Here is a 141,542-nt window from a genome sequence, read left to right on the forward strand (position 1 = left end):
GCCAAATATATACCACAATCACAGCTGATTTTCAAACCAACACATTTCACCAAAATTGGGGGATGAAAAGGAAAAGGAACAAAATCCACCAAGTTGTCATTTTCTCAGTGCTTCAAAAAATGACCTATCTTCACCATCCCTTTTCAAGTCTGTGCAGGTGCCAGAACGAGTTGTCTTGCTAGAGAACAGAGAGGACTCTAATGTCTTGAAGTCCCAGGTGGTCATTGCTCCATCAATACCAGTGGTGCAGAACTGGCGGCAATCTCGTTTGTCCACCTCATAAATAGACACTTGGGTGATGCTGTTCTGATGCAGCGTCTCCAGAGTAGTGTTGAGATCCTCCGTAGTGGCTCTCTTGTCCATGTTGCGGAAACGTTCCATGGCCGAAATATTGCGTTGTATGCTCTGCTTGGGAATGTCCAGCTTGGAGACATAGGTGAGGGTACCACGGTCGTCACAGTTGAAGAGCATCGGGCAGCAATCATGGCCAGCGGCAACCACACTGTTCTCCGAGACGAACGACACACTCAGCAATGGGAGGAATTCTGTTTTCAGTTGCAAGATCATCCTGTTTTTGGAGGCATCTGCAACCGACACACTGCTATCATGGCTGACCCAGGCCAGGCGGTTGCCACTGGCGGAAAAACTGACGCTGGCCAGTCAACGCGACTCTGCTCCAAGTGGCGCTCTCTGAGGGCAGCACGACTGGCCTGTGGGAGAAGAAGATTTGCTTTAGTCTGTCCTCCTTGCCCAAACCTTGAGCACTGCATTCCTTATCAAATGCCTTATCCATTTCTGTACTGCTTCCATGTTATTTTGATACCAACTCTCGTAGGAATGCCATGATTTTAAGTCAGAGAGTTGGTCTGGAAGTCTGGAGCAGGGTGTTCTCCCCGCTCCATGCAAATTCTCCCTTCTCCCTCTTACCTGTATTATTTTTGGGGGGGTTTCAGCAGCAGCCACAGCGGTGCAGAAGACATACCCTGCAAGAAAGAAGGAATCCCTGAATGTGTGAATGGTCTGTCACTGACCAAACGACCAGGGACGGGGCTTCAAGAAGTCGTTGCAGGAAGTCCCAGGTGAGCACAGGGCTCTTGGGCTCAAATCCTGTTTGTGGCCAGGGGCGTACCGATGGGGGGCAGGGGGGCGGGCTGCCCCAAGTGCCATCCTGAAGGGGGTGACATTCCGACGTGCCACCTGCCCACGCCCCCCCAAACCCGCAAATCGCGAGCGGCAAAGCATAGAGCGGCAAAGCAATAACCCCCCCTGTCCCCTTACCTGTGAGGCGAGAGACCGTTGTCTCGGCTCCAGTCCCTCCCAGGATGTGGCAGCTCCCAGGCTGAACCTTCTCCTCGCTGCAAAACAAAGGGGACATCAGCCGGAGCCTGGCTCCCAGCCACGCAAGCCCCAGTCTGGGGCAGGAGGGTGGGGACCTGGGAAGGGGGCATTTCCTCCTACCTGATCTTATTAACTGCCCCACCCTGAACTCCTCTGTACGGGCATCTGGGCTCCGCCCCAACCGGCCTGGCACAGAGGCAGCAGCCAAAGTCTCCCCCGGCTCCGGAATCACCCTTGAGGTGTTTTTGATGGGGGGAAACCTTGACTGCTGCTTCTGCGCCAAGTACGGCCGGGAAGGAGCCATGCCCGTACGGAGAACCGACGGAGGGTGAGGCAGGCGAGGATCAGGATCAGGCACTGGGAACCGCCGCGATGGTCTGTCATTTTTGATCCCGGGAGCAGGTGCTGGAGCCTCATCCCTGGAGGCGTGGTCCTGTGGAGGAAGCAGAAAACATCTGATGAGAAGGGGCTGGGGCAGATGAAAAACTACTGCCCCATTTTTGATGACCCCCCAAAAGAAGTTCCACAAGGACCCTTCCTTCTGTCCCAGTACCTGATGTTTGCCACGTTCGCCACGTGCCTCCAGGGATTTCGCCAGCACGAAGTAGACGTTGGGGAAAGGCTCCCTCCCTGCAAAGGAAACGGAGGAATCAGCAAGCGTCTGGATCCCAGATGACAGCACCAGTCTGGCGCATGAGGGAGGGGGGACACAGGAAGGAATATATTCCTAATATATGGGGCACTCTGTTGGCATTTCCACTTACCTGAAGTGGGAGCCTTTCCCCCCTCGTACTGGCGGGCCTCTCGCCTAAGGAAGAAACAAGTTCTGTTAGTCTGATTGCTTGGAGGAGTTGGAACCAAATAAATATATAGATGATAATATTTATTATTATCATCTATATACTTAGACATATTTCTGGACATCTTTTTGAGGCAATTTTGTGCCCCACCCCTCACCTGTGCCCCTGGCGGGGGCCCATCTCTCCACCCCCTAGCTAGGGCCCTGCCTGGACTACAGAGAAACCCTCTTCATAAAAGTACAGAATCTCTAAATCCGGCCTGGGATCACTGGGAAACATTTCCCCTGCCACACAAGGTCACAACATACCTCTGGATTTTGCTGGGTTTCCCTGCACCGCTGGGCTGCTGCTGGTTCCCCAAACCACGGCCCTGCAAAGGAATAAGGACATTGTACTCTCTAGGGGGGCAGAATAAGCACCCCTGCCAGGCTGCCCATGCCCACGTCACCACAGGCTGCCAGTCTGCGCCTGCCTGGGCGCCTGACCCCTGGCTTGGAAGGAGGGGGCGAGGAGCTGGGGCAAGACCGGCCTGCAACCCCCCAACCCAGCCCTGTTTCACGCAGGTCAGCGCCATGACCTCCCTGCACATGTGGGGAATGGATTCCCATGGAATTAACCTACCACAATCTCCAATGGTTGATTGATGCTTTGCCGCCTCAGGAGCCTTTTTTGTCCTAGGAGACAGAAAGGAAAATAAAAAACAGAGGAAGAGGTTACAGGTGGGAAATGTCCGGGAATCCCAAAATTTAAATTCAGAGACCTAGACTCAGGATCCAGCCTGGACCTCAACCTTTTTCTGTTCCCTCCCTGTGTCCTGTTAAAGATTGTAAGCCCCTCGGGGCAGGAACCTTTTGATCAAGGGTCACACGCCGTGATGGCGCAAAGAAATAACAGGAAAGTAATTTCTCCAGGCTCCTGCCCCGTGCAAGCTGAGGCCTGCTAGGCCCCTTTCCCTGAATACTCCAAATCGTCCATATCCTACCATTTCTTTCTTTCTAGGGTTTAGAGGTGTCCCCTACAAATTCAGAACAGTCTTTTGCCAACGCATAATAATAAAGTGCATAAGTTTGGAATAGAGTAGTTGCTTTGGGCTCCTTCATGGATCACTGCCTTGCCGTGGCGAAGGGGCTTGAATAACTCAGAGAAGCTATGAGCCATGCCGTGCAGGGCCACCCAAGATGGACAGGTCATAGTGGAGAGTTTTGACCAAACATGATCCACCTGGAGCAGGAACCGGCAAGCCACTCCAGTATCCCTGCCAAGAAAACTCCATGGACAAAGACAACAGGCATATAAAAGTTATGACGCTGGAAGATGAGCCCCTCAGGTCGGAAGGCGTCCAACATGCTACTGATGAAGAGTGGAGGACAAGTACAAGTGGATTCAGATCTGATGAAGCGGCTGGGCCAAAGCTGAAATGTCGCTCAGTTACGGCTATGCCTGGAAGCCAATGCTGTAAAGAAAAATATTGGATAGGATCCTGGAATGTAAGAACCATGAACTTTGGTAAGCTGGATGTGGTCAAAAATGAGATGGCAAGAATAAATATTGACATCCTGGGCATCAGTGAACTAAAATGGACGGGAATGGGCGAATTCAGTTCGGATGACCATTATATCCACTACTGTGGGCAAGAATCCCGTAAAAGAAATGGAGTGGCCCTCGTAGTCAACAAAAGAGTGGCGAAAGCTGTACTGGGATGCAGTCTCAAAAATGATGGAATGATCTCGATATGAATCCAAGGCAGACCTTTCAACATCACAGTAATCCAAGTTTATGCACCAACTACTGGTGCTGAAGAAACTGAAATTGACCAATTCTATGAAGACTTACAACACCTTCTAGAAATGACACCAAAGAAGGATGTTCTTCCCATTATAGGGGATTGGAATGCTAAATTAGGGAGTCAAGAGATAAAAAGAACAGCTGGCAAGTTTGGCCTTGGAGTTCAAAACGAAGCAGGGCAAAGGCTAATAGAGTTCTGCCAAGAGAACAAGCTGGTCATCACAAACATGCTTTTCCAACAACACAAGAGACGACTCTACACATGGACATCACCAGGTGGGCAGCATCGAAATTAGATTGATTATATTCTCTGCGGCCAAAGATGGAGAAGCTCTATACAGTCAGCAAAAACAAGACCTGGAGCTGACTGTGGCTCAGATCATCAGCTTCTTATAGCAAAATTAAAGCTTAAACTGAAGAAAGTAGGAAAAACCACTGGGCCGGTAAGATACAATCTAAGTCAAATCCCTTATGAATACAGAGTGGAAGTGAGGAACAGGTTTAAGGATTTAGATGTGGTGGACAGAGTGCCTGAAGAACTATGGATGGAGGCTCGTAACATTGTACAGGAGGCAGCAACGAAAACCATCCCAATGAAAAGGAAATGCAAGAAAGCAAAGTGGCTGTCCAATGAGGCCTTACAAATAGCGGGGGAGAGATGGCAAGCAAAATGCGAGGGAGATGGTGAAAGATACAGGAAATTGAATGCAGATTTCCAAAGAATAGTAAGGAGAGACATGAGGGCCTTCTTAAACAAGCAATGCAAAGAAACAGAGGAAAACAATAGAATGGGAAAAACCAGAGATCTGTTCAAGAAAATGGGAGATATGAAAGGAACATTTCGTTCAAAGATTAAAGGACAAAAGTGGTAAGGACCAAACAGAAGCAGAAAACATTAAGAAGAGGTGGCAAGAATACACAGAGGAACTATCCCAGAAAGAAATGGATGTCTCGTACACCCCAGGTAGTGTGGTTGCTGACCTTGAGCCAGATATCCTGGAGAGTGAAGTCAAATGGGCCTTAGAAAGCACTGCTAATAACAAGGCCAGTGGAAGTGATGATATTCCAGCTGAACTATTAAAATTTTTAAAAGAAGCTTCTGTGAAGGTGCTACACTCAATATGACAGCAAGTTTGGAAAACTCAGCAATGGCCAGAGGATTGGAGAAGATCAGTCTACATCCCAATCCCAAAGAAGGGCAGTGCCAAAGAATGCTCTAACTACCGCACAATTGCACTCATTTCACACGCTAGCAAGGTTATGCTTAAAATTCTACAAGGCAGGCTTAAGCAGTATGTGGACCGAGAACTCCCAGAAGTGCAAGCTGGATTTCGAAGGGGCAGAGGAACCAGAGACCAGAGATATGCAGATGACACAATCTTGATGGCAAAAAGTGAGGAGGAATTAAAGAACCTTTTAATGAAGGTGAAAGAGGAGAGTGCAAAATATGGTCTGAAGCTCAACATCAAAAAAACTAAGATCATGGCCACTGGGCCCATCACCTCCTGGCAAACAGAATGGGGAGAAATGGAGGCAGTGAGAGATTTTACTTTCTTGGGCTCCATGATCACTGAAGATGGTGACAGCAGTCATGAAATTAAAACTCGCCTGCTTCTTGGGAGAAAAGCAAAGACAAACCTAAACAGCATCTTAAAAAGCAAGGACATCACCTTGCCGACAAAGGTTCGTATAGTTAAAGCTATGGTTTTTCCAGTATTGATGTATGGAAGTGAGAGCTGGACCATCAAGAAGGCTGATCGCCGAAGAATGGATGCTTTTGAATTCCGGTGCTGGAGGAGACTCTTGAGAGTCCCATGGACTGCAAGAAGATCCAACCTCTCCATTCTGGAGGAAATCAGCCCTGAGTGCTCACTGGAAGGACAGATCCTGAAGCTTTCCAGACTCCCTGGAAAAGACCCTGATACTGGGAAAGATGGAGGGCACAAGGAGAAGGGGACGACAGAGAATGAGATGGTGGGACAGTGTTCTCGAAGCTACCAGCATGAGTTTGACCAAAATGTGGGAGGCAGTGGAAGACAGGAGTGCCTGGCATGCTCTGGTCCAGGGGGTCATGAAGAGGCGGACACGACTAAACGACTGAACAACAACAACAACAACAACAACAACAACAACTAGTTGTTTGGGGAGATGATAATCAGGCATAGCCCAGTTCTGTGAAGCTTGGAGGTGGGTGTGAGGCATCTGGGCTTTAGCAGTGCGCAATTTCTGTCCTCATCCTGAAGCAAAGTTCTTAACCTGAGGTACCATTTCTGTAGAAGCCAAGCCCTGGCTCCCTAGCTCACCTGAATAAAGCGAATCCTCCTGCCGCCACATTCTCACAGCAATAGCAATGGCGGCTGTTCTGCTGCTTCTCAGTCCAGCTCAGCTCCAGCCCCCCCCCTCGGGCCCCCTTCTAGAACCCACCGCTCTCAACCGACTCTCCCCTGCCCCCCTTCAAACTCCCTTTCCAAGCCTCCTTCCATCTTCCGTCTTCACCAGAATCCCACTCTCTCTCTTCCCCCTCCCTCCCTGCTTGACATTCCCTTTGGAACTGTAATAGCATCACCTCCATTGCCATATCGCAGAAAAGGGGAAGAAGGAGCTGATGGGGAAATGTCCGGGAATCCCAAAGTCTAAACTCAGAGACTCTGACTTATGTGTCGCAGGAGGACTCAGGATCCACCCTGGACCTCAACCGTTCTCTGTTCCCTCCCTGTGTCATACAAAATATTCTACGCCCCTCGGGGCAGGGACCTTTTTGTCAAGGTTCTAGTTACAGGTAGGTAGCAGTGTTGGTCTGCCATAGTCGAAACATAATAAAAAAAAAATTCCTTCCAGTAGCACCTTAGCGACCAACTACGTTTGTTATTGGTATGAGCTTTCATGTGCATGCAGATATCTGAAGGTATCTGAAGAAGTGTGCATGCACACAAATGCTCATACCAATAACAAACTTAGTTGGTCTCTAAGGAGCTACTGGAAGGAATTCTTTACTTTTTATCAAGAGTCACATGCAGCGATGATGCAGATAAATAATTAAAAATAAATCTCACTAGGCTCCTGCCCCGTGAAAGCTGTAGCCCGCTAGAAGCCTTTCCCCTAAAACGAAAGGCTGTGTACACACCATCCATTTGGGGCTCTTGCAGCGTGAAAAGGGGCTGATTCTGCACAGCTGCATTGCTGAGAGGCAGGGACCTGGCAAGCTATCGACAGCTGTCAACAAGTCAAGCCAAGGAGCCAAGCCCCGTGCGCCAGTGACGGGTGACGCTAATAATAATAATAATAATAATAATAATAATAATAATATGCCCCTCTTCTCCTCTGGGCCTCCTACCTTCAGCATTCATTTTCTCTACAAATCTCTCACCATCATCTGACAGGCATCCCCCTTGCAGGGCATTATAAGGCTTGCTTGCAAAGCAGCACTTTGTGACATCAGCTGGCAGACAGGGGCCAGGCTGCTGGGTTGTCCGGCAGCTGAATGAAGAAAAATAAAACCAGGCGGGGTCAAAGTGTGCTGGGATGAGGCCCCCGTGGGTCAGGCCAGAGAGGGCTGTTGGGGGGTGTGGTTGTGCCTCCCCTTCTTCTGCATCTTGCTCCCCCGCCCATTCCTTCAGCTGCTCGAGAGAATCAGAGCATGGCAGAGTTGGAAGGGGTACCAAGGGGCATCTAGTCCAACCCCCGGCAGTGCAAGGATCCTGCCCACAGCCAGCCCCTGGCTGGGCTCCACACTCCCACCACCTTCTTCCCAGCTGAATGTACAGACCCCTTGCCATTATGCATGGGGTGGGGAAAGGGGAGAGAGAGATGTTTTGCTCCCTGTCTCTCCGGACATGGATATGAGAGCCACACCCTGCAGCCCTGTCAATATCTCAGGGGCCGGCGGCATTAGGAGACATAAGAAGGCAGCCCTGTTTAGGGAGGTTTTTAACGTTTGATGTTTTATTGTGCTTTTATTCTCCTGTTGGAAGCCGCCCAGTGTGGCTGGGGAGGGCTGACCAGATGGGCAGGGAATAAGATCGGTATCATTACTGTTATTGTTATTGTTAGCACCACACTCTATCCAACCGATCTATCTAACACCCCAGAGGACTAACACCCCAGAGGACAGGATCACACTTCAAAACGACCTTGACAGATTAGAGAACTGGGCCAAAACAAACAAGATGAATTTTAACAGGGAGAAATGTAAAGTATTGCACTTGGGCAAAAAAAAATGAGAGGCACAAATACAAGATGGGTGACACCTGGCTTGAGAGCAGTACATGTGAAAAGGATCTAGGAGTCTTGGTTGACCACAAACTTGAGATGAGCCAACAGTGTGACGCGGCAGCTTAAAAAGCCAATGCAATTCTGGGCTGCATCCATAGGAGTATAGCATCTAGATCAAGGGAAGTAATAGTGCCACTGTATTCTGCTCTGGTCAGACCTCACCTGGAGTACTGTGTCCAGTTCTGGGCACCACAGTTCAAGAAGGACACTGACAAACTGGAACGTGTCCAGAGGAGGGCAACCAAAATGGTCAAAGGCCTGGAAACGATGCCTTATGAGGAACGGCTAAGGGAGCTGGGCATGTTTAGCCTGGAGAAGAGGAGGTGAAGGGGTGATATGATAGCCATGTTCAAATATATAAAAGGATGTCACATAGAGGAGGGAGAAAGGTTGTTTTCTGCTGCTCCAGAGAAGCGGACACGGAGCAATGGTTCCAAACTACAAGAAAGAAGATTCCACCTAAACATGAGGAAGAACTTCCTGACAGTAAGAGCTGTTCGACAGTGGAATTTGCTGCCAAGGAGTGTGGTGGAGTCTCCTTCTTTGGAGGTCTTGAAGCAGAGGCTTGACAACCATATGTCAGGAGTGCTCTGATGGTGTTTCCTGCTTGGCAGGGGGTTGGACTCAATGGCCCTTGGGGTCTCTTCCAACTCTAGGATTCTATGATCTAAAAGCCCTGGCTTCAAGCAACCAGAAAGGAGATCCCGACTCCAGGAAGAACTTTCTGACAGCAAGAGCTGTTTGACAGTGGGAGGAAAATTCCTCAGAAGGCGGTCGACTCTCCTTCCACAACTAAACAACTAAACAACAAGAACAACATATGTTCTGTATTGAAGTTCTCCACCTGACCACCAGTAGTATCGTGTGTGTGTGTGTGTGTGTGTGTGTGTATAGTTTTCACTCAGGTCCATGTCAGTTAATTTAGGAGGGAAACTCTGGGTTGTTGTTGCTACAATGTGGCTGCCTATAAAAGCAGGCTGGCTGAGCTGTTGGCTGTTCCGTTCCGTTCAGTTCTGTTCCAGCTTTCAAATAAAGAGCTGCTTTGAAGAATCGCTGTGTCGTCTGATATGTTCACCCATAGCTTAACAACACACACACACACACACACACACACACACACACAAAGAGAGAGATGGGGGAGGGAGATAACAATAAATAACAAGAGACATTTATTTATTTATTTATTTATTTTCAGGTTTATACGTTTCAATAATTTTACAGTCATTTCAACATTTCAAAACTCAACTCCCTTCCCCCTCTTTCTGCAGTTCCTTAAATTTATTTTTTTAATATTTATTTTTAATATTTGCACATTCAAATTAACTTTAATTTGTTCATTTATTCATCTACTTTAAATATACACTCCTGTGAAACTGCAGGTTGTTACAATAATCCTGCCCATGTTCTTATCTGTTTACAATTCGTTTGCAAATATTCAATAAATAAGAGACAACTATATGACAAGAGATGGAAGTTAAAAAATGGAATAAAAATAACCCATAAGATTAAAGCGCCTAAAATAAGCAGAGTTACATATGGGTTAAGTTCTGGTCGTGGAATTATTCCAAAGGCCGAATGCTCCCGATTTCGCCCCGCACATGGACGATGTGCCCCGCCGTCCAACGGGAATCCGGAAGTGTCTCTCAGAGTACCACCGCTCTCTCCCCTCTTTGCCCGCCGGCCTCTTCCTCTTCCCCTCCCGCCCGCCCCTTTCTGCGCCTGCGCGGAGGCCCCCCCCCCGGAGGGCCAGCGAGCGAGCGAGCCCGAGTCGCCTAAGCCAGCTCCGGAACGTAGCCCCGGATTCACCAAGGCGGCTTGCGCCGGCGGCGTGACGTCAGCGCCATAGAGCGCCGCGGGGCCTTACGCCGCTGGCGCCCCGGCCGTCCCTTCCCTGCTCAGAAGGCGAAAGAGCTTGGAAGAGACCGGAGCACCAAATGGGGCGCCTGGAGGGGGGCAGGCCCGGGGGCCCCCACCCCTGAGGAGCCAGGGGGAGGGGGAAGAAAGCCAGGTGAGTCTTTTTTTTGGGGGGGGGTTAATTTGGGAAGGGCTTAATTCTTGCTTTGGAGGGGGGGGGCCCATTTGCATTGCTTTATATAGGTGCAATTTGGGGGGGGGGGGGACAGAAAAAGAACCAGCAATGCAATTTTTTTTTTGAGGGGGTAGGAAAGAGGAAGCTGCATTTTGGGCCAAGGGGGTCTTAATCTTTTTGCACATTGATCCAGCCGTATTGCAACACATTGATAGACATTTTATTAGGAATTTATTGGTGGGAGAGGGGAGAAGGAAGGGGGCTTAGCTGGGTGTGAGTTAAAGTTGGAAAAGGGGGGGGGGAGAGAGGCCTGCTGGTCCTGTTGCATTTCTCTTTCCCACACACCCCAATTTCTCTCTCCCACCCAAGGAATAAATAAAGCACCCTCGCAGCCTCACCTTTATATTTTATTTTTTTTTGTGGGGGGGGGATTTGCATTTAGGTTGGAGGGAATTTCATAAAATACCCAGCCCCTCTCCAACTTTAAAGGACCATTTTTTAAAAAAGGGGATTTTGGTTGTGTGGGACAGAGACACGTGTTTGTGTGAATTGGGAGAGAGGCTTGTTCTTCGTTTTTTTCTTTCCCCCCAAAAAGAAAGAAAAAGAAGTAACAGTGACCTAGGCCTACTTATTTGTTTTGCTCTGAACTTCCCTTGTCTTCTTTCTTTCGTTTTGCAAAACAAAGAGCAGTGCTTAAGCTGTATTATATTTTCAGTGCTTTTTTGGGAACCCCCCCAAAAAAACTTTTTAAATTTTCTTCCCCAATTTGAAGAGCAGAGGAAAGTGGCTCCTGAACTGTGGAGGGTTTCTAAGTTGGAGGGTTATCTTTTGAAACAGAAATGAGATGATGATGATGATTGCAACTGCAAGGAAGAATTCCTCCTAAACAGTTGTTATTTTGGGAGTCTACTTTTATCATTTTCCCCCTTTCTTCCCTGTGGGAACTGGGCCTCTTTCTCAAACCCCCCCCCCCAAAGTCCCTTTTTCCAAAACAGTAGGTTAGCAACATCCATAGCTTGGGTGTGTTCGTGGAAAAGGAAGGGAAAAAGAGAGGTGAGGGGGAGGGGAAACAAAAGGAGGAAATGAAATGAACCTTTAACAAAAAAGGGAGTTTTTTGGGGGGGGGAATGAGGGTCAGTGCAGCTGTAGCTGAGTGCATTTTAACCCCCAGGTTGGCAAATCCAACTCTTTTTCCTTTCCACCCATCTCAGACCAGGCCTTGTCTTTTCTCTTCCTCCTCATTGAGAGTTTCTCTTTCATCCCTCCTTAGTAGGAAAGCAACCCCCCCATTGCAAAAAGAAAAAGTGAAAATCTAACTGTTGCAATACTGGTTTGTTTTCCTCCCCCTTTGGAACCTTCTGTTATCTGTAGCAAGTCTTTTGTTTTGTTATTACAGCAAAGAACTCCTTCTTTATTCGCATATTTTCTTCATCCTGCCACTTACCAACTTCCCAAAAAGAGCCTCCCCCCCCCCAAAGTGTTTTGATGTGAAACATATAAAGGGATTTGGAATCCTTGGGGTTTTTTATGCAGGGAACATCTCTTCTCTCTCTCTCTCTCTCTCTCTCTCTCTCTCTCTCTCTCTCTCTCTGCCTCTCTGCTTATCGTCCTAAATTGCCCCCAGACAGTCAAAAATCAAAATGTCTCGTGGGTTTTGGAGATGGGGGAATAGGGAGGAATTCCTTCTGGGGCCTGCGGCGCTCCGAGCGAAGGGGACCACCCATTTGGATTCTTGCTCTCTCTGTAATTTTATTTTCCAAGCACTAACCTGTTATGTTTCTGCTTCTGTGTGTGTGCGCGCAAAGTGTCTTCGTGGCAGGTTTTTAAAGCAATTTGTTAGGCAGGCTGTATATATAAAAACCCTGATTTATTTGCCCGGAACTGTGTTTGCAAAGTCACTATCTTGGGTCTTGTTATATTCTGGCAAGGCCTTTCTGGAACGGATAAACCAAAGCGTGAGAATCCTTCTGGCAGGAGAACATTTGACCAGGAAATACATCAGATTCTCCCCTCCCTCCTCCTCCTCGCGAGTGAAATGCCGAGAAACAGTTTCAAAAATAAAATGTGTTTAGGAACTTCTGAAAGAAGGGGTTGGCTTATGAGGCCAGCCGTGTTCACTTAGGAATATTTCTTTATTTTTTCTGTACAGCTTGACAAGACACTGGAGAAGTTTTGTTTTGTTCCCATGCAGGCTAAGGGAAATTGTTTAAAGAGTTGGAAGGGACCACAAGGGTCATCTAGTCCAACCCTCTGCAATGCGAGAATCTTTTTGCCCAGTGTGGGATTCGAACCCACGACCCAGGGCTTCAACATTTGCAATACACGGAATAATAGAAAGCCGCATGTGGAGGAGCGGGGACGCGGACCTGGCTCACCAGATTACGATTCTACCGCTCTTAACCACTACACCACACTGCCTTTGACAGAGTCGAACCATTCACCTGCTGCACTGACTGGCAGCCGCCCTCTGGGGTTTTAGGCAAGGGACCTCTGCCAGCTGAGCCTGGAAATGCCCTTTTAAATGCAAAGAAAGTCCTCTTACCACTAAGGTACACCACTTCCTTTGAAAGTAAGTTAAGACTCTAGTCCTCAGTGTTTTTGTGGTTTTAAACAGGAAGGTGGGGGCTGAACCCACCCCCCGTCGCAGAGCTACAGCCTTTCCCATCAGCTAAGCCTCTTCCCACTGCTTATGTTTCGCCGTGGTTCTTAAATCTCCTGACAGCGCTGCGAGGTAGGCTCAGTCTGAGAGGCGCATTACAATCTCCTGCTCCACAGTGGTTAGCTTAAAAGCACTTGCGCATGGGAAACCGTGACTTGCTTCTAGTTCTGTGGCATCAGCTGATACAGGGTTGAGAACACCGATATATTAAAGATCCCTGACCATTAGGTCCAGTCGTGACCGACTCTGGGGTTGCAGCGCTCATCTCGCTTTATTGGCCGAGGGAGCCGGTGTATAGCTTCCGGGTCATGTGGCCAGCATGACTAAGCCGCTTCTGGCGAACCAGAGCAGCGCACGGAAATGCCGTTTACCTTCCCACCGGAGCGGTACCTATTTATCTACTTGCACTTTGACGTGCTAGGTTGGCAGGAGCAGGGACCGAGCAACGGGAGCTCACCCCGCCGCGGGGATTCGAACCACCGACCTTCTGATCGGCAAGCCCTAGGCTCAGTGGTTTAACTCACAGCACCACCCGCGTCCCTGCCAATATATTAGCTTATCTCCAAATGGCACCTTAAACCCAGCTTGTTGTCACCACAACAGAATGTCCAGGCACCATCTTTCTTTTTTGCAATGGTACATGTTATTATTACTTTCATTTCTGAGTGGTTGACAACACATGAAAACATTAAACCACATCGAGATCTTTCTGGGTGCCAGGATTGCGACTGACCTCTCCCTCTGGCTTCTCCACCCCCTCAGCTTCCTTCAGCAGGGAAGCAAAAGAGCTTATTTATTGCATTTCTCTCCCATCTTTTTCTCCAAGGAGTCCATGGTCCACCCCCCTCCTCAGTTAATCCCACAACGACCCTGTGAGGTGGGCCAGGAGTCTGTGACTGAGACTCCAAGGTCGCCCAGTGAGCTTCAGGACTGAGTGGGGACTCGAACTCTGATCTCCCAGGTCCTCGTCCGACACTCTAACCACTACACCACCCTGCCTTCCTAGAGTCCTCCTGCTATAGGGCAGCTCTATAAATTAAGTAGGTAAATCAATGGGGGGGAAGCCAAATGTCCCTGAGAGAAGGATCTGAAATATTTTCCTGGAAGCTTGGGTTTTTTTTTTATTCTGAGTTGTTTGATTTGACGGTTTAATGTGTTGTCAACCGCTTTGCAATTTTCCCCCTTTAATATAAAAAGCGTTTTACGGTTTACTGTTACATTCTAATGGGTTGTTGAATATAGCTTTATTTGACATTGCTTTGTTTTCTATAAGTTGTTTATTCTGTAAAGTTATTGTGACTTTGTCTTGGTAAAGGGACCCCTGACCATTAGGTCCGGTCGTGGCCGACTCTGGAGTTGTGGCGCTCATCTCGCTTTACTGGCTTGAGGGAGCCGGTGTACAGCTTCTGGGTCATGTGGCCAGCAGGATTAAGCCGCTTCTGGCGAACCAGAGCAGCGCATGGAAACGCTGTTTACCTTCCCGCCGGAGCGGTACCTATTTATCTACTTGCACTTTGACGTGCTTTCGAACTGCTAGGTTGGCAGGAGCAGGCACCGAGCAACGGGAGCTCACCCTGTCATGGGGATTCGAACCGCCGACCTTCTGATCGGCAAGTCCTAGCCTCCACTTGTATTGGATCAGATGCTTATTAGGTGTGTGATCTTTGCTGCCTGTCCTGTGGTTTCTTCAGCTCATAAACCACTTTCTGTATAGTAATATAGAAAGGAGTTACACAAATTGAAATGAAATGAAATTGAAATGAAAAGGAATTTTATTATTGCAGTGGTACCTTGGAATTCAAACGGAATCCGTTCCGGAAGTTCGTTCGACTTCCAAAACGTTCGGAAACCAAGATGCGGCTTCCGATTGGCTGAAGGAAGTTCCTGAAGCCAATCAGAAGCTGCAGAAGCCACAATGGATGTTCGGGTTCTAAGGAACGTTCACAAACTGGGACACTCACTTCCAGGTTTTGCAGCATTTGGGAGCCAAAACGTTCGACTCACAAGGCGTTTTGGATCCAAGGTACAACTGTATTATTATTAGTAGTAGTAGTACAATGGATGCTCAGGTTGCGAACGTGATCCGTGCAGGATGCACGTTCGCAACCAGCAGCGGTGCATCTGCGCACGTGCAGGTTGCAATTTGGCACTTCTGCACATGTGCAAAGCGTGATTTAGCACTTCTGTGCATGCACGACCCCCGAAACCGGGAAGTGTCTGTAACCCAAGGTATTACTGTAGTAGTATCAGTGCTTTTTTTCTGGGGGGGACACAGGGGTACACATGCCCTTAAACATTTTGTGAATCTTAAGTTTGGCCTCATTGAGGGACAATACTTCAATATGAGTAGGAAAATGAGAATACCCCTAAACATTTTTTTAAGGGGAAAAAAAGCACTGATTAGTGTTACAGTGGTACCTTGGGTTACATCCGCTTCAGGTTACAGACTCCACTAACCCAGAAATAGTACCTCGGGTTAAGAACTTTGCTTCAGGATGAGAACAGAAATTGTGCTCTGGCGGTGCGGCAGCAGCGGGAGGCCCCATTAGCTAAAGTGGTACTTCAGGTTAAGAACGGACCTCCAGAAGGAATTAAGTACCTAACCCGAGGTACCACTGTATTTCATTGGGGGGAGAATCATGCCTAGACAGTTCAGTGTGGCGACTTAACCTAGGTTTAAGGTGCCATTTGGCGATTAGCTTATATATCTGAGTTTCTCACCCTGTCCAGAGGGTCCCATTTATCTCCCCAGGTAGTGCTGGGAAGGTCTCCTGCCCAAAACTCTGGAGAGAGCTGCTGCCGGTCAGTGTTGACAATATTGAATAAGATGGACTAACTTGGTAAGGCAATTCCTTTTCTCCTGGTTTTTAGAACTGCCAGGCCTGGAACCTTACAGTGCAGTTGGTGAGAATAATTACAGTCGTACGTTGGAAGTCGAAAGGAATCTGTTCCGGAAGTCCGTTTGACTTCCAAAACGTTCGGAAACCAAAGTGCGGCTTCTGATTGGCTGTCCTGCAGCCAATCGGAAGCTGCGCCAGACGTTCGGGTTCCAAAGAATGTTCACAAACCAGAACACTCACTTCTGGGTTTGCGGTGTTTGGGAGCCAAAACAACTTGCAAGTTGAACGCTTTGGCTCCCAAACACCGTAAAAGTGAGTGATCCGGTTTGCGAACATTCTTTGGAACCCGAGCTTCCTGATACAGGGCTGCGTTCCGATGCCTTCTGATACTCTGCCAGTCAGTGCAGAGGGTCTGACTCTGTATTATAAGGCAGCTCCCTGGGAGCGGCTGGCTTTGCAGCAGAGACTCCTTGGCCGAAAGTTTGAAAGCCTCTCCACGCCTCCAGCCAGCTGCCCCGCACATGCCGAGTTTTGTAAAGCCACCTCGGCAAAGTTTAATAAATGAAGTGACCCGGGTGAGGTTTTTTTTAAAATTACAATCACCGAAAAGCTGAAAAACCAGGTTAAAGCACATGTCAGCATTACCTAAACAAAACTGTTTTATCAAGTGAAGGCGTCATTGGCAGTGAGTTCCAAAAGTGGGGAAGGTACCAGACTGGAAGATGAATTTATGGTGTCAACCAATAGCAACTTAAAGGCCCTTCCCAAAAAGCCTCCAAAAGCCTTTCTCCACGCCTCTCCATTGATGGTTTGCTTCGTGGTTCTTGGTGAATCTGTTCCTTCAAATACTTTTGCGCTGTACCGAAAATCAAGCCGGAAAGGAGGGGAAACCCAGTCATCATGGCCAAGTCCCTGTTTCCAAAGCCCTTGTCTTAGAATCATAGAATCTTAATTCAATACTACTACTAATAATAATAATAATATATTATTTATAACCCGCCCCTCTGGCTGGGCTTCCCCAGCCACTCTGGGCGGCTTCCAACAAAATATTAAAATACCGTAATGCATCAAACATTAAAAGCTTCCCGAAACAGGGCTGCCTTCAGGTGTCTTCTAAAGGTCTGGTAGTTGTTGTTCTCTTTGACATCTGGTGGGAGGGCGTTCCACAGGGTGGGCGCCACTACCGAGAAGGCCCTCTTGCCCGCTTCCCTGTAACTTGGCTTCTGGCAGGGAGGGAACCACCAGAAGGCCCTCGGAGCTGGATCTCAGCGTCCAGGCAGAACGATGGGGGTGGAGACGCTCCTTCAGGGATACTGGGATGAGGCCGTTTAGGGCTTTCAAGGTCAGCACCAACACTTTGAATTGTGCTCAGAAACATACGGGGAGCCTATGCAGATCTCTCAGGACCGGCGTTATGTGGTCTCTGCGGCCGCTCCCAGTCACCTGTCTACCTGCTGCATTCTGGATTAGTTGTAGTTTCTGGGTCACCTTCAAAGGTGGCCCCGCATAGAGCGCATTGCAGTAGTCCAAGCAGGAGATAACCAGAGCATGCACCACTCTGGCGAGACAGTCCGCGGGCAGGTAGGGTCTCAGCCTGCGTACCAGATGGAGCTGGTAAACAGCTGCCCTGAACACTTGCAATGCAGGAATCTCAACTCAAGCATCCATGACAGATAATGCCATCCAGCCTCTGCTTAAAAACCTCCAAGGAAGGAGAGTCCATCACCTGGCCAAAGGAACCTGTTCCACTGTCAAATAGCTGTTACATGCAGAAAGTTCTTCCTGATACTTAGTCAGAATATCCTTTCCTGTAAATTGGGTCCTGCCTTCCAGAGCAGGAGGAAACAAGCTAGCTCCATCTTCCATGCTCTCCTATCTCCTCTCAGTCTCCTCTTTTCCAGGCTAATCTTTCCCAGCTCCTTCAACCGTTCCTCATCAGGCTTGGTCTCCAGACCCTTGAGCATCTTGGTCTCCCTCCTCTGCACACCTTCCAGCTTGTCCACATCCTTCTTAAACTGAGCCATCTGGAATTTGCAGACACTCTCCAAGGGCTGCCCCACACAGTGCAGTGCTCAAGCTTGACAAAGAACGGTGGCAGTATTTTTTTGGCCATTTTTTTTTTAAAAACACCACACCATTATTTTAGGGACAGGTCAAGAGCAACCTTGCAACCTCCTTAGAAAAGAAATGGGAGTGCCAATCTTCTTCCAAATTCAAGTTTGCCAGGAGGTAGACCTGACATGCTGCAAGGCAGACAGCTATTTATAAACCTGGTCTAGGAAAACTTAGTGCAGAAAGCGAGAAAAGAGAAGTGGAATGTGTGCAGGGTTTTTTTTGGGGGGGTGGGCAGGTAAGGCATTCACAGGAAGCACCTGGAGGCCTCCACCTGTTTGCAACTGGAAACACGCCAGGCGCCTGGGGGATTTCTAGCACAGATGCATTCGGACGGTGCTGGGCGCCAGGCTGAACCAAGATGGCAGACTTTGCTGCTTCGAAAGCGGCGCTGCCAGTTTGAGAATGGCACTGGGTTTCTTTTTCGCTTTCTCCAGTTTCTTAGACTTCCTGATTGGCTCTAGCTAGGAGCCTGTTTGGAGAGACCGGTAGCGTATCTGCGTGTCCTGCAAATCGTTGTTTTTCTTTCAGGAGCGTGAGCACACAGGCATGTCTGTCGGCCGCTCTCCTGCACGGACAGCATGCATGAAACGCCTCATTCACAGCCGCCCTGAGCCAAATTGCAGGCATCGCATTTCTCCGGGGCGGGGGGCTGCAAGCGCTCCTGCAAAAACAGCTGAGGAATGAGGGCTGCGAAGGGGCAACATGGTGGAGCTATCCCTCCGACTCTCCATTAGTCCTCTTTTACGATGGCGGAACGAAAGCTTTGTGGTGCAGAGGGGAAGGCCAGCGTCTCCCAAAAAATGCCCCCCCTTTTTAAACACCTCCACTAACGGGTTTGCAAGAGCTAGACTGGATGCACAAAACTGGCTTGAAGTCCATATCATGATACAGTGGACACTCGGGTTGCGAACATGATCCGTGCGGGATGCATGTTTGCAACCCGCAGCGGTGCGTCTGCGGGTTGCGATTTGGCACATGCACAAAGAGCGATTTAGTGCTTCTGTGTATGCACGACTGCCGAAACCCAGAAGTAACCCGTTCCGGTACTTCCAGGTTTCGACAGTCCGTAACCTGAAAAAACGCAACTTGAAGTGGCTGTAACCCAAGGTATGACTGTATTCGTTTTGTAGTTTTTGACCTGGCAATGTATCGCGAATTGTAATGTGTGTGCTTTTGTGTGCTATGCAGCCAATGCCTCTACATACATTGTGATATATTCAGATATTGGTATATTGCAATGTTTAGCTGGTGATATATTGTGATGCTGGAAACCAGATCTCACCCACTGCATTTTTTACGTCCTACTTAAAACTTTTCTCCTAGGGTTGGGCTAGACTAGACAATGATGCTTGGGGTTCCTTCCAAACCCACTGTTCTGTGATTGCTCCGTTCTCTACCTTCCTGTGTGTAGAGCTCGAATACAGGTGGTTCAGTATTCAACAGGGCCACAAGGGAACAAGGGGGAAATAACGGAGGGAAGAAATAATTGGTTGAAGGTAAAGGGACCCCTGACTATTAGGTCCAGTCGTGGCCGACTCTGGGGTTGTGGCGCTCATCTTGCTTTACTGGCCGAGGGAGCCGGCGCATACCTTCCGGGTCATGTGGCCAGCATGACTAAGCCTCTTCTGGTGAACCAGAGCAGCGCACGGAAATGCTGTTTACCTTCCCGCTGGAGCGGTACCTATTTTTCTATTTGTACTTTGACGTGCTTTCGAACTGCTAGGTTGGCAGGGACCGAGCAACGGGAGCTCACCCTGTTGTGGGGATTCAAACCGCCGACCTTTTGATTGGCAAGTCCTAGGCTCAGTGGTTTAACAGAGTATTGCTCAAATGCTTAATCAAAACAGACACATGATTTGTTCAGGAAAAAGGAGAAACAGTCATACCTCGGGTTACAGACACTTCAGGGGTTTTTTTTTGTGTGTTACCGACCACAAAACCCGGAAGTACCAAAATGGGTTACTTCCGGCTTTCGGCGGTCGTGCATGCGCAGAAGCGCTAAATTGTGCTATGTGCAGAAGCGCCGAATCGCAACCCATGCATGCGCAGACGCGCCGCTGCGGGTTGCAAACATGCATCCCGCACGGATCACATTCACAACCCGAGCGTCCACTGTACTTCAGAATTTGACACAGGGGAAGCAACTCTGGTTTTGCCAGTTTCAAGGCGACTGGGCATCCCTTGTGTGGCGTCATGCACATAAGAGCGTCATAAGAGACTGCCGAATCAGACCAGTGGTCTGTCTAGTCCTCCAGTGGCAAAATACCCATAAGAAGCTAGGAATACAGATAGACTGTCTCTGGCTGTGGAGGTTCCACAAGAGCGCAAGAAGATCCTGGCTGCTGGAGACCAGGCCAATTGACCCATCTAGTCCAGCATTCTCTTCTCACTGCAGCCAACCAGATGTCTGTGGGAAACCAGTGAGAAGGATCTGAGCACCAGAACATTCGTCTCCGTCGGACGCCCAGGGTTCTAGCGTTGGGAGAGATGGAGGAAAACCTTTCTGCATTCCGTGCATCATTTTATGAACTCGTGTATCATGACGCCTTTATGTTCGGAGGCAACCTAAAAGCCGCCGCCGTTCCTTGCAGGGGAGTCGCAGGGAGTGTGTTTCTCGCGCCACCTGCGACCCAAGATCCCGGGGCAGCTTGTTTTGCTCCTTCTCATGATATCACGGAGGAGAGAACCTCTGATTGTTCGTCCCGGGAGATCTGGGGAGCAGAGATTTGCCGAGCCTTGTTTAAAAGACTTGCCGACTTCTCCCCTGGGGTTGGAGAACCTGAAATCCTCCTGGGACGATCGGATCCTGCGCACGGCATCTTGTCCTCACCACACCTTCCCCCAAAACCCTCCTCTTCCTTTATTTTTCCAGCATGGGCGGGGACATGTTTTATTTAGACCCCTGGCCTATGCAGCGCTGCAAAAATCTGTGTGCGCTCGTTATTTTTAGTGCTTTCCTGTTTTCTTTGTGATTCCCAAATGGCGCTGCTTAAAGATTTGTGTGTGCTTTCTTTTTTTCCATTGTGACATCTCGTCACTCCCTTCGGTATTGCACTGCATAATATATGAATATCTGTATATTCCAACCAGGTGTGTACTGGCTTGTCTAGAAAAGGTGGAGCCCAGGAATCCTGGTAGGCGGGGAGTTAGAGCTGGCCTGATTTTTAGCATCTGGAAGAGACAGAGGCGGCATTCATGTCTCTCCCTTCCCTCTTGTGGCCGTCGAGAGTTTCTGGGTCGTCCTGTTTTTGCAAGGTTTGGGGGTGTCAGGGATGTTCCTTTGGGAAAGGTAGCAGAACATTTGGGTACAGCGCAAAATACGGAAGCAGTTGTGTTGCAGTGGGTTCGACTAGATCAGGCATAGGCAACCTCGGCCCTCCAGATGTTTTGGGACTACAGTTCCCATCACCCCTGACCACTGGTCCTGTTAGCCAGGGATGATGGGAGTTGTTAGCCAGGGATGATGGACTAGATCATGGGTAGGCAACCTATGGCCCCGGGGCCAGATCCGGCCCAATCGCTTTCTAATTCTGGCCCACGGACGGTCCGGGAATCAGCGTGTTTTTACATGAGTAGAATGTATCCTTTTATTTAAGATGCATCTCTGGTTTATTTGCGGGGCATAGGAATTTATTCATTTTAAAATATATATATAGTCCGGCCCCCCACAAGGTTTGAGGGACAGTGGTGAAAAAGTTTGCTGACCCTTGGACTAGATGATCTCTGGGTTCTTTCTCAGCTTCGGAATTCTATGATTCTGTCAGTCATATGTCGGAGGTTGAACAGAATCCGTTCTGGAAGTCCGTTCGACTTCTGAAACGTTCGACTTCCAAAGCGCGGCTTCTGATTGGCTGCAGGAAGCTCCCATCGGACGTTCGGCTTCTAAAAAAGACATTTGAAAACCGAAGCAATCACTTCCGGTTTTCGATTGTTCAGGAGCTGGAATGTTAGACTCTCAAGGCGTTTGGGAGCCGAGGTATGACTGTATATTGTTCTGGCAGGAGGACCATGTTCCCAACTGCAAAAATATTCTGGGAGCCACATGCTTGCTGGTGGGTTCAGGGTTAGAAACTCAGATATATAAGCTAGGAGCCAAGGGACTCCTTAAGGCCACGGTTGCAGTAGCCAAAACAGAATGTCTATAGTTGCCATTCTGGGGCAAGGCGGGTCTAATGTCTTATTTTCCAAGTGATGGACTGACTCTGGCTGATTCTCTGTTAAACATCTGGCTAGTTGAGAGGACAACTCTGAGCTCGCTTAATAGCTTTGAGAACTTAAAAGAGGAAAAGTCAACTTGATCCCGTGATTATATTGGCCTATTCCAACAGGATGAACAGAAAAGGCATTTTGGCTCCAGAAATTCGTTCCGATTGCGCGGATAATAGATAACGGATAGAATTTTACAGGAGGCGGTATTAGTGTGCGAAAACAGTCCAGATTCAAGGATCCCCGAATTGTGGAGATGTCAGGCGCCATCATCACTTGGAGGCAGATTCCAGGCCGGTCCACGGGCAGAGAGGTGACCCCCCTGAGGCATAAGGGGTCCTCAGCCATCTAGGTCTTTTAGAGGTTGAAACAAACAGGAAACTTAACTGGGTAACCAGCACAGTTTAGGCAAGAACTGGTGCAATATACTCAGACCTTCTAATCCTGTTTGTTAATCCCGGTAGCCAAATTCTGCGTGATTGGGTTATCTCCAAGGGCAGCCCCAAGGAGAGTGATCTGCAGTAATCTAGCCAAGAAGTTACCAGAGCATAGACAGTGGAGGTTAGGGTCAGTGGTGGTGGAAGGCGCAAGTGTGTCCAGAAGTACTTGTCCTCCTCTGAAGTCAAGTCCCGCAGGGCCCTGGTCTCTAAGCTAAGGGAGCTGGGCATGTTTAGCCTGGAGAAGAGGAGGTGAAGGGGTGATATGATAGCCATGTTCAAATATATAAAAGGATGTCACATAGAGGAGGGAGAAAGGTTGTTTTCTGCTGCTCCAGAGAAGCGGACACGGAGCAATGGTTCCAAACTACAAGAAAGAAGATTCCACCTAAACATTAGGAAGAACTTCCTGACAGTAAGAGCTGTTGGACAGTGGAATTTGCTGCCAAGGAGTGTGGTGGAGTCTCCTTCTTTGGAGGTCTTGAAGCAGAGGCTTGACAACCATATGTCAGGAGTGCTCTGATGGTGTTTCCTGCTTGGCAGGGGGTTGGACTCGATGGCCCTTGGGGTCTCTTCCAACTCGATGATTCTATGAAGTAAGGTCCTCCATTAACAACAACAACAACAACATTATTTTGGAGGTCCCCGGTCTCAAGGTGGTTAGACTGGTCTCAACTAGGGCGAGGGCCTTTTCAGTACTGGCCCCGGCTTGGTGGAATGCTCTGTCCCAAGAGACCAGAGCCCTGCGGGACTTGACATCTTTCCACAGGGCCTGCAAGACAGAGCTGTTCCGCTTGACCTTTGGTTTGGCTCAGTCTGACCCTTATGTTTCCCTCCTCTTATGGTTTTGATCCATGGGCTACTTTTCAAACGAGGCTGCATTTTAAATCGCATTTTAAACCTGTACAGTCATACCTCATGTTACGTTTCCTTCATGATACGTTTTTTCAGCTTGTGTCCCTCGGCGACCCAGAAGTACCGGAAAGAGTTACTTCTGGGTTTCGCCACATGCGCAGATGTGCAAAATGACGTGATGTGAATGTGCAGAAGAGGCGAATTGCAACCCATGCGTGCGCAGATGTGCCGCTGCGTGTTGCGTTCTGCTCATGTTGCGAACAGACCTCTGGAACGGCTCCTGCTCACAACCAGAGGTACCACTGTATTTTAAATTGGTTCCCGCCCTCCCATTATGTTTTTACTGTAATTTTACTGGTGTTAGCCGCCCTGAGCCCAGCTCTAGGCGGGGAGGGCGGGGTATAAATAAAATCTATTATTCTTATATTAATAATAATAATATACCATATTTTTCGCTCTATAAGACGCACCAGACCATAAGACCCACCTCGTTTTTGGAGGAGGAAAACAAGGGAAAAAATATTCTGAATCTCAGAAGCCAGAACAGCAAGAGGGATCGTTGCGCAGCGAAAGCAGCAGTCCCTCTTGCTGTTCTGGCTTCTGGGATAGCTGCGCAGCCTGCATTCGCTCCATAAGACGCACACACATTTCCCTTACTTTTTAGGAGGGAAAAAGTGAGTCTTATAGAGCAAAAAATATGGTAATTGTACCCCACACATCAGACAAGTTTGCCCCAGTCACTCTGGGCAGTGGATGATCAGTTTAACCCAGAAACGCTGGATAAACGTTGCTGTGTTTTTAGGTGGCTGGGGAATTAGGGAAGGAGGGTTATCTGCTGGCCTGCTGCCAAAATTCTGGCTTTTGGAGAAGGGACTTTTAATATTTATTGGCTGAGGGGGGAGGGGGGTCTGGCCATGCTTGCTTTCTAGACACAACAGGCTGTGGGCAGGAAATTATTCCAGTCAACACACAAACATTTGAATTAGTCCTGGAAAAAACATCAACTGTGCTAAAGGCAGCTCCAGAACCTCCCCACCAGCTGAAATGCACAATTTCAAGAGTGCATGAACACACACATAAAAAACATAATCGTGGCACATTTTTTATTCCTCTCTTCATTTTATATATACCACATTTTTAGCCAAAGCTTTCTTTAAAGACTATATATGGTCATTTCCCCTGCCTGTATATTTTTAAATCCTTAACAACAACCTTGCGAGGTGGGACCGGGTGGAAAAGAGGGAGGCTGACCGTCCCCCCGAGGTCGCCCAGCGGTCTTCAGCAGGGATTTGAACCCGGGCTGCGGCCTTGGGTTTTGGTGTGCTGTTTGCCCCCTGCTTTTGTAGCCGCAACACTGAAAACAAAACAGCTGGCTGTAAGGACAGCGTGGGAAATTGTCAGAAATTGGAAGCCTGGTAAAACAGATTAAAAAATGCGTAACCTAGAAATAAGGCAGAAATCCATCAAAGGAGTGTTAGAAACTGGGCTAGAAAAGCTAGGAGCCAAATGGGGTTATGGGCGCCAAAACAGAATGTCTAGTTGCCATTTGGGGGGGGGGGTCGACAACACTTTTTAATTATTATTTTGATAAGCATGAACTAATACACAATTCTTGGGCACTGTGGGTTAAACCACAGAGCCTAGGACTTGCCAATCAGAAGGTCGGCGGTTCGAATCCCCACGACGGGGTGAGCACCCATTGCTCGGTCCCTGCTCCTGCCAACCTAGTAGTTCGAAATCACATCGAAGTAGATAAAGAGGTACTGCTCCGGCGGGAAGGTAAACGGCGTTTCTGTGCGCTGCTCTGGTTCTCCAGAAGCGGCTTAGTCCTGCTGGCCGCAGCTTCCTGCAAAGCATTCTGGGAGCTGTAGTTTGATAAGAAGCAGAGAGTTGTTTGGAGACACCATATTCCCCTCCATGAACTACAACTCCCAGCGTTCCCAGCGAAGAGGGAATGATTATCAAACCACTCTGGGAACTGTAGCTCTGGGAGGAGGATAGATCGTCTCCTGACAACACCCACAGAGCTACAGTTCCCAGACGATTAACTTATACAGTCATACCTTGGGTTACAGATGCGTGAGGTTGCGTGTTTTCAGGTTATGGATGCACCGAAACCCGGAAGTACCGGAACGTGTTACTTCTGGGTTTCAGCGCATGTGCAGTAGCACTAAATTCTGCTTTGCGCATGCGCAGAATTGCAACCCGTGCGTGCTCAGACGCGGCGCTGCGGGTTGCGAACGCTGCAGGTTGCGAACGTGCCTTCTGCACGGATCACGTTCGCAACCCGAGCGTCCACTATATCCATGTTCCTTACACTGGACGGCTGATACGATTACAGTGGTACCTCGGGTTAAGAACTTAATTCGTTCCAGAGGTCCGTTCTTAACCTGAAACTGTTCTTAACCTGAAGCACCACTTTAGCTAATGAGGCCTCCTGCTGCCGCCGCACTGCCGGAGCATGATTTCTGTTCTCATCCTGAAGCAAAGTTCTTAACCCGAGGTACTATTTCTGGGTTAGTGGAGTCTGTAAACTGAAGCGTATGTAACCCGAGGTACCACTGTACTATTAACATTTGTGAACTGCCTTTCATCGGCAGATTTTGGGGCGGTTTGCAACATAAAAATATGGAAACCCGGCTTTATGACCGCTGAACTTTTTATGTTGATAACAGGAAAAAAATGAAAATGGGTTGCTCGTTTTTTTTTCTGGTGGAGGGGAGAAAGTGTGTCTGAAACTGGACAGAGACTTTTGCAAGAGTCACAGCTCCCTACAAGCTCTTGGGGACAGCTGATATATTTTGTTTTTGTAACACAGCACTGAACGTGGCACATATTAGCCGTGTGCGCATGGATTTGTGAAGGGGCCAGTTTTCCCTCCTGGGCAGCCCCACTCTTAGCCAAACCTTCGCCGCCAGCGCTGTCGTGGTTCTGCCGGCACCGTGGTTCCGCTCGTCTGTTTATGATGTGGCTTCCTTTTCCCCCAGAGCCCGGCCTCCTCCTCCTCCTCCTCTTTGACGTAGAGTCGGCCGATGCGCTCCCTAGGTCTCTGGGAACTTGCTTGGTGGCGCTTCCTCCCTCCTCTCCCCGCCTGCTTTCGGCAGTCAAACCAGGAAATAGAAAAAGAGTCTCCGTTTGCTGGGTTGGAGAGACAGAGAGAGACACACACGGAAGCGTTTCTCCAGAGCTATTCCACGGAAAGGTTTTTCTTTTCCCCCTCCCTAAGAAAACCCACGCTTGTGCAAATCGGGAGATAGAGATATATATTTGGGGAAATTGCAGCCGCCTCTCTGGAGACGAGGAGAAGCAGGAGGGTAAGGAAGCTGGAAAATGTGTGTTAAACACACCGTGGGAACAAGTTGGACTTCTGGTTCTGGTTTGGAGTCCCAGGATCCTGCTTCCGTGGGTCACCTTGGTGCCGTGGGGATGCTCAAGGGGGGGAACCCCTGGCCCTTTCTCCTGTTCTCTGCTTCCTCCCCGCGTCTTGGTGCATAGGATTTGCACCCCTTTCCCGTTCTGTCTGTGTTTACCTGAGCTCAGAAACCTGGCAATTTCCTGGTATCTTGAATCTTGGGGAGAACTTTGGACGTGCGAGGCTATTGGGCGGCAACATTGTTTGTTCACAGGATCCGAAAAACTTCCCTTCCGCATCGAGAACTTAGAAAGCTAGCCCATCAACGTTCCGGTCCCTTTGTCATGCTAGCTTTCCCCTGGCGAGAAGTTAGAACGTTCTTGGGCTTCGCCTCATCTTTGTTTCCATGCGTGTAGAAAGCTAGGCCTTCAGCAGACCTGTCTCCTTGACACACCAGCTTTCCACTGGCAAGAAGTCAGATCTTTATTTAATAACAAAATCAACCCTCTTTAGCTCCCTCTTTAATTAGGATGATCCCGCCTTCCTCCGCCTCGCTGGCAGTCGCTTGGGAGTTTGCTTCCATTTCTCCCCTCTTCAAGAGAGGCCTCTCCGAATCCAGGGCACCTTTTTAAAAACTGGGTGTTTTGGTTCTTTGGGGGGGAAGTTCCCCCCTGCCCCTTCCACCAGCCACAACCCCCTTCACTTATTCTTCTTCTTATTCTTATTACAGTGGTGCCTCGCAAGACGAAATTAATTCGTTCCGCAAGTTTTTTCTTCTTGCGAGTTTTTCGTCTTGCAAAGCACAGTTTCCCATAGGAATGCATTAAAAATCAATTAATGCGTTCCTATGGAGACCGCTTGCCAGGCTGGCGGTGCGGAGAAGGGCTTTTCTCCCCACCGCCAGCCTTCATCACAGGTACGGGAACAGAGGGGAAGGCGCACAGCGCTTCTCCTCTGTTCCCGGGGCTTGCGGTGGGAGGAGGGTTTTTCCTCCCCACCGCCAACATTCAGAACAGCATTCTGAATGTTGGCGGTGGGAAGGAAAACCCTCCTCCCACTGCAAGTCTTCAGGACAGCCATCTGAAGGCTGGCGCGGGGAGAAGGGCTCTCCGCCCCACTGCCAGCCTTCGGAGGAGGTCCGAGGACAGTGGGGAAGACGCGCTGCGCTTCCCCGCTGTCCCAGAGATTTCCCTATGGGCTTTCGTCTTGCGAAGGAAGCCCATAGGGAAATTCGTTTTGCGAAGCGCCTCCAAAACGGAAAACCCTTTCGTCTAGCGGGTTTTCCGTCTTGCGAGGCGTTCGTCTTGTGGGGCACCACTGTATTATAATTATTAGTGAAATGCTTCCCTAAGGGAGAAAATCAAAACTGCAATTCTGGACCATAGTTTCCTGGGATTGTGAGCGCAGTTGCATTCTGAGGGGCTTCTTGAGAAAGCGATGGCGCTGTGAGACACTTAGCGCACGGCTTACCTGTGGAACTCTCTGCTGCAGTGGTCAGCAGTGGACACCAACCGTGGATGGCTTTGCAAGAGGGCTGGATAAATCTCTGGAGTAGGAGAGGTCTGTCAACGGCAACTACTACTACTACTACTACTACTAACAACACTAGCCACAGGGCCTCTGCCCTGAATCCAGGGCTGGGGGAACAAATGCTTCTGAACGCGAGTTGTTGTGGGACGGAAGGGAGCTCTTGTACCCAAGTCCATTTATGCCCTTCAACCAAGGTTTCAGGGGCCATTTGGCAATGAGCTTCTATATATGAGTTCCCAGCTTTGCTCATGCTATTTGCTGTTGTTGTTTAGTCGTTTAGTCGTGTCCGACTCTTGGAGACCCCCTGGACCAGAGCACGCCAGGCACTCCTGTCTTCCACTGCCTCCCGCAGTTTGGTCAAACTCATGCTGGCAGCTTCGAGAACACTGTCCCACCATCTTGTCCTCTGTCGTCCCCTTCTCCTTCCGCCCTCCATCTTTCCCAACATCAGGGTCTTTTCCAGGGAGTCTTCTCTTCTCATGAGGTGACCAAAGTCTTGGAGCCTCAGCTTCAGGATCTGTCCTTCCAGTGAGCACTCAGGGCTGATTTCCTTCAGAATGGAGAGGTTTGATCTTCTTGCAGTCCATGGGACTCTCAAGAGTCTCCTCCAGCACCAGAATTCAAAAGCATCCATTCTTCGGCGATCAGCCTCCAGCTCTCACTTCCATACATGACTACTGGGAAAACCATAGCTTTAACTTTATGGACCTTTGCTGGCAAGGTGATATCTCTGCTTTTTAAGATGCTGTCTAGCTCATGCTATACCAGCAGATAATGACTCGGCCGCTAAGCTCACTTGCGGGCTGCCTCTCAGCCCAGCCTACCTCTCAGGACTGTCGTGGGAGACTGAACATGGAGGGGGAGAGTCACATACACGCCACAACAGGAATGCAATAGAATGGGGACGTCCAACTCCCAATAGACTGCGATCTGCTTACAGCATAAAAAAATGGGCAGTGATCTACCCAAAATTGTGGAGCTTTTTTTAGTAAGCCAAAGTTGGTTGGTTGTTTTTTTGCTTTTTCTGCTTTTTTGTAAGGAGAGCGCTGAGGGGCCAGAGATCAAGCAAGATCTACCAGTTGGACATGCCTGCAATACAGTGGGACCTCTGGTTGCGAACGGGATCCGTTCCGGAGGCCCGTTCGCAACATGAAAAGAGCGCAACCCGCAGTGGCGCGCCTGCACACGTGCAGATTGTGGTTTGCCGCTTCTGCGCATGACGTCATTTTGCGCTCATGTGCAAGTGGCGAAACCCGGAATTAACCCTTTCCGGTACTTCCGGGTCGCCACGGGACGCAACCTGAAAGAACGTAACGTGAAGCGGACGTAACATGAGGTATGACTGTAGAATTAACGGCTCTCATGATGGACTACAGTGGAACCTCGGGTTACAGATGCTTCAGGTTACAGACTCCACTAACCCAGAAATATTACCTCAGGTTAAGAACTTTGCTTCAGGATGAGAACAGAAATCGTGCGGCGGCGGCAGGAGGCCCCCATTAGCTAAAGTGGTGCTTCAGGTTAAGATCAGTTTCATGTTAAGAACGGACCTCCGGAACGAATTAAGTTCTTAACCCAAGGTACCACTGTATATGGAACTTGCAGAACTGACTGGGAGACTCCGAGACCAGAGAGAAGAGACGGTGGAAGAAGAATGGAAGAAGTTTAAGGAATATTTGAAGAAATATGTTAATATTTAAATCTTAGAATAGCTTGGAAGTGGATAAAGGCTGTAGGGTTAGAAGTAGAAGATAGTGTATTTTAAAATAGTATTATTTGTTAGTGATAAAATGTGAAGTTTTTTATGGTTAAAGTAAGTGTGATAAAAAAATTAGAAATTATGATATATGTAAAAATTATAATATATGTAAACTGCTAAAGATGAAGTAAAATGAAAATCAGATAGGTGGGACTTGGGGAAGCCCACTTAACAATATTTAGAAAAATAAGGAAAAATAATATTTAGAAAAATAAGGATAAGACAAGAATCTGTTTGTATTGTTTGTTTTTCTGTTTGTGTTCTTTATTTGTGTGATAAAATGAATAAAACATTTCGAAGAAAAAAGAATTAACGGCTCTCATGACGAATTGGCTTGTACAGTGGTAACTCGGGTTAAATACCATAGCTGTCAACCTTCCCTTTTTTTGCGGGAAATTCCCTTATTCCAACGCTGTTTCCCGCTGCTATCCCGGATTGTTAGATATCCCATAGACTGTCCCCGGGACAGGTGAGGCTGCTGATCCCTTATTTTCAAATCTGAAAGTTGACATACGCTTCAGGTTACAGACGCTTCAGGTTACAGACTCCGCTAACCCAGAAATAGTACCTCGGGTTAAGAACTTTGCTTCAGGATGAGAACAGAAGTTGCACGGTGGCAGCACGAGACCCCATTAGCTAAAGTGGTGCTTCAGGTTAAGAGCAGTTTCAGGTTAAGAACGGACCTCCGGAACGAATTAAGTTCTTAACCCGAGGTACCACTGTACCTGAAATATAACTCTGTGGATGCTTGTTTTGTATGCTAACCTGCTGTCTGTTCCCCCTCCAGCTCGGACGTGAAGCGTTGTCGCAGGACAGCCCCTCTGAATCTCCCCCTTGCCGCCATGTCGTCGTCTTCGGAGAGCAGCCCGCTGCAGGCGCCGGAAGGAACCCCCACGGCCCCTTCGAGGAGAGGACCCCCGGCCCACTAGCACGGCACATGCGGGTGGCGGTCCGCCCCCTGGCGCCCTCCCCTCCTCCTCCTCCTCCACCCGGGATGGTTTACTGACCAAGAAAAGAGAAGCTGCGTTTTCGACCTCCTTTTCCTCTTCTCTCGCTTTCGTGCTCCCCTTCCCCTCCTTCCCCCTGACCCCCCCTACCCCGCCCTCTCCCCGCCCTGACCCCCCAGCCGGCCCCCGCAACGTTTCGGCCCTCGGATTTGCATGGCAGCAGCGTAACCGTGGAGAGGCCAGGGTACCACAAACTTATGGATTTTGATAAGAGAGGAGGCAAAGGGGACGCGGAGGAAGGGCGAAGGATGTCTAAGACAGGGAGCAGCCGCAACACGCACGGGAGCCGGACGTCTGGGACCAACTCTGGAGTCTTAATGGTCGGCCCGAACTTCCGTGTCGGGAAGAAGATTGGGTGCGGGAACTTTGGGGAGCTTCGACTAGGTGAGTCTCTTCACCTTCCCGTCCATGGCCCGTTTTCAAATTCCAAGAAAAAAGCACACCAAGAATTCAGGCCGATGTAAGTTTCAATAGTGGGAGTGGTCCCTACTCGCAAGTCAATGTTGTTGTGTCCGCCTCTTCGTGACCCCCTGGACCAGAGCACGCCAGGCCCTCCTGTCTTCCACTGCCTCCCGCAGTTTGGTCAAACTCATGCTGGTAGCTTCGAGAACACTGTCCCACCATCTCGTCCTCCGTTGTCCCCTTCTCCTTGTGCCCTCCATCTTTCCCAACATCAGAGTCTTTTCCAGGGAGTCTTCTCTTCTCCTGAGATGACCAAAGTCTTGGAGCCTCAGCTTCAGGATCCGTCCTTCCAGTGAGCACTCAGGGCTGATTTCCTTCCGAATGGAGAGGTTGGATCTTCTTGCAGTCCATGGGACTCTCAAGTGTCTCCTCCAGCACCATCGCAGGTCAATAGTCAATAGTAACAAAAACTAATCCATTCACAAGTATGTATTCTGACAAGGATTACATACTCAAATAGAGATTACAAACTCTAACTCGTAAAAATAGGTATGACCCTTTAAAAATTAGGTAAGGACCCAAATGTTATATAATACTGTTTTACAAATTATGATAATTTAGAATTTAAATATATCTTCATGTAATATTTGATACTTCCAGCTGATGAAGGTGAATACATCGAAACAGGGCCCTGTCCTGGTTTCTGATCCATAATTGACTTCTGAATTCTGCTCAATGATTGAAACTAAGACCTCCACGACGAATCTGACTATGGACTAACATGGACTTATCTCTACTCATAAACTCTTCTCTCTAATTCTGTAACGAGTTATTGTGTTATACATATTTTTATGAGTTTGAGTTTGTAATCTCTGTTAGAGTTTGTAATCCTTGCTTGTCAGAATACATACTTTTGAATGGATTACTTTTTGTTACTATTGACTATTGACTTGCGAAGAGGGACCACTCCCACTATTGAAACTTACATTGGCTGAGTTCTTGATGTGCTTTTTTCTTGGTATATTTAATAAGAAGAACTCCCAACTGTTTTCAAATTCCACCCTGCTTTCTGAACGCAATGCATTCGCAGGAAATGATTTGCTGAACGAGCTGGCTGACGATTCCCATTATTTATAGGGACATTTGATGCATGCTTTCTGTCCCAAACTGTTGCAGACCCCCCAGCAAAAGTCAAACAAACAGGAGCGGAACCTGGTACGTCTCGTTTCTTCTGCTCCCTAGTTTGTTCCATCTCTCTCCCTCCCTCTGTGGCTTTTGCCCGAAAATGGCTTCCGCCGACCAGCGAAACACAAGCAGGTGTGGAAGTGGGCGCACTCTGGCGGTTCGGATATCTGAATCAGCCACTCGTGTATCAAGGTTTGGGTATCATTACTTAACTGAGATTTTGGATAACGGTCCTTTCCTGCTAGTGGGAGCTGGGCGTGTATAAAATGGGGAGGATGATTAGAACGACAGGTGAAAATGAAAAGGTGAGAGGCAAAACTCTGAAGCAGGTACGCAGAATGAGTGCAGTTGCACACGGGTTGAAATAGAATCTCAGCGTAATGTGATGGTCAAGCTGACGATGAAGGTTGTCTTGGAAATTATGGTTCCACAGTGAATGTCAAATCATATAAAAAGTGCCCGCAGGTTCTAGTCTGTGTTGAAATCTCAAATTGCGCATGATTTTCTCCATGACGACTACATCAATAATAATAATTTTTTTATTTAAATGCTGCCCATCTATTGTGTTGCTCCAACCACTCTGGGGGGCTCCCAACTAAGTATTAAAAACACAATAAAACATCAAGCATCAACAACTTCCCTAAACAGGGATGCCTTCTGGTGTCTTCTAAAAGTCAGTTCTTTTATCTCCTTAACATCCGATAGGAGGGCATTCCACAGGACAGGCGCCACCACCGAGAAGGCCCTCTGCCTGGTTCCCTGTAACCTCGCTTCTTGATTGGGGTGGAGACGCTCCTTCAGGTATACTGGGCTGAGGCCGTTTAGGTCTTTAAAGGTCAACACCAACACCTTGAATTGTGCTCCCAAACGTACTGGGAGCCAATGTAGATCCTTTAGGACTGGAGTTGTATGGTTCCAGTCACCAGTCTTGCTGATGCATTCTGGATTAGTTGTAGTTTCCGAGTCACCTTCAAAGGAAGCCCCACATAGAGCGTGTTGCAGTAGTCCAAGCAGGAGATAACCAGAGCATGCACCACTCTGGCGAGACAGGGAGCGTCTCAGATGGAGCTGGTAGACAGCCGCCCTGGATGCAGAACTGACCTGCGCCTCCATGGACAGCAGTGAGTCCAAAATGACCCCCAGGCTGCTCACCTGCTCCTTCCGGGGAACACTTACCACTTTCAGGACCCCACACCTACCTGCCCCCTAGAAACAACAATCCGTTAGCCGCCATCCATCCTCCAACCGCCTCCAGACATTCACACATCCCAGAGTGGGCATCTGTTGCAAGATTTGGGGCTGTTTCCCCGTTGAGTTGCAATTGCCAGTCAAACTGCCCAGATCATTCTGTTGCGGCCACCGCAGCTGAGGTTTCAGGTGGCATTTGGCAATTAGCTTACGTATCTGAGTTTCTAACGCTGTGATCCTGCCGCCTAGCTGAGCACCAGCAATGTTTGCAGACCCTGGCAGCGCCAGTCCGTTTCCCTGGGAGGATACGTCCCGGGTGCCAGCTGGAGAGTAGCCCCTCTCCATTGCTCTGTTGCTAAGGCTATATTTTCCGCTACATCCTCCCAAATGCCAGGGATTATCTCTCCTCCTTTATCCTCCGCTGCCCGCAGGCCAAGCCTCTCGTTCCGGCCACCCCCTGGCAGACAGACAGACAGATCTCCACTCAGCTGGAGCTCCCACCCTCTGGTTTATTTATTTTTTGCTCCTACATTCACTCCCCCCAAGCCCAGATCCATAGCTGTCAACGTTTCCCTTTTTTAAGGGAAATTCCCTTATTCCAAATAGGATTCCTCGCAAGAAAAGGGAAAAGTTGACAGCTATGCCCACATCAGGTTTCCTTTTCCGGGTCGTGTTCCTCAGAGACGTGGTATTTTGAATCTTGCACTCATCAGTTCCCCAACCCTGCAAAAACCCCAGCTTCTAGACTTGAAAGCAATCATAGAATCAAAGAATTGTAGAGGTGGAAGGGACCTCTGAGGGTCATCCAGTCTAACCCCCTGCAACACAGGAAGCAACAGCTCAAGCATCCGTGACAGAGGGTCACTGAGATATCTGTGGCCATGGGATCGAGCAGGATTTTTCAAAAATCTGGTGTGCCTGGGCAGAGAGTAGCATTATTCTCTGCGCAAATTAAATTTCTGCAAACGCAAAAAGTTTGTAGACCTTAAAATAAGGCAGCCCATTGCAAATTGAGCTGAATTTTACAGAAAATGAGTTCTATCTGTGTGTGTGAACATATGCAAATTAAATTTATACAGAATCAAAAGTTTCTGGAGATTTTAGACTGAAGGCATTCCACACAGTGAAGTAGCAGCCGCAGTGGAATTGTGTAGGGTTTTTCAGAAGGGTGTCTGTGTTTGCAAGGAACACGGATGTCTCTGCGTAAATTACTACAAAAGTTTTTAGACCTTAAGACTAAATGCACGAGACCCAGCAAAATAGCCACAGGACGGAGCAGAGGAGTTGTAGTCGCTAATAATAATAATAATAATAATAATAATAATAATAATAATAATTAATTATAATTATACCCCGCCCATCTGGCTGGGCTTCCCCAGCCACTCTGGGCAGCTTCCAACCGAATATTAAAAACAATATAGCATCAGACTTTTAAATCTTCCCTAAACAGGGCCGCCTTCAGTTGTCCTTTAAAAGTAAAATAGTTCTTTATTGCCTTGACATCTGCTGGGAGGGCGTTGCACAGGGCAGGCGCCACCACCGAGAAGGCCCTCTGCCTTGTTCCCTGTAACCTTACTTCTCGTATAGTTGCTTTCCCTGTGCAAAACAAACTTTATGCAAATGGACAGCGTCATGCATGTTGCAAATACAGGTTATGACCCCTGTACTTTTAATTCCATTTCCCTTTTAATTTGCATACCTCCTTTCTATATTGCCCGGCCTATAGATTTGAGTTTCTAACAGTGCTGGCATCATATTTTTGTCCTATTTATTTATAAATACACACCCACACACCCCCTTTTTTTTGGGGGGGGGAACCTGCTTTCTCCTCCTCCAGTGGTCGTTTCCAGGCTGTCTCCAAGGGCAGCCCCACGGGCAGAGCATTGCAGCAGTCCAGCTTGGAAGCGGCAGGGCGGCAAACAAGGTGGCCCCCTCCCAGCGCTGCTGGACTACAGCTCCCACCGGGCAGTGTGGGGGAAAATAGCAAAGGACATTGGGAGTTGTAGTCCATGACCACCACCAAAACCTCCATGCCGAGCACCTGAAATCCGTTTTCCCCCCAGGAAGGGGCAGAACTGGCGGGTGCCCCAGAATCCTTTGCAACACAGAGAGGTTCTGTGGCTGTTTTATGGGGCGAATTGGGATGGGCGAGCAGGCAAGCGAATGCGGCAAAGGCACCGTATTTTTTGCCCTATAAGACGCACCAGACCACAAGACGCACCTAGTTTTTGGAGGAGGAAAACAAGAAAAAAAATATTCTGAATCCCAGAAGCCAGAACAGCAAGAGGGATCGCTGCGCAGTCAAAGCAGCAGTCCCTCTTGCTGTTCTGGCTTCTGGGATAGCTGCGCAGCCTGCATTCGCTCCATAAGACGCACACACATTTCCCCTTACTTTTTAGGAGGGGAAAAGTGAGTCTTATAGAGCAAAAAATACGGTATTTTGCCGCGTGGGAATTTCTTTCCGGAGAAGGCAGGGGGCACATGTCATATTTCCGCTTGGCGGCGGCGATGAGCCCCGGCGCAAAAGCTTTCCTCTGCCGGACGCCCTTGAAATCGGACCCTCGAGGTCCGTATTCTTTCATTTCCTTTATTTTTATTTTTTAAATTAAATGCTTGGAACGCCTCTGGAACAGGAAAGGTCAGGAGGGATGCAAAGCCCTGATGTCCGAGAGCAGGTGGGAGAGAGGGCGGGGGGAGATTTGCACGTACGAGAGCCACAAGGACAAATTGTTTAGAGGGGGACAGCGAAGGAACGTCTGGCTGTTTCACCGTGACCTCATAGCATTCCTTGCCCTCGGCTCGGGAAGGGACAGGCTGCCAGCTTTCCATGGGGCCATCAGAGAATTGGAAATTTGTCCCCCACCCCTTGACACATTGAGAAGCATCTGTTGACCGTGCAAAGCCTTTCACTCTCTAGCAGAGGAAGCTGAGCGGAGCATCTCTGTGTGAGTTGCTGTTCCTGAGCTGTTGCTCCTCTAATTAATCAATCAGTTTCGCTGCTTTAAAATGTGGATATTTTTTTTAAATTAAAAAATTGTATTTATGCAGTTATTTTTGTAACCCTGAAAAACGAATTGGATACTTATTTTTTGCATGATATATCAATAATATATATCAATATCACTGCGGGAGGCAGTGGAAGACAGGAGTGCCTGGTGTGCTCTGGTCCATGGAGTCAGGAAGAGTCGGACACGACTAAACGACTAAACAACAACAAAAAATATCTATTATTATTATTATTATTATTATTATTATTATTATTATTATTATTATTATTTATATCCCGCCCAGCCACTCTGGGCGGCTTCCAACAGAATATTAAAATACAACAATCTATTAAACATTAAAAGCTTCCCTAAAAGCTTCAATTGCCTATTAAGTACAGTGGTACCTCAGGTTACATACGCTTCAGGTTACAGACTCCGCTAACCCAGAAATAGTACCTCGGGTTAAGAACTTTGCTTCAGGATGAGAACAGAAATCGTGCAGTGGCGGTGCAGCGGCAGCAGGAGGCCCCATTATCAAAAGTGGTGCTTCAAGTTAAGAACAGTTTCAGGTTAAGAATGGACCTCCGGAACGAATTAAGTACCACTGTATTTTCTTAATTTTACTTTATTTTTTATGCGGCGTAAACTGCTTGGAGACTCCTTTTTGTTGCAGTGTGCATACATTATCTCTTTTAATTTTTAAAAATATGCCATGCTCCTATGCTTCGTTTCATATTTTGATTACTGTGCTCAGTAAAATGTGGTTTTTACACCACCCTGAGATCTTTTGATGAAGGGTGGTATAGTAATAACAATAACAATAATGGATGGTGATTATATTTTTTATACCCCACCCATCTGACTCTGTTGCCCCCAGCCACTCTGGGTGGCTTCCAACATATATAAAAACATAATAAAACATTGCAAAACTTCCGTATACAGGGCTGCTTTCAGATGTCCAAAGGTTGTATAGTTACTCATCTCCTTGACATAAATCTCCTTGAATTACAATTTATTTGATTTATATATCACCCTTTATATAAAAAAATCCCAGGACAGTGTACATTAAAAACACATATGATGGAATCATGATGTGTGTGTGTGTGTGTGTGTGCTATGCAAAAATCACAATGCGGAAAAAACTGTGAAGCCAGCCAATGCCTCTACATAACTCCATCCTTATTTCAGACATTGTGATATATCAGTATATCGGTCTATCGCGATGTTTAGCTGGTGATATATCACAATGTTGAAAGCCAGATATTGCCCAGCCCTACCACCATCCTCTCCCCAGCTTTAGCCAGCCAGTAGATTACTTAATGGCCAAAGAGGAATGCTTTTGCTTGGCACCTGAAGACATGTAATGAAGGCACCAGGCAAGCCTCTCTGGGGAGAGCATCCCACAGACGGGAGCCACCACCAAAAAGGCCCCGCTTTCGTGTTGCCACCCTCTGAACTTCTTGGGGAAGGAGGACATGTGTGATGGCCTGGGACTCGGAACCAGAGGAGTCTCAGTCTGCACCGGATCCTTTGCCTCAGGCATCACCTAAACCAAGTCTGGGGCCTGATCCTGAAGAGTCCCAGTCTGCGCAGGTGCCCCTGCAGCAAACCCCAGCTGGGCCGAGTCCGGGGCCTGAGCCTGCCCTGGCTCCAGATGCGAGGATGACCTCGTTGCCTCCAGCTGGGCCATCACTTACAGCTGCTCCACTACCGGTTGGGTCAGGGGAGGCTGAGGCGGCCTCTGGGTCTAGTAACCCACCGACATCTCCAGAGCTGCAGAGACTGAGGTCTGAGAGAAGGAGAGACCTGAGTACTTGCAGGAGGAGTGCTTGCCTTCGGGTGAGACAGGGAGGTGAGTCGCCAGGGGATCAGGACCGGCCGCTACCCCGACAAAGATAAAAGGCTGCCGGACCCTGCCCCAGGTTGTGGGAGCAACATTGCTGTTTGCTAGATCCTGCCTGAGATCCTGTATCTGTCCCTGCCTGGTTTCCTGCCTCGTGTCCTGCCTTGGCCCTGTCAGATTGACTCCCAGCGGGACCTTCAGATTCTGGACCGGACCTGGACTGGGTTTTCACAGGTTACCCCCAGGCCCAGCACAACATGTTATTATTGTTCATGGGATTTAGATTGTGCCCTTCCTCCCCAGGGAGCCCAACCGGGGCAAGCAGACACACTGTATAAAAGCGAAAAATGCTCAAAACCTTGCAAAAGCCATTTGCCATCTGCAAACATTCCAAAAGCAGCTTGCAGTTAAAAGCATTTTCCCCTCACATGATCTCGGGGGGGTTCCAGGAACAGACTTTCTTCCGCCACCAAATGCCTGGGTTAAACCGGAATGTTTTCAAATTCCCACACTTCTTTTTCCTAAGTCTGGGGTTGTTCTGCTGGGCTGGGCTGGGCTCCGTTTAAGGGATTTCACAGACGCCCGCCCCCCGCAAAATAGATGCTGCAAAATAGTTTCTCACTGCTGCTCACGGCTTGTGTAAAATTGCCAAATAACTTAATCCTGTGTTTGCTTCTTTCCTCCTCCTGCCAAGTCCATTTTCCTTTCATGCTGTGTACTTTTAGATTGTAAGCCCCAAAGGCAGGATCTGTTTCTCTCTCTCCTCTTTTAAGTGGTCTGTAATCTACTTTGGGAGCTTTCCTTGGCGGGAGGAAACTATTTATTTATTTGTTTTTTAAATAAATTGGGAGGAAACTATTTAAATAACTGAAGTGGGTGCACATTGGACGAAGGAGAAGAATTCGTCCATGATGGCAAGAGTTTTTTCAGGCAGAACACTCAGTGCGTCTGACAAGTTACTTTTAAGGCAATTACGCCACAGGTCAAATGAAACAGAGGTATCAATCACACTCTTTTACCTCTTGCAAGGATTATGTAATCTGAGGTGCGGAAGAACAAGAAAAGAAAAACCTAGATGTAATCAGGAAATTTTGAAGGCAATTGAATATGATGACGCTAATGTATTCTTGGTGCAGAATGCGGAAAAATATGCCAACTGGATTTAGTAACTGGAAACCTTTTTTTAAAAAAAGAATTAGGAATATCAGGAGAACGTGTTGCACTTTATATGATCTTGAAAAGATTATATGAGAATACTTATACTTTTTTTTTCATAAAAAAGCAGTTTACAACAAAAATACAGTAAAAGCATACAAAAAACAAAACCCACAATGTTTAAAACATCCGTCATTTCCACCTAGACACCATTTAACCATTGTGGAAAAGATGTATTCTTAACTGCCTACATAGGCCTGGCAGAATAGACAGGTTTTCAGCAGGTGTTGAATCTCAAGTGGCAGAGAGTTCCGCAGGGCTGGGCTGATAACACTAAAGGCTCGGGTTCCTTGTCAAATGAACCTCAACAACCCTGGGAATGATCCAACGATGCTCCTGCAGGTAGTCTCAGTGATCAAGCTAGGGCTACGAGGCTTCAGCCAAGTCCTGAAAAGCTTTAATTTTCAACCACCTATCTTATTTTTGGAATGGTTGTTAAGTGTCGATAAACATTGCGATGGAAAATCTTTCCCCATAAACTTCGATGAGGGGTTTTTTTTTTTTGGTGATGCTGCAAATTATGGGTTTTCCTGCTCTAAGGAGACCCATTGGACCAGAGTTGAGTCACACCCACCCAGTTTCAGTGGATCTGAGCAGGATTTAGTTGGGCACAACCCTTGCATGGTATGTTTTACCTATTGATAAGTCGTATATTTAAGTATCGATTCAATTAAATTTGCCCATTTTTTTATAGGATGCCTCTGTGCAGATGATGGGCTGATTTTTCAACTGCCTTTAGGATCTGCCTTTGAAAATCTTCCTTCTTAGCTTATTTTCAAATGCATTTGAGAACAGCCACCACCTTCTGTGATTAGATGTGATTGCTGTATTTCAGGGGGTTGGACTAGATGACTCTGGGGTTCCCTTTCCAGTTCTACCATTCTGTGATTCAGTGACAAACAAATTATTAACTGTAAGATAATCCTGGCATTCCTGGTTATTCAAAGCCAGCAAAAAGAACAAGAAAAAGGCCCGTTTCTTGAATCGTTCACACTTGATAGACTGCGTACCCAACTTGGTTAAAAGTTGTACTAAATTGTTGAAAGTTTATCATTATATCAGCTAATTTGTATGTAATTAGCAAGAGGTGCAACACAGGAATACGCAGCTGTCCCTGACGGGGATCGAACCTGCGACTTTGGCATTTATCAGCACCACGCTCTAACCAACAGAGCTGTTCGCATGGGGAAGAAACATAACACAACAAACAGAACAAATTCCACCCAACCGATACTTTAGAATGCTGCTTTGAATTTTAATCTGTTGTGGTTTTTTTAAGTCTGTTGCCCATTTTAATTTCTTGAACGTTTCGAATTATTTTTGTTCGTTATGTTTTATCGATGGTTTTATTGTTTTGTCTTCTTTTCGTAAGCTGGTTATTTATGAAATACTGTATTTTTCCGTGTATAAGACTATATTTCTCCCCCCCCCCCCCAATTTTTTAAGTTTAAAATTGTGGGTCGTCTTATACACGGAATGTTGCAATTAATTATTGCTTAATTTTGGGCTCCAAAAATAGCGGGTGTCTTATACATGGAAAAAATATGGTAATAATAATAATAAAACTTCCTCGGAACCAGAAGGGGAGAGGCACTCTGTACATGCACGGCAACACCCTTATCGTACAATAGGCTTTTCATTCCTTTAAAAGAGAGAGAGAGAGAGATGCAATGCTTCTACCATTAGTACCTGATAACCATGGTTTGGAAGAGAACACTTTTTATTTATTGGATGTGAAAAAAGTGGGGGAGGAGCACTGTACAGTGGAGGCTCGGGTTGCAAACGTGATCCGTGCGGGATGCACGTTCGCAACCCGCAGAATTCGCAACCTGCATCTGTGCATGCGCGGGTTGCGATTCGGTGCTTCTGCGCATGCGCAAAGTGTGATTCAGTGCTTTGGCGCATGCGCAAAGTGCAATTTAGCGCTTCTGCACATGCGCGACCGCCGAAACCTAGAAGTAACCCATTCCAGTACTTCCTGGTTTCGGCGGTCCGTAACCCAAAAAAACGCCACCTCAAGCGTCTGTAACCCGAGGTATGAATGTATTTGTGGACAGAATATTAAACAGTCATGCCTCATGTTACGTCCGCTTCATGTTACATTCTTTCAGGTTGCGTCCCGCGGCGACCCGGAAGTACCGGAAAGGATTACTTTTGGGCTTCGCCGCTCGCACATGCACAGACGCGGCAAATTGCAACCGGCACGTGCGCAGATGCGCCGCTGCGGGTTTTTCTCTTTTCATGTGGCGAACGGGCCTCCGGAATGGATCCCGTTCGCAACCAGAGGTACCACTGTACAGTAGTACCTCAGCTTACATAGCTTACATACGCTTCAGGTTACAGACTCCACTAACCCAGAAATATTACCTTGGGTTAAGAACTTGGCAGTGGAAAACAGGAGTGCCTGGCGTGCTCTGGTCCATGGAGTCATGAAGAGTCATGAAGAGTCGGACATGACTAAACGACTAAACAACAACAACAAAATATCAATAATAATCATAATAATAATATAATAATAAATTATTTATATCCCACCCATCTGGCTGGGTTTCCCCAGCCACTCTGGGCGGCTTCCAACAGAATATTAAAATACAATAATCCATTAAACATTAAAAGCTTCCCTAAAAGCTTCAATTGCCTATTAAGTACAGTGGTACCTCAGGTTACATACGCTTCAGGTTACATACTGTCAGAGCCGCCCCTAGGTCCCAGCTCACAAAGGACCAACGCCCGGCTGTAGTTATTTACAAAAGTCTTTATTGAAGTTCAGTTTCCATTTCAAAGCCGGAGCGTGCAGCTCTACGTCTTAAAGTCTAGACCGGCGAAGCTCCGTCTGAATCTCCTCCCCTTCCACACCAGTTTAAGACTCTAGCCTTGCTCCACCTCTTCCTTAGCTCTTTCCTCCTCTGGGCCCTCCTGCCCGCTGGGGTTTCATCCTTTCTGGACTCTTCTGACGCTGACCCCCCTGAGTCTTGCCCCTCCTTCCGGCGGGCTTTAGGACCTGGTTCCCTATCCGGGCTACCTGCTGTGCCGCTCACCTGTACATTTGAACTTGGCGCGCGCACCCAGCCGGTAACCTTCCTCTCGACCGTTCCCTCGCTCTCCGATGGAGGCGTGGTCAACCCTGACTCATCTCCTCTCGCTGGTGGTGAATACGCTGGCCCTGATACCTGGGACTCCTCCCCCCCACTGCGCTCTGGTGGGGAAGCTGGTCCTGATTTCCAACTGCTGCTCTGGGAGTCCCTGCTGGCCCCTTGCTTCTGGTGCGTCCCCCCTGGGACCCCCCTTGCCCTGGCCATCAGCGCCCCCTTCTGTGAATCTTCCGATTCGCTGGAGAGGCTCATGGAATCTCTCGGGCCACTGTCATCTTCTCCTACGCTGCCCTCGGATTGCTCCCCCTCGCTCTCCATCTCCTCCCCTCCCTGCGCTCCCGCTGCGTCCCTGACACACACGCTTCAGGTTACAGACTCCGCTAACCCAGAAATATTACCTTGGGTTAAGAACTTTGCTTCAGGATGAGAACAGAAATGGTGCTCTGGCGGCGCGGCAGCAGCATGAGGCCTCATTAGTTAAAGTGGTGCTTCAGGTTAAGATCAGTTTCAGGTTAAGAATGGACCTCCAGAACGAATTAAGTACTTAACCTGAGGTACCACTGTAATCACAACAGACAGTGATACTTAAATTGTAAATCCCCTTTTTAAAAAAGCATTCGTAAGTGGGCTTATACCATCTTTTGCAGACATAGGTCTCTCACAAAGAATAATGGAGTCGGAAGAGGGGCCCCCAGAGTCATCTAGTCCAACCCTCTGCAATGCAGGGATTTTTTTACCCAATGTGGGGCTCAAACTCTGGGATTAACTGTCATGGAATTTTCTAGTGTGGAGATCCTAAATTAGGATTTGCGTGTGTGTGTGTGTAATTGTCTCTTTTTTTGACTAAATACTTTTCTTTCTTTCTTTTTAAAAAAACCTTTCTTATAGGGAAGAACCTCTATACGAACGAATATGTAGCGATCAAGTTGGTAAGTGATCTTCTGATAATATGTTGATTCTCTGGGTTTGTCTGTTTTTAAACTGGTCTGTCTCTTCTTTCTCCCCATCCTCATCTTTAGGTAGGGATGTTGTTTTTCAAAATATTATTATTATTATTATTATTATTATTATTATTATTAATTATCTGGTTGGCCACTGTGAGAACAGTAAGCTGAACTAAATGATCCACTGGCTTGATTGAGCAGGCAGACTCTGATGTTGCCCCATTTGCACCGGAAAATAAAGGGATTTTTGCAGCTCTCCATTCTCTCTTCCTCTCTCCCTCTCTCCAGGAACCCATCAAGTCCAGAGCTCCTCAGCTCCACCTGGAATACAGGTTCTACAAACAGCTGGGAAATGCAGGTGGGTAGTGGGCTGGCCGGTCTTGTGTGCAGTACACACGCCCCAGAGGGGCTTCGGAAGAAACTGTAATAAACGAAAATCTGCCCTGGTTCCCTTATGGGGGACACAAGAGCCCTTATAGAGTCCTTTGCAGGTTCTCCATCGGTCGGAGAAAAGAACAGAGGCCAACCAGAGAATATTGAGAAGCAAAGCAGCTAGTAAGCCTGATCTTTATTGAACTCTTGCAACAGGGTGCCCCCTTCACACGCAGGAGAAGGAGGAGGACCCCGAACCAAGGTGTGGCTGCCCTTATATAGACGTTTTAAATTGCCCGCCCTGGAGCCCAAGACCACCCCCCTAAAACATCATACCTACATCACAGAAAGGGCGGTCTACAACAGAAATCTGAGTGCGTTGTTTACCTCCTGTCTGGCAGGTTACCTGTTAATGCTCACTTGATTGGATACCCTGGGGAGCCTGGCCAGTCTTTTGCAATGATAAATACTTAGTTCCTGAGCCAGGTCACAGGCTCACACCCTATTCACACACAGACATACCCTTAAGGCAGGATTTGTGAAGGAAAAGACAATGGGGAGGCTTTTCCATTTTCCTTGACCTTGCAGAGAAGTCATTTGGTCAGTCTGGGAGTCAAAACGGTTTCAGGGCTGTTCTCCTGTGCTGCTTCAGACATGTGGTTTATATATTTATGTACGTGTTTGCTTGGTACATTTATGAACATTTATTATAAAGGTAAAGGGACCCCTGAAGATTAGGTCCAGTCGTGACTGACTCTGGGGTTGCGGCGCTCATCTCGCTTTATTGGCCAAGGGAGCCGGCGTACAGCTTCCGGGTCATGTGGCCAGCATGATTAAGCCGCTTCTGGCGAACCAGACCAGCGCACGGAAATGCCGTTTACCTTCCCGCTGGAGCGGTACCTAGTTATCTACTTGCACTTTGATGTGCTTTTGAACTGCTACGTTGGCAGGAGCTGGGACTGAACAACGGGAGCTCACCCCGTCGCGGGGATTCAAACCACCAGCCTTCTGATTGGCAAGTCCTAGGCTCTGTGGTTTAACCCAAAGCGCCACCCGTATCCCTTGTTATGACCTTAATTCCCCAAAATGGGTGCTAGTCCTTATGATGGTGCAACGAGTGGCTTGGAAGGGATGTTTTGCAACACAGCCTCCGGAACAGCTGCAAAGATTTGAGGCGGGTGTTTTCAGGGTGCCCCTGGAGAAGACGGAAACTAAAAGACGATGGAGCTACTTCCCTGCCCGCCCCCGCCCCCCAGTGTTGATTTTTCGATATAAGCTGTGCTGCTCTTTTGCTCTTTTTCTCAGCCTTCGCCTTCCCTGTCTGCAGGACGGGCGACAGTCATGCTGGCCTACCTTCCATTAAGCATATTATTAAGCGTTAATAAATATTGACAGTCTCTTCTGCTCTTCTCTTTCTCGTCGACGCCAGGCAGGGACGTTCCCTGAATTCAGTGCCTCCTGAAAATACATTTACTTAGGCAAGTCATCCCAGACCCATGTCAGACGTTGACATGTTTCAATCTCTCGTTAATTCTGCTGCTAATTTTAAGGATCTCTTAAAGCTCAAAGCCTACTTTTAACTCTCTTTCTGTCGATAATTTTAATGCCCCTTACGAAACTGTTCAGGTTTCGTTACAGCCAGCGTTGGAGGAATTCTGTTAGGCAGAAGATGTAAGTAAAAATGAAAGAAGTCAATACAAATAAAAGAAGTCAATAAAAATGAAACTGTGTGTTGATAGCCCTTAACCTTTTCACAACAGCACTTGGGGAACACACTGAGATAACGGGACTCAATTGTTAGTGAGATTACTATTTAACTTTTAAAATTGGACTTAAAAGCCCATTCTTTTTACATTATGGTCTTGGGGGCTGAATCTCGGCAGCGTTATAAACTCAGATATATAACAAGCTAGGTGCCAACGTCTCCTTGAACCAGGGTTACAGTCGCCAAAGCTGAATGTCTCGTTGCCCTTTTTGGGCAAGGCGGCTCTAAAGTCTTATTTTCCAAATGATGAACTGACTGTGATGGATTCTCAGTTCAACATCTGGCTAGTTCAGAGGACAACCTTGAGCCAGGTTAAGAACTTTGAGAACTTAAAAGAAGAAAAGTCACTTGATCCAAAGACAGTCCGCCTATCTATTGTCCTATTCCGACCTCTTTTTCGTAATGGTGACTCAGACCGTTCATAACATAGGAATATCCTTCCCAACTCTGAGCAGGGCAGGGGGGGAAGCGAAGACAAGCGAGAACAATTCACTATAACGTCGTTCACTGATCCTGCTCAGGCTGCACAGAGAAAGCATTTTGGTTCCTGAAATTCATTCCGATCGTGCAAATAAAATATATTGGAGAGAATTCTACAAGATGGAACCTTAGTGTGTAAAAACAGTCCAGATCCAATGATCCCCATCCTGGCGCCCCGGCATCTTCACTTGGTGGCCAATTGTTGTTGTTGTTTAGTCGTTTAGTTGTGTCCGACTCTTCGTGACCCCCTGGACCAGAGCACGTAGTCAAACTCATGTTTGTGGCTTCGAGAACACTGTCCCACCATCTCGTCCTCCATCGTCCCCTTCCCTTGTGCCCTCCATCTTTCCCAACATCAGGGTCTTTTCCAGGGAGTCTTCTCTTCTCATGAGGTGGCCAAAGTACTGGAGTCTCAGCTTCACGATCTGTCCTTCCAGTGAGCACTCAGGGCTGATTTCCTTCAGAATGGAGAGGTTGGATCTTCTTGCAGTCCATGGGACTCTCAAGAGTCTCCTCCAGCAACATAATTCAAAAGCATCCATTCTTCGGCGATCAGCCTTCTTTATGGTCCAGTTCTCACTTCCATACATTACGACTGGGAAAACCATACCTTTAACTTAACGGACCTTTGTCAGCAAGGTGGCCGATAGCCAGGTGCAAAATGTGAATCTCAAAAGCTGCTCACGAGGAAGCGTGCATCATAGTGATTGCTCAAAAAACCAGCCACAAGGAGCATGCTGGAAAGTCAACTGATCTTGCACTGAACCAAAATTGTCCCTGACTCCACTTTGCAGTATTCGTTTGAGAAGCTCTAGAGCTGTCCTCTGAACTGCCCCCCCTCTTCTCCACAGAAGGGATACCTCAGGTCTATTACTTTGGGCCCTGCGGGAAGTACAACGCGATGGTCTTGGAGCTGTTGGGGCCCAGCCTGGAGGACCTCTTTGACCTCTGCGACCGGACCTTCACCCTCAAGACGGTCCTTATGATCGCCATCCAGCTGGTGAGCAGACAACACTCCCCCTTTTTTGGAATGACCTGTGCAACACCCCCCAACGCCCTTGCCAACTGTGTAGAGGAAGTAGCATAACTCATGCAACACGTTGGCGACAAATAGACATACAATAATTACCGAAATAATTATACATTCTTTATCAATCTTCTGAGAAAAGTACAAAACCTTGTGTAAAGCCACAGAGACTTAAGATGAACTTACCGTGTCTGGTTTCAGTGGATTTTTCAAAGGCTTAACTCAGTGTTTTGTTTTCTTTATCTTTTTAGGTAAGTTCCTGAAGATACCAACAAAGGGTAAGTTCGATGTTGTTCACAATACTGAGAGATGCTAGTGAGGTTGTAGATGGATGTTAATGAAGTTGTAGACAGGGCGTTTTGCATCCATCTACAACCTCACAACCTCACAGTACAGTGGTACCTCGGGTTAAGTACTTAATTCGTTCTGGAGGTCTGTTCTTAACCTGAAACTGTTCTTAACCTGAAGCACCACTTTAGCTAAAGGGGCCTCTCGCTGCTGGAGCACAATTTCTGTTCTCATCCCAAAGCAAAGTTCTTAACCCGAGGTAATATTTCTGGGTTAGCGGAGTCTGTAACCTAAAGCTTCTGTACCCTGAAGCGTCCGTAACCCGAGGTATCACTGTATTGTGAACAACACTGAACTTACCCTTTGTTATCTTCATGAACTTACCTAAAAAGATAAAGAAAACAAAAAGCTGAGTTCAGCCTTTGAAAAATCCACTTTAGGTGTCTAATGAAGGTGCCAGGTGAGTCTCCCCAGGGAGAGCATTCCTCAAACGGGAGCCACTGCAGATAAGGCCCCGTTTTCCTATTGCCGCTCTTTGGCTCTCATGCAGAGGATTCTGCAAACGGGGAGCCATTGCAGACATGCAACCCCTGGGGTGCTGCCCAGTCTAAAAAACAACAGATTCCCCTCCTCATGAAAATGCATACAGGTGGATGAATGGAATTCTTTTTCTCACATGAGATATAAGCCACAAAAGAAATTGGAGGTTATTGAATTGTTTTTATGATATGGCAGTTAGAAGATGGGAGAAAAGAAGTACACCAGGGGTAGGCAAACTAAGGCCCAGGAGCCGGATCCGGCCCAATAGCCTTCTCAGTCCGGCCCGCGGACAGTCCAGGAATCAGCATGTTTTTACATGAGTAGAATGTGTCCGTTCATTTAAAATACATCTCTGGGTTATTTGTGGGGCATAGGATTTCGTTCACCCCCCCAAAAAATATATATAGTCCAGCCCACCACATGGTCTGAGGGACGATGGACTGGCCCATGGCTGAAAAAGGTTGTTGACCCCTAAAGTACACCAAGGAAAACTGGAGGGGAGGTCGACAAAAAGAAAAGAAAAACTTTTGTGCATATGTGAAACTTTTGAACATTTAATAAAATATAACTGGGGGAAAACTCATAAACCTACAAGAAGCCCCAGTTTTCCTGGACACAGACCCTCAAGTGCTCCTTTGCGCATGGCACAGAGGCTCTGGCGGTTTTTCCTTCGGCAGATCACCCGCATGGAGTACGTCCACACCAAAAGCCTGATCTACAGAGACGTCAAGCCGGAGAACTTCCTGGTGGGGCGGCCCGGGAGCAAGCGCCAACACGTCATCCACATCATTGACTTCGGCCTGGCCAAAGAGTTCATCGACCCCGAGACCAAAAAGCACATCCCGTACCGAGAGCACAAGAGCCTGACCGGCACTGCGCGGTACATGAGCATCAACACGCACCTGGGGAAAGGTGAGCAGGGGGAGGCAGCCCCTTGGAATGGGGAGGGGGAGGCTGTGGGGAGGGGGGGGCAAGGAAAAGCAGGTTGGGTATGTGTGGCAGAGAAAGAGAGAGAGAGAGAAAATGTTGAAGAGAAGAGAGCATAACTCTATGAATGGTGCAGCCATCTCTGAATCGCTGCATCTGTGCTGGACACAGAAACTGTTATTTTAAAAGGGGTGTGTGTGGAGGGAAGCCCAGGCAACCAGTGTAAAGATACAGTGGTACCTCAGGTTATAGACACTTCAGGTTACAGACTCTACTCACCCAGAAATAGTGCTTCAGGTTAAGTACTTTGCTTCAGGATGAGAACAGAAATTGCGCGGCGGCAGTGGGAGGCCCCATTAGCTAAAGTGGTGCTTCAGGTTAAGAACAGTTTCAGGTTAAGAACGGACCTCCGGAACGAATTAAGTTCTTAACCCAAGGTACCACTTGTATTCCGTGTTGTTCTTTGGGTTTTATTTAATTTTTAAAAATATTTTTTATTAATTTTTACATATTAATTATCATTCATACAGCAAAACTTCACTTCTTATACAATCTTTTTGGACTTCCATCAGCTCCTCTGATGGTCCTCCGTTCTTATCACTTATTCTGCATTTCTTAAATTCCTATTGCCTTTAATTATCTTCACTAACAGTCCCCCTCATTACCTTTTTTCCTTGCAGTTTTTCAAATAGCCCACCTTGCAAAACTTCTCGCAAACCGACAAGCGTAATCTGATCATCACAATTACTTTCCAAATAATCCGTAAATTTATACCAGTCTTCCGCAGATTTTGAATCCTTCCTGTTAATTTATCTAATTCTGCATAGTCCATCAATTTCATCCCCCAATCTTCTTTTGTTCTTTGGGTTTTAAAAAGAAAAAAAAAAAAGTTGCTGAAATGATGACAAAGCCACGACTGAAAATGTCCGCTGTTGTCTCTTGCACAGAACAAAGTCGCAGGGACGACCTGGAGGCGTTAGGTCATATGTTCATGTACTTTCTCCGGGGGAGTCTGCCCTGGCAGGGCCTGAAGGTGAGTTTCGCTGTGGAAATGGAAAAGCTTTTTCTCAACCGCCACTGAGCCTCTTGGGCTGGCCCAAGGTTATCCCAATCATCTTCTTTAATTCGTCGTATATTCCCCCCCCCAAAAAAAAATCTTAATCTTTTCACACGTCCACCACATGTGGATCATGTCACCGTGATTTCCTCCACATCTCCAGCAAGCATTCGCCAAATTCTCATTCTCCACCCCAAATTCTCATTTCAGGCGGACACGCTGAAGGAGCGATACCAGAAGATTGGCGATACCAAAAGAGCCACGCCCGTCGAAGTGCTGTGCGAAAACTTCCCTGGTAAGGACGGGGCGGAGGGAGGAATGACCGCTCCCTTGGGTGCGATTCCAGACTGGATGACCCCCTGGGTGTGTGGGTATCCCCCTTTCAGAGTCTACAGCCCTACGATTCTGCAACCTTTCTTAGAGTAACGTTGTGGAGGGAGTGGGGGGAGGCAGGAGTGCCAAAAAAAAACGGCCTCTGAATAGAACCTCCATGTTCAGGAACACTCTACCACAATCAAGCAGTTGGTCCCTTCCCTTTCCCGCCCCGCCCTGGCCACAGTGATCCACGCGACGGTCATCTCCAGGCTTGACTACTGTAATTCGCTCTACGCGGGGCTGCCCTTGAAGCTGACCCAGAAACTCCAGCGGGTGCAGAATGCTGCAGCGAGGCTCCTCACAGGGTCCCTGCCATGGGAGCATATTCACCCAGTGCTTTTCAAGCTGCACTGGCTCCCGGTGGAGTATAGGGTCAGATTTAAGGTGCTGCTTTTGACCTTTAAAGCCCTTCACGGCCTAGGACCCTCGTACCTACGGGACCGCCTCTCCTGGTATGCCCCATGGAGAGCCTCAAGGTCCATAAATAGCAACACCCTAGAGGTCCCAGGCCCTAAGGAAGTTAGATTAGCCTCAACCAGAGCCAGGGCCTTTTCAGCACTGGCCCCGGCCTAGTGGAACGCTCTGTCTCATGAGACCAGGGCCCTGCAGGATCTGATTTCTTTCCGCAGGGCCTGTAAGACAGAGTTGTTCCGCCTGGCCTTTGGCTTGGAATCAACTTGATCCCTTTCCCCTCTTTCTTTTTCCTTTCTCCTCCTGTGATGAGGCTGCATTTTAATGTTTTAATGTTGTATTTTAATTTTGTTTTTAAGTTGCATTCATTCAACTTGTTTTTATTATTGGTTGTTAGCCACCCTGAGTCCGGCCTTGGCTGGGGAGGGCGGAGTATAAATATTATCATCATCATCATCATCATCATCATCATTATTATTATTAAATCCCTGCTTCTTCAGGGTGGCATGTTAGGTGTTGCCTTTTGGGTTCCTCTGTAAGGCTGCCTCAAGTGCATCCAGGTGGCCACAAAATGCCATGATGCCCTACAGGTGTGTTGCCAGATGCCAAGCTCTCAGGAGCCCCTGCATCACTGACGGCAAGGGATGTTGGCAGGGGCCCTCTGAATATCCCTGGGGGGGGGGGGAGAGGCCACCCAGCAACCCCGTAAAAGTCTGCTTGGAATATCCCGTTGGCAAAAGTCTGATTTAAGTGCCACCCAGCACACAGACCCGGGTGGTGCTGTGGGTTAAACCACAGAGCCTAGGACTTGCTGATCAGAAGGTCAGCGGTTCGAATCCCTGCGATGGAGTGAGCTCCAGTTGCTCGGTCCCTGCTCCTGCCAACCTAGCAGTTCGAAAGCACACCAGTGTAAGTAGATAAATAGGTACCGCTCTGGCGGGAAGGTAAACGGCGTTTCCGTGCGCTGCTCTGGTTCGCCAGAAGCGGCTTAGTCCTGCTGGCCACATGACCCGGAAGCTGTACGCCGGCTCCCTCGGCCAGTAAAGCGAGATGAGCGCCGCAACCCCAGAGTTCGACACGACTGGACCTAATGGTCAGGGGTCCCTTTACCTAGCACACAGACCTCCCTCTTCCCCTCTCTCTGCAACAGGATCCCCCCAAACTTGGGTCTCCAGCTGTTTTTGAACTAGCTTGCAGGTCAGGAATGATGTGAATCGTAGCACCAAAGCGGCTGGAGAACCAGGTTTGGGAACCCTAAGTTTGCCCTGCTGATCCAGTTTAACTCTTTGGATTAGCTTCCCTTGGTGAGATTGCCTGTGCTCTGACCATTGGGCAACCGCTGCCTCTTCCGCCTTCCTCCCCTTCCGCAGAGGAGATGGCCACGTACCTCCGCTACGTCCGCCGCCTGGACTTCTTTGAGAAGCCGGACTACGACTACTTGAGGAAACTCTTCACGGACCTCTTTGACCGGAACGGCTACGTTTTTGACTACGAATACGACTGGGCAGGGAAGCCTTTAGTAAGTTTGGGGGGGGGGAGCGGCTGGCTTTGGGTTGGAGAACTGAGGGGCCGCATTTTCTCATAGGCAGCGCTTTTGAGGGCCGGAGCAAATGCAGGCAGATGCAGATCTTGACCCTTAAAAACCACAGTGGGATTTTTTAAAATCAGCTATATTTTTTCCCTTTCTCCTGTGATGAGGCTGCATTTTAATGTTTTAATGTTGTATTTAATCTTGTTTTTAAGTTGTATTCATTCAACTTGTTTTTATTATTGGTTGTTAGTCAACTTGTTTTTATTATTTTTTGTTTTTATTATTGGTTGTTGTTGTTGTTATTATTATTATTATTATTATTATTATTATTATTATTAATTTTGTAAAGTTGGTTGTTCATTCTGCATTTGAAGACCTCTGGATATATCGCCGCCAAATTTTGCTGGACACAGGTGGACGCCATGTTGAATCAAGGCTCCCTTAGCGGACCTTTCAAAACGGCAATTATGTCCCCCATATTTTGCACGGTGGTTCCTGAGATCAGAGAGCAGGAGTTTTCCTATATGTGTTGGAACCTTTTGAAACGGTGGTGATTTGAAGCTGCTCAGGTTGTTTGATTTCTTAGAAATCTCAAGCGGGCGGGTGAAGAGAGGGAAAAGAAATTTCTCTCTTTTTAGATCATTGTTGAGTTGGAAGGGACCCACAAGGATCATCTAGCCCAACCCCCCGAAATATAGCAATTATCGAATTCCAAATGAACCTTTGCTTCAAGATGTCCAAGGAAAAGAGAGTCCATCAGTTCTTAACACCTCTCTCAAATTTCTATCCTCTCCCCCTTTATTCACCTTTTCCCCAAACTTCTCTACCCATTTGGGAGGGGCTCTGTGACAGATCAGTTGCTTGGATTGCAGAAGGCAGCAACCCCTGATTTCTCCCAAGTACAGCTGGGAATACCCCCCACCCCACTCTGATACAGAAGAAAACATTTTGGATCAATTAGACAGCCAGACTCTTAATCTTGGGGTCCTGGGTTCGAATCTCAGGCAAAGGATTTCTGCATCGCAAGGGGTTGGGCTGGATGACCCTCGGGGTCCCTTCCAAGCCTGCGATTTACAAAGGAGCGCGGTACCGTCGACGTTCCCGATCTCACGCTCCCATCTCCTTTTCTTCCCCTCTTTGCAGCCGACTCCTATTGGCACAATTCAGAGTGACTTACAAGTCCAGGCTCCAAACAGGGAAAAAACTCAACAGTACATGAAACAGCAGGTAAGTGGGGTTCTCCCCCCCCCCATGCCCCAGGGGTCCATATTGGGGTGTGGGGCAGTTAGAGGGCTGGCGATGGGGTGGGAGAGGAGGCCAGCCAGAGCCTGAGTGAGTTATGGGCGAGCCTGCAAAGTTCCTCCACTTCTGCCAAAACAGAACATTTAGTCTCCTCTTAGATCCCCCATTGGGACGCAGGTGGCACTGTGGGTTAAAGCCTCAGCGCCTAGGACTTGCCGATCGAAAGGTCGGCGGTTCGAATCCCTGCGGCGGGGTGCGCTCCCGCTGCTCGGTCCCAGCGCCTGCCAACCTAGCAGTTCGAAAGCACCGCCAGGTGCAAGTAGATAAATAGGGACCGCTTACCAGCGGGAAGGTAAACGGCGTTTCCGTGTGCGGCTCTGGCTCGCCAGATGCAGCTTTGTCACGCTGGCCACGTGACCCGGAAGTGTCTCCGGACAGCGCTGGCCCCTGGCCTCTTAAGTGAGATGGGCGCACAACCCCAGAGTCTGTCAAGACTGGCCCGTACGGGCAGGGGTACCTTTACCTTTACCTTTACCTTTTAGATCCCCCATTAGAGTGAATGGGGATCACAGAGGGGTCAGGCTGCCAAGTTTGGCCTGCATGAGGCTTGGGTGAACAATGAGGGCCGGCTCCTTGTGGAGGCGGCAGCAGAGGCCTGGCGCCACCTGGTGGGAAGAGACGGAGGTGCCTCGGTGTCCGAGGAAAAGTCCTTCCTGAATAGGAGGGAGCGTGATGGTTGCCTGGGTGTGGTGGAAAAGCGTTGGTCCATAGATCTTAGTTCTGCCTACACTGACTGGTAGCAGCTCTGCAGGTAGAGAGGGCTGTTTCCCTTTCAACAACCGGAATTAATGGCTTGCTTTTAACGGGTATGCAAAGGATTGATCCCACGTCCTTCTGCACGCCAAGCTTGTGAGCTGGTGGCTCCTGCCATAAAAACAAAGGCAGATTCTAGACCTCATGGTGTTGAACGATGGGCTGATTTAACGGGGAGGTGCGGAGCTGCCTTCTAGCAAAGTTTTGGGGCTTCAGGACAGGGACAGACTTAACCTGGGATGCCGGGGTTTTGAACCTGCAACCTTCTGCATGCCAAGCAAGTGTTCTGACCCCTGAGTCGATTTGCTAGGGACATAGCCTTATTCTGAGTCAGCCCGTGGGTCTGTCTAGATCAGGCATGGCCAAACTTGGCCCTTTAGCTGTTTTGGGACTACAACTCCCATCATCCCTAGCTAACAGGAGCAGTAGTCAGGGATGATGGGAATTGTAGTAAAAAAAACAAAAAACAGCTGGAGGGCCAAGTTTGGCCATGCCTGGTCTAGAACAAGGTTTCCCAAACTTAGGTTTCCAGCTGTTTTTGGACTACAACTCCCAACATCCCTAGCTAGGCGGCATGCAGAGGGCCGGGAGGCTGGGCCGTCTCCTTCCGGCGGCCCGGGGCAAAGACCATCACTTCTCCTCCGACGTAAATCAGCAACCCGGGCTTCAAAGCCAAGGGACACTATCAGCAGACCGAACTGCGCACACAGGATAGGTGTGAGGCTTGGGGAAGCATACTACAACTACAGATTTACTAATCATAAAGCAGGACGAAGAAAAACGTCGTCTCTCTCTCTCATGTCGTCTCGGAGAGAAAAGCAAACGCTATACACCCAACGGAAGTTCCCAGCAAGCTGTGCTGGAATGTAAACAGACATGTGACATGTAACAATCCCACGTCTGTTCCTTAAGGTGGAACGGAATTCTCAACACGTTCATCATCCCTAGCTAACAGGACCAGTGGTCAGGGATGATGGGAAATGTAGTCCAAAAACAACTGGAGGGCCAAGTTTGGGAAATGGTGCTCTAAATCCAAAGTCCTTTGGGCATCTTTGTGCCATTTCATTGAATCATAGAATCGTAGAGTTCGAAGGGACACCGAGGGGTCATCTAGCCCAACCCCCTGAAAAGCAGGAATTCACAATGTGTGTTTTGAGTGTGAACTGGTGTGTGTGTGTGTGTGTGTGTGTGTGTGTGTGTGTACACCTATCCCTAGCATCTCTCGAAGGCCATGCCATTTGTCAAGAGTTTCCCAAACTTGGGTCTCCGGCTGTTCTGGGACTACGATTCCCATCATCCCTGACCCTGCTAGCAAAGCATTCTGGGATTTGTAGTTCCCCCCAAAAAAACCAGCCAGAGACCCACATTTGGTAAACCCTGGATTTGGAGGCACGCCTGCCCTGCGTGCGCTTAGTGAAACGGCAGCGGCTGTGAATCCAACAGGGTTCGATCACGGGGGCTCCGATCGCCGTCCCTTTTCCCTTCCGGACGGCGCCGGTCACTCTCAGGGTTGGGATACCTGTGGCGTTGCAGGTGTCGGGGTGCCAACAACCGGCAGCCATTAGGGACGCTGGGAGCTGGAGGCCAGCCAGGCTGGGAACACCCCCCCCCCGCAAGGCAAGAAGGGGCAGTTTGGGGCAGCAGGGGGCAGAACCATTATCCCTCCAGAGGTGCCTACCTTTCCGAGAAAGTGGGGGACTTCTCTTTTCAATTCAGGGATGGAGGAGGGTGGAAGACCCCCAGGTGCCCTTGAGCCCAGTGGGCGGTGGAGGTTGGGAGTCGTAGTTCAGCTGCACCCAGTGCCCCCCACGCCCCCTGCCCCTCTTCTGGGGGAATTTGCGTCCAGGCCTGTTTTATATTCTTTCGTTTTGCATGCTTTTTCGTTTGGTTTTTTCTTCCTTTCTCTCTTTCCCTCTCCCCCCTTTGTCCCCTCTCCCCACAACCCCCCATCTTTTTCTGACCCCTCTCTCGCCTTTGTCACCCCCCCTTTGTCTCCTCCCCCCCCCCCGTCGCTAGCAGTCCCCCGAGGGGACGGAGGTGTGGGACCCTCAGGCTGGGCAGCAACCTGCCGAGGAAGCCCTAGGAACCCACCTTGCGGCCAGCAGGCTTGGGGGGTCCGTGCAGGTACATTAGAGGGGCGTATGGGGTAGGGTGTGGGGCTGGCAGGGGGTGGGCATGACCTGCAAACCACTGTCCAAGCCCCATTGGCACCTGCAAACATTGGCACCGTCCCAGATGCAACTGACTTGGCCCCATTCACTTCAATGGCTCTGGTCTTGGGATTCGGCTTTCACCAGTTCATCCATGGCAGTGGGTCTACTCTGGAGTAGGAATTGGCGTGGGCTGCCACCCTCTCTTTAGGCCCTGCTGCTTTCTCTCGCATGTGCCCCCCACCCCCAGTGTGAAAAGGAGTGCACAGCTCTTCCTTTGATGGTGAATCGGGTCCGCCTATGTGTTCGCCCCTGTCTCTGCCTGTGTCCACGCATGATGTGGCGCCCCCATTTTTCTGGGAAGGGGGCTAGTGCGAAATGTTTCCGGAGCTCTAGTGGAAATATTGCAAGCCTACCGGGGAGGTTTCATTACACCGATAAATCCTACTTGGAGTACACCCGCAGAAATTACTAGGACTTGTGCCTGTTGACTCCAGTGTGTCTACTCTTGAGTAGCACTTAAGGTTGGATGCTGCCCGGCGTCTGTTCTCCTCCCCGCCCCTCCCACGGCAAACTTCTTTGGTGAAGATGGGGTGGGTGGGTGTGGGTATTTTTTATTTTTAAAGAAAACCTTGGTTACTCTCTTGTCTGTTTTACTTATTTCATAAAACCTACATACCATTTGATAATTAAAAAAAAAAACTTCACAAAACTGTTTAGAAACAGAATAAAATTATATATACCGTATTTTTTGCTCTATAAGACTCACTTTTTCCCTCCTAAAAAGTAAGGGGAAATGTGTGCACGTCTTATGGAGTGAATGCAGGCTGTGCAGCTATCCCAGAAGCCAGAACAGCAAGAGGGATCGCTGCTTTCTCTGCGCAGCGATCCCTCTTGCTGTTCTGGCTTCGGAGATTCAGAATATTTTTTTTCTTGTTTTCCTCCTCCAAAAACCAGGTGTGTCTTGTGGTCAGGTGCATCTTGTAGAGTGAAAAATACGGTATATATTTACACACACCCCCACCCCCAAGAATTCAGGGATTCTCTCTCTGTCATTGCAAATCCACAGAAGGGTTTTTTGAAGGTGGGTTTCCTGTTGTGACAGCAACTGGTTCCGAGAGGCATGATTCAGAAAAAAGCCACTATTTTCTATCAGCAAACCCAGAATGAGGGATAACATTTCACTATCAACAGGGTTGATTTTCTTTCAGGATTGTGGTTTCATGAGTTCAGCGAGATATCCTTCCAGCTTTTGCTGTTTATTACCGAATGCATACGAAAAAGATTTCATTTTCTTATCACACTATTAACAACAACAACAATAACAACAACAACAACAATAATAATAATAATACATGACATTATTTGATAATAGTATTAACAATAACAGTGTTAATAATAATAATAATATTTAACAGCCACAATAATAATATCCTGGTCCCCTGCAGAATCCCACTGTCGGCACAACCTTTTTATGTAAGAGGCGAGAGCTGTGGAATTCTGTAAACTGCAAACTAAAATTGTACAAGCTTTTCCCATTGCAATGTTTTGGGACATTAATTGTTTGTTTCTGCAAAGGAATTTTAGAGACTGAAGGAAGCTGTTCTCAGACGAGGGGCTAGAGAAGTTGTGGCATGTAATGGGATATTTTTTGGGGGGGGGGCACCCGGTGATAGGATGGCCACAGGAAACACCGTGAACACCCAGAAAGAGCTAAACTTGGTTTCTGACAGTGGTTTCTTAATCCTTACAGGTTTGCACATGAAATTCAGAATTTCCAATGTTAAGAATGAAAACTTGGGGTTCCGTTTGGTTTTCAGTTCATCTTCCGACGTTCTTAAAAGCCAGAACCATGTGATGCAGTTTAGCGAGAGCCACAAAAATGTTTTCTGGATAACGCCAATAGCAAGGTGGTGTTGCTGGTTAAACGCCCAGCCTTGAGAGAGATTTGAACCACCCACAGTTCTCTCTAAAAAGTGGACTATAAACCTGGTTGGTTGCAGCTGTCCTGTGATTGAGTATGTTCTTTGACGAACCCCTGTGTGGTACTAAGAACAATTATTTGAAAATGAGCCGGCCTTTTACAGTAATGTACCCTCTCCTCCCTCAGGTTCAGATCTGAGCTGCTTGCGCATTTTGCCCAGCGCAGGCTGGCTCAACTGAGTTGAATTTTATTATTACGGTCACAGACCAGTTCCGGCTCACTTACAATATCAGGAAAATCATAAAACACAACAGGAACACATTGAATTGCAGTTGGGTATAACAGAGACAGTACAGATATAGCGGCAGTTAAAAATATATATTAAATCTTGATCACTTGTCATTTAAAACCTTAATCATTTTTGTAGCACAGCTTGTTCCGTAAGTTTTATGGCAGTCGCACAGAATTTGCCCACCCTCTAGATCCTTGTCCCTCAACCAGGAGTTTTAGACATTGAAGTTTCGGACCCATTTGGAGATTTTTGTATAACAGGAGTGATAAATACTGAGCGTATATCCCCGTAGAAACGGCAGTGTAACAAGACGTGAGAGACTGTTTCCACCTCCATCAAGCCGCAGGGGCAGATTCGTTCCACGTACGGTTTACCCTCGAATCTGCCCAGCCTGGCTCAACACGAACCAGGGTCTGTGCAGAGCGGCCACTCTCCTGCCCCCCCCCCCCAGCAATCAGAAACTATAGATTCTAGGGCAGCAAGATTGCTCTCCTCGCACCAGGCATCAAAGCGACTCCCGATTTCTTCCCCCGATCCACGGTTTGCAGGGAGTAGCCAAACCCTGTGGCTTGCAGTGCAAGCGGTTTCGAAACCTTGTGCGATTCCTTTGGTGGAAAATGTCTTTGGACTTTTTGACTCTGCACCCCACGATTCTACCCAAATCAGGTCGCTGTTCATCTCCAAACCAAAAAGGGCTCAGTATCTGCCCTTGAATTATTTGCTTTGAATCCTGACAAGACAGAAGTGCTGTTTTGGGGGGACAGGAGGCGGGCAGATGTGGAGGACTTCCTGGTCCTGAATGGGGTAACTGTGTCCCTGAAGGACCAGGTGCGCAGCCTGGGAGTCATTTTGGACTCACAGCTGTCCATGGAGGCGCAGGTCAATTCTGTGTCCAGGTCAGCTGTTTACCAGCTCCATCTGGTACGCAGGCTGAGACCCTCTCTGCCCGCAGACTGTCTGGCCAGAGTGGTGCATGCTCTGGTTATCTCCCGCTTGGACTACTGCAATGCGCTCCACGTGGGTCTACCTTTGAAGGTGATACGGAAACTACAACTAATCCAGAATGTGGCAGCTAGACTGGTGACTGGGGGCGGCCGCTGAGACCACATAACACCAGTCTTGAAAGACCTACATTGGCTTCCAGTAGGTTTCCGAGCACAATTCAAAGTGTTGGTGCTGACCTTTGAAGCCCTAAACTGCCTCGGCCCAGTATACCTGAAGGAGCGTCTCTACCCCCATCGTTCAACCCGAACACTGAGGTCCAGCGCCGAGGGCCTTCTGGCGGTTCCCTCATTGCGAGAAGCCAAGTTACAGGGAACCAGGCAGAGGGCCTTCTTGGTAGTGGCGCCCGCCCTGTGGAACGCCCTCCCACCAGATGTCAAAGAGAAAAACAACTACCAGACTTTTAGAAGACATCTGAAGGCAGCCCTGTTTAGGGAAGCTTTAAATTTTTAATAGGTTATTGTATTTTAATATTCCATTGTAGGCCGCCCAAAGTGGCTGGAGAAACCCAGCCAGATGGGCGGGGTATAAATAATATTATTATTATTATTATTATTATTATTATTATTGCTGCTTTTCACTGGAAGGGATTTGGCTCCAAATGCCAGGCTCAATGCACTGCGTCTGGGGGAGTTCTGTCTTGGGGCCAGTGCACCCTGACCTCTGCATTTCTGTGCAAAACCCCAGAGGCAGAGGGGTGCAAGCACTTTCCCCCCCATCTCACCTGCCTCCTCTTCCTTCCTCCTCAGGTCATGAGTTCGACCAACGGGGAGCTGAACACAGATGACCCCACTGCCGGCCACTCAAACGCCCCCATCACCGCCCCCGCCGAGGTCGAGGTGGCTGATGACACTAAGTGAGTAAACCAAGTCTTCTTGCGCGGGGGGGGGGGGGGACCAGAGTCTCGCTTGGCCTGGGAGAGGAAACTCAGATCCGGCGCCCAAATCCAGCCCCCAAGACCCTCTGAATAGCAGGTTGGACTAGATGGCCCTGGTGGGGGGAGAGACCCTTCGAATTCTGCCGTTCTCTGATTCCGCAAGTGCTTTTGCCTCCTTGGGGGGCTCTTTCTGGAAGCGGCAGGAGGAGAGTTTTGCTCTTGTGCTCAGGCCCCGTCCGAGGTGCCCCGCTTGGGCCTGATCCGCCTGCAAGGCTCCTAACGCCCTCCTCTCCTCGATTCTCAGGTGCTGCTGTTTCTTCAAGAGGCGGAAGAGGAAAAGCATCCAGCGCCACAAGTGATGATGTGCTCCCCTTCCCCGCTTTGGCCGAGGCCGGCGTCCCCTGGGACTACGTTTTCACCCTCCGCCCCTCTTCCTTTTCACTTCCTGTCTGTGGATAATGGATCTTGATCCTTTGGTCGGATGGGAGAGGACGGGCCTGATCCCCTCCGCCTGCTCCAGAGTCGCAAGGGGTCCGTGTGGCGTACAAGCCGCCTTTGACTCCACTCGCAGGCTCACCCGGGGAGAGGAGGGGAAGCCTCTCCCCCACTCTCAGCCTGAATATATATATATATTTCTTGTATTTTCTTTTCCCTTCCTCCAAGAGACACAGCAACAGAGGGAAGCGGAACCGGCAGGAGGAGGAAGAAGAAGCACGTCGCTGAACTTTCTTTGGAAGTGCCCGCGCCCTCCTTGGTTTTGCAAAGAGAAAAAAGCATTAACTATTTATGCAGCTGCCCCCCCTCCAAGGGGAAAAAAACCCCACACTTGTCTGGGCTCTTCTCTCCCCCCCTTCCTCACCTTGGTTTCACGGAATTATTTTTTTGGAAGCAAAAAAAGAACCCCGGGAATCAGTTCTTTGCAGAAGATTTGCTGGGACGATGCTGGGAATGTCAGCTGCAGCTAATATTCCCTCCCCCTCCCTCCTCTCCCCCCCCTCCACTTTTGCTGTTTCTTTGTCTCTTTAACTTAATTTAAAAATTGCATCTTAGTCGTTGCGTTTGTGGGACAGTCTCCTTATTTTCTTTCTCCCCCTCCTTCCCTCTGTTTTTGTAGCGATGCAAACGTTTTTTGCATCATATATATTTTTTTATTTCATAAAGTATCTTGTTTTAGATTTGTGCCCCCCCTCCCAACTCTCTTCAGTTTCTCCCCGCAACCCCTGCCGATTTAGTTGTGGCCAAGGTCCTTTTGGGGGGAGACAGAGGGAAGTCCCTGGGGTGACCTCTCCGTCTGGAGCACAGCTGGGGGGAGGGGCAAAGTGGGGTTTCGCGCCTGGGGAGGAAAGCGGCTCGTTTACACTTCCGACTCTTCATTTCTCAATGCACTTTTTTTGGGTAGCAATACAAGGAGACCTGTGTCTTGGAATTAACCGGGCTTTAGAGAATTCTTTGGGGTTCGTTTTGCAGGAAGCTAGATTCTCCTTTAATTAAAAAATAGACCCACTGACTCGCTGGGGGTGGAGGGGGGGCCTTGGATCTCAGGAACAGCTGCCGGCCAAGATGAACCCCCCAAACGACTTCTGTTGCTATGAGAATTTTTTTTGGGGGGGTGGGGGGAGTTCAGAATGGAGAGGGTTTGGGGTGGCCAAAGCCAAAAACCGAAATCTGATCTGCAGGGGTGAAGCCTAGCCCCCTAAAACATGCAACTGGAACAGATCCGTGGCGAAAGCTCCGAGGGAGGGAGTGAAAAGGAAATTCATGTGAGGACAATCCACCCTGTTGTTTTTGTGTCCCCCCCCCAAAAAAAAAATACAGATCAGACACTCACAGTGACGAATTCCAGTTTCTGCTAAATTGCTCAGCTACGGGATGTTGTCTTGAGAAGTCCGGCTCTCCGCTGCAGTTTTAAATCTTGTGCATTTTGCTGCAGGGAGCCAGGAAATGGGTAGAAGCAGATTTCTTCCTCGGGGGTTCTTTTGGGGCAGTAGGGAGCGCCCCCCCCTTTCCTTCTGGGTTTCTTGGCCATCTTTAAATCCCACCAGGGATGCGCCCGGTTAGGACCACACTTTGACGAAGGCGTGTTTGTGCCCCCCTCTCTTCTGGCCAGCCGGACCCCCCGACACCCTTCTAGGTCCTGCAAAGGTTCCGGGCACACTTTGGGGGGGGGGGTCCGTTGCTTCCAAACAAGGACTGAGAAGCCTTGCTTCTTTATAGACAAATATATTTTTATACAGAGAAGAAGGGGAGGGCACTGCCTCCCCTGGCACCTATTCCAGAGTACATAGCATGTTCTGTTTCCTTTAAAATAAAAAGCCTGTTGTTGTCCCCCCCACTTACAAATGTTGTAATCACGACACTTGTTAATGTCAGGCTATGGTTGGCTATGGGGGGTGGGCTGTGATTAGACGGGCAGGGAAGGTTTTTTTTTGGAGGGGGTCCTTGGTCTCTTGCACTAAATGGCACCCACGTCGCCCAAATTCTACGTGTCTTAAAACTGCCGCACCTCCTCACTAGTAAGACTCCCCCCCCCCCCGTTGCTTCGATTCCCACTACCTGTCCCCCCCCACGGAAAAAAAATACCCACCAAAGCTGTGTATGCTTGCCCTCGTGTTGTTCACTTGATTGTGCTAGAGTCAAATTGGTTAACAGTGGGATCCAAGTTTCTAGTCCTCCTCGTTCCTGGACAGCAGGACCTCCCCCCCCCGGCCGACCCCAAGTTGCGTTGGTGGGAGTTAGTGCCAGAATGCAAGGCCCACTCTCCATGCCTCTCTCTACATCGGACCCCTTGCAAAAAGCCGAAATTAAGTTTTCAGTTGTGTGTGCTTTTAAAGATGGGGGTTTTTGGGGGGGGCGCCCCCTTTTTTCTTTTATGGCTGATTTCTTTTACGGCTACTTGGAGAAGAGGCAAGGTGTGGGGAGGAGAAAGAACTAAAAAAAAATAATTCAGATTACTGTCTTGCTCTACCTGGTCTTAGTTTTATAAGTGCCTCAAAAGAGGGGTGTGTGGGGGTTTTTTGGGGGGAAGGGGGCATTAGAATGGAAAGATGGGAGGAGGCGTTAAGGTAAAGGGCAGAAAAAAATTATAATCCTCGATTCTGGCGACTTTCACTAAAAATAGGGTTCCTTAGATACGTGCAATGTTTGAGCTTGTTCCCCAAACAGTGCAAAGAGGAGGGAATTAAAAAATTCAGCCTTAAATGATATGCTGGGGGGGGGGGGTAATGTAGTTCCAGTCCCAGGAAGGGTGTAAAAGAGAAATTAAAATTAAAATGTTTATGTAAAAAGAGTGCATGTGAGTGTGCTTGGATTACCAGTTGCAATGTGGATTATTCTGGTTTTGAAAAAGGGCAGACTTTGAAAAGATTTACCTTGGCAGAGGTCGACATCAAGGTGTGGTTTTTGCCGTTTGGGCCCAGATTGTCAGAAGCTTGCATCAAAATGAATTTTGCAGACCCAGCAATGGTGGTTTGTTTGGTTTTGTTTTAGAAAATAAATTTATTTTTTTTTTTTTTTTGCTTAACAAAATGGGGGGGGGTGTGTGATCGATTTGGGTGTACAGAGACGTGATCTGTTGCCGATGCGATTCCAAAAACTCGAGGCAGCGAGAGACACTTTTCCGTTGTCAGTTTTTAGTTAACTGCTTTAAGCAAAACAAAAATGTACAGAGGTAAATGGCATATAAAAGTTTCTCTGAAGCTTCTTTGAAAGCCATAGAGGTTTAGGGGCTCTTTTTTTTTTAAATTAAAAAAAATTCAAAAACAAGGAGAAAAAAAACCCTGAAAAACAAAAAAATTAAAAAAAAACTTGAAAAATAAATTCTGCAAAGATGTGTCTTTGGCTTTTGGAGGGTGTGGTACTCTAATGTTTTGTTTCCGGAAGTTCCTATAGTCCCAGGGTGTAGTGTAGGTTAGAGCACTTTCCCAAACTTGGGTCTCCAGCTGCTGTTAAGACTACAACTCCCATCATCCATAGCTAGCAAGTCAGGGATAATGGGAATTGTAGTCCAAAAGCCGCGAAAGACCCAAGTTTGGGAAAACCCTGGTTTGCAGTGTCATACCAGGACCTAGAAGACCACACTCACTATTTGGGGTATCAGGCAGCAGACATTCCTAGCCATGCTGGTCCTGATGATTCTAAATAAAGGGCCGATTTAGCAGGAACAAAGAGTTGCAGCATTGGTCCAGCTAGTTCAGTATTGCCAACACTGATCAGCAGCAGCAAAGGTTTCAGGTCTCTCCGAGCCTTGCCTGGAAACTGAAGCCGGGGCACTGAACCACTGCCCTCCTCCCAAACAGAAACCCCACAAGCACTGTGCATGAAACAGTGGCAATCCAAGGTAGACTATGCTTGCGCGTGGAGGTGCGCCAGCAAAGCACACGACGTCTGAGCTGCTTGCAAGAGGAATGGGTGGGCTCATGCTGCCATCGCTGTTTCCCGTTGGCCAGGAAGTTGGGGGTCCAGTAAGATCCAAGAGAACTCCCAATTGCAGGAAAAAAGGGGGGGATTATTCCACCAGGTTTTCCAACACACGCTTTCAGACAGGGCAAAAATCTGGGTACTTTTGTGAAGGCTGAAATGCTCCTTGACTGTTAAAAAAAGTATCTGAGAGGACATTGATCCTGGTGCGCCTGGTACGTTCGTAAAAGCTGTGTTTTGATTTTTTAAAAAGCCAAAGATTAGTTCCTGCAAGCTTGAAGCTTGCCCACTTTGGACATTGACACCCAGCAAAGTGGATTTCCTTTGCAGTCGATGCTGAAAGTGAGGTGCTGCTGTGAAACTCCCCCTCACCCTCATTTATTGCCAGAAGGAACTTTTTTCTTCTCCCACCTAGGCCCCAGTTGATCTACTCAACTGGGAGCAGTCCCATGGCTTCTTAAAATATATTAATTTTTATTAAGGTTTTTCAAAGGTAGCAAATTTACGTACAATATATATGCACTTACATTTTTGTTACTAACCCACGTCTTGTCATTTTTCCCCCCGCTGCTCCCTCGAATCCTCATGGTTTCATGTTGCTATACTACTTTTGAGATAGTCCCAAAAATGCCTCCAATTTTTCCGTAAACACCATTTTCATCTCTTCGTTTTACAGTCGATTCCTCATGTTTTTAAGGGCTATCAAGACAGGGAGCACTGTACCTTGAGCCCCCACCAACCAAGATGTGCAGGCACCACTATTTTGCTTCCAGGGTGGCAAGAGTGCCTGTGCTCATGTGATCACACTTCCCAGCTCACAGGACAAAGCCAAATCATGCAGCAAAAAAATACCTTTTTTAAAACAATCATTTCATTATTTATACCCTGCCCACCTGGCTTAGGAGTTTTTGAGGCTGAGGTTTCCTTTCTTAAAAAAAAGAAATGGACAAGTCTTCCGTCGCTTGCCAGGAAATGCAACTGACCTACCTTTAGAGCCGCACTGGGGAAACCCAAGTATTGGAGAGGAAGTTATTAAGTCGCTGAGCTGGGTGCAGACATTGGTAGTCCAAAATATGTGGCAGGCGACAAAGGCAAACTTCAGAATGAAGTTTCCCTCTCCCTATTGATACGCAAAGGACCAGGCCTGGTCTGCGAAAGAATCGCCCTCCGCCGTTTTAAAATTTCCCTGCTTTTGCAGTATGTGTGCATACCGCCCCTTTCTTTCTCCCTTTGAATCACAAAGAATCCCTTGCTGAAAGACAACCTGCCTTTTATTGGATTTTCCTATTTACAAATCAGAAAGAGAGAAACCAGGGTGAACACTGAAAATTATATATATATATATAATATGTATATATAGCACATCTGATACATTCATTAGATTTCTGTCATAATTAACATGAGCAAATTTCCAGGCGCGTCGGACCTTCCAAGAGGTTGGGGGCTAGGCATGGTGGGCAAGCGAGTTTGTGAAGGGCAGGATTCACACCAGGGCCCAAGAACCATAGACTGGGCAGGATTCTGCCTTTGACTGGTGTGAACAAACCACCACCATCCCAAAAACATCCTATAACCAAGAAGGGCGCATTAGTGAGATTCCAATTTGGGAGGTGGGGCTGCAACGGTAGTTAAATTTAAGCTACTCGGCCACCCCAAAAGTCAGTAGCTGTGTTTAGAACCTATTCAGTGATCTCTATATACAGACTGGGGGGGGGGGCGTCTATGTACACAGCTCAAAAAGGGGGGTGGGGTGGAGAGCAAATGAAGAGGGGCAGTTGAAAGCCCCTCCAAAACTGATGCGCCACTTCTGCAACAACATGCACTAGCGCACTCTTCGGAAGAAGCCAGAGACACACAAAAGGCTTTTGCACCGATGAGAAGCTGGTAGCTGAGGAATGGCTCCATTATCCATACTGGCCATACTGAGGCTCACAAGTGCAGGTAACAAACATAGGGACTTGCACTGGGTGCTCTACCACAAAGAAACTTTTTGCATTTATTTTTTTAAAAGCCCAGCAGCGCCAGCTTTCGAGCACAGCTAGGATTCAGGTGATGACAGCTGCATACCCAAGGCAAGTTGCTTACAGGTTTCCACAGGCAGGAGATTTCACGGTGGGGGGGGGGGCGGAATGGGCAAACGAACTGTCCAATCAGTGCTGGTGGGGATCCCACCTTTAGCACAAAAGCCTTCTAGGTCTGATGCATTTCTGTCAGGTCACCAAGACGCCAGGGTTTTCTAGGGGTGGGGATTCTTAAACCTCTGTTTGGCTGCTGGGTTTTCGGGAAACGCAGCTCATCGTAGCCCTAGCAAGACGTCTCCCAGCTCAAAAACCAACCCCCAAACGAGCAAATCAGTCACGACACCAGCTTGTGAATGGGAACCAGACTCAAAAGGAGACCGTAGAAGAGTAAAATGCATTGTTGAGTTGCACTATATTATTATTATTATTATTAGCAGCAAGCAACATATTGACGATCAGAGTCCAGGGACTTCAGCCACTCCCGATACTCTTCGAACAAGGCAAGTTTTTTTGTGGCTGCGAATCACCCTCACTGCCTCGCGTTCAGGGACGAGTCCCTCCCCAAAAAATCTGTCCCGTGACACGATAAGGTAGTTGTCCGGCGAGGGCAGGAGCAGCCTGCAGAAAGGGCGTTCTGGGTCAAGCCTTGCCACCTGACAAGCCGTCAGAAACACAGTTCCTCCTTGCCCTGCCGCATCCCCCTGTCCGGCCTGATCCTGGCACAGAGGGGGGCTTCCTTTGGCAGGGATTGTCCATCCGCAAGAGCGAGTCTGCCCCCGCCTCCCCACGGCAACAGCTGGATGTAGAAGCGGCTACGTTCACAATGCAATGGTAGAGCCGAGCTGCCGGCCTGGGCAGAAGGAACTGCTAGCCGCTGCCCCGGCCGGACTCAGGCCAGCGAATCGTCCCGGTGTCGGCCCTGCTGGGCCCCCAGCCCCGGCTAGCAGCCCTCCTGCCAGCATGGCGGAGGACGGCCTGCGGTTTCAGCTGGGAAAGACACGCAAGGGGTGCGCATGGAGGGGGAGAGATCAGGCGGGAGGAGGGAGGGCAGCACATGGCCGTCCGCCCGGCAGCGAGCTATCCCCCCGCGGCGGCCCCTATGTGTAGAAGATGATCTCGGGGATCTGTCCGTCCTCCACAGACGTGCCGTTGTTGTTGCCGGCGGCGTAGCAGAAGGTGAAGCAGGTCTTGGCGCCCGTCGTCGGCGACTCGTGGATCACTTTGCGGAGCCCTTTGGTGCCGTAGTGGGAATCGGGGCCCTGGGAGAGAGAAGGGAGAGAGCATGTAAGCAGTCTTGCAGTCAGGCCCCAGGCCAGCATCCTGCTCTCAGTGGCCGACCAGAGGCCCCCGGGGTAAACCCTCACACAGGACTCAAAGCACAAGAGCAATTCTCCCCTCCTGGGGTTTTCGGAGGCATTTTCCGAGGACATCGATAGATTTCTTTGCCACAAATCTGTCCAACCCTTTCTTTAAAGCCCCCCAAAGCTGAGGTTATAATAATAACAATAATAATTTATTATTTATACCCCCCCCCCCATCTGGCTGGGTTTCCCCAGCCACTCTGGGCGGCTTCCAACAAAACACTAAAATACAGTAGTCTGTTAAACATTAAAAGCTTCCCTAAAGAGGGCTGCCTTTAGATGTCTTCTAAAAGTCTGGTAGTTGTTTTTTCCCTTTTACATCTGGTGGGAGGGCATTCCACAGGGCGGGCGCCACCACCGAGAAGGCCCTCTGCCTGGTTCCCTATAACTTGGCTTCTCGCAGTGAGGGAACCGCCAGAAGGCCCTTGGCGCTGGACCTCAGTGTCCGGGCAGAACGATGGGGGTGGAGACGCTCCTTCAGGTATACTGGGCCGAGACCGTTAAGGTTAGTGAGCTCCACAGCTGCGATTTTGACCTAAACAATTACAAGGCTGGCGACCCCCCACACAAGAGAGACCTGCGTCGGATGTTGGGGCTGAACAGTCCACTAGCCGTAAAGCGTGGCCCATGTTGGGGGGGGGGACATTTAGGAACCACCGTTAGAAATTACCCAGGCACCAGGCCCGTTTTGCAACTGGCGCAAGTCCAATTGCGACCCTATGGAGATCTCGGGGCACCAGGTGAGCTACCGACATCTCCACCTGGCTGCACCTCCAGCTTCCTTAAGCAAGTCAGCAGAAGAGCTTATTGGTTGCATTTAACTCCCACCTTTTCCTCCAAGGATTGCATGCTTTAACCCCCCTCCCATGTTAATCTCTACAACGACCCTGTGAGGTGGGCCAAGAGGCTGGAACTGACTCCAGGGTCACCCAGGGAGCTTCAGGACTGAGTGGGGATTTGAACCCTGATCTCCCAGGTCTGACACTCTAGCCACTCTGCCATCCTGCCTTCCTAGAGCCCTTCTCCTAGGGGGAAGCTCTATAAATTAAGTAGGTAAATAAATAAATAGAGGAAAGCAAAATGTCCCTGAGAGAAGGATCTGAAATATTTTCCTTGAAATTTGAATTTGTTTTATTCTGGAATGTTTTATTTGATGCTTTAATGTGTTGTCAACCGCTTTGGGATTTTTACTTTACAATATAAAGCGGTATAGATATGAAAACAACTATTAGCACTATACAAACACCATTGGGGGGAGGAGGATAGGCACCTAGACATACCTCAGTTTAAGGTACCCTTTGGCGATTGGCTTATATATTCGAGTTTCTAACACCGTTAGGAGCCCACTTGCCATTCTACTCGCCCAAGACTACGAAAACAAGAACAAAACCACAGAAATGGGTGATTTGGGGCTAGTCACCGTCTCTCAGCCAAACCTACCTTGCAGGTTTGTTGTGAGGATAAAATGGAGAGACTTGTACAAAAGATGTAGATATAAATGGAATAATAAATGGAATTTTAAAATAAAATAATAAAAGGAACAGGCAGCTAGTGAGCCACAAAACTCACCTTCCCAAGCCAGGACAAAGCATGTCTTCAGAACCAAATATAAAAGGACTGGGAATGTTTGCACACTCTCCCTGAAGGACAGAAAAAGCTCCCGCCCTCCAGAGTTACCTTCAAGGTGGCACAGGCTGTGTAGCTGACAGTGGGCAAGATCTCAACGGGCTCTTTAAACATGACCCGGAAAGTGTTGGAAGACCCATCGCAGCTGAAGCCGGTGTCATTCTGGCCCAGGATTGTGTTGCTGTCGGTGTGAATAATCTGGGGGCAGGCAGTGGAGGAAGAGAAAGGGAAAAAGAGAAAGAAAGGGAAACCTTTTAAACTCACGACATCTCTGCAAATGAAGATGTAAACTCCTTTCCCTGGCCTACGGAACCAGAACTCCGAGTCCACCTAGCCCTGGGCTTCCCAAACTTGGCCCTCCAGCTGTTTTGGGACTACGATTCCCATCATCCCTGACCATGGATCCTGCTAGGTAGGGAGGATGGGAGTTTTAGTCCAAAAGCAGCTGGAGACCCACAGCTTTTGGAAACTCTGCGCTCAGACACACACAGTTGTTTTTAACAACATGAAATACTTTTCCTATGGGATCTTCCACTCAGCCACTGGATGCCCCACTTTTCTTCAAAAACAAGCATCTAAAAAGTATTTGTGGGAAAACCTCCCTCCACTGCCTTCCATCCCTGGGTACCACATTTCCTCAACAACCATCGGTTGGTGGACGGACGGAAAAGCAGATGGGAGTCTCCCTCTCCTCAGCAGATCCCCCTTTTATCTGTTCACCTGCCCGGCCCCTTTCGCTGATCTTTGTCCTTGCCCCCCCTCACCCGCCCCTGCCCCAAGTCAAAACCTGGAGAGTTCTCTACCTGTATATTTACTTGATAATCTGTTGGGCCGTGGATGGATCCGTACAACCCGAATCCGACGATAAATATCCTTTTGTTGACAGAGAACCTGGAGGGTTGGAGAGGGAAAGTACAGAAGATCAAGCACAGAAGAATCTTGCTGGATACAGGCAAGCGAAGGTTGCTCTGGGGGGTGGGGCTTGGGGGTCTCGCAGATGATACCAGACTCCTGCTCGCAGCATCCCTGACACAGCAGCCAAGGTGGCCGGGGGCCAACGCAAGGAGGAACCAGCAACTCATGGAGGCAGTGTTAGAAACTCACGATATATAAGCTGGGTGCCAAAAGGCTCCTTAAATCAAGGTTAGGTAAAGGTAAAGGTACCCCTGCCTGTATGGGCCAGTCGTGTCCGACTCTGGGGTTGCGTGCTCATCTCACTCTAGAGGCCGGGAGCCAGCGCTGTCCGCAGACACTTCCGGGTCACGTGGCCAGCGTGACGAAGCTGCTCTGGCAAACCGGGACCAGTGCAGCACACGGAAACGCCGTTTACCTTCCTGCTATAAAGCGGTACCTATTTATCTACTTGCACTTAAGGGTGCTTTTGAACTGCTAGGTGGGCAGGAGCTGGGACCGAACGATGGGAGCTCACCCCACCGCGGGGATTCGAACCGCCGACCTAGGCGCTGAGGTTTTACCCACAGCGCCACCCGCGTCCCCCAATCAAGGTTACAGTTGCCAAAATGGAATGTCTAGTTGCCATTTTTGAGCAAGACAGCTATAAAGTATTGTTTTTAAAATGAGGGACTGACTGTGGATTCTCAGTTACAGATAGGTAGCCGTGTTGGTCTGCCATAGTCAAAACAAAAAAAAATTCCTTCCAGTAGCACCTTAAAGACCAACTAAGTCAGTTCTTGGTATGAGCTTTCGTGTGGATTCTCAGTTAAACAGCTGACTAGTTCGGATGCCTTGAGCTGGCTTAAAAACTTTGAGAACTGAAAGAAGAAAAGTCCCTTGACCCAGGGACAGCCCACATATATATTGGCCCATTCCGACCTCTTTTTCTTAATGGTGACATGGACCATTCATAACGTGGGGGATATTATTCACAACTGTGAGCAGGGCAGGGGGCGGGAAGCCAAGACAAGTGACAACAATTTGCTATAACGCTCTTCCCTGCTCCTGCTCAGGATACACAGAAAAATGCATTTTGGTTGCTGAAATTCATTCCAATTGGGCGGATAAAATATAACCGATAGAATTCTACAGGATGGAGCCTTAGTGTGTGAAAACAGGTCCTGATCCAAGGATCCCCGGATGGAGGAGAGGTCAGGTGCCATCCTAGTGCCCAGGCATCTTCATTTGGTTGCAAATGGCCGATATCCAGGTGCAAAGTGTGCTGGGCACCTCACAAATTTTGAAGACTGCCTTGAGGGTGGTAGGCAGTGGGGGATGTCTAAGATGCATTCCCTGTTCTCAGGAGAGGTGCTCTTTCACCTCTTGCCTGCAGTATTATTATTGTTATTATTAACTTTTATTTATGCCCCGCCCTCCCAGCGAGGGTGGCTAACACCGGTATAAAAACAATTGATTGAAATACAACTTAGAAACGAGATTAAAATACAACATTAAAATGCAGCCTCATTACAGGAAGAATTCAAATCAAAAACTTTTTGGGGGGTGAAAACGTCGTCTTCACCAAGGCCAACTATCCAGACTGGTCCTACATGGGCCAGAAAAAAGCCAGGGAAGTCCCCAAATAGGAGTTCCATCACAGAAGGAGAAAGGAAAAAGGAAAGAGGGGAAGGGGATCAAATTGATTCCAAGCCAAAGGCCAGGCGGAACAACTCTGTCTTACAGGCCCGGAAAGAAATCAGATCCCGCAGGGCCCTGGTCTCATGAGACAGAGCGTTCCACCAGGCCAGGGCCAGTGTTGAAAAGGCCCTGGCTCTGGTTGAGGCTAATCTGACTTTCTTAGGGGCCGGGACCTCTAAGGTGTTACTATTTATGGACCTTAAGGGAAATGCTGCTTTTTAAATCTGGGATGGAGAACCTTGGACGCTCCAGACGCTGGACTCCTGCCTCCCATCACCCTTGACTGTTGGGAGTCGTAGTCTGGCAATGCCTGAAAGGCGCCAGGATCTGGGGAACCCCGGTGCCTGCTCCAGGTGTTGCAGAAGCCTCCCTCCCTCCCAACCCAGCTGGACAAGCAGGCAAGTGGCGTCAGGGCCCCAGGTCCCACCTGATCCGGTCGCTGGTCCCACTGTACCCCCAGCGGCTCTCCACCTGCTGGAAGCGGTTGATGCTGCACTCCTTCCCACGCAGGCAGCAGCGGGGGCGGTCGATGAACTCCACCCGCGGCTTGGGGTTGACGGTGAAGTGCAGGAACAGGCTGACCACTTCGCGGTCGGTCAAGATGCCCGACTGAGCTGGCCCTGGGGAAAGGCAGCAGGAAACGTTAACAAGGACAGCGTGAGCTTCAATGCCACGTTTACTGGTTTTTTTTACTTGGTCCCTCCCTTGTTCTTTTAATTTCATTTCGCTTTTAATTTGTACGCTGCCTTTCCATATTGCACGAGGCCATGTACAAGCTGAAGAAACAACAAAATGCACAACGAAGCTCACGCAGCTTCTAGCAACCCCGTCCGATGCAAGCAGGTCGTAATGAAAAATAAACAGCTTCTACTGAATAATGTAACGTTTGATAATCCATTGGGAATATAACATTACGCAGCAAAATTAACTCTCAAACTCTCACCAAATAATCACCTTCAGTGATTACACCAAAGCATTACTAGACTATAATCAATTAAGATGACAGCAAGTCGCAAGACATAAAGCCCTACCTTAAAAAAAAAAAACAACCTGTAAAAATATTGAATTGTCACAACCAAGTCACATCCAGCCAAGGTTACTCCAGAAGGGAATTTTGTGGTTTAATTGTGCAGTTTAAACTGTGGGATTTGCTCCTGCCAGGCGTAGGGATGGTCACCAATTTGGGTGACTTCAAACAAGGAATAGACATATTCACAGAGGAGAAGGCGGTTCATGGCTATGAGCTCCTGCATCTGTACTCTCTCCCAACTGTCGGAGGAAGTAAATGCCTCTGAATACCAGGGTTTGAGAATCACAAAAGAGGAGAGTTGCTCTTGCGCCCGGGTCCTGCTTGAGGGCTCCCCTTGAGGCATCTGGTTGGCCAATGTGGGAACAGGAGGCTGAACAAGGTGGGCCCCTTGTTGTCCTCATCCAGCTGCAGGACTCTTTAGGATGTTCTTACCCGAGAGAGGAAGATGGAGAACATGTCTGGGCAACTGTTCAGGGTCACGGAGCAGATTGCTATGGGGAGCTAAACCCAAGTATAGTCGTAACTGCCCTGAGACCTGAGGGCATACGGCAATATACAAATAGTAATAATAATAATAATAATAATAATAATAATAATAATAATAATATCTCTCCACTCCAAAACTACAATTCACTGCTACCTGAAGGAGCATCTCCACCCCCATCATTCTGCCCGGACGCTGAGGTCCAGCGCCAGGGCCTTCTGGCGGTTCCCTCATTGCGAGAAGCAAAGCTACAGGGAACCAGGCAGAGGGCCTTCTTGGTGGTGGCACCTCCTGTGGAATGCCCTCCCAGCAGATGTCAAAGAAATAAACAACTATCTGACTTTTAGAAGACATCTAAAGGCAGCTCTGTATAGGAAGTTTTAAATGTGTGATGTTTCACAGTGTTTTAATTTGCTGGAAACTGCCCAGAATGGCTGGGGTAACCCAGTCAGATGGGTGGCATATAAACTTAGTAGTAGTAGTATGCACAGACACTAGCCCACCACTGTCATGTGCCTCAGGTCATGTGGCCCTTGGCCTTATCCATCCCTGAATTAGATGTCCTTCCAACTTCCCATCCCACCTGGAGATGCTCTGCTGCTGAGCAATGGCCCTTCCCCTCCACGCAGAGGTGGAATGGCCCTCTGTCCCAGAAGCTTTAGCTGAGATTCCTGCATTGCAGGGGGCTGGGCTGGATGACCTTTGGGGGGTCCCTTCCAGCTCTACCATTCCGTGATTCTATGATGCACAGCGTCCTCCTGCCCACATCATACACTCTCACACTTTATCCAAAATCCATGGCCTGGGGGGCGGGGCAGTTGCTTCACAGCTTTTGTGTGCTGCCAACAGTTCCTGGCCGCAAAGCCCTTCAGCAAATATTTGCTCTGGAGGGAAAGGTGTGGCGGCAGCACAGCTGCTAGTCTGTTCAGAAAGATCTCAACTGCAGAGGCCGGATTCTCTGCCCCCAAGTAGTGTGTGTGAATGTTTGGCTGGAGAATGGCTGCCAAGGAACACGTCTCATCGCATGCTGGCAAAATACCCGGTCAGAGCCAAGCCAGCGGGTGCTGCATCCACAATATACATTTACAGCACTCTTATACCACTTTGGGGATGCAGGTGGCGCTGTGGATTAAACTACAGAGCCTACAGACTTGCCGATCAGAAGGTTGGAGGTTCGAATCCCCGCAATGACGGGGTGAGCTCCCGTTGCTCGGTCCCTGCTCCTGCCAACCTAGCAGTTTGAAAGCATGTCAAAGTGCAAGTAGATAAATAGGTACAGCTCCGGCGGGAAGGTAAACGGTGTTTCCATGCGCTGCTCTGGTTTGCCAGAAGCGGCTTGGTCATGCTGGCCACATGACCCAGAAGCTGTACGCCGGCTCCCTTGGCCAATAAAGCGAAATGAGCGCTGCAACCCCAGAGTCGGCCACGACTGGACCTAATGGTCAGGGGTACCTTTACCTTTTACCTATACCACTTTGAACCATCACAATTTCCCCTCAAGTAATCCTGGGAACTGTGGTTTGCTAATAGTTTCCTCGCAGCAGCCACTGTGGTCTAGTGGCATACGATCTGGGAGACCAGGGTTCGAATTCCCGCTTGGCCATGAAGCTCACAGAGTGACCTTGCGGCCAGTAACTGCCTCTCAGCCTAACTTCCCTTGCAGCTAATCCCCTGTGGGGATTAAATGAGGAGGAGGGAGAAGCGTGTGCTTCTTGGGAGAAAATGTGGGATGTAGATGCAATAAATAGAACAACAGAATCGCAGATCTGGAAGGGACCGTGAGGGGGATCAAAACTGCAATGTTGGGAGTTATCAATCAACACCAACTGTCCTACACATTCCTACATGTTCCAGTCACAAACCCCTTCACTTTTGCTGATGAACCAGTCAATGAACTTGTATGAAAAACCAGGGATGGGGGAGGGGAGAGAGAAAGGGGGCGCTACGCCCAATCCGCTGACCCCTCTGGTTCTTGCAAGCATCCTGAGCCCTTCTGTCACAGCACCTCAAGTTGCCCTCCAGAGCCAGCCCCACTGATGTGGGTTTTCAAGGGGGCGGGGGGAATAAATTGGAAAACTTCCCGACGCTGCCTCAAAATCAGTTGGAACCTGATTCAGCATCCTGCCCTCACGCTGAGCCAACCAGGTGTTCATGAGAAGCCTGCAAGAGATCTTTAAAAGATGCTGTTCATTATAGCACGGAAACTAACCAGTTTGACTCCTGTAGTTCCCATTGTGTTACTAATCAATTTTTTCAGAAACTGAATTTTCCCACGGAGAAGAAACGGTGGCAGCAGAGGAATATTTCCTGCTCCGCATCACTGCCTGGCTTCCCCCTCGATATTTGCCCTCCACGGCAAGTGGCAAAAGTGCCTCTTTGTTCCCAGGAGACATTTGTGGGGCTGCGCGAGCTGGCAGCACACGTAACTCTGCACATTTATTTTAATGGCTTTTATTTCTCCGCAAGCAGCCTTGGGGAGAAGGGGAGCGGGCCGAACCAGCTTCCAGTGAAATAACCCACAGGGTGACTCAGGACTAGCCAGTGCTCTGTGAAAGACAGCAAGCACCCTGTTTGCGTGCAGAAGGTTCAATCCCCAATGGCATCCTCAGGCAGGCCTGAGAAGGGCTTCCTGCCCAAATCCCTGGAGAGCCACTGTCAGTCAGTGTGGACAATATTGAGCTAGATGGGCCAAAGGTCTGATTTGGCGTAAGGCAGCTACCTCTGTTCCTGTTTAAGCTGGCCTTTTATGGATGACCATGAGGACTAGAATCTTAATTTACATTTAGGGGAAAGACCCTAGAATTTTGCAGTAGAGCCCCTGCTTTCCAGAAGGTCCCAGGCTCTTTTTTATATTACTTTTTTATTAAATTTCAGATTTTTTTTAAAAAAACTTCCAACTTTAATACTTACCGTATTTTTCGCCCTATAGGACGCACCGTCCCATAAGGCGCACCTAGTTTTTTGGGGGGGGAAATAAAGGGGGGAAAATTATCCCCCCCCCAGGCGCGGGCTGGGGCGGGGGAGGCCCGCTGGAGCTTCCCCTGACCCCAGCCCCCAAACAGGCAGCTCTCTGCAAGCCGTGGGAGCCCAGGGCTGGCTCCCGCTGTTTGCGGAGAGGTCCGCGAAGCCTGGACGTGCTGAGCTCAGCGCGCCCAGGCTTCGGCATGCAGGCACCTCTCCGCAAGCGGCGGGAGCGCTCCCCCCGCTTGCGGAGAGGTCCGCGAAGCCTGGGGAGCGAAAGGGGTCTGTGCGCACCGACCCCTCTCGCTCTCCAGGCTTCAGCGAAAGCCTGCATTCGCCCCATAGGACGCACACACATTTCCCCTTCATTTTTTGAGGGGGAAAAGTGCGTCCTATAGGGCGAAAAATACGGTATTTTCCTTAACCCTTAACTCCATGATGTTTTTGTTCCCACCCTTTTTTTCTGCTGCATTACGTGACACATTTATACCCGACAGTTATTTCCACTATTGCAATCGGCGTCTTTCCCTTCTGCTGCTTACATTTTGAATCCTGCTTGCGACTTCGTTCAGCTATTATGCTCCCTCGAGTGGTCCAAAAGGGGATTCTGCTCTTCCGTAACAGAAAGTCCCGGGTTCAATCCTGGGCAGGGCTTGAAAGGGCTCCAGGGCGGACACCCTGGACTTGGGATACACGGCCGCTTAGGGTCCTGTGACCTTCAACTGCTAAGTCTCCAGACCCCCTGGATTTCAAGAAGGGCTCCCCGCTTACCCGCTGCGAACTCCTCGATGGTCATCAAGGGGAAGCGGATGAGGGAGAGGGCTCTGCCCAGGGTTTTCCGCTTGTTTTCTGGGACCACCTGCAGCTGCTGCCGCTGGCACTCGGCCTCGGACCACCGGACCACCGCGTTGAAGAGGCGTACCTCACGGATGCCAAGGGTGTCCCTCTCCAGGACAGCCACCAGTGTATCTGTCGGGCAAGGAGAGTGGGGCGTCAGCTGCAGGCCCTGGCAATATAGGGCTTGAGGGCAGGGAAGGGGGGCAGCCACAGCTCTCTACAATGTTGCTGGGCAGCCATTTCCATCAGCCACACCAGCTGCCAGCTCACCGTTGTTCCTCATCCCTGATCTGAGAAGAGGCATGTTCCCATCTCTTGCACACAGCAGGGAATGCTATCTCTTTCTTGCAGCATCTAAGATGCCGATGGGACTCCAACTCCCATCATCCCGACCACTGACAACGCTGGGGCTTCTGGGAGCTGGCACCCCCTGCCCCCTGAAAGGGTCACAGGCTCCCCTATCCACACATTAGGGCAAACGGGGACGGCGTGGAGCTGTTTTTATTGCCTTTTGTTCTTTCATCCAGGAAAGGAAGGAACCTGGGAGGTTCACTGGTTTTTGAAAGACAGCTTTGAGAAAAGTTTCACAAACTGAGCCAACTGCTCTGAGTCGCAGAGAATTCTGGGGCAAATGCAGCTCTCATGTGAGGGCAAAGGCCAGGTCCTGTCAACCTCAGTGCTCAGACCTGGGCGCGTACTCTCCAGACCAGTCCCAAAACCCCACTGGGGGTAAAAATTCCTGCCATCCCTGAGCTGGCCATGGACGATGGAAGTTGCAGTTCAGGGACACCCAGGGACACCCGAGCTAACATGTTAAGCACCTTGTTGGGTGAAGTATCACCAGGTCAGTGGGACAGGAAGCTCAGAGAGTTGCAACAGCAACACTCCCGACACAGCAAAGGCTGGCTGTTCTAGCGGGGAGCTTGGCTCTCTCAATCTGATCTCCTTGCCAAGAAGACCAGAACTTTCCCCCAAAGCAGCCACAGATGAAGAACCAGGGCTCAAATCTGCACTGATCAGTCTCTGCACGTATGCAGAGGTATGCTGTGACGGAAGGAGGAAGGCAGCGCGTGGGGCAAGCCAGCCACCGCTGCTACTGTTGGCTTCCCTGCCCTGTTCCCACTCGCCCTTTTCATCCTGCGAGGCTTGGGAGGAATGTAGCAGCACAAACGAGACCTCTGTTGGCAAGCATCCTGTGTGTGCCAGACAATGGGCATTGTTGTGGCATTCGGCTGGTGGAAGACGGAAGGACAGAATGTCCTCTCTGCCGCAGAGACCGACTGAGCTGGGACACAAAATACCGACCAATGAGGCTTGTCTCCTGGCTTACGTGTCGTTTTGCTTCAAACTTGCATGCTTAAATGCTCCTGCATGCATTTAAAATAAATAATAAACAAGACACAACATGCACATAGAAAAGTAGGGTGTAGGGATATGGCAAGGCCAAAACCCTTGATGCACAAGCTTTCTATGTGCAGGAATATCTTAAAACAAGATATCGTACGGTGGAGCATTCAATCAGCCCAAAGGGGCGCTTCAGCTCAGACGCAAATTGGCACAGCCTCAATCGGTTGTTTCTGGGACCAACTTGGGACCCTCAAAGGCTTGTATCCAAAACAGCAAATGCACACACACCAGAAAACAACACAACGACCATGAACTGCTGTGCCAATCTGCAGGAATCAGATTTGTAATTATGCACATCTGCCCAGGGGCATAGCAAGAACTCCCTCCCCTTTGCTGGAAGTCTTATTCTGCTACTTCTCCCTGCTGGGTGTTGCATGAACTGTTTGGCAGCATACTTTGCAGCCATGGGGACTAGCAACTTGGGGGTTGGTGTGTGTGTGTGTGTGTGCGTTTTAAATAAAAAAATGCATATCATGAATTTGAAAATGTTCAAGGAGCATTCTGTGAATAGTACAGCGTCCCCTGCCTTTTCCTTTATTCACACAGGCTCAATTCCAGCCCTTCAGGAAGCCAGAACCCAAGCAGTACAGTGAATTATCCAAGCAACCGACCGACGCTACGATCCCCACTGAGCCTGCAAAGTAGACGACTCACCTAGGTCAATATCTGTGAAGCCTTCTGCGTTGATGGCGTCAGATGTGTTCTTATCTATGTTTTCCAGGCAAAGGCTTGCCAGCTGGGGCTCATCGAAGAGTCTGGCCTGAAAGACAGCCATCAGCCAGCAGGTGAAATAAAAATATACAAGGTTAATTAAAATATATGGGAGGGGGGTAACTCTATGGAGGGCAGCAGCCAGAATGCGGCAGATAGACTGGTGACTGGGAGCGGCCGCCGGGACCATATAACTCTGGTCCTAAAGGATCTTCAATGCCTCCTAGTCCGTTTCCAAGCACAATTCAAAGTGTTGGTGCTGACCTTTAAAGCCCTAAATAGCCTCGGCCCGGTATACCTGAAGGAGAGTCTCCACCCCCATCGTTCAGCCCGGACACTGAGGTCCTCCTCTGAGGGTCTTCTGGGGGTTCTCTCACTGCGAGAAGTGAAGTTACAGGAAACCCAGGCAGAGGGCCTTCTCAGTGGTGGCACCCACCCTGTGGAACAGCCCCTCCCATCAGATGTCAAGGAGATAAAGAACTACACAATTTTTAAAAGACACTTGAAGGCAGTCCTGTATTGGGAAGTTTTTAATGTTTGACGTTTTACCATGTTTTCATATGTGTTTGAAGCTGCCCAGAGTGGCTGGGGCAACCCAGCCGGATGAGCAGGGTATAAATAATAAAATAATAATTGACATTATCTTCTCTGAACTAAGAAGTTCCCAATGATGGAACCTTTCCACATAGAGTTTGAAAGGCATTGTCTCAGCAAAGAACTGGGGGGGAGCTGAGGTTGACCGGCACGGCCTACACCACCTTTTCCAACGCCCTCCAGATCGGTTGGGACCACCACTCGCGACAGCCTCTGCCAGCACAGAACCTCCTGTGCCTGTGCAAGCATACCTGCGTTAAGAGCATGAAGGCGTTATCTGCCCTGAGGTTCTTCTTGAGGAACTCCACACAGTGGGCTTCGAGCGCGGGGACGGCGTACTTCTTAGCAGTGTAAAGGGTCGTCATCACGGTCTCTGGCCCTATCTGAACCTCATCCGAATAGAGAAACCTGGGAGCGAGAGCAGGGAGGGCAGGAAGAAAGCACTGCTGCAATTAAAAACAAGGATTTTGACTTAAGATACAGCACTAGCATGGAATAAGTTAGCTGTTAGGTATGAAGGGTTCTCTGTGCCCATAAATGGGAGGTTGGGGGGGGGTCTCCATTTTGCACATGACTCAGCAGCAGCCCAGTCATAGCACACCATCAGAAGCCTCCTCTTTCTTGCAATTTTCAGGCACAAGGAGGACTAGAAACCTCTTTTTAAAAATTAAAGATGGACTTCTCTGAGTGGAGAGCATGGTAGGCTGGGCAGGGCAGGTATGCGTACTTGCTAAATAACATTTATAGCTTGTTTTGTTATGTTTTTGTATGTGCTGGAAGCTGCCTAGAGTGGCTGGGAAGTCCCAGCCATAGGGGCGGGATAATAATAATAATAATAATAATAATAATAATAATAATAATAATAATAATAATATCTGCTTCCAAAGAGCATAATACTATACTCCTCCTCCATTTCAACTCTCAAAGTTGGGCGTGAGGATAATGTTAGCCTGAGAGGTAGCGACTTGCTCAAACTGCACCTGGCAAGCTTTGTGACTAAGGGTGCGATGCAATTTGTACCTGGCTATCCTCAGACAGAGTTTGGCACTCTAACCACTACACCATACTGCATCTCAAACAAACCTTCAATCTTTGTTTGTTTTTAAAAAGTATATTCACTTGATTCAGTCTGGCTTTCCACGGGTTATTTAAAAGCTCAGTTTCCACGAGCTACACAAACACACAAACACACACACAATCCACCCCCTGGGATTAACTTACTCTTATTTGCTTTTATGCTGTATGTCTATGCTTGTTTTATTAGTTGGATTGCTTTTAACAACCGTTACATTTTTAGGTGTTTATTGTACTTAGTGAACTGTTGGAAACTGCCCTGGGGTCAGGTCGACATGACAAAGGAGGACCGACAAACTGCAGAAATAAACAATAAATGAAATAAAACAAACTCCTTGTGGACTGCAGCCAAAAACATTGGAGCTGAAATGTTCATTGAAACTCTCTCACACACAAAAATCTCCATTCTACTAAAGCAGGGAGCTACCTCATACCGAGTCAGGAGGCCGGTTCTGTCTAACTTAGTATTGTCTACACTGATTGAAAGCTCCCCAGGATTTCAGACTCAGGATCTTTTCCTCACCCCCTGGCTGAAGATGCCATGGCATGAATCAGGGAGCTTCTCTTATCAGGAACGGTTGAGAGAGCTGGGCATGTTTAGTCTGGAAAGGAGGAGACTGAGAAGAGATATGAGAGCCATCTTCCAATATCTCAGGGCTGTCATATAGAGGAGGGAGCAAGCTTGTTTTCTCCTGCTCTGGAGGGGAGGACCCAAACCAAAGAACCAAGAAAGGAGATTCCAACTCAACATCAGGAGAAACTTTCTGATGTTAAGAGCTGCTCCACAGTGGAACGGTCTCCCTAGGGAAGTGGTGGACTCTCCTTCCTTAGAGATTTTTATGCAGAGGCTGGACCCAGGCCATGTGTCCTGGATGCTTTAGTTGAGATTCCTGCACTGCAGGGGGTCAGACTGGAAGACCCTGGGGGGTCCCTACAACTCCCATCAGCCCCAACCAATGCCTGGAGGTCACCATGTTGGCGAAGGCAGGCCCAGTGGTAAAGGGACAACCTTAAAGACAAATCTCCGGGCTCTTAAGGCTGCCCAGGTCTCAGAAGCACAGCCCTGCTGCCTCGTAAGAGAAAAGGGTTTAATCTGCTCAACACTGGAGAGCCAGTGTGGTGTAGTGGTTAAGAGCGGTGGACTCGTAATCTGGTGAACCGGGTTCGCTTCCCCGCTCCTCCACATGCAGCTGCTGGGTGACCTTGGGCCAGTCACACTTCTCTGAAGTCTCTCAGCCCCACTCACCTCACAGAGTGTTTGTTGTGGGGGAGGAAGGGAAAGGAGAATGTGAGCCGCTTTGAGACCCCTTAGGGTAGTGATAAAGCGGGATATCAAATCCAACTCTTCTTCAAGGACTTACAAGAAGGAGGGAGATGGAAAAGAGAACTTCAACAGAAAAGCAAAGGCCGGCTGTGGGGCAGGAGGCCACTTTAAGGTGTTGCACAGAATCTGAAAGCTTGGCGTCTTGAGAATCCTCCCCCCAAATTTCTATATAACCATGAGAGCTAGTGGCTTTAAAAATAAATTTTAAAAAAGCAGAAGGGAAGCAAGCGCTCCGCTGTTAGAATCTAGCCCCTAGAGAGCGATTGCCTGGTGTTTCTTTGGAGAACTGTGTTCCTCCTGAGGAAGCAGGGGCTTACTTCAGCAAAGCAAGGAAAGCAGCCGGTTCCACGTCGGGTAGTTCTATCTCGGAGGACGTTGTAGCCATCCCGCCATTGAACATGGCATCAAAGACCGCACTGCCCACAGCCAGCACAAACCTGACATTTGGAAAGAACAAACAAGAAGGTTCCGGTATTGACTGGATTGCACTCTGAATCTCGTCCATTCCCCACAACAAGAGCCACAAATTAAGATTTTGCTATAACCGTATTGCACAGTGCGCTGCCCTGAAGTTACTCTTCCTCTTCAGAACCTCTGGTGCATAGCTCACACAACAGAGCAATAAAAACAATGCTTAAAAAAAGGAACAGACTTAGATCAGGTTTCTTTACATTGTGGTTGTTATCAACTTATCAGGCACCCTAACAACCATGTGATACCTGGATGTTACACAAATGTATTGAAAACTACGCTCTTTAGCCCTTCAAACAGGCTGTCAAAAGGTGTTATTCAACATAAAAGAACGAAACACGAATAAAAACATGACTTCCGAATTCAGGCATTGTAATTCATGGCAGAATAAATTGTTTGTTTGTTTTACAGTGCAAGTTGTGAACATTTAGACTGCATTAAGAACTTAAGTAAAACCCAACAGGCTTTTACTTCATCTAAACACGGGAGCAACATTCATCTGCCATGTGCAGCTACCAGCCTTTGCTTCTGCAAAGTTCTGGACCCTCCACCTTCAAGGCAATGGTCTTGGCTTAGTGTCCTTAACACGTGGAGGGAGAGGGAGAGAGAACCAGGCAGAAACCTTTCAGAAGACAATTGCTGCCCTGACACTAAGCAGGTATCAGTTCCCTAGTGTAAAAGGGCACAGGAACTTGCAAGATCAGATGGGGGTTTTTTTATTACGCTCCTGTGTACTACAAAAGCTCTATTTGCAGACAGATATGCTTTTAACTGCTACAGCAACCAATTAGGAGACATGCTTGCTCAGAAAACGCATGACGTAAAACGCTTGTAGAAATTAATCCATTCCACCTAAAGGCTGGATCATTTTTCTTGCCCAAAGCCAAGAACAACCAGATGCTCAGAATGAACATCCTTGTGGTTCAAAATCAACCAATTTATCTGCCCAATAGCAAATAGTTCTGTAACAAAAGCAAGCAAGCCGAACGCAGACTGGCTGCATCTTTCCTGGGGACTTTCTGCACGCAAAGCTATTGGTGGACCCAGGTAACTTAGAATTATGGTGGCATATTTCCAGGGCAAGTTTCCCCCTAGTTCTGGGTAGTAAGTGTGTAACCAGCCACAACTCGGAACCTCTAACATGCCAGAATTGGAGCTCACTCCTTGCTAGCTTACAGCTCTGCCTGCAGGCGCATCAGGAAAGCCAGCTGCGAATAAGCAAACTCATTTTGTTTCTAGTCTGCTTCCCATTAAATATAATCCCACAGCATAATGCAATCTGATAAATCCTCGTGAGATCCATAATTCATAAAAACAAAATCAATAGCATAAGACAACAACACAGTCCAGCAAGGATGCACTTGCGACCTCATGGGAACCTAAGAAACAGCCTTATAGCTCAGTAGGGCCTACACTGGCTTGCAGCAGCTCTTTAGGATTCCAGGCAGGGAATATTCACAGCCCTACCTGGAGATGTCAGGAATTGAACCCAGGACCCTTGGCATCCTCTTTAAACCCCATCCCACAGATGCTTCCTTGCGGGTTGCACAGCCATTTGTCCCTATGAAGCCCCCTTCCACCCCACAGCCCTTCTCAGCAGCAAAAGCCTCCAGCAGCTGCCCCACCCGTCACAAACACACACACACACACCCCTCTCTCGGACCCACAACTGCCCCCCCTCTCCCCAGCTTCCTGTCCCATAACTTTACCCATATTTTCATAACAAACAACAACTACCGGCATAAAGAACAGCCAAGTCCATCACATCCAAAGAATGACAGCCTACGGGGGGGGGGGGTATGTGTACAGCACAGTTCTCTCCACCCCCCAATCATACTCAAAACCCCACTGTAACCTGCCCCCCATAATAACTTGCCCTTAAGAGCCCTCCAAATTTAACTGTTCTCAGCCTCCCCCTTGAAAAAGGCCCATGGCTCTAGTCCCCATGGCCATTCCCCTCTTTCCACGCCCCTTTAAGTAGGTCAGCGGTGGGGGGGGGGGTTGTCCCTCCCTTCCTGCCCCCCAACCAGGGGTACTAATTTGAGTAAAATATGGGGGGGGGGGGAGAGGCAGATAAGCCCTGCCCTGTATAACTGGCCACAAGACGTAGTGCGCTCACACTATCTGAATGGCAGTGCCCATTGTCTTGGGGGTGGGTGGGCGAGAGACCCCCCTCCCTCAAATATATCATTCATTCATTCATTCATAAAATTTGCACACCGCCTACTCCGGCATCTCTCAGGGCAGTTGCAACACAAAACCACAACATAAAAACGCGAATGCTGTGATCCGACAGGGTCGCCCCCAAATACATAAACAACAATGACCTGACAATCCTCCTCTCCCTGCTCCCCATTTCAAAAAGGCATGGGGTATTGGGGGGGCTCCTAAGCATGGGCCTAGCCAGGATTTGTTAGGGGGGGGCGTTGTAAACAAAACCCATCTGCCCTTTTTCCTTTATGGGGTATCCAAGAGTCCTTATATGCAGCTATGCATTTCTATTGATTTCTATTGATTCGGGGGGGGGGGGGCTTGGCTACGCCCACGCTCCTCTGCCCCCAACCAGGGGGGCTCCGACGTGAATAAAATGGGGGGGTTGCTTCTGCATGATCGACGTGGCTAAAATACAGGGGGCCGACCCCCCCATATGCCGAATGACCCTTTTTGAGGCCCTCCAACATGGGGGGGGGGGCGTTGCTCCTCTGCCCCCAACCAGGGGGGCTCCGACGTGAATAAAATGGGGGGGGGGTTTCTCCTGCATGATCTACGTGGCTAAAATCCAGGGGGCCGACCCCCCCTCCCCATACGCCGAATGACCCTTTTTGAGGTGGGGGGTGGCGTTGCTCCTCTGCCCCCAACCAGGGGGGCTCCGACGTGAATAAAATGGGGGGGTTTGCTTCTGCATGATGGACGTGGCTAAAATCCAGGGGGCCGACCCCCCCATATGCTGAATGACCCTTTTTGAGGTGGGGGGTGGTGGCCCTCCAACATGGGGGTGGCGTTGCTCCTCTGCCCCCAACCAGGGGGGCTCCGACGTGAATAAAATGGGGGGGCTGCTTCTGCATGATCGACGTGGCTAAAATCCAGGGGGCCGCCCCCCCATACGCCCAATGACCCTTTTTGAGGTGGGGGGTGGCGTTGCTCCTCTGCCCCCAACCAGGGGGGCTCCGACGTGAATAAAATGGGGGGGGTTGCTTCTGCATGATGGACGTGGCTAAAATCCAGGGGGCCGAACCCCCCCATACGCCCAATGACCCTTTTTGAGGCCCTCCAACATGGGGGGGGGGGCGTTGCTCCTCTGCCCCCAACCAGGGGGGCTCCGACGTGAATAAAATGGGGGGGCTGCTTCTGCATGATCGACGTGGCTAAAATCCAGGGGGCCGCCCCCCCATACGCCCAATGACCCTTTTTGAGGCCCTCCAACATGGGGGGGGGCGTTGCTCCTCTGCCCCCAACCAGGGGGGCTCCGACGTGAATAAAATGGGGGGGTTTGCTTCTGCATGATGGACGTGGCTAAAATCCAGGGGGCCGCCCCCCCCCATACGCCCAATGACCCTTTTTGGGGCGGGGGGCGCCTTCCTCCTCCTCCTCCTCCTCCTCCTCCTACCTGTGGGCGGGGAGGCGCTGGGCCCCCGCTCGGCCTTTCCCCACCAAGAAGTGGACGTCGCTGAGCACCTCGTTGTTGAAGAGGAAGGCGAAGCGCTCCTGCACCGTCGGCTTGGTGGCCTGCCAGTTGTAGGCCGGCTCGCGGGGGCCCAGCGAGGACGACGACGAGGCCGGCGGAGCGGGAGGAGCGGGAGCAGGGGAAGGCGGCGAGGGCGGAGAAGCCGGAGAAGCGGCCGGGGCCGGGGCCGGCGGACACGACGACGAGGCCGGCAGAGGGTTCCCGACGCGGTGGTTGTGCGTGAGGGGAGAAGAAGAGGAGGCCGCCGCCGCCGCCGCCGCCGCCGGGCCGGCCTGAGGCGGAGGAGGCGGAGGAGGAGGCGGCGGTTGCTGCTGCTGCTGAGGCGACGACGCCGCGGCTGAGGTAAAAGACGGCGGGAGGCCTCCGCCCGCCACGGGCCCGGCGCCGGCCGCCATTTTGCGAGGGGCGGCGGCCGGCGGAGGAGGAGGGAAGAAGGGCGAAGAGGAGGCGGGGGAAAGAGGACGACGAGGGAGGCGGGGAACGTTCAGACGCGACGCCAAAGACACGCGCGCGTGGGGCGGGGGAGGGAAGGAGGGGCGGGCACCCCCAAGGTCATCCAGTCGGACCCCGGAGAAATGCGCGCGCGGGGTGGGGCGGTCTCAGCGGCGGAGGCCCCGCTTAAAAGGCCGTCCCCCCCCCCGCCATGAAGCGTCGAATGAGTTGGAAGGGGACCCCCCAGGGTCATCCAGTCTGACCCCCCCCCCCCGCAATGCAGCGGAGGAGGAGGGAATAAGGGCGAAGAGGAGGCGGGGAAAGAGGACGACGAGGGAGGCGGGGAACGTTCAGACGTGACGCCAAAGACACGCGCGCGCGGGGGGGGGGAGGGAAGGAGGGAGGGTATCCCCAAGGTCATCCAGTCTGACCCCCCCCCCCCAATGCAGCTGAAGCATCCCTGACCTCTGCTTAGAAACCGCCAGGGAAGGTTGATGGTGCTGATGATAACGATGACGACTCTATTCTTTTTTCTTTTCTTTTTTACCAAGTTATCTCAAGTGCAAACTTTTTTTTTTAATTGGTTTTAATTCATTTTGCTACATCAAACATTAAACCAAAGGAAGAAAACATACTTAACACATACACACAAAAAAGAAAAATAATAATAAAGAAAACAAAAGAAAAAACATCTCTTAACATAAGACACCAACAAATTAACTTACATTAACTAAATAACACACAGCACTGATTGACTTCCCTTCATCTCGGTTTCAGAATATATTATATGATTTTTTATCTGCAGTTTCTTTTCCTCAAATAACTCTTTACATCGCAAGTGTTACGTCACACTTACTGTGATTTTTAGATTTTTTACCTCTGTTTCCATGTATGTCATAAATTTATTCCATTCTTTATTAAACTTTATGTCTTTTTGATTTCTTATTTTCTGTGTCATTTTTGCCAGTTCTAAATAATAAAATAGTTTGAATAGCCACTCGTTTATAGTTGGGATTTTTGATGTCTTCCAATTCTGCGCTAATAGCGATGACGACTCTATTCTTGATACCTTGCCTGTCTGGCTAGGTCAGCAAACTTTTTCAGCAGGGGGCCGGTCCACTGTCCCTCAGACCTCGTGGGGGGCCGGAATATATTTTGGGGGAAAATAATGAACAAATTCCTATGCCCCACAAATAACCCAGAGATGCATTTTAAATAAAAACACACATTCTACTCATGCATAGCTGTCAACTTTCAGATTTGAAAATAAGGAATCGGCAGCCTTGAAAAATAAAGGATCAGTCTATGGAATATCTAACAATCTGGGATAGCAGCGGGAAGCAGTGGGAAACAGCGCTGGAATAAGGGAATTTCCCACGGCTTGGGGAGAGGTGCCTGCACCCCAAAGCCTGGGGGCGTGCTGAGCTCAGTGCCCCCCAGGCTTCGGGCTTCGTGCAGCTCTCCCACGGCTTGTGGAGAGCTGCCTGTTCTGGGATCTGGGGTCGGGGGGGGGGGAACGCCTGGGGGGGGGGAATTCTTTATTTCCCCCCAAAAAAACCAGGTGCACCCTATGGGGCAAAAAATACGGCAAAAGCACACATTCTACTCTTGTAAAAACACCAGGCAGGCCGTGGGCCAGATTTAGAAGGTGATTGGGCCAAATCTGTTCCCTGGGCCTTAGGTTGCCTACCCATGGGCTAGGTTGTCCCAGCCATTCTGGGTTGCTTCCAACAGAATATTAAAACAATAAAACGCCGAACATTAAAAAGCTTCCCGATACAGGGCTGTCTTCAGATGTCTTCTGAAATATAGTTATTTATCTCCTTGACTTCTGATGGGAGGGTGTTCCACAGGGCGGGCGCCACCACCGAGAAGGCCCTCTGCCTGGTTCCCTGTAACCTCACTTCTTGCAGCGAGGGAACCGCCAGAAGGCCCTCGGATCTGAATCTCAGTGGACGATGGGGGTGGAGATGCTCCTTTGGGCATAGAGGGCCGAGGCTATTTAGGGCTCTAAAGGTCATGTATGGAACATACTAGGAGCTAGTGAAGATCCTTTAGGACCCGTATTGGCCCGAATATAAGCCGCACCTTTAAAATTGATGGGGGGGGGGGAGAAAAAAAGGAAAAAAACCTGAATATAAGCTGCTCCATTCCTCGCTGCTCCTGGCTGCATACTTGGGGGGGGGGGTCTGTGCTGAGGACCTTTCCCCTTCCTTACTCTCCCCTTCTGGCTTTGAGGGAGAGGGTAGGGGACTACGCACAGGGCAGGTGCCACTTTGCGGAGCTCCTGGCGCTGTCTTGCGCTCCTGGCTGCATACCGTAAGGTCGTGATTATAAGCCACACTTTTTTCACAGTCAGAATTTGGGGGGAAAGTGAGAGTTATATTCATATATATATATGTATGGCTCTGGCAGTCACCAGTCTAGCTGCTGCATTCTGGATTAGTTGTCATTTCTGAGTTACCTTCAAGGGTAGCCCCACAGAGAGCGCATGGCAGTAGTCCAAGCGGGAGAAAACCAGAGCATGGACCATTCTGGTGAGACACAGAGCAGGCCGGGAGGGTTTCAGATGGAGCTGGCAGACACCCACCGTGGATGCAGAATTGAACTGCGCCTCCATGGACAGCTGTGAGTCCAAAATGACCCCCGGGCTGCGTACCTGGTCCTTTAGGGTCACAGTTACCCCATTCAGGACCAGGAAGTCCCATCCACCCCTTGTTTCCCCAAAACATCATTTGTCTTGTCAGGATTCAACCTCAATCCGTTAGCCGCCATCCATCCTCCAACTGCCTCCAGACACTTCACTGGTTCCGATTTAAAGGAAGGAGAATCCACCACCTCCCAGGAGAGAACGATCCACGGCCTGGACTGTCAGAAAGTTCTTCCTGATCTTTAGAGTTGGAAGGGACACCCAAGCATCATCTAGTCCAACCCCCTGCGAAGCAGGGATCTCAGCTAGAGAGTCTCTGATAGGCAGGGGTGCCAACTTGAATAAAATATTGTCCTGGGGGGGGGGGGGAGAGATGAGCTCCACCCAACATAATCACATAACATCACACACACACAGACTTTGAATGGAAAGTCACCTCAACTTTTTTTGGGGGGGCAGATCCCTCAAATATTTTATTGGGGGGACCAAAGGGACCCCAATCCCTAGGAGTTGGCTCCTAAGCTGACAAGTGGCTGTCCAACCTCTGCTTAATAACTTCCATTGAAGGAGAGTCCACCATGCTGTTCCACCATCAAAACTACAGTTACCAGAATTCTTTAAAGCCATAACCACTTTAAATAGTTTGATACAGCTTTCAGTGCATAGTGCATTGAAATTTCCCCAGTGGAAAGGAAATGTAATGGGAGCGCCATCCTTCCTTCATTAAAGAAACACACCAAATGAACACTAGAGGTTGCTGCAGACCACAGGATGAACAGACGTGGTAAAGGAGAGCTAGCTTCTGCCTGCTGATTAAAAACATAAGTAAAAATAAATCTGGACCGGCCGAGTGCCCCCTCCCCACACACAGAGGGACTATTACGTTGCAATCCCTATGCATACATTTCACTTTGAAGCAAGCCTTGTTAACTTCCCTTTTACTTGATGTACAAAATCTCACAGCCACGATTCAGGAAAGCTTCTCATGGCATTTTAGACAGCGTGCAGTGGTTTTGTGTAGCTGCTCCCCCTTATTTTGACATCCATTGTTCTTCCTCCTCCCAAAGGGAGGTGCTTTGTCCCCAGTTTTGTTTGTGTGCATCGCCGAGAGCGCTTTCCAAGCAGTATGAAATAAATAAGATTACCTGTCCTTCTGTGTCGGCTCTGCAACTACCACCCCTAGGAGCAAAGGGGTGTTTTAAGGAAGTGCCCCCTTCCATCGGAGGCACAGTGGAAGAAGGGGAAAGACTTAGGAACAGTGAATCATTCCAATATAACGCTGGGAATCTTCTCCCAGTTCTGCAGTGTTCCTCTCCTGAGCCCAGGGATCAAACGAGCCAGCATCCGAATGAATAGTTCAGACTTAAGGGTTAAGGAAGGCAGCCAACCCTACAAAGATGCAGATTTCTATGTGATTACAGAGGGTTATTTTCAGCGGATTTGTCAACAGTTCTTCTATGTCCCAGAGGCTCTCCTTGCCGTTTGGAGAAGCGTAAAACACCCATTGTGACATCTAATCTTTCTGCCCAACTCAGCCTCCCTTTGGACAGCTTCTTTTTAAACTTTGTGATTCACGGGTGAACCCTCTGGTTAGCACAAGTTTGCTGGTAACGAACAAAACAAACAAAACCCCTCCATATGTACTAAAGACACCCACCCACCCATCTCTCTTGAAGACAGAGAGAAAAATAAGGTAAATGGTTTTCTTACTAAGCAGAAAGCTGACAGCAAAATTACGATATCAAAACGATGAGCTTTTCATAGAAGAATAGAGGCCTTTCATGGACTTTGGAAAAGCATTACAGACAAATGAAATCATGGGCAGGATTCGAGAAAAGCAATGGAAGAAAAATGGCAAAATAATTGTAAAAGAGGATTTTTTTTTTTGCAATAAAGACATAATGCAGTAGAAAAGGTTTGAGAAAAACACTGCGGATGAGGGTGGAAAGTCAACTCGTGAAACAATGCAATTATCTGATTCGAAGGTCATTGTGAGAACATTGGGGGGGGGAATTAATATTGCACAGAATTGTTTTATTTGGTTTCTTACCCACCCGTCACTCTAACGTCCCAGGGTAGCCTGCATATATTCAACAATTCAATATTAAAAAATACTAGTCACAAGAATAGGGTGGGTCCTAAAAGATAGCTCAAGCATCAAAAGGTCAGACTTGAAGAGGGGAGTCACAGAGAAAAAACCAGAAAGCAAAAACTCTTTTCAAAATGCGCCTGAAATAGCTGCATTTGCCTTATTTATAACCCGGGCCTCTTGCTCACCTGTATGGAAGCTTTGACTATCCAAGGCTTCTAGTCGTGATGGCGGGATACCCTTGAGAATCACGGTTGCTGGGGAGGAGGAACAGGGAGGTGATGATGCCCCACTGGTGAGTTTCCCAGAGGCATATAGACAACTGCTGTATCCAAGATGATGTTGGAGCAGATGAGTCTCTGGTCTGATCCTGCTACAGGGCTTGTCTGACATTTTTACATGCACCACCCTTTATCCAACAAGCTGTACAAAGCTGTGTATCTGCCACCACCAACAGATTCATTTTACCCCCTACAACAACCCTGTGGGGTAGGTTGCACCAAGAGGTAGCAACTGTCCTGAGGTTACCTTGACATTCATTCATGGCCCTGAGATGATTTAACCAGGGTGTATGGAGTGATGTATGGAAGTGAGAGCTGGAGCATCAAGAAGGCTGATCGCCGAAGAATTGATGCTTTTGAATTCTGGTGCTGGAGGAGACTCTTGAGAGTCCCATGGACTGCAAGAAGATCCAACCTCTCTATTCTGAAGGAAATCAGCCCTGAGTGCTCACTGGAAGGACAGATCCTGAAGCTGAGGCTCCAAGACTTTGGCCACCTCATGAGAAGAGAAGACTCCCTGGAAAAGACACTGATGTTGGGAAAGATGGAGGGCACAAGGAGAAGGGGACGACGGAAGACGAGATGGTGGGACAGTGTTCTCAAAGCTACCAGCATGAGTTTGACCAAACTGCGGGAGGCAGTGGAAGACAGGAGTGCCTGGCGTGCTCTGGTCCAGGGGGTCACGAAGAGTCAGACACAACTAAACGTGTAATGTACCTCTGGTGGCGAGAGACACGTCCTCTTCCTTCTGGGGCAGTTTGTCCACCTTTGGTCCCCACCAGCACTCAACTCTCACCTGTGGATCCTAGAAGCTGCCAGCAGGTGACAGCGGCCACAATCCCGGGAATGAAGCCGCCCAGAGTAGGAGGGGCAACCCAGTCAAGATGGGCAGCGTATAAAATTCAGTGATGGCTAACGCAGTGGTTTTTCACCCCCAGAACCGCATCCCACCCCCGAGGCTTGAAGTTCCCCACCCACCGGGCTTTGCGTGAACAACAGATATGCCCTTGGGGAAAAGACCGCAGCCACACTGCTCCTGTCTCCTGTCTTTTGCCACGCTACCTGAGGCTAAGCAATGATTTGGCTTAGCATCATCCCAAGGGGAGGATCTGTGTAACAACCACACCATCACACCCGTGATGCACTGCTGCATCCACTTGACTCGTATGGTCGTCGTCATCACCACCATCATTTTTTTGTTTATACCCCGCCCGTCTGGCAGGGTTTCCCCACCCACTCTGGGTGGCTTCCAGCAAAATATTAAAAATAATAAAGCATCAGGTCAGACATAAAAAACTTCCCTGAACTTTCTGAGCACCATTCAAAGTGTTGGTGCTGACCTTTAAAGCCCTAAACGGCCTCGGTCCAGTATATCTGAAAGAGCATCTCCACCCCCATCCTTCTGCCTGGACACTGAGGTCCAGCACCGAGGGTCTTCACTGCAAGAAGCCAAGTTACAGGGAACCAGGCAGAGGGCCTTCTCAGTGGTGGTGCCCGTCCTGTGGAACGCCCTCCCACCAGATGTCAAAGAGAACAACAACTACCAGACTTTTAGAAGACATCTGAAGGCAGCCCGGTTTAGGGAAGCTTTTAATGTTTGATGTATTACAGTATTTTAATATTTTTTTGGAAGCTGCCCAGAGTGGCTGGGGAAGCCCAGCCAGATGGGTGGGGTATAAATAATAAAATATTATTATTATTATTATTATTATTATTATTATTATGAACAGGGCTTCCAGTCCCGGATGCTCGCTGACCCTTCTCTTTAATGATGGTAAACCGGTTGCTAGAGAGATTGACTTGGTGACTGGACTCCATGGCAACTTCCAGACTGGACTACTGCAACACACTGTCCGTGGGGCTGCCCTTGGAGGCAACTCAGAACCTTCACTTTGGTCCTAAATGCAGCAGCCAGATTGCTGACTGGGGTTCCATTTATATATCAGCCCCAATTTTTTAAAAAAGCTACGCTGGTTGCCCGTAGGGCTGGGTGATATATCATCCAATACCCGTTTGAAGTCTATATTGTGATTATCGGTTTCATATCTTTTTCACCCGGCAATGTATTGCTAATCATGATGTGTCTGTGTGCTTTGCAGAAATCATGATGTGGGGAAGACCGTGAAGCCAGCCAATGCCCTTGTATAGCTCCATCCTTATTGCAGAAATTGTGATATGTCACTTGTTGTACTGCCATTTCTAAGAGGATCTTGGGATGTGTGGGGGACCTTAAGTAGCATTTTAAAAATTTCTATTTTGGAAAACAAACAGACCACAACTCCAAAAACATTCAATTCGTTTATGTGTTTCAATGCATTTATTAAATTCTTACAAAACAGAATACAAAAAATTCTGGCATCAACAAGGTGTTACGAAGGAAAAAAATTCCATCAAGCTGTATCAGTTAATAAAGTGCTTGGTTGCTGTTGTCTTATAAGTTTTTATTTTTTATATATTTTTATGTTTTTTTTTCCTCTTTTTTTTTTAATTTCTCCTTTTTTTTTTTTTTAAACCAGTCCCTTTCTGAAGGACTTGCTGCTCATAAAGAGTCCCCAACGGTACGTTAAGGTGACTGCATGTCCAAAAAAACAACAACAAAACTTAAATTTAAAAGCTCCACAAAACCTTTGGCAGTCTTTCTGATAACCAGGGGAAAATATTTCTCCTGGACTGAATCCCACTCCCGCAAAAAAAAAAAAGAAAAGAAAAAGGGACGTGAAAAGGAACAGATTTTCACAGTAAAATGTTGCTAACCAACACCTAAGGAAACGTAAAATCTAGAGGAAGGATTTCTCGTCGTTTAAAGCGATGACATTCCCACCACCACCACCTCAAATTTGCAGTTAATACAACTCATAATAAGGAGGTACAGGGGGAAAAAATATGCTTTCCAATAAAAGAATTTCACAAAGAAAAACATTTTGGTGGGGAGGACTGGTGGAAGAAAGACAAGTTTAAACTAAGAACTTTGGCAAGATAAGGGTTAAAAATCCATGCACAGTTTAAAGACTTGCGGGGGGGGGGGGGGATAACACAAACCAAAGATAGTATACCTGGAAAGCAACCTTGAGAAGGCTGGTTAGGAGCATGTCAAAAAGGTACACTGGATTAAGTCCCCATCACAGAGACAAGAGGTCCCTCATATCTCTATGGGGGACAAGTAACTTTGAACTCAGTTTAAACTCTTCCAGCTTCCAAACCAGGGGGATTGTGGGCGACTACTTCAAGGCGATCCAATAAAGGGTATTCTTAAAAGCAAGGGATGAGGGGAACCTGTGGTCAAGCAAGTGGAAGGACAAAGGTTCGCCCTTTTCCAAAGCCCAGAATTCCTTGCATGTTAAAAGATCTGAGCTTTGGTGTGTATTGTAGTGTGAAACATGGTAGGAAGACTTATTTCCCAGTAAAGAAGGGAGGGAGGGAGCCTTAAAAAGAAGAGGAAGAAAACAACACGTTTTATCTCTGAATTGAGCGGTGGGGGAAAAAAAAATAATCAAAGCACCACCAGTTTTGGTCACACAAACGAAAAGGTGCACAATCGCGGGAGTAAGGAGAAGGATCAGGATTTTGCTCACATCCTGAGAATAACCATTAAACAGAAACAAAATTTCAACACACAAATATGAAAAGCCTAAATATATTTTAGGGGGCGGCATGGGGAGAAAATCCAGCTCACTTGCTAATCATGACTCACCCCATTGAAATGGGAACTAGACAAGTTAACTGTTGTTTTCAATGCAATTTATTGTGTGTCCCCACTAGGACTCAAGCGGACTTCTTACCTCCCCAGTTTAAGCAAGCTGGGGGGGGGGAGCTCATCACTATGTTGGCAAAAGCCAACCCCAACCAAGCAAGGCTGGGTTCCTGATCTGACTTGGCAATGCAAGAATGGGAAGGCACGATATTGTGTCTTCACAACAGCAGTTCTTTAAAGAAACAAATATGACCACGTGCCAAACCATCACAATCGCCTGGCGTTTTCAAGCCACAAAACAATCATCCGATCAGAAATTGGGGGAGCGGGAAGAGTCGACTTTCAGCGACGCTCAAACCCAATTCCACGCACAAAGATGCAAGTCATTCACCACTCAGGAGAGAAGAGGTGGACTTGATTAAACTTCCATTATGGGATTTGATTCCATTATGCTGAATGATTTCTAATGCTGGTTTGCTATCAAATCCAGGTACTTTGTGGTGGCGCGATCCTAGCACACTGCCCGCTTGCACACACAAAATAATGCACACCCTTGGCCAGAGAGGGTATGCATATGAAGGTATATAAGCACAAAGGGGGAGCGAAGAACCGCAACAGCCACATTAAAGCGCTCCAAATCATTTTATTCTGCAACAGTGCTCAATGATGCACACTCTCTGGCGTTTTGTTTTCATTAGACGTCGGGCAAAAGTCAAAAAGACTCAAGTTGGGAAAAGGAAACCTTTGAGCAGTCCTTCACATGCTGAAATTATCCTGAGAAGTCCCCTTTCTTTGAAGAGAGGAAGAGAGAAAGAGAAGGGAGTGGTTCTCACCAAAGAACTTTGGTTCGAAAGCCAAACCACACAAGCTTAACCACAACCCTGCGAGTCGACAACTCAACATGGGCTTGTTGTTGAGGGAGTTTCCAGCACTCCTGAATTTTGGCCCTTCAGTAATGAACTGGGGGGGGGGGCGCTCATCCACCCACCTTCCCCAAAACAGGATCACTAACACAGAAGAAGAACAACATGATCCCATACAAATTATCTGGGCCTCTCAGAGGCCCTTACGGTCGCCACCGCCTGAACAGGGTCAGCGGAATGCGAGGACCACGCTGTTTCTGGAGAAACCTACACGGCTGCAGACCAACTTACCGATCTGCAACTTCTACTGTAGAAACCACTATGTGTTTCTGAGATATTACATGCGTAGTACTGGTGTAGTACTGAATAAGTGGGCTTAGGCAAAACCCAAAAAACGTCACAGGTAGCGTTCCTGTGCTCAAAAGATCTGCTTTTAAAAACAAGGGTATGCTGTTTTTCAAAGGTACGCCCGGCACCCTGCCGCAAAAAAACAACAACCCACCCCAGGGAGAAATCAGCCATCATTTTAACGTCGCCACTGCAAACGTTAAAACCCGTTTCTGAACCATTGTAGCTCCCAGTTCTGCGGACACTGGGAACTGTGCATCTACCGTGGGTCCCAATGCTGGGCATCCTGGGAACTGCACATCGACTTTGGCTCCCAATTGCTGGGAACTGTTCAACTGTGCAGGATCTCGGGGACATTCAAGAGGACTCTATGCCCTCAGAAGTCGGCAATTCCCAGAATTTTTTAGGAAAGGTAAAATAAACCCAAAGAAGGAAGCGGTTCCTAAACAGATCAGAAAATCTGCTGCTTAGATAACAGCCGTGAAAGGGGGAGAGAATCTCCCGTCTTTCCACCAAAGGAACTGAAGCTAACCTTGCAACATCTCTTGTGAATGCTCTTGCAAGAAAAAGCAGTGTAGAAACCGCCACTCTCAGTCCCAGATGCAAAGAGTTGCCTTCGCTTCTTGCCCTGGAAGGGTGAATCAACACACCAAAACAATTTCACAGCCATCACCCGCAGCCTTGTGACAGCTTTCCTGACCAAAAAGAAGGAGGCATTGGTGCACAGCCGTCCGATGTTCAAGTATTTCTTACCCTAAGATGAAGCTCTACAACCAAATAACAAAATGTGTTGTAAAACAAAGTTTAAAAAGATAGATAGAGGGGTTCCCCACCCCTTAAAAAAAAAAGTAAATCTCTCACTATCTTTACACAGTGAACCTCACATCCCAACCTAACCCCCCCCCCATCCCCCTTGAAAGGACATTTGCTAGATGCTGAATGTTAGTGAAAAGGAAGCGACAATAAATTTCGCAGCCGGAGGGGGTGGGAGTGGAATCATACTCTGAGCAGAACCACTGAAATTGGTGGACAGCACTTACATAGGTCAACAATGCCAATCGGTCTAACTGTAAGTATGAATGACTTTGGACACAACCCCAGATGCCATATTCCCTGTTTGTGGTTTTCTTTGGGGGCGGGGGTCCAAAGAGGGAGGGGAGGAGTAGACCAGTCAAGCCAAACTATTTCACAACCCAATTACGCCTCTCACCCACAGCTGGAAGTTAGGGTTACCTGAAGAATTAAAAAAAAAAGTTTGTTTGTTTTTTGCTATCATCTAGCTCTACCTAGACAACTATTGCATAGTATTTCTTAAGTTGGGGGGGGGGGGAAGAGAGAGAATAAGAGAAGTTATCACTCTGAAAACACAATCGTATCAAAATTCCAGATATGCACATCCGGACAGGAGTTTTAAGCAAGCTTAACAGCTGGGGGGGGGGAGCTGTCACACTGAAATAAAGCGAACTTAAAACGACAACAACAAACCAGGGAGAATCCGCCAGTGCTGGTTTGTCATTCCTGGGCCCACTGGGCAATTCTTTAAATTTTATTTGAAACCGCTCATCTGTGGCTACAACCTCCAAGAAATGGTTTGAGAACTAATGAAGAGAGTCCTCGAGATGGAGCTTCGCCTCGTCCCATCGCAGGACAGAGGAACATCGCTTTGCACAATGCAAAGAGGGCGACACAGAGAGTCCCATCACCCGTCACCCACCCAGCAAGGAGGGGAGAGAGGGTGGCACCCGCCCCAGCCCCACTTAAAGGGCCTGGGGTTTGGGCACAGCTATGCCACGACCTTGCAAGCTGGTAAGAGGGTCTCCCGCAGACCCCCTCGGATGGAGGAACGACAGGCAAGACCACCCACCCCAAGCAAAGACCCCCGTCTGAACCAGACCAAACTTTTCGCTCGGGGAGGGACAGCCGCAAAACGGACGGGAAACAGCTGCAGCAAGAGACAGCCCCCACCCAGAACCTCCCAAAAGAGACCCTCTAGAACAATGTGCCCGAAATTTGGGTCTCTGGCTGTTTTTGGGACTACACTTCCCATCATCCCTGACCAATGGTCCTGCTAGACAGGGATCATGGGAGTTGTTGTCCCAGAACAGCTGGAGTTTGGGAAACGTGGCTCTAGAAGTTGTTGCCCCAGATACACAACGCCCATATTCCTCCTGACCATCAGCTGAGCTGGCTTAACGCGGTCAGGAGCTGGAGCCCAGCGGCGCCGGGGGTGGGAGCACGCGGTTGTGCAAATTTTGGGGCTGTTTTTTCCCCCCCGCAGTGACTTTTCCATTAAACAAAACAAACCCATTTTGGGATGGGGGTGGCAGCGACAAACCCATCTTGGTGAATGCCAATCTCTTTCCTCCCCGCAGAAATAGGGGGAACCTGGGTTTGAAACAAAATGGGCTGTGTTATTTTGGGGGGGGCAGGGTTGGGGGGTGGACAAGAACGGCCCCCTTGATACTCTGGGCCGGCTCTCTTGGGACAACCGCCGGAGAGCCCAAAACACTCCCAACCCCAAATCTTACAGAATCGGCAGCTCTCGGGGGGGGGGGTATTGGGGGGAGGGACTCTGCCCACGATCACCACCCCAATCAAATGGATCTTTACAAACCCGACCCCCCCCCAAATGCCTTCTGGGGCAAAACCTGAATCCACACCCCACACCCCCTCAAATCGCAGCTGCTGTTTTCAGTTCTAGAATTCCGTTAGGTTGAAAATGAAACAAAACATTTTTTAGAAATAAGGGAGGGAGGAAGAGAAAAAGCAAAGCCACATAAAAAAAGGAAATGGGGAGAAAAAAAAGGAATAATACACCCAAATACTTAAAATGCTACCTTTAAAAAGTTGAGGACTTTTAAGAGTGCGCCTCCCCCCCCCCATCCCCAATATTTTCACAGTATAAAAAGAGGCAACAGAAAACAGAGTAACAGTAGCCTGGAGTTTTTTTTTAAGCTTTTCCCGGGGGGGGGGGGCATGTCAACCTGGTATTTCCAAAGAAGCAGGAGGGAAGTGGGGGCAGGGAAATCCATTTATTTTTTTGTTTTAAAAAAGCGAAAATATATTACACGTGTGTCAAAATGCAACCTTTGTTGGGGGGGGGGGAGTTTAATTTAAAAAAAAAACTATAGGTGAGTTAATATGGAAGTTGGTTTTTCTTTTTTTTTCCTTTAAGAGAGATTTATAAAGGAAAAAAAGAGGGGAGACGTGTTGGGGGGGGGGGGGGAGTCGAGAGGAGCCAGTGTTCAAAACAAGACCAGGAAACAATACAAAACGAAAAGAAAAGAAAGAATAGATCCTTGGAAACCAGCCAACTTGAAAGAGAGGGGTCTGATCTTGTTTTTCTTTCCCCCCCCAGCTATCAAAAACAGTATACATATATAGATATATTGTCCGAAATTGGGGAGGGGGGGATGTACACGCAGCCGGGGGAGGGGCGTTCACATGTGATCCCCCACCAGGACCAAGGGAGTAACCAAATGCTGGTTGGCATCCAATTTTGCCATGCTGGTCTTCTGCCGCCGCTTGGCCAGCTTCGACTCGGACGGCGGAGAGAGCTGCATGGAGCATGAGGTAGCTTTGATGATGATGGGGGAGTGCGACTCCACGGCAGCCTCGTCCTCCTCCTCGTCCCGCATCAGTTGGCGGTTGACGGCGATGGCTTCGGCCGCAAAGGACGTCAGCTCTTTGGCACAGCTGTTCCTGCGGAGAGAAGGGGGTGGGCGTGTTTAGGAAAAGAAGAAGAGACCTGCCGGATCGGGACAGCAGCCCCCGCAAAGCCAAACATCTTCTCCCGGGATGTTTCCATGAACAATTCAAAGTGTTGGTGCTGACCTCGAAAGCCCTAAATGGCCTCAAAGGCCTAATATACCTGAAGGAGCGTCTCCACCCCCATCGTTCTACCTTGACACTGAGGTCCAGCTCCGAGGGCCTTCTGGCCGTTCCCTTACTGCAAGAAGCCAAGTTACAGGGAACCAGGCAGAGGGCCTTCTTGGTGGTGGCTCCCGCCCTGTGGAATGGCCTCCCACCAGATGTCAAAGAGAAAAACAACTACCAGACTTTTAGAAGACATCTGAAGGCAGCCCTGTTCAGGGAAGCTTTTAATGTTTAACAGAAAACTATATTTTAATACTTTGTTGGAAGCCGCCCAGAGTAGCTGGGGAAACCCAGCCAGATGGGCGGGGTATAAATAATAAATTCTATTCTATTCTATTCTCATGGGCCCAACCAGATGCAAAGCCCACAAGCAGGATTTGAACGCAAGAGCAGCTCTCTCCGTGGCTCCTGTGGCTTCTGGCACCTGGGTTTCAGAAACACTGCTGCCTCCGACTGTGAAGTAGGGCTGGGCAATATATCGTCCAAAACCGGTTTCAAGCCCTTATCACGATATTAATTTCATAATTTTTGACCTGGCAATGTATTGTTTATCATGGACACGTGTGTGCTAGGGATGCAGGTGGCGCTGTGGGTTAAACCACAGAGGCTAGAACTTGCCAATCAGAAGGTTGGTGGTTCGAATCCCCGCGACAGGGTGAGCTCCCGTTGCTCGGTCCCTGCTCCTGCCAACCTAGCAGTTTGAAAGCACATAAAAGTGCAAGTAGATAAATAGGTACCGCTCCTGCAGGAAGGTAAACGGCATTTCCATGCGCTGCTCTGGTTCGCCAGAAGCGGCTTAGTCATGCTGGCCACATGACCCGGAAGCTGTACGCCGGCTCCCTTGGCGAGTAAAGCAAGATGAGCGCCGCAACCCCAGAGTCGTTCACGACTAGACCCTAATGGTCAGGGGTACCTTTACCTTTAAATGTCACGATGTACCAATATATCACAATGTCTGAAATAAGGATGGAGGCCTTGGCTGGCTTAACAGTTTCCCCCATGTTGTGATGTTTGCATAGCACACACACAGGTAAAGGTAAAGGGACCCCTGACCATTAGGTCCAGTCGCGACGACTCTGGGGTTGCGCGCTCACTCGCACTTTGACATGCTTTCGAACTGCAAGGTTGGCAGGAGCAGGGAGCGAGCAACGGGAGCTCACCCCGTCACAGGGATTCGAACCACCAACCTTCTGATCGGCAAGCCCTAGGCTCTGTGGTTTAGACCACAGCACCATGTCATGATTCAAACACAAGACATATATATATCGCGATGTTGAAAACCAGATATTGCCCATCCCTATTGTGGAGGCAGAAGAGTTATAGAATTATAGAGTTGGATGGGGGCCCTGAGGATCCCTTAATTTTCCCCACAGGGGCTCAAAATTATGGGGTGGCAGTTCGGGGGTTTCCTCTTACCTTTGAAGAATGATTGGGGTTGGGAGAGTGTTATCCGGAGCACACTGAAAAGAAAAAAACGAGAGAGAGCGTGAGAGCTAATATCATACCAAGGCAAGATTTTCTGTCTGCAACAAGGTTTCCCAAACTTGTGCCTCCAGCTGTTTTCGGGCTATAACTCCCACCATTCCTGACCGTGGGTCCTGCTAGCTAGGGATCATGGGAATTGTAGTGCAAAAACACCTGGACACCCAAGTTTGGGGAACTCTGCTCTACGACTTCCCACAACCAAAAGTGTGGGGGGGACGGACGGACACAAATTTACTAAGGTACAACTTTCTCACACTGCTAAATTTTATCTGAAAGGGAGGGTTTTTATCAGAAGTGTTTTTAAACATTTTCTTTAACTCATTATATATCATTTCCCAGAAAGCCTTCACCTCTTTTAGAAGTGCACCACAAATGGTGAAAGATACCTTCCTTCTCTTTACCTTTCCAACACTCGTTAGATCTTGTCCTATACATTTTAGCAAGTTTTGATGGTGTTAAATACCATCTATACATCATTTTCATCACATTTTCTTTAAGCGAACTACGTGCAGTAAATTTAATACCTTCATTCCACAGCCTTTCCCAAGATTCTAACTGAATATTACATCCAAAGTCTTTTGTAGTCTTTTGCAGAAGCCTTTTTACTGGGTATAGTAGGTGAAGAGATACCAAGAAAAGATAAAAGTCTGTTCATGTATGCAACAGCAGCAGCAAGAACCCTTTTAGCCCCAAAATGGAAACAACAACAAAAGAAGAATGGCAGATGAAAATGATGGACTTTGCGGAACTGGCAAAGCTAATGGGGAAAATCTGAAAACAGCACAATCAAGTATTCCAAAAAGACTGGAGTCACTTTATTCAACACCTGAAAGCTCATTGTATGCAATTATCACCACTAGTAGGCTTATCTGAAGATCTATGATGAGATTTTTTTTTACCTTTCTATATTTATTTAAACTCTGAGGTATTTTGTGATGAGTCTTATTAGACTTGGAAAATATAGAAAATGCTATGATATAAAGGTTAACTTTGAAAGCCAAGAGGTGGGAGGGAAGAAGTGGATAGGCTCTAAAGAGCCAAAGAGGGAAATTGGATAATAATGATGTGATTATATATATTTAAATGGAAAATTAATAAAAAATATTTTTAAAAAAAATGAAATGCAGGGTTTGAGGAACCTTCTTCTAAAGGAGAATAGCTCCACAGCGCTACCTAGCGCGCCAGGGATTTCAAACCCACACTGTGAATCCTGATCAGACGGGTATCCTCTGTTTTGCTTCTGATTAGCAGCCCTGTTTAGGGAAGCTTTTACTGTTTGATCTATTACGGATGGATGGCAGCTAACAGATTGAGGTTGAATCCTGACAAGACAGAAGTACTGTTTTTGGGGGACAGGAGGCGGGCAGGTGTGGAGGATTCCCTGGTCCTGAATGGGGTAACTGTGCCCCTGAAGGACCAGGTGTGCAGCCTGGGAGTCATTCTGGACTCACAGCTGTCCATGGAGGCGCAGGTCAGTTCTGTGTCCAGGGCAACTGTCTGCCAGCTCCATCTGGTGCACAGGATGAGACCCTACCTGCCCGCAGACTGTCTCGCCAGAGTGGTGCATGCTCTGGTTATCTCCCGCTTGGACTCCTGCAATGCGCTCTATGTGGGGCTTCCTTTGAAGGTGACCTGGAAACTACAACTAATCCAGAATGCGGCAGCTAGACTGGTGACTGGGAGCGGCCGCCGAGACCATATAACACCGGTCTTGAAAGACCTACACTGGCTCCCAGTACGTTTCCGAGCACAATTCAAAGTGTTGGTGCTGACCTTTAAAGCCCTAAACGGCCTCGGTCCAGTATACCTGAAGGAGCGTCTCCACCCCCATCATTCTGCCGGACGCTGAGGTCCAGCGCCGAGGGCCTTCTGGCGGTTCCCTCATTGCAAGAAGCAAAGCTGCAGGGAACCAGGCAGAGGGCCTTCTCGGTAGTGGCGCCCGCCCTGTGGAACGCCCTTCCAGCAGATGTCAAAGCGATAAACAACTACCTGACATTCAGAAGACATCTTAAGGCAGCCCTGTTCAGGGAAGTTTTTAACGTGTGATATTTTACTGTATTTTTGGTTTCTATGGAAGCCGCCCAGAGTGGGCTGGGGAAGCCCAGCCAGATGGACGGGGTATAAATAATAAATTTATTATTATTATTATTATTATTATTATTATTATTATTATTATTATTCATCCTCATTGTGATGGTTTTCTCACAGAGGCTAACTTGTTAAACACAGAACTGTTAAGAACTAGGCTCTTTTAAGTATAGTTCCCAATTGCCCACAGAGACGGCAAAGGACCTCTGCCCCAACTGCAATCTTGGTGAAGTGCAGGCTTGCTTAGTAGCCAAGGGAATTTTTACAGGGGACGTTAGGAAATTTCAATAGACAAAACTTTGGTCAAGTGAGGAGCAAAGTATTAAGGGAAGACCAAGGGCCATAGGATTTATGGGGAATGTGTTTTGTTATTTTAAAGATGCAGTCTCTGAAAGTGTGATTTGCTTATCTCAGGCATCTGAAGGAAGGAAACTCTCCAAGTTGATTAGTGGGATTTTAGCCCCTGGTACCAAAAAAGGCTGCCTGGGTGTGAAGGAGTTATCAACCCTAATCACTCTGGGAATGTGTATCTGTTGAATTTCTGCCTGAATTCCAAGTTGTGGAAGCAACTTGCAGGGTGGGGCAGCGGGTAACCTTCTCCCTTGGGTGAAGCCTTCTGGTGCCCCTGGTACAAGGGAGTGGCGGCAGCAACTACCTTTCTTGATGCGTTTTGTCCTGAAAAAAGTATATGCCTCCGACCGCCGTTCCTCTAAACCTGATCCAGCTGGACAGGAGAGGAAGGGGTAGAGTGGCCGGAGCATTCCTACATGGTGTCAGTGTGGTGGAATTAAACCTACCCTGACTTTACTACAAAGGGGGCCTGCCTGAATCTCTGTGGAGATGCTGCCAGTCAGTGCACGCAATACTGAGCTAGATGAACCAAAGGCTTGTCTCATTTCATGCAGAGAGAAAACAGGACAGGTTTATTGGAGGCTGCAAAAAAACAGGAGAACACCCTAACCCCAAACCACCGAACCCCTCCCGCCTTTCCCACCCCCCACTGCGCTCACCCCTTGCACCCACGAGTGCTTGAGAACTTCGGCTGCGCTGAGGCGCTTCTTGGCATCTCTGACCAGCAGCTTGGAAATGAGGTCTTTGGCTCCGAAAGAGATGTGAGCCCAATCCTTGTCTGGAAATTCGTATTTCCCCTCCTGGATGCTTTCAAATAACATGTTCTGGAAGGATGGAAGGAAGGAAGGAAGGAAGGGTCACGGAACCATACAAAATCACCTTTTCTGTTTTACTGCTGCATTACACTGTTCACAAAAGGGACACGGGTGGCGCTGTGGGTTAAACCACAGAGCCTAGGACTTGCCGATCAGAAGGTCGGCGGTTCGAATCCCTGCGATGGAGTGAGCTCCAGTTGCTCGGTCCCTGCTCCTGCCAACCTAGCAGTTCGAAAGCACACCAGTGCAAGTAGATAAATAGGTACTGCTCCGGCGGGAAGGTAAACGGCGTTTCCGTGCACTGCTCTGGTTCGCCAGAAGCGGCTTAGTCATGCTGGCCACATGACCCAGAAGCTGTACACCGGCTCCCTCGGCCAGTAAAGCGAGATGAGCGCTGCAACCCCAGAGTCGGCCACGACCGGACCTAATGGTCAGGGGTCCCTTTACCTTGTTCACTCATGTGCTCTGCTAGGACCCCTAGATCCTTTCCACATGTACAGTCATACCTCTTTTTGAAGTCGCTTCAGGTTAAGCCTTTTCAGGTTGCGCTCTGCTGCGACCCGGAAGTAACGGAGCGTGTTACTTCTGGGTTTCGCCGCTCGCGCAGACGCTCAAAATGACATCACGCGCATGCGCGGAAGCGGCGAATTGTGACCCGTGCAGACGTGGGTTGCGTTCGCTTCAGGATGCAAACAGGGCTCCGGAACGGATCCCGTTCGCATCCAGAGGAACCACTGTACTATTTGTGCCCCCCCCCACCAAAAAAATCTTATATTGGTGCATAGCTGTCAACTTACAGATTTGAAAATAAGGGACTAGCAGCTTCGAAAATAAGGGATCAGCAGCCAAAATAAGGGATTTTCCAAGCACAGGTATGTTCAACTTCTGAGCCCCTCTGAGCCAAAGGCAGAAAGCCCAGCCAGCAGCCAAACGAAGCCTCAAGCGGTGGTTCCCACAGCGCAGCAACCCGGCAAGGGGGATGCAGCAAGGAAAACCACCGTCACCTCTCCGCTGGGAAGCGCTGAGCAAAGGCGAGTACCCAGGCAATGCGGCCGATTTGATTGGCACAAGGCATGCAAGCTCCACCCCCCAGTCGTTCTTAGACTTCTTATTGGGTGAGCAACGCAGCCAAGCAACACAGTTGGAGCCTCCCTCCTCCCTGGCCGGCAGGGAGGAGGGAGAGGAGCTGCTTCCTTTTAAACCCGGGAAATTTAAGGGACATCATCAATAAGGGACAGCAGCTGGAAATGGCGCTGGGATAAGGGACTGTCCCGCCAAATAAGGGACGCTTGACAGCTATATATTGGTGCAGCTTCTTCTTCTTGCCCAAGTACAGAACCTGACCTTTGTGCAAGGAACAAAAGAAGAGGAAGGAGCCTGAGGCCTGCTCACCTGGCAAGCGGGACACGCTTCGCCGCGGTCCCAGCCGCAGTCGGTCCCGCAGTGGCCCACAAAAGGCGGATAGCCGCTCAGCATAATGTAGAGGATGACCCCCAAACTCCACAAGTCGCAGCGCTTGTCGTAGATCGAGGCTTCCTCGTTGAAGGCTTCGACAACCTCCGGGGCCATGTATTCAGCCGAGCCGCACTGGAATCGGGAGGAGAACAGAAGTTGGAAATGTGAAACCACCCCTACAATAATAGATTGGCAATCACTCACGCTAGAGTACTTTCAATTAGCAAAGCTGACCGGAAAAGTCAGAGGAGCCCCAAATCAAAAAAAATTCAGAGAATGGAGACTATTCAGAGAATATATAAGATTATATTGTAATAACAATGTTATCCTAGCAGAACTGAATGATACTTGTATATAATAAACAAATGGAACAAATATACTAGAAAAATATACAGGAAAAGTTATAAAAGAAACTGTGGGATAAAATTAAGACAATAGAAAAAGTACAACGGGAACGATTGGAAGTTTCTTTCAGAAGACTTTATAAGAAAAGACAGGATGTTATAACCAATATTCATTTATTGCTAACTCTTTTTTGCTTTTGCTTTTTATTTTTTTTATCTTCTTTCTATTCTATTTTTGTGTTTAATTTTGATGTAACTATTTGTAATATATATGTAAGATGATATTTTAAATCAATAAAGATGAATTTGTGTTGTTTTTTTTTAAAGAGGAATCGGGCAGAGAAAGGGTTAAAAGCCGCAGGGTCACACTTTTGCTTTTCAAAATTCCCCCACCCCAAACAAAAAGGTTCCGGCTTTCACATGCAGAAGAAATGCATGTGATTTGAAACCACTAACTTTGCAGGAAGGAAACTCCAGTTTGCTCTTTCAGAAACACACACATTTTACACAAATGGAAAGTTGTTTTACTGTCTAAGATCTTTGGCTCCCACAATGAAATTGTTTAGCAACAGATCCGGACTGGCAAGGTGGGGGGAAAGTCTCAAAGTCTTTATAGTTTCCCTATGCTCAGAAATGGAAGGAGGACAGAACAGCCTCCAAGGAAGAATGGCAGGTGAAAAACCTTGAATATGCGGAGATGGCAAAACTGACCGCACTGATAAGAGACACAAATTTAGAGTCTTTTAAAGGAGGCTGGGACCCATTCGTAGTCTATTTATATAAAAAAGTATTTTCCCCATAAGGGACGACCCCAGTGGGGTTTGGAGTGTAAGAAAACAGCAGAACGTGTTAGAAAGGATGAAATTGGATAAGACAATGGGGACTGGAACCTTAAAACGCAATCGTAGTTTGGTCAAATGTTGAGTAACAAATGTAACATTCTATGTGGAGTAAAGGATAAAATCTTATTAGATAGATTATTAGAAAGATAGATTTTATTCTTCTTTAAAACATAATGTGGCGCGGAAATGAAGAAGAATAATAATAAAATTCACCAAGGAAAAAATGGCGCCTAGACATTCCATCATGGCGACCGCAGCCAAGGTTTAAGGCGCCATTTGGCGATCAGCTTGTATATTTTGAGTTTCGAACCCTGCTTGGGGGGCTGTCCTTCCTTGGAGGTTTTTAAGCAGAGGTTGGAAGGTGATCTATCCTGGGTGCTACAGTTGAGACGTCTGCATTGCAGCGGGTTGATCTAGATGGCCTCTGGGGGTCCCATCAGACCAGGAAGCATTTTCTCTTTCGCCAAGTAGCCATGCTCTCTGGACGGCACCAGATGAGTTTTGCTTCAGCTGGGGGGTATGTGATCAACATGCCTCTGCCCCACATTTTACCCCTCATAAATAAAGCCCCCCCCCAAAAAAACACATGGGACATTCTTTCCCAGAAGCCCTCAGGGCCAAGAAGAGCGAAGCCAGGCACCGTTTCCTGGAAAAAGGGTTTGCAATGTTCAGGGCACCGCTATAAACCTGCCAGAATAGTTCTGTCGGATGAACAAGGGGAAGGGATTGCGTATGCAAGAGTCTGGGATCTCCCCGAATACACAAACTGCAGGAATTATGTTCTCCTCCCCACCCCTTGATAAAAGAAAAAAGTCCAATTGCACTTGCAGAGGAACTTGGTGCAAATATATGTGCAAATATATGACCCAAAGTCCTTTGTGAGCAAATGCATTTTTCTCGCACTAGCTAAAAAATAAAGCAAAAAACCTGTTCTGGGGCACAGAAATATCTCACAACAAAAAGGCTCAAGGGTTTGAAAATGTGGAAGTCCGTTGTTTTGAAAAGTGCAAACCAAGCTGCTAGACCTCAGGTTCTTGGGGAGAACACACTGCCCCAAAGCTGGTGTTTCCCAGACTTTGGATATCGGCACAGATATCATTATTATTTTTATTTATTAAATTTGTATACTGACCTATGCCCATAGGTCTCAGGGCGCTTCACAAGATAAAATCACAATTAAAAAACCCTCAAAACACATAATAAATATAAAAACAAACTAACACCCCCCCCCCCAGATTTTAAAAGGGCGGTGGGTGTCAATCAGCCCAAGGCCTGGTTAAAGAGTACATTTAACTTGTGCACATTTCTGCTTAATATACGCCTAGCAATTAAAAAATAATTAAGAAGCGGGCCAAAATGGGGGAAGACTTCCAGTGGGAATCTCACCCAACATGTTTTGACTCTACACAGTTTTGGCTTCATGCTGTATCCCCAGAATTTATCCCCCACGAGAGATGAGCAGGGGTTTGTGTTTTTTCTGCAATAAGATTGGGGGTTCAGTTAAGGACTTGGGAAAAGAGCTGTAATTTTGGGGCAACTCCCCCCCACCAGACGTTTGAAACAATCCGCTGGGACAGTTCTTGCATGGAAGAAGAAAATAAATCCATCTAGTTAGTAGTGCCTGGAGAAAATAAAATGGCGGGGGCAGATCTGGAGATCGGAGCCTCAAAGTTCATTCATTAAAAAATAAATAAATCCCAGAATTGGGACCCTGAGGGTCATCCAGCCCAACCCCCTGGCAATGCAGGAATACGCAGCTCTTCTGAACTTGCAACCTTGGCAATCTAACCCAGGCATGGCCAAACTTGGCCCTCCAGATGTTTTGGGACTGCAACTCCCATCATCCCTGGCTAACAGGACCAGTGGTCAGGGATGATGGGAACTGTAGTCCCAAAACAGCTGGAGGGCCAATAGAGCTATCCAGGCTGACATTCATTTGATGTATTTATAGTAATAGTCAAATTTTATTATTTGTACCCCACCCACCTGACTGTGTTGCCACTTCTCCCAAGTTGGCAGCTTACAGCGTTTTAAAAAAACCCATCCCTTTTAAAATACCAATTATTTGAAACAAATCAGCTAAAAGTAATAGTCGAAATACAATAAAACACATGGGGAGGAAGATTTAAAATGCTGATGGCCCTGATAGGAGCCAGTTGGCGACATTGACTATACCAGCTTTTTGTGTTTCTATTTTAGTATCCTCAGCAAACTTAAAGACACCCTTCTTGGCTCTTAAAAAAACCACAGGTGTGTTATCGAGAGGGGGGAAAACTGCAGCTTGAAGTTATTCCATGCTAAATTAATTTTAATTCCAAAACGATCAGTTTATACGCTTCGGGATTATCAATCTGTTGTTTGCAGATTTTAAAAGGAGGGGAAACAGTGTGCTTGGTTCATCTGAGAAGTGGAAAGTGAAACTGGTTTAAATAGAACGCACCTGCCTGAACTCTTCTGTATACATACAGAAATCTTTAAAAATCTGTGAGAGGAGCAGAGAAGCCCTCCTAAACCCTGTCCCTTAATCCCAGATACACAGCAAAGGAAGGAGGAGGAGGAAAGGGTTCTGTGATGGAAAGAGCACTCTGCACATGCTCAGAGGAACCCTTGACTGCAGCTGCAAAACGAGACCAGCAAAAAACCACACAGCACCAAAACCCTTCGCTTGTCGCCAACCAACCGAGGCAAACAGAGTTCACTCTTCCTTTTCACCACATCCTCCCTTCCCCGAACGAGACCGGATCAAACCAGCTGAGGCGCAATCCACCCGGCGCCGCGTCAGCTGCCTAACTCTGCCCTTCCTCAAATTAATACATATGCAAATCCACATTATCCGGACTCGGGCAAATCCTTCAGAACAGGGGCAGGGCGCAGAGCCCGGGTAACTCGCCCAACCGGCCGGCTTACAAAAAGGGAGGAGGGAAGAGCTGCTCTGGAGGGCAGGGCAAGGAGGCACGCTTAGGGTTCACAGAGGGAACCCACAAGGTCATCCAGCCCAACCCGCTGCGGCGCCGGAACCCCAGCTAACGCAGGAACCGTTTCAATGGCTTTCGGGAGAGTTCATTGGCAGGACACCTGCCTGGCATGCAGAAGGCCTCAGGTGCGTCTCCAGGTAAGGGTGGGGAAAAGACTGCCTGTCTGAAAGCACGGAGAACCGGTTCCGAATTCAAATCACTAGGATAACACACTTTAAACACACTTTAAAACAGTCGGGGCTCCCTGACGAGAATTCTGGGAGCTTTAAAGGTGCTGAGAGTTTGAAGAAACCCTGACTAAAGAATTATGGCAAGAAAAACTGATGGACTATGCAGAATTGGCAAAATTGACACATAAACTACGGGACAAGGATAACTGTGACTTTAAAGATGAATGGGAACCCTTTACAAGTATTTGAAGACGCAATAAAGTGAACTGGACTCCTTGGCTGGTTTTGAATAAACACTCACAAACTTTTTATTGGTAATATTCAGTTAGATAAATTAAGGACCTATACAATTTTGTAACATGCAGAGAATAGCATTTACAGAGAAACCAGAGATGGGAACTGAGGGAAGTCGGGGGGGGGGAATGGGGGGGAATTAAGGATGATATGTTGTAAGGATGATATGTTTAAATTCCTAATAAAAGATATTTTTTTTAAATAGGTGCTGAGAGATGTGTCCCCACTTTTCCCAGAGCTACAATTCCCTGGGAGGAGGGATGGAGCGATAAACCAGTCTGGGAACTGTAGCGCAGGTATTTGTCAAACAGCACCCAGCACCCTGAACAACTTGCACTTCCCCTGGGGGGGTCCTTTGTGAGGGACGACGCCAGGACCGTTCAAAGCGGCGTAACAGAGCTTTAAATCTAGGGTGTTAATACGATCTGAGAGCAGATGCGCCGGCCCGATATCTACAGATGAAGGCCAGCATACAAATTCAATAATAATAATAATAATAATCAACAGAACCCATTGACGTGAATCACTTCCATCAATTCCAATGAGTCAACTCTTGAGTAACGCTGAATACACCCCTGGGCTGCAGAGCAAAGATTGTTTTTGTTGTTGCTGCTGCTGCAAAAATAGCAAAGGGTGTGGGGTTGTTGTTTTTTTGGCGTTTTTTAAAATAATTGCAAAAAGGCAAAGGTTTCTTTGCAAAAAAAAATAAAAGCAAAGGGCGTTTCGTTTTCGTTTTAATCATAGCGATATTTATAACCCTTTTGACACACATGGCTGGGATTTGATCTTACCTAAAACTCCAGGAGTTTTGGTTTTTTAAAAAAAAGATCTGTCCATAGCCTGCGTCTCCTTGCCCCACCCCCCACCGCAGAAATGGGTCAGAGCAGCCTCTACAAAGCAAGGGGAGGGGAAGGGGAGGAGAAGAGAGAGAGAAACAGATGGAAAGGGGGGGGGAGAGAGGAAATCCCCAAACCTCAGGCCTGACAGCCAATCAGCCAAGCTGTTGCTAGGGGCAAATTTTACAGCATTTCAGCAGCGTTTTGGGGGGGGGGGAGCAAGAGAGACCAGGAGGCAGGTGGCCCCTCTCTCTGCTTAGGGTGGGAAAACAACAGTTTTAAAAAGCTTTCGAAAGGAAGGGGAATAAATTAAGAGCACTATGGAACCCGAAACCTGGGATGGGGGGGGGGGCTGTGTCTTTGAAAGGTGTCCCAATTTCATGCACTTCCTGCCCCCTGCAACACTTTAATTTTTGCAAAACTTTGTTTGCGGACTGCAAATGGGAGCCCCTTGGCTGCTCCGCTTCCACCAGAACATGCAGATTTGCATTTCGCAGGTCTGTGCCTCCCCCCCAAAAAACACCCCAAGCCTGTTTCTTTCATTCAAAAGACTGAGCCACAGCCAACGCAATGTGACCTTTCTCGATTCCGCGCAGCCTCTCAGAAAACGCAAACCAGCCGCACAGCTGAGATACAGAACAAGATGCGGTGTTCACATTCGTGACACAATTCCACGCCACAAGTTAATAATCCCCTCGGCGACCCAGGAACAGGCCGTGAAATTTTGACGTTGACCACGCAGGTCGCCTAGTCCAAGCCCCTTAATCCAGGGATCTTTTACTTGAACCCACAGCTCTAGGATTAAGAGTCTCGTGCTCTACTGACTAAACCAGGGGCCGCCAAACTAAGGTCCGCGGGACGGATAAGCCCCGAGGGACTCATTCATCCGGCCCATGGTAACCCCAGCTGCGCACTCTTACCGGCACTGCACTGCGCGGCTGCGCTATTTGTGCATGCGCAAGTGTTATTTCCGGCGCACATCCGGGGCGGAGGAGGCCCGTGCATGTGCGCACAAGCTATTTTCGGTGCTCCTCCGACCCGGAAGTGCGCCGGAAATAGTGTGTGCGCACACATAGGGGCACGCGCTCCCCCGGCCCTCTGTGCAATCGATGCTGGAGACACCGGCGGTAAGTTTGCTGACCCCTGGACTAAGCTGTCCAGGGTTCGAATCGCCCCACCAGACCATGAAACTCACTGGGGGTGATGTTGGGGGCCAGCCTAATCTACGTCAAAGGGGAGAAGCACATCGCCCATCCCTGGGAAAAATGAACACAATAAATAAAAACAATAACAAGCCAGCTGGATGGAGCCAAAAATCAAATCTGACTATGGCAACACCCTAAATAAAGAAGGCACGCCAATAGGCTTGGAGAAACACGACCACACAAGACCAGTCTGCATTGGCCAGGGACTGGTTGGAAAGAACCAACATCCTCCCATTTTGCAAATATCTCCCTTCCTGGTCTCCTAGGGGGATCCTTGACTCGCCATAAGCCACCACGTTCTGGACAAGCCAGTTAAAGGCACCCACCCCCCTCCAAAGCACCGTTTCGTCCAGGCTGGATCTGGGAATGAACCTCACAATACAGGTCGGCTTGAAAGATAAAATTATAGAAATTACAGAGAGGGATTTTGGAAGGCCGGCTTGCAGCAAATTATGACCGAACACACACACACGGACAAGCCATACAAAGCCGAACAGCTCTTTCCACCAATGCCAAAACATCAGCAAAACACACAGAGAAGGCTATATGGATCGGGGTGTGGGGGTGGAATCCATCCATCCCCAGTATTCTGATTCCAACAGTGGACAGCCAGACACCTCTGGGAATCAGACTATGGGGTTGCGGAGCTCATCTCGCTTTCAAGCCGAGGGAGCCGGCGTTTGTACGCAGACAGGTAGACTGCACCCAAGCTTCCATCTGAGCCATCACAGTGAACGGATGCTGAAATTCCTGGAGGATTTTCCATTTTTAAAGCCTGCTAAACCTCAGCACCATTCAGCACATCTCATGCCTTTGAATTCCGACAAATATATATATAAGCCTTCCTCCTCATTCAAAGCCTACTGGCTGTCACTTTTGTTGGTTGAGCCCCAGTTCAGATTTTCCTTCCAAGCACCACTTTTAAAGCATTTTATATAAATCGGGTTTTTCCACGCTTGGGGGAACTTACCGGGGTGAGCAACTCTGGAGTGGAGATGGGTGAGCAATCGCCGTTCAGCTTGATCCCGCTTCCTAGATCGAAATCGCAGATTTTCACGGGCGAAACCTGCATTGCAGGAAAGAAAAAGAAGTTGCCAGTTGTTGTTTTTTTTTTAAATTCATAGCTCCAGAAAGAATTAATCAGACAAACCTGTGAATTTCACATTTCCCCCTCCCCAAGCAGCTCAAATTCAGTTCATTTCCCCCCACCCACCTTTGCTTTCCACATCACCGTGAAAAATTTTGATGTCCACATTAAAAATTCCTGCACGTTTTCACATGCATTTATCTTAACACCCTTTTAACTAATATGCACAATCCTCAAGGGGTTTTCTCCGATTCAAAGCATTATTTTAATGTCTTTTTAATTTTTGTTGGAAGCCGCCCAGAGTGGCTGGGGAAACCCAGCCAGCTGGGCAGGGTACAAACAATAAGTTGTTGTTATTATTAGACATTATTATTGGACATTATTCACAGAGCCATTTTTGCATCTAATATCCTAGAATGGTAAAGTTTGGAAGGGACCCCGAGGGTCATCTAGTCCAACCCCCTGCAACGCTGGAATCTTTTGCCCAATGTGTATCTCGAACCCAGAACCCCGAGATTAAGAGTCTCTTGTTTCGTTGGAGAAACACATCGCAAAATCTGGAGAAGAGCAAATTGCAAAGGGCAGCTGCATGTTCATCTGCAACCCCTTTATTCCAACATCCTGCAGACAGCAGCTCCACAGATCGCACACCAAATGGCAACTTTCTCTTTAGACAAGACAAGAGGGAGCATCCTGTTAATGTGTTTGAAGCCACTCCTTACCTGACTGGAGCTTTCACAAAGGATATTTTCTGGTTTTAAATCTCTGTGTGCTATTCCTGAAAAGGAAAGAGAAAGATAGCCTCAGCAAACAAAAGAACGGAGGCTAAACTTCTTGCAAGATCCAAGAAACCTTTTTCGCACAGGGAGGAAATGAAAGCAAACACTGGGCTGGAGTATAAATACAGGTTACGGAAGGAGAAAGCAAAGGCACTAGTCCCTAAGAAAATTACCTCCCACCCGATGCAGAGTTCAAAATGCGCCAAAAGCATTTTGCAATTGGCCAGCAAAAACATCTGGAGGTGCATGCCTGGGGATCCTCGGATCTGGACCTTTTCACACACCAATCCCCCATCCTGTAAAATCCTATTTGTTATATTTTATCTGCACAGAGGAATTTCAAGAAGCGAAGTGTTGCCTTGAAAAATGGCCGTTTGGGCAGCTGCAACCCTGGTTCCTGGCCTGTATCTCTCGGCTTCTAACACAGGGTTGCATGGCAGGGGAGGGTTGGACTAGATGACCCTTGGGGTTGAAATAAAAAAATTAAGGAGATATATATATATATATAAAATAAATGTTCATAAATGTACCAGGCAAACACGTACATAAATATATAAACCACATGTCTGAAGCAGCACAGGAAAACAGCCCTGGAACCATTTTGACTCCCAAACTGTCTGTGTATGAATAGGGTGAGCCTGTGACCTGGCTCAGGAACTAAGTATTTATCATTACAAAAGACTAGCCAGGCTCCCCAGGGTATCCACTCAGATTTCTGTTGTAGACCACCCTTTCTGTGATGTAGGTGTGATGTATCTGCGGGTGGTCTTGGACTCCTGGGCGGGCAATTAAAATGTCTATATAAGGGCGGGCACACCTTGGTTCTGGGTCCTCCTCCTTCTCCTGCGTGTGAAGGGGGCACCCTGTTGCAACAGATCAATAAAGATCAGGCTTACTAGCTGCTTTGCTTCTCAATATTCTCTGGTTGGCCTCTGTTATTTTCTCTGAGTGATGGAGAACCTGCAAAGGGCTCTTGTGTCCCCCCATAAGGGAATAAGGGCAGATTTTCGTTTATTACAGGGTCCCTTCCAACTCTACCATTCTAACATCCCTTTCTCCTGCATGTGGGAGTTCCACGGTTTTCAACACTGAAGACCCCTGCCTAGATTTCTACCTTCCCCACGCTTCCACAATTTGCAGTTGTTAGGAGGAAGGAAAAACTCCTCTTTCTGCTTCTTCCATGATTTCATAAACTTCTACCGTGTCGACTCTTTGCTCTCTCGCCTTTTCTCTAAACTGAAAGGTTCCAAACACTGCAAACTTTCCTCCCTTTGAGAGTTCAGACTGCCCTCTTCCAAACTTTCCCTCTGGGTTGCCAGACAAAATAACAGTGATAAGACCCAACAGCCCCGTCGTATTCGCAGACTCGCAAAGGATTTGCTGACCTTTGTTGTGCAAGAAATTGAGGGCGCTGGCAATGTCGTTCACAACCATACTGGCCTCCAGCTCGTTGAAATGGCGGCGGCGATGGATGTGAGTCAGGATGGAACCTGGAAAAGATCGGGGCGGAGAGAGAAAAGAGGGCACAGCAATGTTAGCAATCTCAGGCAGCAAAAAATAAAAGTTTGCAGGCCTGGGGAACAATCAGGACAGCAGGCAATGCCAAACGTCATGGTCTGACTCGAATCAGTTCTCAATTTGGAACCAAGAGGGCTAGAAACATAACTTTTTAGGAGGAAGGTTGTTGCTCTGCAGTAGAATGGCTGCATTAACCATCCGTTAATTTAGCTGAGTAGTGTCTGAGAAGCACCTCCATTCTTTGCAACTACGGCAGGTAAATCTGCAGGGAATTCGCTCCCCACGCAGGGCTGCCAACTCCGGGAGAGGCAGATATTGCTGGTTTTGACCTATAAAGCCTTAAATGGCTCAGGACTGCAATCCCTTAAGGACTGCCTCTCCCCGTATGAACCTGCCCAGACCCTGAGATCATCTTCCAAGGCCCTTCTTTGTGTGCCTCCTCCTCAAGAGATCTGGAGAGTGGCAACACAAGTGCAGGGCCTTCTCTGTGGTGGGTCCCCGTTTGTGGAATGCTCTCCCCAGGGAGGCCCGCCTGGTGCCTTCATTATACACCTTTAAGCGCCTGGCTCAACCTGATGCCCTTTGCAGGGGTAGATTATCGGTTTGCCTTTATTTTTATTATGCATTTTGTGTTTTTCATCTCATAATTTTCCGGATGAAGAGAAGTATACGGATTTAATAAATGATGACGATAACAACGACTCCTGCAGAAACGCAGGCACCAGGCTTTTTCAGCGGAAAATTCACCCAAGAATAAAATCTTTTCACAGGTTCCAGTTCAAGAATTTACTCCGGCCTGCGAGTTAGGATCCCTTTCCTCACCCACCTGCAGGCAAAGTTGGACAGGCAGGTGGAGCCGATCACCTGGGTGACCAACACCCAGGACAGGCGAGCACGGCTCAGCCAAAACTACCAGAAGGGCCAAAACAAGCTGGCCAGGTTAGGCCCACAGGCCAAAAGTTCCCGACCAGCAACATGCCAGACACGAGTGTCGCTACTTGCCTCCTCTCATCTTCTCGAATACAAGATAGAACCGGTCTTCTTCCTCAAAGAACTCAATCAGCTCCAAGATGTTCCTGCCGCGAGCAAGACAGGGAGGACATTTAAAAACGGGGAGAAAATCTCCACTTTGCATGGTTTTCTCCTAGAATGAGGACATCTCTCTTTCTCCCCCACCGCACAGCCTTGCCAGGTCAGTCCAAGAAAGGTCCACACACCCCCTCCCCACGTTTTCTTCCCCCAAATGGGTTGCGTCTCCAGGAAGCCTGCAAAAGCAAGGCTGCAGATAGACTGCTCTTGAGCATGGAGGTTTCGCGGGGGCGAACCAGGTGCTGGTGGAACATCAGGTTTATCTGAGCCACTACCATGGGCATCGTCAGTCCAAATTACCCCTTAATAAACCCTACGGCTTAAGCCACCAAAAAATAAAATTAAAAATACCTATGTCCTTGGCACTGATACAGCATCTCGACTTCCCGGAAGACCCTGCTCCGGATATGGCCGAGACGCTTTTCGATAATCTTTAAAGAGAAACACACACAAAGCAGCGAACATCAGCGCACAGTCGCGTCAGGGATTTGAAAGCGGACAGTTGGGTGCAATCAAGAGTTTTGCACCCTTTTAACATGAGTTCAAGCCGTTCCCTCGTCTCTGCGGGAGTCTGCGTGCATAACAGGCACCATTCATGGCCACCCGTGTCCTGTCGCAACTCCCCGCCCACCCTGAAAGGCTAGCTCTCTAGCTGCAAGGGTGCCGTTTTGCACAGAAGACCGTTCTCGTGCGCGAGTTCCCCCAAGCATCTTGCTGGAGTACAGCTTTTTAAAAACGGCATCACGATTTATCTGCTTGCACACAAACGCTCACCCACCCACCCAAAAAAGCAAGTTTCTCCGCAACTAGAAAGCAAGAATATCAAGAAGAAATGTAGACCCTGAGAGGCTTTGTTTTTATGTGCAGGGATCTCTGTGCAAGTTCAGCCTCTCTCAAGCTAAGGTCATACCACGAAGCCACAGAAAATTTCCCGCAGCAAAGGAATTGCTCCCAGTTAGGCACCATAAACAGCCCCCAATCACCAATCACCACTTCCTTATTTTATTTTTTTTTTTGCAAAACACAGCTGTTCCCTTTGCAGCTGTTTCCTTTTCAAAAAAGCATTTTACGAAGACATTCTTGGGCTCATCCAGGGACTTCCTTGTTTTGCTCCAGCCTCAAAAAACAAAAACAAACAAAAACTATTTTGCTTTTCACGCCTACAATCGCAGATCAAGAAAATGTCCTTAAAATCTAAGCAGCTCAAATAGGAATTGCAACTCAATGGGAAACAGCCCAAAATCTTACACCGGGCACTCCGTCCCACCACTCTGGAATACAGTGATAATTGAGATTTTAACAAGGACTAGAACTTCCAGAGACTTTACATATAATTTGAAATTCCTTCATTACATATGGACAGTGAAGCTATCATTTTTGAGACAAGCCTGGCACCAGTATTCTCTCTTAATGCAAAGACTTTTATTCTCGTTTTCTTTCTTTCATGAACTGGGCTTTGTTATTTCGCCTGTAGGTACTTGATCTACGTGCCTTTGGGGGGGGGGGCGAGGCATTTAGTTTCCCATCTTTTAATTTTCAGCTGTCGTTACAAAAGTTAATGTTCCTAAGGCGAGAAAATAAATGTATTTATTGCTTTATCTGTGTGCGTACACACATACACAATTTGTTTTCTCCTGCTCCGGAGGGTGGGATTCGAACCCATGGCTTCAAGCTACAAGAAAGGAGATTCCGAATGAAAATCAGTAAAGCTTTCCGACAGTAAGAGCTGTTCGACGATGGGTGGACGGTGGCGGACTCTCCTTCCTTGGAAGTGTTTAAGCAGAGGTTGGGTGGCCTTCTGTCAGGAGTTCTTGAACCGAGATCCCTGCATTACAGGGGGTTGGACTGGATGACCCTCAGGGGTCCCAACTCTACAATTCTATGAATGTGCTTAGGGGTGTGTATGTGGCTGCTTTTGTGAGAGCATTCCCCCCCCATGCACATACCCCCCCAAAAAAAAATTGCTTCTCTCTCCCCTTCTAAAATCAGAGTTCGAAGAGACACAGAAAGTAACCTAGCACAATGTTTCAGAAGATCATGTCTGCGGCTGTTTTTGGACTACAACTCCCACCCTCCCTACCTAGCAGGACCAGCGGTCAGGGCTGATGGGAACAGTAGTCCCAAAACAGCTGGAGGACCAAGTTTTGGAAATGCTGGCCAACTGTCCACAACGCAAAATAATAAAAATTGTAAAATGAAAAACACCCGTGTTCGTTTTCACTCAACCAAAAATTCTTAAGACGAGAGAGGGAATACGTGCATTTTATATTGGTGTTGGTGCTGACCTTTAAAGCCCTAAACGGCCTCGGTCCAGTATACCTGAAGGAGCGTCTCCACCCCCATCATTCTGCCTGGACACTGAGGTCCAGCGCCGAGGGCCTTCTGGCGGTTCCCTCCCTGTGAGAAGCCAAGTTACAGGGAACCAGGCAGAGGGCCTTCTCGGTGGTGGCACCTGCCCTGTGGAACGCCCTCCCACCAGATGTCAAAGAGAACAACAACTACCTGACTTTTAGAAGACATCTGAAGGCAGCCCTGTTCAGGGAAGGTTTTAATATTTGATGCATTACTGTATTTTAATATTTTGTTGGAAGCCACCCAGAGGGGCTGGGGAAACCCAGCCAGATGGGTGGGGTATAAACACAGTGGTACCTTGTTTTGATTCAGGATCCGTTCCGGAGCCCCAGACGTTCGACAAAGTGCCGCTCTGCGCATGCACGTGAGCGGTTTTGCGCTTCTGCACATGCATGAAGCATGATTTAGCGGGCGTGTGCAAGCGGCAAACTGGATGTAACCCGTTCCGGTACTTCTGGGTTTGTTGTGGACGTTCCATGAAATGGACACTAAACAGGGCAGACTCACAACGAGGTACTACTGTAATACATTATTATTATTATTATTATTATTATTATTAATCCCTCCCCAGCCAAGGCCGGGCTCAGGGCGGCTAACAACCAATAATAAAAACAAATTGAATGAATACAACTTAAAAACAAGATTAAAATACAACATTAAAATACAGCCTCATCACAGGAGGAGAAAGGAAAAAAATAAAGAGGGGGAGGTAATCAAATAATAATAATGATAAGTATTATTATTATTATTATTATATCCCCATCTGCACCCAAAATCCGGCTCCAGAAAGGGGCGAGGGGGTTCCTTTTGGGAGCTGCCAGCACTGCCGCAGCCCAAACCAAAGTCATAAGGAGGGAGAATCGGATTATTTACGGAGCTCTAAACTTTTCTCCTCGCCCTGAGATGCCGCTTTGCAGCCAAACCTGATGAAAAGGCCTGCTTGTTCCCTCTCCCTCCTGCACATGAAAGGGAAGGGGGCGAGGGGGGGGCGTGATGCCAGCGCCAGACCAGCAGCTGTTCTCCTCCCCTCCGGCCCAGGCAGGTCGCAACCTCGGCCCTCCCCAACTTCTGCCTCCACAAAACAACGCCAGTTTTGCCACCACCGCCCGCCGCCCTCCCTCGCTCTGCATCTCCCATGCGCTGGAAAAAAAACAGCCTCGTGCAAGACTGCAGAGAGGAATTTCTTCTTTGGGGTGGGTGGTGAAAAAAGAGGCAGGGTCCGCAGAGGAAAACAAGGAAGCGATTGCAAGAGGGTGGCAGACACGGCGCCAGCCGATAAGAGAAAAGCTTTCCTTCCTTCTCTCACGAGACTCAAATCCGTGGGCGTTCCTTAAAGCCAAATGCTAAGAGCTGGGAAAGCACCCGAGTTTTTTTAAATGTATTTTTATTAAAGATTTTCTTGATTTACAAAAGTGTCTGCGATGGCTCTCTCTCATATTTTCTTTTCTCCATGGAACATTTTTACAAATCAGTTTCATTTGTTGAGACGTTAGGAAGAAAGGGGGGAAAGAGGTGGAGGGGATGTTTTTATTTTATTTAATATATTGTAGGGTTTGGTGTCAGCGTCGCTTGTGCTGGTTCTCTGCTGTCCGCTTGTGTTCCTTTGGTGGTGAGAGAGAGGTTGGGGTTGGCCTAAGGGCAGGCACCCCCAAACTCGGCCCTCCAGATGTTTTGGGACTACAACTCCCATCATCCCTAGCCAACAGGACCAGTGGTCAGGGATGATGGGAATTGTAGTCCCTAAACATCTGGAGGGCTGAGTTTGGGGATGCCTGGCCCAGGGTGTGGCTGTTCATTTGTGGTTGGCTGTGGTGGTCTTTGTTTTCATGTGTGAGTGGGGTGGGCGGGTGTTTTGGATCAGGTTAGCCATATTGATTTGTATGCTGTTGGTGGATTTTTGTCGTTGTCTTGTTGGGCTGTGTATGTGATAAAGGGGAGCCATACTCGGGTGAAGGCGTCTTCTTCTGTTTGTCCCCGTGTCAGTTTCAGTTTATTGGTTATTTTTTCTAGTAAGGCTGTTTCCCATACTATCTGGTCCCATTGGTCCATGCTCACTCCTGACAGGTCTCTCCAATGTCTGGCTATGGCGTTTCTGGCTGCTGAAAGTAGGCTTGTTATGAGTTTTTTTGTGGTGTAAATGGGCATTGTTGTCTTGGAAGATGTTTAGTAAGGCCAGTTCTGGGGTGATTTCCAATACTTTCTTGGTTGTTTTACATATTTCTCGTATGGTTGTTGTCCAGAATAGTCAGATTTTGGGACACTCCCACCACATGTGGAGGAAAGCACCTAAGCCCCAATTGTCCTTGCTCCTATTCCAACAGCACGAAGACCTACCTGTGAAGAATTTCTTTAATTCTCTCTCTCTCCCCCATCCAAATCCCGGCTAACCACACCAACCGGGAAAACACTACCGCAGATGTTTCATGCTGGAAATTCCTGACACACACCACCCCCCCAATTTTGGCCCAGGGAAGACCTTCATGCACAGCCTGTGGAACTCCCTGCCACAGGAGACAGCCAGGGCCACCATCGTGGACGGCTTCGACAGGGACGGGTTTGGAGGATAGGGTCATCAATGGCCAGCAGCCACAATGGCTATGCTCTGCCTCTGCGGTCAGAGGCAGCCATAATAGGCAACAATAAAAGCACAACACAACCATCTCACACCCAAAACGCAATGCAGTTGTGGGAGGGGAGAGAATCCCGCTTGCAGGCTTCTCCCCGGAGCATCCAGCCAGCCTCTGTGAGAATCACAGATTTGTGGGCGGGGACCCCGAGGGTCATCCATCCCAACCCGCTGCCATGCAGAAATCTCTTGCCCGACCCGGGGCTCAAACCCCAAAGTCCCCAAGCTCCCTTACCTTCACTGCATACTCTTTGTTGGTAATGAGGTTAACACAGGCCTGGACTTTTGCATGAGCTCCTTCCCCTAGGACCTCTTCCTGGAGTTGGTAAACGTCTGAAGGTTTGCGGGAGACAGGAGGAGAGAGAGAGAAAAAAAGACAAGGAAACAAGAGAATTATATTCCCTGCCTCGTTGCCTGAACTTTGTTTATTCCAAAAACTGTGTTTATATTCCAAAAATTCCACATAAAAAGTCCAATATATATTTTAAAAATGTTCTTTTTATATCGCCAACTTCCCATCTCGTTTTCCGTGATGTTTTTCTTAGCTCCCCGCTCCCTTTGCCTGTCTCCCCTCTTTTTTAACACAGCCGTAGCGCAATCATCGTTCGTTCTTTCTGCTGCTCATAGTTCGAATCCTGATCACGGATTCTTCGTGCTGCCGTATTTCTCCAAACAATCCGGAAAAGGCTTCCATTCTTCAAAAAAAAAAAAACCCAAGCACCAGATCATCTTATTTTAACTGATGGCTTTGTTGATTTGACATAGTCCATCTTTGCCTGAATCTTGCTGCTCCTCAAATTACAGATCATCATCATTGTTGTTGTTGCTGCCATTATTATTTCAATTTACATGCCACCCTTTATCATTCAAAACACATTACAGAACATCAACAACAACAAAAAGCATACTGACAGACCGCCTAATAGTAAAATAGCCAGTAGCTGCAGTCCCTGCCGGTTTAAAGTTCTAGTCCTCCTTGCCTCTCACCCTTCCTGCAAAAATAAAACAAGGTGCTAGACCTCATGGTTCTGAACGAACAGGCTGGTTTAAAAAGGAAGCTCTCCTTCAAACAGCGTCACACCTTTGGGTCTCATCCAGCTCAGTGCAGTCTACACCAACCTTTCCCTAAACGCAAGAGTCTAATCCCGGGTTTCCCAAACGTGGATCTCCAGCTGTTTTTCGACTACAATTCCCATCATCCCTGACTGCCAGTCCTGCTAGTTTGAGAGGATGGGAGTTGTAGTCCAACAACTGCTTGAGAACCAAGTTCTCCTGGTCTAATCCATCTCCTTTGCAAAAGCTCCACTTCCTTTCCCAGCCATTGGAGCAGATTTTATGCACTTGTATCGTTTCCTGGTCTGTCTAGATTGCAGGGTGGGAATTATTTTCATTTCAAAGTTTGCAAATTTGGATAAATAAATACACATCTCTCCTGCAACAGCACCCTCTTGCTGCAGGCTTCTTGCGGACACAGCCCTTCTCACGAGGCCACAAGGACTGAGCGGAAAACATTTTGCTGCAAAGGGAAGGCAGGAGGTGACGATTTCGAGAATAAACGCTGAGGACTAGCGACTTGAGTGGCTCACCTTCAAACCTTCCGGAAAAGCTATCCGTGGCCCGACAGCGTTTTTTCTTTTTGTTCCGTTTCTTCGCGTTGGGGATGTCGATGGGCTGACTCGAAGGCATGTCTGTTCCACGAGATTTGAGGGTGGGGAGGAGAATCACAGTTAAAAGCAGCATTTGAACCCAGGACCAGGCGCGCAACAACAATCCCTAAAGCCAGAGGCATGCTGGGTTCTGAAGTCGCCCTTAAACTTTGCATTTTGCATGAAACAGCCAGCGGCTTATATTTCAAGGTAGACTCTCTTTGAAAATGGAGGCTCCATTACAGCAATTAAGACCAGGGTGGGGAAGCCGTTCCACATGACAGCTGTGGGCGGGGCTACGGACAAATGTGGGCGGGGCTATTAATAGAAGCTTCACCTTTGTGCAGTAGGGCAGTGCTGCGCAGTGGTTAGAGCAGTTCCCCAAACTTGGGTCTCCAGTTTTGAGACTACAATTCCCCTGATCACTGGTCCTGCTAGCTGGGCATGATGGGAGCTGTAGTCCAAAAACAGCTAGAGACCCAAATTTGGGAAACCCTGGGTCAAGACCAGGGTTCAAATCCCGACACACGTTCACAAAGCCAGCCACCGCTTCTTAACTGAACCGACCTCACAGGATGGGGAAGAAACCATGAACGCCAGATTAGAGGAAAAAGGTGGCATTCTGAACGCAACAAATGGGAGAGTTATGAGGGCCAGAAGGAGAGGTCTCGGGGGCCGCACTCCTCTCCCCTGCAGTTCACAATCCCTGGAATAGAGGTAAAAAGGTAAAGGGACCCCTGACCCTTAGGTCCAGTCATGACTGACTCTGGGGTTGCAGCGCTCATCTCGCTTTATTGGCCGAGGGAGCCGGCGTACAGCTTCCGGGTCATGTGGCCAGCAGGACTAAGCCGCTTCTGGCGAACCAGAGCAGCGCATGGAAACACCGTTTACCTTCCCGCCAGAGTGGTACCTATTTATCTACTTGCACTTTGACGTGCTTTCGAACTGCTAGCTTGGCAGGAGCAGGGACCGAGCAACGGAAGCTCACCCCGTCACAGGGATTCGAACCGCTGACCTGATCGGCAAGTCCTAGGCTCTGTGGTTTAACCCACAGCGCCACCCGGAATAGAGGTACCCTCCATCAAATTGTCTGAATCTCAAGAGGCATAAACCTAGGACAATTCCCAGTTCAGGAACTGATTTTCTTCCTCCTGATCCCAAAACAGAATTAAAACGGCGGTGCTCACCGGGCCGAGAGGGGCATTCGAAGTTGAAGACAGAATCCAGGTGAGTGGACTGGGAGAATTCGATGTCAAACGGGTTCTGGCCCTGGGAGTAGAGAAGGAAAGGGGAAGGGAGAGAAAAAGTCACATCCAAGCCAGAATTAAAGGGGGGAATGGTGGTAAGAAGTTTCCGGGGGGATACTAGGCGTCTGCTAGACCTGAGCTACACAGTTAGCCTCTCCTAGACCTGAGGTGCATATTCGGTAAAAAGCATTTGCTAGACCTGAGCTGCACATTCTATTTCTCCTGGACCTGAGGTGCATATTCAGTAAAAAACATTTGCTAGACCTGAGCTGCACATTCTAGTTCTCCTAGACCTAAGGTGCATATTCAGTAAAAAGCATTTGCTAGACCTGAGCTGCACATTCTATTTCTCCTAGACCTGAGGTGCATATTCAGTAAAAAGCATTTGCTAGACCTGAGCTGCATATTTCTATTTCTCCTAGGCCTGAGGTGCATATTCAGTAAAAAGCATTTGCTAGACCTGAGCTGCATATTTCTATTTCTCCTAGACCTGAGGTGCATATTCAGTAAAAAGCATTTGCTAGACCTGAGCTGCATATTTCTATTTCTCCTAGACCTGAGGTGCATATTCAGTAAAAAGCATTTGCTAGACCTGAGCTGCATATTTCTATTTCTCCTAGACCTGAGGTGCATATTCAGTAAAAAGCATTTGCTAGACCTGAGCTGCACATTTGGCCTCTGCTAGACCTGAGCTGCTAGCTTCTTAAAAGGCAGCCGACATCGACGCCAACTTTTTCTGGCCAGCTACCCAAGCGCAGAAAACCTTGCCTGCCTGCTCCCTTTAGGTCAACAATATTTAATGGGCGCAGGCAGGCAGCCCAAATTTTGTACATTTTAAAAAAAACCTTTGCCATTTAGGGGCTGGTTTTGCTTTTCCAGAGGCAGCTTCTGTGTGTCATTCAACCCAGATGCAACTGGTTGATGCAAAAAAAAAAAAAAGTAATTTGAACTTTTCTTGAGGACTAGAAACTTAGCAACCTGCAATTGCAGCTTTGCAGGAGCCAACTCCCTTGAAAGTGCTCAAACCAGTTCCTTCCCTGCTGCGCGACAGCCTGGCGAGGGAGAAAAAAACCAGGAACCTGCCTCTTCCCCAGTACACAGTCTCCGTGGACAGGTGTGACTGTGGAGGCCACAAAAGGAGGCCAACGGGGAGGAGAACCGCAGGGTAGCCTAACCAGACCTGGCCGGAACGCTGCCCCACCAGCTGTGGCTGGGGATCCAGCCCATAATGAGCAGGGAGGAGACTGCTTGTTTGGGAACAGCAGGGCAGGGCGAGGCAAGAAGCTTGCAGAGACACCAGAAAACACAGGAGGCGTCTGCTAGACCTGAGCTGCGCACTAAGCCTCTCCTAGACCTGAGCTGCGCATTTATATATCAGAAGGAGCGTCTCCACCTCCATCGTTCTGCCCGGACACTGAGGTCCAGATCCGAAGGCCTTCTGGCGGTTCCCTCACTGTAAGAAGCCAAGTTACAGGGAACCAGGCAGAGGGCCTTCTCGGTGGTGGCACCCACCCTGTGGAACTCCCTCCCACCAGATTTCAAAGAGAAAAACTACCACCAGACTTTTAGAAGACATCTGAAGGCAGCCCTGTTTAGGGAAGCTTTTAATGTTTGACGCATTACGGTATTTTAATATTTTGTTGGACGCCGCCCAGAGTGGCTGTGGAAACCCAACCAGATGGGGGGGGGGTACAAATAATACTATTATTAATTATTATTATTATTATTATTATTATTATTTAAAAGCATGTGGCAGATTCCTTTCTGGGCTGCCCCACAGGGGTGGGGGTGGCAAATACACTTTGAATACACCCCCAGCATTTATATTAATAGAATCGTAGAATATTAAGAGTCGGAAGGGTACCCTGAGGATCATCCAGTCTGACCCACTGCAGTGTAACGCTGTCCCATATGGCGATCGAACCCGCAACCTTGGCATTATCATCAAGCACCACGCTCTAACCAACAGAGCTCTCATCCAGGCTCTTCAAGTCCACATTCTATATTCAGTACCTTGAATGTAGAAGAGCAGCAGCTCAGGGAACAGTGCCTGTCGCAGAATCGGGGAACGGCTGGAAGGGACCCCAAGAGTCATCTAGTCCACACACCCCTCAATCATTAGCATCTCTTTGTAGGAGACACACACACACACACCCGCATGTTAGAAACTCAGCTATCATCTAAGCTGGGCATCTTAAACCTAGGTTGTGGTCACCGCAACAGAATGTCTATTCGCCGGGGGGGGGGGGGTTGGACTAGATGACCGCAAGGGTCCCTTCGAATGCGACAATTCAACGATCTCAGCTACGTTGCTCGATCGCAGATTGCTCTTACGACAATTCACTTGTAAGGTGGAGAAATTCGCACAGCAGAAATGGAAACAGCATTGAATGTGGACTAAAGTAGAGGCTTTCTTTTCTTTTATATACATTTTTATTAATTTTTTAACATATCATTTCCAACAGCCATTTAACACAAATTCTTATCTTATATAATATTTTAGACTTCCGTCAACAACCTCTGAAGATTTTCGGTTCTTTATCACTTGGGGAAACTCAGCCAGATGGGCGAGGTATAAATAATAATTTTATTATTATTATTATTCTGCGTTTCTTAATTTCTCTATTACTTTTAATTATCATTAACTTGCAGTATTTCACATAACCCTCCTTACAGAACTTCTTGCAGTCCTACCAGCGTAATCCGTTTATTACAATTGTTTTTCAAGCATTTACTCAAGTCTTCTAAGAACCTCTTAGATTCTTAAAGCAGAGGTTTCCAAATGGCGCCCACGTTGTCGCAGCCGGACCAGCGCCAGCAGCAAAACCAACGTTTGAAATTCCGAGTCAGGCGCAATTTTCCGAGTCCTCTGGCCCCAACCAGGCAACCTGGAATTCCTTTTAACCCAAAAGGAAACCCTAGTTTAAGGAGTGATTTGGTGCCTGGCTTCCATATCCGAGTTTCCAAGCCTGCTCCTTGAGTGCTCTCTGCACATGCTCAAGCAACTCTTCCCCCTGGGGGGAACTAGCCTCTGAGGATTAAGCCCCACACTCCCATCGTAAACCCCATTATTAGCACCCCCTGAACACAAACCAAATCCGCCCCCATCTCATTCCAGGGAGGGAGCAGCAGCCTTGCCACAAGCGGCGCCTTTTGAACCCGCAGCCTGGATAGACAGGCTGTCCTCCCGATTATTATGAAATCTACTCAGGTGAAGAAGGCAGGCGTTTCCCATAGTAGAGAGAGAGAAATATTTTGTTCAAGCTCTCTGAACACAAACACACCCCTCTGTTGCATTGGTCCTTAGCAGAGAACAAGCTAGTTTCCTCCTGCTCCGGACGGTAAGACTCGAACCCGTGACCAGAAACGAGATTCCAACTCAACCTCAGGAAGAACTTTCTGACAGTAAGCGCCGTTCGGCAGGTTGCAGATTCTCCTTCCATGCAGCCTTTTGAAGCAAAGGTATGACGGCCACCTGTCATGGATGCTTGGCCGGAGATTCCTGCATTGCAGCGGGTTGGGCTGGATGACCCCTGGGGTTCCCTTCCAGCTTACGATTCTATGGTTCTATCCGCAGCCTTAACCTCCAGACCCTCTTTTGAAAGCCAGCCTTCTCCCACACCCCTTTAATCCATTCTCAATGCACGAGGCTGGGCGCATTGTGACTTTTGAGTATTAGATTGCGGCTATTAATAAAGAACAGCGGCAAGAGAAATTGATGAACTACGCAGAATTGGCGAAACTGACAGACAAACTGCGAGATAAGGACAACTGTGACTTTAAAGAAGAATGGGAAATTTTTACAAATTACTTTTAAAAATGAGTTGGACTCCTTGGCAGGTTTTGAATAAACATGCAAAAATTTATTGATTGATAACATAGTAGAAAGATAGTGTAAGGACTCCTATAATTTTACAACATGCGGAGAATAATATTTGCTCAGAAATCTCTGGGGGAGAGGAGGGAGGGTTTGAGGGGAGGAAAAGGAGAGAAAATAATGAATATGATATGCTTCGATATGTTGTAATTGTTAATAAAAACATTTTTTTAAAAAAGATTGCAGCTATTAACATTTGACATTTTATTGTGTTTTTCTATATGTTGGGAGCCACCCAGTGTGGCTGGGGAAACCCAGCCAGACTGGAGTGGGGGGTATAAATTATTATTATTATTATTATTATTATTATTATTATTATTATTATTATTATTATTTTCCGCTCTGCTTGCGCCAACCCCCGGTCCCCTTTGTGCCTGCTTAATTTCCACTCATCCCTCAAAAAATGCAAAAAAAACACCAGACAGGAAAACCCACAGACCCATTTCCAGGTTTCTCCTTCAACCTCTCTGCTCCTGCCACCTTTGGATTTTGCAAAACCCGGGTCTGCAAATTCCCCGTATGCGACTCCCTTGCACCTTTGCGCACCAAACGCACACACTGCAGAGCCCAAGATGCGCTTACATAACCCATCCCGTGCTGCGCCAAATATCCCTCCATGGGGCCTCCCAGCCGAGGAGAAGTTACATCACCCGGCCGCAAGCGAGTTTTGCAAAACGCAGGGTGCAAAAGGGGGGGGGGGACTGCAGGCAACGCTCCCGTCGCGCGGCCTCCTTCTTACACCCCGTGAAACACACTTCTTGTGCGCGCACACAAACCCAGGTCTGAGGCTGCACAGTCCCTGCATTGCTTTCTTTTAAAACTGGAGAGTTGCGCAGCAATCGACTTAAGGACCCAGGCTTTTCTCGACAAGCAATAAATGCGAGGGAATCTATTGTTCAGGCTGTGTGTGTGTGTGTGTGTGTGCGCAGGCATGTTTAAAAATAAGCGCAAGGGCATTAATTTGAGATTAGGCAGCAAAGTCACAGGGTAGCCGGGAGGCTTCGAGCGTCGCCAACCCGAAAGGCATCTTGCAAGAAATCTCTTGGAAAAATACTAGCAGGAAACGCAACACGGGGGGGGGGGGCGCATGTCTAGCCCCGTGCAAAACTGGGCACACACCCGCGTTCCGAGTTGCAAAGAAAAGATTTTGCATTATATAAGGAGGAATGGAGTACGGGATCTCAGCATGCGCTGGGGAGGGAAACGAAAATAAGATTATTTCTAAGAGCAGCTGTTATCTGCAGGCGGAAAACCCCATGAGGTTGGCTGTAGGGCAGGGAATGGGGTTAAGAACATAGGAGATTTGGAGGCATGGATGGAGGCAGCTGGTGGACCCCACAAAACGTTTCCCCCTCTCACCCCATAGTTATCCTAGAAGTGTAGATTTTTGAGGGACACCAGGGGGTCATCTATCCCAACCCGCTGCAATGCAGGGTAGATTTGCACGCAGAAAGCCTAGGCTCAGTTCTCAGCATCTCTCACTAGGAAGCCCCAGATAGGCGCTGCCAATTGGTTGCCGTTAATACTGAGCTACATGGACTGGCAAGGAAGCTTCCTGTTTAATCTTCACAGCAACCTTGCGAGGCAGGCTGAAGCTGAGCGAGAGATATTCCAGAGATCAGCCGGCAAGTCCAGTGAGGGTTTGGAGTCGCAGACTCCTCGGTGCCCGACCTTGACGCCACACAGATTCACTTTGGAAGTCTGAAAACCGTTTCAAAACCGGTATCTCACAGCTGGAGCAGGCGAGAGCTGGGTTCGAATCCCCATCGAGCCACAAACTCAACTCTCCCGACTCTGAAACCTGCAAAGGACTGAAGAAGGCAGACCTCTTGCAGGAGAAAGGACAGAGCAAAAACCTTTGGGAAGATCACTTTTCTTGTCGGAATCGCCGCTCTGGCTAGGCTGGCCTACCTCGCACGGTTGTTGGGGTGATTAATTGCACAGAACCAGGAACGGCGACACCTTGAGCTCAGTGGACAAAGATGGCGGGCTACAAATAAAGTAAATAATAGGGAGCCTCGCCACCCCAGTACAGAAACAGCTCTAGGCCAAGGGAACCGCTGGGTTTTGCAGAACTACATATCCCATCATCCCTGACCATTGGGCTATGGTGGCGACTGGGAGCTGGAGCCCAGCAACGATGGCCGGAGAACCAGATGACCCCCATGGCTGTGTTGTCTTGACCCACACGGCTACTCGTCTGCAACGTTTGCAGGATTATTCCAGCTGCAAAAAACCTTTTAATTTGGAGAAGAGGGAAGCAAGCACACATTTGTACGATTACGTCCACCGTGGAAAAAAGAGTGAAAAGCTTTTCTCCCTCTCTCACAGACGCTTGCGGATGTCCCAACAAAGCTGGACAGTCGGGAGAACCGGGACGGACAGAGGAAAGCCCTTCTTGGGCACCGTTAAAACTATGGAACTCCTTGCTGCAGGAGACAGTCGTGCCCACCAACCCAGAAGGGTTAAAAAAACAGGATGAGGTAACTTCACGGCAGACAAGGCTACTAGCCAGGAAGGCTAGAAAGGCTCCTGAAGACCAGTTGCTGGAAAGCATGGAATCGCAGAGGTGGAAGGGAACCCTCAAGGTCATCCAGCCCAACCCGCTGCAATGCAGGGATCTCAGCTCAAGCACCCAGGACAGATGGACACCCAACCCTGGCTTGAAGACCTCCAAGGAAGGAGAGGCAACAGCCTCCAAAACGAGACCGTTCTGCAGGAGGGGAGAGTGGCTCTTTTGGCTCAGATCCATGGGGGCATCCGGTGAGTCGCAGTGAGAACAGAAGCTGGGCGAGGTGGGTCACTGGCCTGATCCTGCTGCAAAGCTCTTCTTATGTTCCAATGGAACCTCCCTGTCCAGCGGCAGTCTATCTGGATCCCTAGGTTCTTGGGGGTATTTGGCCACTGGGAGAACAGGATGCTGCTAGGCCAGGTCTCATCCTGCAGTCTTTCCAAAGTCCTCCTGGCAAATCCAGCCCAGGCCTGAACTGCAATGAGACCCCAGGGTCGCGGGTTCGAGGTCCACGCTGGGCAAAAGATTGCTGCATTGCAGAGGGTTGGACTGGATGACCCTCGGTAACCCCTTCTAACTCTTATGATCCTGTTCCCCGGAGGGAGTCCCAGCTTCTCTTCCGACCTGCCCAACCGGTCTGGCTCCGAGCCGCAGAGGACCAGCCCTCCCGCGTGGCTCCCAGCCTCTGCCAACCAGGACGCCGGCATCCCATAATTAGGGAGAGCCCTCGGCAACCAGACAGGGAGGGAGGGAGGCGGCGCATCACGGGACAAACCCCATGACTCTGAGCGCAGGGTTGGCAGCCCTGCAGGGAGGAATTAATCTGCAGGGCCAAACAACCAACCAGGACTCAGCTATTCCGCCTGTGAAATGGGTGCAAGACAGTAGAGACAGGCGTAGAAGCCTGTCTGGCCCCACGACTCCTCCCTCCTTTTGTCTGTTCCAGAAAGGCAAAAATATTGGGAGCGTTTTCCGGGTGTTTTGCTTGAAATTGAGTGCAGCCCAGCAGCTATCCCTGATGGGAACTGAACCCACAACCTTGGCAATATCAGCACCAGGCTCTAACCAATGCAGGGCCCGTGTTGAACCTTTGGAGTGGCAGGAACCCGTAATCTCACAAGCTAAAGGTCACCTGCCACTCACCAGTTCAGACAATTGGAGCCCCATTGCGGGATCCTGACTCACACCAGCCATGATCCTGTTTCGTGCAAATTACAAAAACAAAACACTTGTACGGCATTGTCCAATTTGGCCTCATTTATTCAACCTGGGAGGCGTCCAACCAGGTTCTACTCAGAGGAGGTAGGGCACATTGCTACACAAACGCACACACCTGTAGCAACAACATCTCGGCCTCCATGAGGACTAGAAACCTGGCTGCAACTAGCAGAGAGCATCTGAGGATCAACACGAATTGCAGAAAGCGTGCAGGCGATGTCGCTGCCTCCATGGGGACTAGAAACCTGCCTATGGAGAGCAGAGAGACGCAGAGAGGTGACATCGCCACCAAGCCAGCCTGCCAAAGGGTTTTGGGGAACTGCCATCGGCTCATAAATCACGGAAATTGAGGCGGCACCTACACACGACTTGCATCACTCCCCAAACATTTCAGGCAACCAGTTTGGAAGGACAGGATTCCCTGACGCACTTGCACAACACAGAAGTCGGGCCCTGGCCGTCTCCCTAAACACACGTTCCGGCCAAAGGAACTGACACAACCTTCTTTTTGCTCATTCAGCAAAACAAACACAAAAACCCCAGCACCATTGCATGTCAGGGCACCAGCGAAACGGCAAGCAAGCCTTCATTAAATGCAAGCACCCGGCTCTCTCTTTCAAAAGAGCTTGCCAAAGGCTTCTCTCTAGGAGGCCGACCCAGCAGCAAATTAATTCCTCTTAGGAAGCAGAAATTAATCTCGCACACAACTCAGAAAAGTAAAAATGCAGACGCCAAAACTGCAACACAACTTGTTGCTAAAGCACTGCTTCTGAGAACGCACACCCACCAAGACAAACCCTACGACAAGGTGTCGTAAATCATTATTAATTATTATTTTTAATTGTTATTATGTCGGGTTCCTTTTAATCATTATTAGGTCGGTTGGTTTCAGGTTGTACGTTGACAATAAAGGTATTATTATTCCTCTCGGGCCCCAACCACCTGCTACGTCCCTGTGCTGATTTTCCCCCCCTTTGATTGTAATCTCCTCGGGGCAGAGACCCTCAAGTCCTGATGGTCCTCTATAATTTGATGGACAAGGTCAAAAACTCGCTTTTTGGTGGGGCGGAGGGCAGGGAGAATGTGGTCCAATCCTTAGCATCTCTAAGTAGGGGTGAGTAGGGTTATTAATATATTATATTATATGCTACTATTATATCTGCAGCAGCGAAAAGTTTCAGGGTTAGACCTACTAAGGAAGTATTTTCCACTACTCTGAGGAAGACCACAGGATCCCGAGTCAGCTCGCCTGACCGACTAGGAGTTCTGTGTAGCTCAGAAGCTTGCATGCACCTTTAAAAAAAAAATCAAGCCTTTTTATAATGGATATACGTGCTGCAAAAGTTTCAGTGCAAACGGTTTCACAGCACATATTTTGATTCCCAAACATAAGTCTCTCTACAAATTTTTTTACCAATGAGCAACAAAGGCATTGCAAGCCTAGGCCCACTTACCTGGGAGTAAGCCCTATTGAATTCAATGGGGCTTCTTTATACGTACATATGCTTGGGACTGCGTTGCAAAAACACTTTTTTTTAAAGGGAAAAACAGAAAACGGAAGCAACTTTCAGAAGGCATTAATAAGACCCAGACACATTAACTCCGCAATCCGACTTCCGCTAAATAATAATAGTTTTAATCTATCTTACCTTGAAGGAACGGTGGAAACCTTTGAGTTCTGTTTTTTTCTGCACCATTTTGGAGGTTTTGAAGATGCAAATGAAGAGGGGGGAGTAAAGAAAAGAAAAGGGGGACGGAGAAGGAAAAAAAATTGGGGTGAAGCTAGTCCGGGTCTGCCGATGGAGACCCTGTAAAAGGGGAGAAAAGAAGAGAAAGGTTTTATTTTTATTTTTTAAAAAGTTCAAGATTCAACCACTGGGTGCATAACCATAAAATAGCTGTTGGGGTTTTCTTGGGGGGGGTGTCTCATTTTTGACAAAGGAAATTTAAAAGCAAAGCACCAGACTCCTGGAAAAAGGAGAGAGAAATAAGAACGACGGTTTGCAAATGACACACAACGCAACACAACACAACAGAGGAACAGAGTGCGTCCTGAAATATAGAAAATGGCAAGCAAAGATTTTGCAAACACACAAAGAAGTGGGGGCTTCGGGGGGGGGGCAAGTATTTTTCTCTGACAACAGAGGCCCTTTTGCACAGAAATCCCCGTATTTAATAATCATAATCATCGTCGTAATCACAGTAATAATAGTTTGTGCATTTAAGATTCAGCTCCGACACAAGGCCTTTAATACAAAAATATCTCCCTCTCTCTCTTTCTGTGTTGCACCAGATTTTCGTCCCTTTGTGATGCAATGCAAAGCTTAGGAAGATTGTTTATTATTTGAAAGAGGTTTTGCTTTATTTTTTTCAAAGGAAGGGGGGAACAAAATTCTTGGAGCGAAGGCAGATGTTGAAAGTACAGGCCCCGGGGAAGGAAGGGAAAAGGGGGTGTGTACAAAGGGGGTGGGCAACACACACACACACACACACACACACACACACACACAGAGGCCTTTTGCAAAGAAGGGCTTATGCAGCCAACTCAAGCCCTACTCACAAGTAGACCCACTGAAATCAGTGGTCATTGCCCATAGATTTAAACAGTGGTTGCAGTTAGATGCAGCTGAGAAGTGGCAGGAAAGGAATGTTATATTCCGCCCCCCCCCCAGCCATACAAAATTTTAATATTTCCTCCCCCACTCCGTCGACCCATAAAAACCATATATATTATTTTGCAGCTGATCTAGGAAACTCGCAGATTTGCAGTAAAATCATAATAAACCCAACGCTCTTTATTCTGAAAATCTGCAATTGGGGGGGTGGGGTGGAAATAACACAGCAAAAATGCACACCCCTTTTTTCCAGGAGGGGTGGACTATTTCCTAAGTCACCCCCCAAAAAAAAAACCCTACATCCTGCATAGCAAGGGAGGGGGGCGTGATCATTCGCGTTGAGTTCATTTTCTATTATTGCATTGAGGAAGAAGGTAAAATGGGGGAGGAGAAAAAGAATCGCTCACTATTTTGGGGGGGGGCGTGAAACGGATACGCCCCCGCAAAGCTTCCTCCCCCCCCCCCACGCAAACACACCTCCCCAGGCTTGCAACACAACAACAACACAATCCGGCCCTTTTCAATGCTATCAGGTTTGCAAAAGGGAAAACATAGATTTTTAAAAAACCCCATTTGCAAAAATAAGTGGGGGCACCAAAACAGGGTAAAAAAGAGATAAAGGGGAATATTGCGGGGGGGTGAAGGGCTGCCTCCCCAGCCCCTCCCCCTTCCTTTCCCCCTGCAAAACCCCTCCCCCCCTTAAAAACACACACACAGCTGCGCGCGCCATGCAATGAGTTTGCAAACAAGGGGGGGGGAATGCAATACTCCCGGCCTGCTTTATTTATTTGCTGGGGGGGGCATTCACACACACCCAATTTGAAGTCTTCTTCCCAACCATTCTCTCTCTCCCCCCCCCCCCCCATTTCCATTGCAGAACTGGGAGATCCAGTCGTCTCTGCTTTTTGCAAATCGCTTTTTGCAAATGCAAGGGAGGCGGCTTTGCAAAAGCGCCCGGGGATGGGGGGACCCGGCCCTCGGAAGCCCTCCCCCCGGCCCGCGGTCGGTCCCCCTTACCGAGGCTCGGGCTCCGCAGTGCTGGCGCCACTGTAGATGGAAAAGGCACAGCCGGGCTCGGGAAGGGAGGTTCCGAGCAGGCGCCGCGCCGAGCCTTATATAGGCGGCGGCCCCCGCTTGCATCAGCTGAGCCCCACCGGCCCGCCCCTGCCTCCGCCTCCGCCTGCCGGGCCGGGAAGGGAAGGGCAGCAGCCGGCACAGGCCAGCGGGGAGCGGCAGAGAGGGGGCCTCTGCACATGGGCAGAGAGTCTGCTGCTCCTGCTGCCTCTGGGCATGTGCAGAGTGCCTCTGCGGCAGGAGAGAGAAGGCAAAGTGCGCCTCTAAACATGTACAGAGTGTTTTCTGCTCCTGCCATCTCCCCTAAGAAGGGAGTGCCTCTGGGCATGTGCAGAGTGCCTCTGCAGAAGGAGAGAGAAGGCAGAGTGTGCATCTAAACATGTGCAGAGAGTTTTCTGCTCTGCTGTATCCCCTAGGGAGAGAGTGCCTCTGGGCATGGGCAGAGTGCCTCTGTGGCAGGAGAGAGAAGGTAGAGTGCGCCTCTAAACATGTAGAGAGTGTTTTCTCCTGCCGTCTCCTCTAGGAAAGGGATGCCTCTGGGCATGGGCAGAGTGCCTATGTGGCAGGAGAGGGAGGGTAAAGAGTACCTGAAAGCATGTGCAGAGTGTTTTCTGCTCCTGCCATCTCCCCTGGGAAGGGAGTGCCTCTGGGCATGTGCAGAGTGCCTCTGTGACAGGAGATAGAAGACAGTGCATGCCTCTAAACATGTGCAGAGAGTTTTCTGCTCCTGCCATCTCCTCTGGGAAAGGGGTGTCTCTGGGCATGTGCAGAGTGCCTCTGCGGCAAGAGAGAGAAGGCAGAGTGCACCTCTAAACATGTGCAGAGAGTTTTCTGCTCCTGCGGTCTCCTCTAGGAAAGCGGTGCCTGGATTAGTCCCTCCCTGCTGCCTTCCTCACCCCCAACTTTTACCATCTTTTCAGTGGGTATTTCTAAACATGCGCAAATCCACAACCTGCAAACCTCCTTCTTTCATGGGTGACCTGCAAAAACTAGCCCCTTTTTTCCCTCCTGGAGACCAGAGCCCACATTGCAGGATCCGTCCCCCTACCCAAACCCGTCCTGGCTTCACTTTTCCACACTGCCAGTTGTGACAGGGTGTGCAAGCAGTCAAATGTGTATGTGCAATTTCACATGCCCATTGTTAATAATAATAATAATAATTATTATTATTATTTATTGCATGACCAGATCACCCAATCCAGGCTCTAAATCAACCCAGGAGTGTAGAGGGTGCGAAATACGCCACGATTCGTCTACCACATTCGCCAAAGACAGATGCAACCCCAATCCTTATCCCACGGCATTCCTGGATTGCGGCGGGTTGGTCTGGATGACCCCTGGGGTCCCTTCCCGGGATCTGTAACGCCTCCCTCTCTCCCCCACCTTGGGATTCGAGGAAGCTTGCAGCGTTTGAAAAGCATCGTTCGGAAATGCAAAGTGACAAGGGCAGGTTAATGAAAAACAATAATTAAAGCGCATCGCAGCGCATTTGAAACCAGAAATTAAAATCCCGTTTGCCCTGCCCAGCAGCCCAGTAATCGCCATTGTCCAAAGGCTTCTCCAAGCAAGGTCTTGGCCTGTCGCTGGAAGGAGAGCGAAGAGGGAGCCAGTTTAACCTCTCCGGAGAGGGACTCTGCAATATGGGAGCCACCACAGAAAAGGCTCTGTCGAGCCCCACCAGCCGTTCCTCCATGATCAGTTAGGACACCTTCTAAAAACCAGTGTCTTTTTGCAAACTCTGTGCATCACTCTGTGCATGCTCAGAGACTATGATTTCCCCTTAAACTTCACATTGTTGTCATTTTAAAAGGCCCACGCCTATCAAGAAGGGGTTGACAGGCCCTCCAAGTGTCCCTATTTTCCAGGGACAGTCCCGGGTTTTCAGAAGCCGTCCCAGTTTCTGATTTTCCTTAGGACGTCCCTATTTTCTTTGGAGGAATATACACCCTTTCGAAGATGTCCTCTGAAGGCAGCCTTGCATAGTGAAGTTTTATAATGTTATGTTTTTATTGTCAGAGTGACTGGAGATTATTATTATTATTATTATTATTATTATTATTATTAAACAGGACGTCCCTATTATCACCAGAGAAATGTTGGAGGGTATTGCGCTCTGTGTATTCTCAGAGGTTAACCCCACTGTTGGCAACAAGATGAAAGTTAGCAGTCCAAGGGTCGATTATGAGGGGCTGGGTTCAAAAACTGCTTGTGCATCCATAGCCTGATTTTTCTCCCTATCGGTATGCAAAGCACCTCTCTGTCTCTGGAAAGTGAGTTTGCCTGTTGCATCCCTGCACGATGCGCTCGTGTGCATCCTTGGAATCATTCGTCGGGGTGGGAAAACCGGTTTTTGCACGCTTTTGGGCACAATTGAATGTTCCAAACTGCTCCAAATGCAGAGATGTGCAGGACGGATGAGGCAGCCCGTTCTCTCTCTGCGTGAGTCACTGCTCTGGTCTTGCCTAAACTGTAGGGAGCCTGGCTTGCTTATTTTGGGGTAACTCTCTTGATTATTTGGGGGGTAACTCTCTTAGCAAGCATCTTTAGGAGGCTAGGTGGAGTGGGGTCACTGGGCAAGGAGATTGGGAGGTGGGGTATATAAATTCATTAAACTCCCCCCCACACACACACTTCCTGCAGTGCAGGGGGTTGGACTGGATGACCCCAAGGGTTCCTTCCAACTCTGCCATCATATGATTCAGCGCCCATGCACACACAAGACTACATATTTGGATGGAGTCAGCCAGTCCCAGCAGGGAGGTGGAGCTAAGCCGTATCCCCAGGGAGATGCCTGTTTGTTTGTTTTTAATGAATTATTTATTAGGATTTTCAGTAACAGAACAAAAACAAAAATAGACAAAAAGAAATGACAAAAATACAAAACTTAAAAACAATTAAAGACACATAAAATTTCAATTGCTTATTTTCTTTTACCTTATTTCTCAGACCTCCTCACACCTCCCCTTCTTGTATTCCAATTCAAATTATTAGCTCAGCAAATCCTTATTACTTATTTTTCAACTTTACTTAATAATTTATTTTAACATATTATTATTTTACTTTTTCTCTTTCTTCCATTTCCTTAATTTATTTTTGCAAACCTTATCTTCATTTAGTTTAGACCGTTTTAGAGACCAGTTTTAACTTATCCAAACTTAAACATCTATACCTATACATCAGTACTCATTCTTAAACATTTTTCCTAATGTCGACCAAACTTCCCTTCCATGACTTTCCCAATTTTCATACCAATAGCAAAACAATATAAAAACAGAACAAATTATAATTGTATACCCTTTGGATTT

The 141,542-nt window shown here is 48.4% G+C and overlaps 4 protein-coding genes and 1 long non-coding RNA gene across 8 annotated transcripts; 2 read left to right on the forward strand and 3 right to left on the reverse strand.

Moving 5' to 3' along the window:
* Positions 1 to 552: 552 nt before the first annotated feature.
* On the reverse strand, positions 553 to 3,476 carry LOC310835488 (uncharacterized protein). Its single transcript, XM_083720111.1, has 6 exons — positions 2,447 to 3,476; positions 2,103 to 2,146; positions 1,892 to 1,968; positions 1,459 to 1,771; positions 1,279 to 1,355; positions 553 to 983 (listed from the first exon to the last, which is right to left on the reverse strand). Exons 1-6 carry the CDS (start codon positions 2,725 to 2,727, stop codon positions 933 to 935), a joined length of 843 nt encoding a protein of 280 aa, XP_083576237.1. The 5' UTR covers positions 2,728 to 3,476; the 3' UTR covers positions 553 to 932.
* A 6,546-nt stretch (positions 3,477 to 10,022) lies between these two features.
* CSNK1G2 (casein kinase 1 gamma 2) lies at positions 10,023 to 64,197 on the forward strand. Of its 2 annotated transcripts, XM_083720564.1 has the most exons (13): positions 10,023 to 10,203; positions 30,765 to 31,368; positions 43,785 to 43,825; positions 44,129 to 44,198; positions 47,309 to 47,457; positions 48,990 to 49,224; positions 50,187 to 50,272; positions 50,507 to 50,591; positions 52,453 to 52,601; positions 53,757 to 53,840; positions 56,685 to 56,792; positions 60,786 to 60,892; positions 61,218 to 64,197. In XM_083720564.1, the coding sequence occupies exons 2-13, from the start codon at positions 31,182 to 31,184 to the stop codon at positions 61,270 to 61,272; spliced, it is 1,356 nt and encodes a 451-aa protein (XP_083576690.1). In that variant the 5' UTR covers positions 10,023 to 10,203; positions 30,765 to 31,181; the 3' UTR covers positions 61,273 to 64,197. The 2 variants fall into 2 exon arrangements, with proteins under 2 accessions (XP_083576690.1, XP_083576691.1); XM_083720565.1 differs by lacking the exon at positions 56,685 to 56,792 and having other exon boundaries at positions 10,037 to 10,203.
* A 2,385-nt stretch (positions 64,198 to 66,582) lies between these two features.
* Positions 66,583 to 87,937, reverse strand: BTBD2 (BTB domain containing 2). Of its 3 annotated transcripts, XM_083720504.1 has the most exons (10): positions 87,430 to 87,937; positions 83,669 to 83,788; positions 81,205 to 81,361; positions 80,303 to 80,408; positions 78,176 to 78,373; positions 73,357 to 73,549; positions 71,141 to 71,228; positions 70,389 to 70,535; positions 69,992 to 70,080; positions 66,583 to 68,609 (listed from the first exon to the last, which is right to left on the reverse strand). In XM_083720504.1, exons 1-10 carry the CDS (start codon positions 87,900 to 87,902, stop codon positions 68,567 to 68,569), a joined length of 1,614 nt encoding a protein of 537 aa, XP_083576630.1. In that variant the 5' UTR covers positions 87,903 to 87,937; the 3' UTR covers positions 66,583 to 68,566. The 3 variants fall into 3 exon arrangements, with proteins under 3 accessions (XP_083576630.1, XP_083576629.1, XP_083576628.1); XM_083720503.1 differs by lacking the exon at positions 69,992 to 70,080 and having other exon boundaries at positions 71,153 to 71,228; XM_083720502.1 differs by lacking the exon at positions 69,992 to 70,080.
* On the forward strand, positions 71,244 to 73,331 carry LOC310835895. The gene is made up of 3 exons (XR_014559773.1): positions 71,244 to 71,480; positions 71,843 to 71,955; positions 72,074 to 73,331. It is a non-coding gene; the product is annotated as an uncharacterized lncRNA (long non-coding RNA).
* A 12,198-nt stretch (positions 87,938 to 100,135) lies between the features above and the next one.
* On the reverse strand, positions 100,136 to 138,305 carry MKNK2 (MAPK interacting serine/threonine kinase 2). The gene is made up of 14 exons (XM_083720505.1): positions 138,181 to 138,305; positions 136,198 to 136,356; positions 126,882 to 126,963; positions 125,635 to 125,736; positions 124,284 to 124,381; positions 119,422 to 119,501; positions 118,984 to 119,057; positions 117,849 to 117,953; positions 116,407 to 116,462; positions 115,568 to 115,663; positions 107,869 to 108,063; positions 106,321 to 106,485; positions 103,154 to 103,197; positions 100,136 to 101,563 (listed from the first exon to the last, which is right to left on the reverse strand). Exons 1-14 carry the CDS (start codon positions 138,301 to 138,303, stop codon positions 101,302 to 101,304), a joined length of 1,641 nt encoding a protein of 546 aa, XP_083576631.1. The 5' UTR covers positions 138,304 to 138,305; the 3' UTR covers positions 100,136 to 101,301.
* Positions 138,306 to 141,542: the final 3,237 nt, after the last annotated feature.

The sequence above is a fragment of the Podarcis gaigeae genome (assembly GCF_964106915.1).
Source record: "Podarcis gaigeae genome assembly, chromosome: 18".
NCBI classification, from domain to species: domain Eukaryota; kingdom Metazoa; phylum Chordata; class Lepidosauria; order Squamata; family Lacertidae; genus Podarcis; species Podarcis gaigeae.

Coding starts and splice junctions, on each gene's coding strand:
- LOC310835488 (XM_083720111.1), bottom strand. CDS start 2,727: ATGTGCAGGGAGGTCATGGCGCTGACCTGCGTGAAACAGGGCTGGGTT. Junction 2,147..2,446: donor AAACCCAGCAAAATCCAGAG/GTATGTTGTGAC, acceptor TTTCTTCCTTAG/GCGAGAGGCCCGCCAGTACG. Junction 1,356..1,458: donor GGGGCAGTTAATAAGATCAG/GTAGGAGGAAAT, acceptor TTTGTTTTGCAG/CGAGGAGAAGGTTCAGCCTG.
- CSNK1G2 (XM_083720564.1), top strand. CDS start 31,182: ATGGATTTTGATAAGAGAGGAGGCAAAGGGGACGCGGAGGAAGGGCGA. Junction 47,458..48,989: donor TTATGATCGCCATCCAGCTG/GTGAGCAGACAA, acceptor TTCCTTCGGCAG/ATCACCCGCATGGAGTACGT. Junction 50,273..50,506: donor TGCCCTGGCAGGGCCTGAAG/GTGAGTTTCGCT, acceptor TTCTCATTTCAG/GCGGACACGCTGAAGGAGCG.
- BTBD2 (XM_083720502.1), bottom strand. CDS start 87,902: ATGGCGGCCGGCGCCGGGCCCGTGGCGGGCGGAGGCCTCCCGCCGTCT. Junction 80,409..81,204: donor CCTTCATGCTCTTAACGCAG/GTATGCTTGCAC, acceptor GCTGTCTTTCAG/GCCAGACTCTTCGATGAGCC. Junction 68,610..70,388: donor CAGCCTGTGCCACCTTGAAG/GTAACTCTGGAG, acceptor TCTCTCTCCCAG/GGCCCCGATTCCCACTACGG.
- MKNK2 (XM_083720505.1), bottom strand. CDS start 138,303: ATGCAAGCGGGGGCCGCCGCCTATATAAGGCTCGGCGCGGCGCCTGCT. Junction 136,357..138,180: donor ACTGCGGAGCCCGAGCCTCG/GTAAGGGGGACC, acceptor CCCCTTTTACAG/GGTCTCCATCGGCAGACCCG. Junction 106,486..107,868: donor AAGCGTGTCCCGCTTGCCAG/GTGAGCAGGCCT, acceptor CCATCCTTCCAG/AACATGTTATTTGAAAGCAT.